Raw genomic sequence first — 144,179 nt, forward strand, 5'->3', positions numbered from 1 at the left:
CATAAAACGACATCCAGCCAAAACAAATACACTTAACGCTTCTTCAGTTGGTTCGGGCCGACATTGCTGGTTTTTGAAAATGTGGCTAACCGATTGCCGAACGGTAGGTCGTGCCCCCACTTTCCCATAAGCCAAATACCATGAAGTGCCACTGGGGTTAAACAGGACTCGGAGTTAGACTTCTACAGTTAGAGGTGATCGTTAAATGGCGGACCACAAAGAGGACCCATGTAAAAATTGCTTGGGGAACGGTATATAAAGAACAGTTTCTTAATCTTTAAAGTCGTCTTCAGGTTGTAAATACAGTTTTTCAGGTCCATTGATCAACAATCAGCAATATTCCAGATATCCAAACAGCTAGATCAAATCGCATGCAAATCGTAAAGAGATTCATATCTCCAAATAATCTATAATCTATTATCAATGATCTGTTGGCCGTTCTGCATTGCAAATGACACAAGGGTTAAGCAGAGAACACTCAAGAATATCTCGAGCAGAACATCTCCGAGGTATGAATGGGGGAGCACCCGGCATTGGGTTGGGAATGCCAAAGCACTGAAAAGCGAACAAGCGAAAAAGCTCTGCGAATGTTTATGAATTTATACGGAGGTACATATTTGTATCCACAGATACATATTGCTTCCTCTAGCTGTAGCTTATCCGATATTCGAGGGTAAACATGTGATAGAACGGAACAAAACAAAAGAATCGCACGTTTTGGGCCACTCCAAGCCCAACATATGGTACGAGTATCTCCTCGTATAGATCCCCAGGAATATATCCATATGGACGTACTTCTACATACATATATTTGGATGGACAAATTGCTAAGTATAATGCGAATCTCATTCCAGATGACACGCTACAAACAGACAGAATTTACAGAAGATGATTCAAGTTCAATTGGCGGCATTCAACTGAACGAAGGCACAGGCCACACTGGCATGCAAATACGCTATCACACAGCGCGGGTGAGTTTTGCCTTCCTTCACCTCACACTCTCTCTATATATCTGTATCTTTTGCCCTACCCGTAATTCACACTCCCTCCACCACCACTCCCTCCCCCCCCTCCCCCCCCCCCCCCCCCCCCTACCCACATAGACAAGACACTAAGTCGGTTAGCTTTATCTGTTTCTTTATGACAATGACCTAAAAAAAAATGGAAGAAAATGAGGCCAACGTGAGCGCTTTTCTCATTCATTTGAAGGTTACCATTTGACAGTGAAAAGTCGCTCTGCTCTGCTCTGTCCCTGTCCCTGTGTGTATGGGTCTGTCGGGTTGGTTTGCCCTAACATATGGGTTGACAGGGTTATATGGGATTGGCAATGGGCTTGCTCTGCATTTGAATGGCAACATAAAAGGGGCTTGAATTTCCTTCTGAAACTGAAATAGAAATTAGCTAAAATACTAATACACTAAAATCTCATGATGGTGGAATGTCCAAGAAAAAATGAGAGCCATTCAAGTCATTTCGATCGGCTTGTTAGCGTATTTTCCCGTCGTTGTGGTTCCCATCCAATGCTTATCCATTCCGACATCTATTTCTCCCGTCGTACCACTGGACGTGCGGCAATGTGTGTGGAAAAATTTAGCCGCAAGTGGCTTAAGTACGCGAGATTTCTTCTGTGGATACACAAGTTTGAACTCATCTGAACTGTCGTCGTGCTATGGTTGCTGTTGTTGTTGTTGTTGGGTTCTGTTTACAAAACAGATTCTATACACAGACACGCACAGACGGATTGGATTGGGGAGAATGTAGGGTAGCACACAAGACGGATGTACTGTGTTCTGTGTGCTGGGTAGAGGCAAGTGATAATGATTCTCGCGATCTCTCAGGCTACTTGGAACTGGCGCTCAAGGAGTAAGACCGAAAAATGGCTGCTAATCACGACGTTTGCGATGACGATGACAATCTTCACGCTGCTGATCGTGCTGTTTGCGGACAGCAACAGCGACAAAACGAAGCACATTCTACACGTGCAGCCGCACAAGAAAGGTGATAAATTCCCCTGATCCCCCCGACTACCCTGAGATCGTGAATCTAATGGCTAAGTTTCTTTGGCAGATTGCCCATCAGGGAGCGAGGTGCCGTGCCTGAACAAGCACTGCATATTTGCGTCGAGCGAGATCCTGAAGTCAATCGATGTAACAGTAGATCCATGCGACGACTTCTACGGATATGCATGGTAACAAGACCATTCTCCTTTAAGAGCCAGACCCTGATGCTGATGCTGATCCTCCTCCTGATCTTTCTCCAACCAGCAACCAATGGATCAAGAACAACCCCATTCCAGAGGGTAAGTCGACATGGGGCACATTCGGTAAGCTGGAGCAAATGAATCAGTTGATCATCCGCAATGTGCTCGAGAAGCCCGCCGCGACCTTCAAATCGGAGGCCGAGAAGAAGGCCAAAGTGTACTATGAGTCCTGCCTGGATGCCGATGAGCACATGGAGAAGCTGGGCTCCAAGCCCATGAACGATCTCCTCCTTAAGATCGGTGGCTGGAACGTAACCCAGAGTGGCTACAATGTGTCCAACTGGACCATGGGAAACACCCTCAAAATACTGCATAACAAGTGGGTCTAACTAATTCCAGTCACTACCAAACTCGAAGACTATCCCTTTAATGTCTTTCTCTCTCGGACAGATACAACTTCAATTGCTTGTTTGGCTGGGCGATCGGGGAGGATGACAAGAACTCCTCGCGTCACGTCATCCAGATCGATCAGGGCGGCCTGACCCTGCCCACAGCCGATTACTACAACAACAAGACGGACAACCATCGGAAGGTTCTGAATGAGTATATCGAGTACATGACCAAGGTGTGCGTCCTTCTGGGGGCCAACGAGACCGATGCTCGCGCCCAGATGCTGGGCATCATTAACTTTGAGAAAAAGCTGGCGAATATCACCATACCGCTGGAGGATCGCCGCAACGAGGAGGCTATGTACCATCCGATGAAGCTACGGAAGCTGGCCAAGCTGGCCCCCTTCCTCAACTGGACGGATCATTTTGACAATGCCCTGCAGATGGTCAACAGACGGGTCACCGACGACGAGGTCGTCGTTGTCTATGCCCCCGAGTTCCTCAAGAATCTCTCCGATATTATCATGAAAATGCAGCAGACCGATGAGGGAAAGATGTGAGGGCAAATATGGCTTATATGTTATTAACTCTGGCTATAATCCCGATTATCCCCATTATTTGCAGCACCTTGAACAACTATCTCATCTGGCAGGCGGTCCGCACCCTGACCAGCTGCCTCTCGAAGCCGTTTAGGGATGCCTACAAGGGGGTGCGCAAGGCACTGATGGGATCCGACGGTGGGGAGGAGATCTGGCGCTACTGCGTCTCCGACACCAACAACGTGGTCGGCTTTGCTGTGGGTGCGATCTTCGTGCGTCAGGCCTTCCATGGGGAGTCGAAGCCGGCGGCCGAGCAGATGATTGTCGAGATACGGGAGGCCTTCAAGCACAATATGCAGAACCTCACATGGGTGGATAAGCAGACCCGCGAGCGGGCCATCGAGAAGGCCGATCAGATCTCCGACATGATCGGCTTCCCCGACTACATCCTCGATCCGGCCGATCTGGACAGAAAGTACGCCGACTTGAACATAACTGCGAATGCATATTTCGATAACAACCTCCAGGTGGCCATCTACAACCTGAGGAGCAACCTGAAGCGTCTCGACCAGCCTGTGAACAAGACCAACTGGGGCATGACCCCGCAGACGGTGAACGCCTACTATACGCCCACCAAGAACCAGATCGTATTCCCCGCCGGTATCCTCCAGACGCCCTTCTTCGACATCAACAACCCCAAAAGCCTGAACTTTGGGGCCATGGGCGTGGTCATGGGCCACGAGCTGACACACGCCTTCGACGACCAGGGCCGAGAGTATGATAAGTATGGTAACATCAATCGCTGGTGGGACGCCAAGAGCATCGAGCGCTTCACCGAGAAGTCCGAGTGCATTGCCCGCCAGTACAGTGGCTACAAGATAAACGGACGCAACCTGAATGGCAAACAGACGCTGGGTGAGTTCTTTTATTTCTGTTTGTTTGGGAATCATTTCAAAGTTCATTCCCTCCAATGAAAACAGGTGAAAACATTGCCGATAACGGTGGCCTCAAGGCAGCCTACCACGCCTACCAGCGGACTAAGAGCGAAAAGGAGGCGGACATCCTAAAACTACCCGGTCTAAATCTGACGCATTCGCAACTCTTCTTCGTATCCTTTGCCCAGGTGCCTAATGCCTAGTGATAATCACATCTGTGAAAATGATTGTTAATCCTTTGGATCTCGATTTCGAATAGGTCTGGTGCTCGAGCACTACAGAGGAGACGAATCTGTTGCAGGTGGAGAAGGATCCGCACTCGCCGTCACAGTTCCGGGTGATCGGGACCCTGTCGAACATGAAGGAGTTCGCCGAGGTCTTCCAGTGCAAACCCGGCAAGCGCATGAATCCGACCAGCAAGTGCGAGGTGTGGTAAGAGTGCACTGGGCACTCCCATAGAGAGATGGAGGGAGAGAGAGAGAGCGATCTCAGAGCAAGCGATGGCTACTCGTAAAGCCATGCTATATGATAACTATGGATATATTATATATGATATATGGATAACTAAACGCAGACTAAGAGAAGCGTCTTTGCTGTGCTATTTCCGTTTCCTGTATTTTAATTTTATAGTTGTATACCAATTCTTAACATTTGTCTTAACCTTTTGTCGAAAGACCGTCAGTCATTGTGCCTATGATAGAAATGATTGAAACTGACGATAAATTCATATTTTTACTTTGGCGATTCCGCACCGGGGGAACTGCTACGACTGGCAGTGCTCTCGAGCAGCGAACCTCCATCAAATGGGACATCCTAAAAACTACATACATAATTTGGCTGAGTGTGTGCTCTTTGGGGTAAAACCAAACCAATTTAAAGGCAAACACCCCACATACACACACAACAAAGGTCAAAGTTAGAGCCAGAGTCTGGCTGATGTATACATATATATATATATATATATATATATATATATATATATATATATATATATATATATATATATATATATAGATAACGATAAATGATATATGATAAACGATAAACTTAGCTATTTGTAGAACTATGAATGTATATTGTATGTATTATAGAGATACCAAAATATCGAATGACACGAATCGGGACGGCTCAGGTCTAGAAAGTGGATTAATAACACGATATATTCAGCTAAAGAAAACTATTCGAATGAAATTAATTTATTGGCTTGACTTGAGTCCTCGAAATGTGAAAGCGAGATAGCTAGTGATGTGTGTGTGTGAAAGCGACAGAGATAGCGATAGCGAAAGAGAGAGAGAGAGAGTCTTAAGCTTTTGAGTTGCCAAATATGAAACAGAAATCGGAACGAGTTTGAATATAATTTATTTCATACGAGTATAAACTAAACAAAATTAAAAACGCCAATTGGTTATTTCAAACCTGTTTCAATTGGCACATTTCGTTGAGTCCTAAATATCGAATTGAAACAATGATTTATTATTATTTTCTCGCTGTGCCAGACAGAAAGAGATTTCTCTCTCTTACGGGCGTGATTGAGACATGGAAGAGAGAAGAGAGAATAGGTAAAAGAACAAAACACCAAATATACTCTAGAGAAGAACAAAAACACCAAATATACTATGGATGAACAAGAAGATTTGATGGCGTATACTACCTACAGAGAAGAATAAACACCAAATATACTATGGATAACCAGATATCGAAATTATATAGCAATTCACCTAACAAAGACATCTGAAAGCGTTTTCTTTTGTACAAACGAAAACATATCGTTAGCCGTACAAAAAAGAATAAACACCAAACCAAACCAAAACAAACCAAACCAAATCAAGTGAAACAACCCAAGTGGAACTTAATCGAACACCAAATTGGGCTCAATTGGGCCAAATAGCTTAGCCATAAGTAATCCGAATCAATCAAACAATAAACGCACAAATCGCCATACTTAGCATACGGGTATGGGTCAGAGTATATGGCCAAAGAAATATGGTTCCTGGAGGCCTGGACTCAACTCTCAAGGGCGAGCAGAGTGCCCCTTTGGTTTTGGTACATTTACGGGTACATATACGAGTATCGATCGTACATACGACTAATGCATTTACGTAACTCTCATTTACTTTATTTCCGTTGATCGCTCAGTTCTGAACAGATGGAAACCAACAACAAACTACAGATATCAAGCTAAAGAAGTTTTATATTCTATACATGTATGTATATGTACTATATGATAGTTGAAAGAAATCATACAAAAACAATTTAAATAATTATGATAACGTAATATTATACAACCGACATACATAATATACATACTATACATACCGATATACATTTACTGAATGTTTAAAGAAAACTTATTTTTATTGTCTATAAATAGTACGAATACAGTGATGCATCCATGTATCTACAATATACATACACACACACACATACGAGTATGTATGATAAAACGGAAATAAAATTCAATAACTGTGACTTCAAAACACTCTATCTATAATTTTGTGTGATTTTTCTTATTTCTGGTGATTCGAGAGGTTCAGAAGATGCTTTTCATCAAAGAATTGCATATTTCAAGAAGCAATTTTCTCGATTCGGAATGGATATTCATAGCGGGAAGAATTTAAGCTGTCTTAAACTTCGCCTTAAAAATGTATCTCTTGAATGCAGTCCTTTGAGAGGTGTTTTATTTTGACACTGAATCATGTCTTTTAAAAATTATATGCAGAAAATTCGAGACCAACCTGCATTAATGCTGACGGAATATTCAATGCAGGACTTGAACACAGTGCCAGTCCTAGAAATACAACTGAATCGAGGAATACTTGCATTACTAAACGTATAACAAAATATTTTTAAAAAGAGAAACCACATGATGTGTTAAAATTGTGCCTGAAAGGACAGCAATTCCGTTTGTATTGCACTGATCATCTCCATTTTATTGCTGTGTAATTTATCCATTTTTCTGAACAACGTAATGTTTAAGGTTTAAAGTAGAGGTTCAGGGTAACAGAATATATAAGTACATACATTTGTATAACACACTGTATGCAGCAACAGAATTATTAGACCCAATAAACTGCAGACTCTGCAGTATGTCAGCATCCCACCCTTGTTCACCCACTCGTGATCGTGATTCCGCCTACATATACATATGTAGGGGTAACGCTGTTATAGCCCGAAAGTTATAGCCCAATTCAGACCTGAGCCCAAAATTGAAAAATACCATATTTCCTATGGTTCGATGGCAGCTAAATCGCTCTGATTTCGAATATTAAAGCATACTCCCGACACGAAAATTGCAGCTGTATAGGCTAATATTTAATTAATAATCATTACTCAACTTTAATATTAATTTGGGGAATTTGTAGTGTTCAATGGATATTGACTAGCATTTTCCATTGTGACGTTCAGCATCTTCTGAAACTCATCTTCTTCTTTGTCAGCTTGTGTGTCGACCACTTATGCTGATGCGTGCGTGTTCTCTGGTATACCTTACCTTAACCTATATTTTTGAATAAATTCAGTTCTGACATACCCAAGTAACTTTTGAATTATAAGTACTTACTAATTCTCGTATAAGTAAGTACCTCTTGTGGCTCTGTTTTCCGTGCACACTGCAAGCCGAAAGATTTCCAAGTAACAAAAATCAATACGATACCAACCGCTTAGAGTCCTTTAATGTGGTTTGTTTTTTACATCGTCATCATCATCCCGGACAAACTTAATACGGGCTGAAAAACGGAGTTTTCCCAAGAAATTTGTGAGTATTTTGCATTTTCTTTCGAAATTTCTTTCATGTTGCGGTATAAATTTTGCTGATACTCGTACTCGTCTTCCAGAGAGCTCTGGGGTAAAATTATTTAATACTGTTTCGGCAGTGCTTTATTCCATTGAATTTTTGTACTTTCGGTACTGCTCCCATTTTAAATTGCTGAAAATAAATGCCGGAATTGTTGGCCAATTCTTCGGTCTTAAAGTTGTCGAACTTTGACTTTATGACAAAGTTCTAATAAACTTTTGCTGTTCCCACATTCCCCCGCCAGTACACATTCGTACACACATGCGTATACGTATACCTGTGGAGAAATGCCAGCAAATTGCTTACATAATAAATAATAATAATAGCGTGCGATTTTTGGCGCAATTTAAATTTATTTATGGCACTTGTTTGTTTGCATGTCAGGCGCAAGTTTTAGCCAGACATTTTTGTGCCCGCAGCCCGCAGCCAGCAGCCAACAGCAGTCAACAGCCCACAGCCCACATTCCGCAGAGATTCGACAGACGATGGAACTGGAACTGGAGCTGGAGCTGGAGCAGGCAGTGACCGTTACCTGGTTGGGATGAAGAGATTGGGTGTGCCTGGGATGGGATTTGGGGTGTAAGTTGTGGTACGAGTAGTCAGGGCAGTCAGTCCTTGTGCTCTGGCAGATTTGCCTATTTTTATCATTGCGGCTGATCCAGGGTTGCCCTGGCAACTTGCCTGTGCGCCAAAGCATTTAATCTGCTTAGTGGGAGCGATGTCGACTCATAAATCCTGCTTGTGGCATGGCCATAGCCATGGATGTCCTCGACCTGCTGCCTGCTTATCGCATTCCCTAATCGAACAGCGAGTGCAGACAGACAGAGACAGCGACAGCGACAGAGAGACAGAAAGAGAGAGAGAGAGAGACCGACGGAATCAGAGGCAGAGGCAGCTGGGGAAGATGGGCTGCTTAAATGGCAATTAGGTAGGGGAACACTTACTGACAGCTTCGCTTAGCTGTTATTGCGGTTGCTGCCTGCCACCAGATGATGTCATCAGAGTGTTGGAGACAAATTAATACCATCTCGCTCGGCAAACAAGAAATATACATTTGCAGGCTCACAAAACAATGCAAACAATGGTCGCACTTAGCAATTATGCTTGCCATTGGGGTTCACCAAGGTAAAACGGGGTCACCAATCAGATGCAATGAACAGCAGCCTCCTTAATGCTTTAAAATGAGTGATTGCGAACCACAGTATTATAGATTTATGGCCATCAACTTTGCTCTATTAGTTAAAATCCATAACTTAACAGCAATTATGCTTTTTAGTCGTGGTCACCAGGTTGTCACGATTCTTCTATCAAGAGCTGTAATAGCCCCCAATTTTTGTTATCAGACCGAGGAAGAGTCACTAGCTATCTGTAAAGAATCCAAATAGTTAATAAAAGCCACTTGAAGTCCGCCACTTCGACTTAATCCATACAATATCTATTATCAGGAGAGAGTTCTGAATTCAGCAGCAAAGACTAACAATAATCGGGGTTACCTGGAGGAAAAGGCGCCACGAAGCTTATTTACAGAAATCATTTAAAGTGACTGCATACTCCTCCGTACACCAGTCATCCATTTATGGAAACATTCTTTGCTTTGATGATGGGAAAATGAATTGAAATGGTCTGAAATGGTTTAAAATGATCAAATCAAGCCAGAGCATAAAGCTTCAATTGTGTGTCAGAAGTGCGCATTCCTGGGCGATTAACATGATTAATGGGCAGTTCAAACAAAACAGCAAAGCAGCAAAACAGCACTTTGAAGACCAGCCCCCACTTGTTGGGTTTGAGTGTAATTGCAATTATTATTATTATTTGTTGTTTATTATGCAGGCAAGTTATGGTTATGGCCGGGCCTGTACCATGTACTGTGTGTGTCTGCTTAAATATGCATATGTCCGGTGTGGACACACCTCCTCCACCTACTCCCACAACACATCCTCCCCACAGGCGAGTGCCTCACTCAGGCATTCATTTGCTCGTTCGTTTATTTATGTTAATTTAAATCAACATGCAAAAATTAGCACATGACACGGAGTGAATGGGGAATGGGAAATGGCAATGCGCACGTGGGTGGGTAGGGTGACTGCGAGGGGGAGGGAATGTAGATGTGTTGGCCTGGGCGGAGATGAGTTTTGTGGCTCGAAAACATTTAATTTATTTAATTACTTGCCCCTTCATTTGCATATTTAAATGAATTGCCGCAAAGCCAGGGCTGAGTATGCCAAATATGGGCTGGCAGAACAGACAGTCATCCAGTCATCCTGTACTCAGCCATCCAGTTGTCCCGTCAGTCAGCCAGCCTGTTAGGCTGGCTAATAACTTGATGACACGCTGTCAAACATAATGTATGCCACCTTCGGGTCTTGACTTTTCACCTTCGATTGAGACTGTGGCTGCGGCTGTGGTTCAAGTAGCACTTCCAGACGCCCAGTCGGCTGTTCGGCCTATGATTGATCGACTTTGCTACAAACATGGCTTATTAAGTTGAAAATTTGCTCCTGATTTTATTGTTGCATGCCACAATCACAATGCCTGAAAATGGCTTCAATTGTGGTCCCATGGCAACAGACCACCGAGGAATTCCACAAACTTTTGCCTCGATTTCTGTTTCTCAGTTTCTTTGCTCTTTTTTATTGCCTCAAATTATTGTTTCGGCCATCGGAAATTGTATTTAACGCAACTTTTTGTGTAGACATTAATTGCAAAAATTTTGTGGCCTTCGAGCAGAGTGGAGCAGGGGATCAGGGGAGCCTGGGAGCCTGGGAGCCTGGGCGCTGGGGTCCACACAGCGAAATGAGATTTCAACCGCAAAACAGCAGCAAGCACAATTTTGGCTTTCGGCTCCCAGGGATGTTCTCTGTGCGGGCAATAAAATAACAATCAACGCAAGCCGTGGTCGCAGTTGGAGCGATGGGGAGCCAAAGCCCAGGGAGTGGGCCAAACAAAGGAAAACTAGGGAGACAGTCGGTATCCATTGCACCGAACTGTTGAATACCCTGCTGCCAAAATTAGAATGGAATGAATCCCGAAGACGATAGACTATCGATTGGCATAAAATATATAAATATGGTCGAAGTACAGTAGGGCCTTGTAATAATTTGTATGTACAGAGTATTTACAAATATATTGTATATATATATATATATATCGACTTTAAGCAATGTTTTCGATTAGGTTGTAGATTCTTGACCAAAAAGATAGCATATATCGATTATGTAAAAGTATATTCGATTTGTAATATTGATTACTTAGATAAAAACTACATACATATATATTTAAATATAATCTTAGGCATTCCTCTGAAAGCATCATGAATCTTTCGATCTTGATTTAAGTTCAATTCAGGATCGATCTTTTTAATGGAGAGGCATCTTGTCTTGTAAGGGTATTGAAATAAAGGGGTATCTGTCCATTAAAATATTCGGCTTACCCAGTCTCCCTCTCTCAGTACACTCCAAGCACTACTGCCACACCACACCACTACCTGCTCCTGCTCCTTTGGCTCTCTTCCCTCTTCCTTTGGCTCATGCACCGATGATGAGTAGTCCTTGGAGGCATTGGCGCATTTGCAGCATTCGGTTTGCATTGCGAAAAGTTGCTCAGCTTCTTTGGTTTGTGCTGGACCAAATTAATAAAATAAATTAAATCGTTTAATTGAAGCCAATTGCCTATAAAATTGTTTTTTGAAAGTGGCAGAAGGGGATGGAAAGGCCCTGGACTGGGACTGAGACTGGGACTGGGACTGGGAATGGTAGAGAGTACAGAGTAGAGAGTGAGAGTGGCCTAGCTCTGGCCATAATTGAGTAATAAATTCAAATATTTATTGCATCAGCAAATGTACAAATTGTGTTGCCGACTTTGGAGCTTTGGCAAGTGTTAAATGTGCCCCAGAGATGGGAGTGGAGCAGAGGACTCCAGAGCGTTGGACAGTTTCAATTAAGTTCCCAACCAGTTTGGTAATCCCCGCCTAATGCTACATATATTTGCACTATATCGTAAATAGAAAAAAATACAAAAAAAGCAACAAACCAGGGGAATGCTAGAGGAAACTATGGTAAGCGTTGGCGCTGGCGATGGTGTTGGCGTTGCCCTGGCGTATGCGTAATATACATACATAAATATTGAATGACTTTTCGGTGTGACATCAAGCGATGTGCACTCAACACTTAAGCACACCCAACACCCAAGCACACCGAAAGACAGCAGAGACAGGGCTAACAGAGAGAGGGAGGCTGCGAGAGAGTAAAGTGAAAGCGTATGTAAAATACTTTCACGCGCCCAGTGAATAATTTAAGAGCCCAGATGGAGAGCCAGAAGGAGTCCTGGCAAAAGCATTCGAGCCCCAAGAACCCATCAAGTTTGCACCCCATTGCTGGCGCCCCCATCAAGCCACTCCACGGCCCCAAAAATGAGTTACTTTACATAACTAAGTAATTGCCAGGGCTGCCGAGAGCGACACAAACGTAAAATTATTATAAACAAACCATTCGACAGTCGTAAAAGAAAGAAACACACACCAGTGAACCAGACAGCCAGCCAGCCAGCCAGCCAGCCAGCCAGCCAGCCAACCAAAAAGTTTCCACATTCTCGAGAAGCTCAAAAAGCTGAACATGAGACAAAAAAATCGGCATAAAGTGTCCTGGCAAATTTCATCATTATGCAAACATCGGCTGGCAAAGAGTGTAAAATACCAAACATATTTAAATGCAATAAAGCATAACGCTGGGATGACAGTGGGTCAGATGGGGGCACATTATACCATTGGGGATAGCTTCAAGGCACTTCTCTGTGGGTTGGGTAACCACTGGATAGACTTACATATACGTACGAGTATTTGTGGAAGGCAGTGCAGAAAGGTTTACTTGTTTCCAAGTCCATAAATTGTGGGAACAGAAAGCATATTAATGCATATTAAAAGAGAGTACCCAAAAGGGACAGAGAGTGCTGAAGAAATATACGAGTTGCACTCGGATAAAAGATGGATAAAGCTGATTTCATGCCGGACTAACAATCTTTGTATACATCATTTGGAATCCTGTTTCCTTCAGCTGTCAAACATTCGGCAGCAAGGAAGGAGATCCTTTAAGAGGATCCCCAGGTGAGCTGTGGGTAGTTCTCTCCCTTCTCCTAGGGGGCTAAAATATTATTACACAAGGTGACAAATCAATCAACTCTAAATTTAAATTCCATTGGTAATATCCTGCGCTTTAGAGCAGCACAAAATGTACATAGGAAAAACACAATGTGTGCTCTAAAGCTCTAGTGGATGGTGGCTGTGGCAAATGGATAGTAGACACAGCCAACAGGTAGTGGCATCATTCCCAACTTTAATTATATGCATTACTATACACCGGTTAAATGTTTGGACACGAGGCAGAACAAAAATACAAGTGAGAATCAGGCAAATAAAGCTGGCAGCTGGATGGTATTTTCGAAAAATATAAAACTATAATATATTAGATGCCATGAGATGCCGATTAGATGGAAGTAAAAACACAAATGTTACAAAACATCCAATTAAAAGTGTTATACTCTCTCTTCAAGACTACATATAATCGTATGGAGAACAGCAACAGCAACAAGGAAGAACAAAGACAACTACCATGGCATGGTTCTTTCGATTCGATTCAATTTTCTTTCGACTGGAATCTACGATTGTCGCATTAACTTTTAGACATCCTCCATATTGTGAATGAATGAAGTCCACAGAAAAAGTATACATACTCGTATGTGCCTTCGAGAATTGATTACCCCAAGCCTATCCTCTAAAAATAAGCATAGTGTCATAATTAATTTCCTATTTTTTGGAGCTGATATGAATTCAATCAGTCAATCATTAATATATTAAGGAAATTAATAAGTTGAGAATACGGGTAAATAATTCTTGTTTAATTGTTTTGGGCAATTTTACTTTAGCTTTTGACAAAGTCGATATCTTTAAAATTGAATTTATAGCTGCTTAAACACAAACAATACGAACCTTATCTCAACAGCTTCAACCAAATAATAACGCTGAACGGAACGGAAAAAAGGTTCCGAATGCTCATGTAACAACCAACCAAAGTCATCAGATCGTACATATGTATGTACATACATATGTATAGGTATACAGACTTGTACTGTTACTCGTACTCGTATCAGTTTCCATCTAAGCTGTGCAGCGATAGTTCAAATATAAATCATTCCAGAGCCTCCCCCCGGAGATGAGCATCTCCCTGGCATCCCGGCCATCCCATCAATCAGATTAAAATTCAAATTCCTAATGCCCAAATAGGCAGGGAGCAAGTGGAAATCAGAGCGAAGACCAAGTTAGACCAGCGATAGGTTGGCTCACTTAATATTTGGCCAACAGCTTCAAGTGATTTACAGAGATTACCGCCGGAAAGGAGCATGGGGAATGGGAATGGGAATGCCCATTGCCCATGCCCATGCCGGAGGAGACGGAGGCCGTGGCTGGCTGAAAGGAGCTTTTGTAAGCTGATTTTCCTGCTGGCGACTGGCCTTTGTCTAAACCTTATCCTTCCTGCTGCTGTTGCTCAAGCTCCTGCTGCTCTTACTGCTCCTACTGCTCCTTATGCTCATTTTGCTCCTTTTGCTGTTCTGTTGGCTGCCCACGGGGCCATTTGGAAGTCACTTCATTGCCTGCTGCATTATGAGTTAGTTGTGCGGCCAACTAAAACGCCATACAATTTATTATAAGCGAGGGACTCGGGACCTCAGCAGGGAGTGTAGACTGTGGAGCGTGGCCTGAGCAGGTCAGCAAGGGCTGGGAAAAGTAAAGTAAAGCCAAGTCAAAGCCTAAGCTCCTGGAGCATGTCCTCTTCCGAGTTGGTTGGGCTTCTGGCTATGCGGCTGCTTGTGCTTGTGCTTCTGCTTCTGCTTCTGCTCTTGTTCCCGGAGCTGGCCACCTCTGGCCACCTCTGGCCACCTTTCACCTTTCGCCCGGCAATTGCATTCAATGCATTTCAATTGCAGGCCAACAGACCCACAACATTTTAATTTGCTCGCCCTGAGTGGCTTAGCCTGAATTGAATTGAATACAGTGCATTTTCGATTAGGAAAGCGGCTTTCGGTCTTCAATTGGCTATAAGCTGCTGATGGCATAGATTTATGGCTGATGATCGCGTGACTCACGTCGCTCACGATTGAGGTTAATGGAGTGATAGCCTACCACAGACTAGAATTTACACTCTATTGGCACACGTCTCTAGGGCTCCACAGAATAAGTAGGATATGCCTTAATTGAGGCCACAATTGTAATCTGTGACCATTGTGTTTGATCATCCAAAGAAATAAAGGTCGATTGTACAAGAATTGTATGACGAAACTCTTGGCTCATAGCTGAGCCGAGTATCTACCCCGGAACCAATCACTTGTAGCAAACCCGTGAACCAAGACTAAAGAAAGATTTCCTCAATGGATGGATTCAATGGATTTGTGGCTTTTCAATTAGCCAGCGACAGAAATACCAGCCCCCTCTTTTCGGGGGAAAAATGAAAAAAAGAAGAATGAGAAAAGAATGAAGAAGGATTTCCATTTTCACACTCAAGTGTCAGGCGTGGCCCAAACTGGGGCTTGTTGACGGTCGTCGTTCGCCGAGATGAGTCCTGATAACTCGACTGTGCTAAGAGAGGGGTGCCAGGACCTCCGGCTCTGGTCCCACAAAAGGCGAATAAAATGCGTGAAAAAGGTTAAAGATTCAAAGTTTTGCAGCCATGTGACAGTGGCCGAAATACTCTCCCATAACGGGGTGATGGGATGTTTTGTTTGTTCCTTTTCTTAAATTCAAACTTTAACGAGGGGGAAAGTTGTGAGTTGCTGCGGCGACCGCAACTCCACATTTATACCCGACACTTAGTCAGTATTGCTCTCCTCCACCAGACGGCGCTAACATTGCACGACACGATAAAGAGTGCGTGCGAGAGAGACAGAATATCAGTCAGATTCGGCAATCTGAGAGATACGGTCATTTTCTATGATTGTGCTTTTTTTAATTTTCTCGTATCTTCAATATTGTTGCCACAGATTTTCGTCCTTTGCGGGGGCGGAAGGGGGTGGGGCGAAATTTTGAAATATACGTGTAATAGTGACATATTACAGAAGTTTGGATGCAAAATTTCGTTGCTCTAGCTCTTATAGTCTTTGAGCACTAGGCGCTCATAGGGACGGACTGACGGACGGACAGACAGCCAGGGCTCAATCGACTCGGCTATTGATGCTGATAAGAATATATATCCTTAATGGGGTCGGAAACGCTTCCTTCTGGACGTTACACACATCCATTTTCACCACAAATCTAATATACCCCTATACTAATTTTGAGTATCGGGTATAAAAACTTGCAAAATGTTCCAAATATATTTCGCTCCAGTCAAACATAAACTCAATTTGTTGCTGAAGGGTGCGAGCGAAAGTGTATGGCAAAGCAAAACAATTGCCAACTTTGGCTGGGTCCTCGTCCTCCCCAATTTCCCCTATTCTCCATCTGAGCATCTAACCATCTAAACATCTGCCCTCAGTCTCACTCGATCCATTAGATAAGCTCTTTCAGTTGGCATCTTTGGGTCTGGTCTTGTTGTGGTCGAGGAGTGGTAACGGTTGCTGCATGGGTGGGTGTGGGGTGTGGCGGTTATAAGGGGGATTTCCACGCTAAATCAAGCAAATGAAGTGTTAATTAGAGCAGGGGTTGCTCTCGGTCTCGGTCTCGCTTTTGCTTTTGCTTTTGATTTTGCTCTATATTGCCTTCCACTGCCTCTCACTCTGTGTAAGACTGTGTGTGATTCTCTCAAAATGGGAATTTACAGCATATAGCAATTCTCGTAACATTTGTCGCAGATTCAAAACCAATTCGATAAATAATTAATGCTACATTGGGCCCGGCAAGAGGACATTGTTAATTTTGTTAATCAGCCTGATTGCATTACACACATTTTGTGGTTTTTGTTGGCTAGAAAAGGCAATTAAATGTGAATCAGCAATGTCAATGGACCGTTCAAAAATTATCACAATTTGTGGCTAATTTTGGAGATGGAGTGGCCCACCTGTCCACGTAATATTTATTCGTATGTAATTAACTATTACTCGTATCAGCAGGCAGGACCCGGCGGCGGGCAGGTGCACCTGGGGCTGCATCATTTGTTGTTGTGTCGAAATGATTCGATAATTTGGCGATTAGTTTAACGCCTATTAAATCGCAAAAATCACTTAAATCGCTTAAATCGTTATAATTGAGTTCGTTTATTGAATTTGGGACTGAGCTGTGATGGCGATCATTTGCTTAATGTTGTTTGTGCAGATCCAAAGCAACAATTATGAATAACTTGTGGGAATATTGATAACTTTGGCTACAGCTTTGACATTTGAAGATTATCCTTATTATTCCTAAGCGCTGTGATCTATCACCAAGAGGAAAGATGTGCCTAACTGTTGTAACGTTCGGTAGGAAAATCAAAGTAATGCCATTTGATCGATAGCTGCGCAATCTGATAGTCAATTAATCAATGCTGGTTGAGGGCATTCGCTAACAACTATTCCCCCGGCAGCAGTCAGCAAACTTATGCGAACTTTAGTCCCCTTCTATGCGAGTATAAGCTCTAAAGTATGCAATCCTTCCTCCTGCTGTCCTCCTCCTGCCATCGCCATCGCCATCGCCATCACCTACCACTAGTACTCTAGTGGTAGCCGACACGCAGGAACTCAACGTTGAACGTTGAATGTTGAACGTTGATGAATCGTCTGCACTTTATGGAAAGCAAAAACATGTTGACGGCTCACTTGTATCCTACATCCGGGCCCAGTCCCAAGAGCACCTCCCTCCTAAATCTCTCTCCACCCACTCCCATATCCACATCCACATCCAGCCCTGCTAAGTCCACATGCCGGAAAATTCTCGACTAACAAGCCATATTAAAAACGCTTTGAGTGCAAACAGAGAGATCCAGATCCAGATCCAGACCCAGATGCATGCATTCTCGCATATATAGTACATATATATCAAATTGCAATGGCAAAGATTTTCCAAGATACAGAAGCAGTCCAGGAACGGGCTGTGGGCTGGGGCTGGGATTGGGATTGGGGGCCTGGTGCATAGGGATAGCTGGCCAGGGCCAGGGGACATCTTATTACGTTGTTTTATTGCCAACTTGGAAATCAGAAGCGGGGAGCAGTAAGCAGGGAGCAGGGAGCAGGGCCCAGCAAGAAGAGGGCAGAACACTCAACTGCAATAAGATTAATGACTTTTATAAAATTTATTATTGCCGTTGCTGGCTCACCTTCTCCTCGTCCTGCTCCTCGGTTACCTCCTTTGGGTGGGACTGGGAATTCACAATAAGGTTATAAATTTTACAACTATTTGCTGCTTGCCACTGCTGGGGGAAGAACCCTTTGAAGCGGCTCATTTATTATGCAATTGCCGCTGCACTCCACACTAAACTCCAGAACGGCAACGGGGGCATGGAACATGGGACACGGAACACCTCTCATGGAAAGGGAGAGCTATCTGTACTCCACTCCACTCCACTCACTCAACTCAATTCAAGTCCAAATCACGGCTATGGACATTCCCCCGATCTGCTCCTGTCTCCTGTCAGCAATAATTTATTTGCCAGGCATCAGGCTAAATTGTCATCAAGGGCATTTTAAAATCATTTTTTCTCACTCATCGCTCTCTTTCTGGCAGCGACATTTTTATGTTAGTTGAAAATATTTCGGCGTGCTCGTCACGTGATTAATTATGTTCCCAAAGGAAGTGGAGCCCACTGAACGGCGAGTGGGGTGTGGTGGACGTGCACCCGATTCAAGGGACAAGGGACACAGCTAATGTGAGAAACGTGTCAGCTCGGACACATCGTGAAAGCAAGAGAGAGATAGACAGAGAGAGAGAGAGAGAGAGAGAGAGAGAAAAAGAGTCAACCAGATTGTGAACCATTCAGCGAATGATCTGAGATTGTTTTTGAGAATTTATATGCAAGTTTTGAACGGTGGCCGCTATCCGGTTGTGTATAACCCTAACCGTTTCACCGGCCTCAAATATTCGCAATTCATTTTGCAGTGATTTTCGCTACCTTTAGTTGGGGTACGTTACCTTTTGCCATAAGCAGTTTCCCTCAATCGTTGGTCGGATGCCGTTTTGTACCGGTTGCCATAACCGTTTCGCGACCTGCAGACCTGCTGGCAAATTTGTTCCGCCTATGGTTGCCTGTCGGGCTCCTGCGACGAGTATCAATTATCCTTCATGGGCGAGAAATGCATTAAATTGAAATGTTCATTCATGCATTTGCCGGACTGGCTGGCAGGCAGGCAGGCAGGCAGGCAGGCAGGCAGGCAGCCAGAACCCAGAACTTGCTCCTGTCCACAGCCCAGGCCTCTGAGGCTACTGCTGTTGGTGTGACTGTGGCTGCCATCCATCGATCTGGGGTCCTGACTGGGCCTAGACCCCTCACCTCTCGAACTCATAGAGCGTTCTTTTCCTCCTTCGCTGAGTGTGTGGCGCTTGTATATTTTTTTTTGTGTGTTTGTAGGCTGCGGCAAAGGGTTCAACGATTTTCAGTTAAAAAGCATTCGAGTGGATGAACAATATTTATTGGTTTTCATGTGGGTCGCCTATATCAGTGAGAGTTTGTATCTGTGTATGTGTCTGGCGGTTTCTCTTCCTCTGAGTGGTCGGGTGTGTGCGTGGGTGTGTGTGAGTGTGTCCAAGCTTCCGGCTTGCCTGAGCCGAGTGAGAGGTGAATGGAACTGTATCTCGGAGTCTATGTTGGCGCCGGCCATTGCCCGAGGGAGTGAAGTGATGCTCCGTGAAATTCCATAAAAAGTATTGCCTACTTCTAAGAGCACGCCCTAAAGCCCCCAAAAGTATGTTGGAATTATGGAATTAGCTGGTTATGGCTATTGAGAACGGAATCAAAGTGCGTATGAATGTATGTGTGTGTGTGCGCTGGGGGCCTCATTTGAGGTCCTGCTTCTGGCTTATTCGCTTTCAGTAATGATTACGCCAGCCTGCACTACGAACCCACAATAAACATCGAAAGGGGATTCATTTTCGAGCACATGCTACATATGTACATTTATGTGTATGTATGTACTCGTATTGGTGGCAATGCAATGTCGGATTTGCGGCTGCAAATCCTCCTACCTCTCTGCCCCGCTTCTTTTTTGGGCAATTTTCATGTAACGGCCTATGGTGGGAACCTTTCCCACTCCCTCTGTCTCTCTTACGGCTTCCGGCGACATCGGACAATATAAAAACGTCCCCACACAAACACCCCCCCCCCCCCTTCTGTACCCCTTCTGTCGCCCCTCTTCTGGGAAGGACTCCCGCTTAGCCCCGTCATCAGCCGCCAGTCAGCGCTATAAAGTTCAATCGAGTCAGTCAACAATTGGCACAAACACAGCCACACACACACAGAGAGAAAGATACAAATACAGATACAGACACAGTGCTGTCAAAGTCAATTGGGTGTCTCTGAGTGTCGAAAGGATAGGTGTGGGTAAGGGAGGTTTACTATGGGCAGCGACAGAGGGCTATGGGCTGGGTGCTGTGGGAGGGGAAAGGTTAAAGTTTTTGCCACTCTCTCAACCGATTCGCATTTTTTTTCTTTTTTTTTTGCTTTTTGCCACTTTTTTGGGGTAGGCTTAATACTTAAATACATTTGATTGTAATTCGCTTTTAAATTCGATTCGTTGCGATTTGTTATTGGATGTAATGGTGCGACATCTGAGCTCGCCCTCTGCAACCGTATCTGTGTGAGTGTTTGTGTTGTGTGTGTGTGTATGTGTGTGTGTTTGGAGTCTGCTTTGGGGGGCCATTTTGGTTATTGTCGGGTTTTCGGGCTTTGCGCTTTGGGTCGACTTACATATGTGATTAATGCGGGTCACCAATGCAGCCGGAATCCGTATCGCTTTGCCACCGCCTTGTGTGTTGTTTGAGAGTGTATCTATGTGTGTGTGTGTCGAGGTTGGGTGTGCTTTCGGATGGTTCCTCACCTTGTCTTTATTTATTTCAGCTACTTTTGAGGGGCTCCCCTGTTTTTAGCTTCTCATCTTGTTTATGGAGGCCCTCCATTGAATTGGTCAGTCATACAGTTTGTGTTAGCGTGCGTATGTAATTGCATACATTTTCGTATGTGTTTGCGATGGTTTGGTCATAGTAACTCAGCTTTTCAAAGTTGCTTTGGGATTATTAAGGATTGACTGGAATATCCACGTTCAGTTAGCACTTTGATATTGTGCTTACTCTTGCCTTCCTCTGATGCTCCTGCTGGTATCTCTAAGCCGTACTCATGTATCGCCCTCTTCCACACCTCTATCGAACTGGTCGTGCTTAAAAAATCTCGGGACCCACCATCTATCTACCACACATACTTTATTCCGCCCGATTCTCGACCCTCAAAAGAAAAGTTTAAATTTGTTTAATTTGTTACTGGCGTTGTTCTTGCTGTTGTTGTTCTCGTTGCTGTTGTTCTCGTTGCTGTTGTCTCGTTGTTGTTCTCGTTGCTGTTATTCTCGTTCTTGATGTTCTCGTCCTTGTTGTTCCTGGTTTTTGGTTGTTGGTAGGTCTGGCAAAAAAAAGTTTTACGGCATGTCGCACGCATCCCTCCTCTCTGTTCCACCCTTCCCTTCCCCTGTGTGCTTTCCCTTCCGTTCCTGTGCCGCATCCCTTTTCACCTACCAAACCCAGTCTCAGTCCCAGTCCCCGTCGCAGAAGGCCGCCCCCGACTGCCGCACAAATCATTTTCAAATACAAAACTTTGGCAAGTTTGCTGCAATAAAGTTGTTTGTGCCACACCCACCATGCCACACGAAGCCTCCGATCCACTCGCCAGCCCGTCCTCCCTCTCTCTGGACTCGAACCAAAATGCTGAAGCACACCTGGGTCGATGGCTTGTAACTCTTTCGGTTTTATGTAGCTGGTAATTTGTGTGTTTTAAAACTGTAAAACGTAAATTTAATGGAACGTTTAGGTGTTGTAAGGAAACGCTATGTTGTTGTTGTTGTTGCTTTTGCTATTGCTGTTGCTGGAAAAGTGTGGTTACAAGCTTGTTGTTTGTTTGCTGGTTCGACATGTGAATGTTCCTAGGGCTTTTGGCTCCACTGCCTCTAGGTCTCCATACGCCGTCCTGGCCAACTTTGAGCAGGCATCGCGGTGGAAGCACTGCAAGTTGAGCGGTTGAAAACTTTCGATTCTCCCTGCCAGATAGACATACGGACGAGGGGACTCAAGTTTGGCTATTCTCATATCTGTCAGTTTTCCGGGAAAGTTTGGTAGGGATTTCGGGCAAAGTCATGATCTAATTTTGTTTGTCTGCCATAGATCCTTCAATTTGTTTTGCTTCCCTACGAAAATGAAGCATTCTCCATGCTATGCTTATCTGAAATTAGTTCATTATAAAATCGTTTGATTTACTGATTGATCAGTACTGTATTTGATCTCGTACTGGTACGAGTCTATATCTTTTGGAATACCTGAATACTTCAATCTTCTGTGGTTTTCTCGGTCAAAGATCATTAAATCTTTTCTCCTTTGGCCTACATAATGCAATAAGCCTCATCCAGGTCCAGGTTCCAGGTTACAGGATTCTTCTTTTACAGAAAGAAAGAAGGAAGGAAGGAAGGAAGAGAAGACCCATATTTACTACTTGTATCTGATCGTATTTACCTTTCGAATTTTATCAAGAAATAAGTGAAAATCTTTTGGCCCTGCCTCCGTGCCTTCCCCATTTAACTTTCTCTCGGAGTTTCAGACACAGACACAGACACAGGCACAGACACTGTCTCTTAGTGGGTTTCCTTTCATTCTCACCCCCACCCCCCGCCCCGACTCAAGCTGAATGTAATTGTACATAGCTCCAATGCTGTCAGTGGGAGTAACTTTGAATAACTGCCACGCCCAAGGCCAACACTCACTCTCATTCTTTATCTTAATCTTTATTTCTCTCGCTCTCGCTCACCCTCTCTGTCTTGGTTTTGGTCTCGTTCTGTCTGTGCCAGTGTGTTGGATGCTGTCTGGGTGGAAAATTAATTTGCGGCTTATCGAAACCATAAAAATTTTCTAATCCACTTTGCGTGAATAATCATGAGCGTCAATTCAATGCCAGCCAACCCGTACATTGTCCCTCTCTTTCGCTTCGTCTCTCTGCGGCAGCATCATTCTTCCGAGCCTTTCTGCTCGTTCCTTCTCTTCAACACGTAAGACCCATGCTGCTCTCTTCTCTCGTTTTATGTATACTCGTATTTGTAGCATACTTTTGTGGGCTCCGTACTGCGAATGCGAATGCAATGCGAAAGATGAGGGAAAACTTTCAACTTTGAGGCGCCAAAGTCGAAAAGTAACTTTTTTCCGCTGTTTAGCGCAACGTCAACGAAAATTGTAAGCAACGCAACAACTACACAAACAAAAACAGCAACACAAATAGCTACAGCAACAACTGGAACAGCAGCGACAAGAGCATGTCATGCCAAGCCCTAGACAATATTACATTTGTTGACCTCAGACTCTTGTCGAAGGGGCGCCGAGCCAGCGGCTCTGGTGAGGTTCAACTTTGTTTCGCCGCTCCAATTGCAACAAACTTGGACAGTTTCCTTCGAAAACAACAACTCTACAAACAAACAAAAAATCCAATAACCGAAGAGTTACGCAAAAAATATGAAAAAATTAACCGAATCTTTATCTACCCTAGAAATGCGATACATCCAATGATCAAAATTCATGAAACTCCAGTTTGCTGGAATTAGGTATTATCCTTTTTGGCTGAGTAATAAATTATCTTCAGACGCAAGATTTTCACTATATGCTGATCATTCATGTACATACAAATATATAAGAGGGCTACATGGAAAAATGTACCTTTGGAGAAAAATGGATCTAACACATGATCATTTCCATGTCATTATTTTGTACGAATGCTTCGATTCACTCAGCCCAACTTTTGGTGAAGAAGTACCATGCATTGCTACTACGAAAAGCTCGTAAAATTAATTCATACAACCATCTGGAAGTGTATAAGAACCGAATCGAACTAAACAAAAGAAAACAACAAATTATTCCTTGGTTGGCCACAATTTTTGTCAGTAGCTGTCCAGGCATGGACATTTCCCCCACTATCCCCAGCCAGAGCACTTTATCGGCCCATTTGGGGTGGCCTCTAGTTCCTTTCTGAGACTGTACTTATTTGTGGCCGTTGCAGCGCAATAAAAATTTGAGCCCAGCCAAAAAAGGAACAGTGGAGATGGGATCAAATTGTTGCTAAGAAGTACCGGCCAAGCTGCGTACTCTGAGCTTCTCAGAAACTGAGAAAGAGACAAGAAGAGAGATAAACCGAGAGAATGACAGGAAGAGAGGGAGAGAGAGAGGAGTCCCCAGGCTTATGGGAAATTGGATGGGAGCCAAGAATATGAAAACGTGTGCTCTGAGGGGAAATGGAAGATATTGTTTTGCAGAAGACATTATATTGGGACTGGACACTTGACATATGGCAGAAGATAGACTTCTTCAAGAATACATCGATTAGAGTCTGTGTCTGGAAAAATAACAACTTGAAATGCTTCGAATGGGAAATCAGTTCCAGCATTGGAATACTTTGGTCCGAATGTCTTTACTTCATGGGTTCCCGCTCAAGTGTCGTTAAATATTTTGGAAATGCATTTCTGGAATATTTTGGAAGCAATCTCGGTCAGCGCTGACAGCTTGAAAATTCTGCCTTCCAAATGCAGGCCCCAATCTGAAGTTTCCCTCCACAGAGGGCTTTCAACAAGTGTGCCTGCCACAAATTATCCCCAGAATAAAGAGCTGGCTTTCAGTTGACTGGCTTGGCGTCGCACTGAGACTGGGGTGCGGAGAGGGGTGGGGCCCCAGGACAAGCTTGTTCGGTAAAGCAAATAAATTTGTGGCATTTGTTAATTAAATTCTACAAGCAGTAAACTATATCCAAGCACAGACACACAAAGAAAGCAAGGACTTTGCGTAAAGGATTTGCATATGTGGAAAAGTTTTCACAGAGACAATGCCCAAAAGTGTGTGGCCGAGACCCTCTGCTTGGCAAATGTGAACAGTTTTTGTTTTTGTTTTAATTTTCCTATCGTTTCCCATCGAAAGACAAACCGACCACACTTGCTCTGCTTGAAAGTTGTCCAGATGTATTCTGGCTGATTTCATTATCCGAAATTAATATGGTGTATACGTAATGTAATCAAATGAAATTGAGTACGAGTCCAAGGCCAAGTCCGTTTCTGAGTCCGCATCAGAATGGTCTAAATGGCCCAAATGTTCAGCCAATTATGCCAGTCTTCTATGCGGACAGGGTCAACCTTCCATTGGGTAATTTCTACTTCGTAATCGTATGTTTTCAATGGGGATTGGATATTGAATTATAGCAGAGAACACTTTAAAGTTTAGCCAGCTCTTCATTAGACATGGATGGGCAACCATCTTCCTCTTTTTCTGATTCTGCTTGGGGTGGCGAGGGGGTCAGGTACAGTTGCCAATAGCTTACACGGCGCTTCTCCTTTTTCGTCTCGTTGCATTTTCCAACACTGCGCTGGCCAATCAACTTGAACGGCAATTCATCAATGTTGCGCCAGTGGAAAGTTGAAAATTTCATTAATTCGCTCTCTCTCTCTCTTTCTCTGTCTCTCCCTACCTCAGCAACTGTCTCCGTCTCTATCTTCTCTACCAAATTTCTAGTTTATATTCCAATCGTGTTTGGCTGAACTTTAATAACTTTTTAACTTTCTTTTTGGACTTTCTTTTGTCTACTCGGCCAGCGACATGCCTTGATTACTACTTACAAGCAGAGAATGCGAGCGATAGAGAATCTTTCGCCGTGTTTCTCTCTCGCTCTCTTTCTCTCTTGCTCTCTTCTTGCCGCCCCTGTCTCTGTCATACACTGGACTGAGGGTTTTAGTGCGGTGTGTTGTTTGATTGTCGCCTGTGACGTTGATGGCCATTCCACTGTGTCCTCTGTGTCTAACTGTCCTGGCCATGATTTGTGTGCCCCAACCCCAAAAAAAGAATACGAGTAGCACACAGCACATAAAAAACCGTGCAAAACTTGTTCGCCAAAGTGAAAGAAAGCGAACGGAGCAAAAACAAAGACCGTCAGTCGACTAGTGGACATGGCAGCACTTACAACTTTCGCCCCAAAATACACTGCACGGAATCCACGAGACCGGAGCTGGGACCCACTCTAATTACTGGCCACGGATTTGGGATTTGTCGCCGTGCGGCACGGCTGACTCCCCTGCTCGGAGTCAAGTTTGGTCAAGTATTAAGCGATAATGAAGATAAATAACTTGAAAGAAAAATACCTCAATTACGAACTTTAAGCGAACTACTTCTGTAATCAAATGAGCGATTATCGAAAAGTTGGAAGGGCCTAAGGGTGAGTTGTGAATGGTGTATGGTCGGATCGGATGCATAGGATGGATGCGACGGATGGGGCTTGTGGCTGGGTTTGGGTTTGGGTTGGGACCTTATGGATATTGATTGCAAATGGCCACATCGGAAGGAAGGTCTTCAAAGTTTCGGTAGCTCAAGCCTCAGAATCAACTTTTGATTTATGCTTCAGTTTGGGTTTAAATTGCATTTTACCCTGTATCCACCATAGACATAGGTATACATTGTTTTCCAGGCAAAAGGATTCCAAGACAACCTGCTGGGATATTGGAGGCTTCTAATTTGAGTCCTCTCCAAATAATAGTGTTTTAGCAAAAGCATATCCCATAGTCAGATTATTCACATTGGATGGCTAATAGATATTTGGATAAATTACCAATTATTTCGTGTGGACTTGTGCCCTGCCATACCGATTCTCATAGTAATCGTTTCTCTTATGTGAGCATCCTTGGATCATCCATGATCTTCGGCATCCGGATGCCGTTGCCATGGTCGCTGTTTGTGCCGGATTGTGGATGCTTGTTGGTTTGCCCCTGCTGCTGCTGCTCTTTGCATTCAATCAAACAGTCAATCAAACAAATTGCATTCGTTATTCAGCAAACTCAATATGCTACGCCGCGACGGGACTCCTTCTACGAGCTCGAATACGAGTTCGAGTAGGAGTGTGTGCGAGTTTGCGTGTGTGGCATATAACCGAATTATGAGGAAACACGCGCTGTTGCAGTTTTCATGCTTCACACCCAACCAAGCACGCATACACACACAGACACACACAGATGCACTCGCTTTGCCCTGCTTTCTTTTCCTTCCTTCGCTCCGACAACTGTAAATGACGCCATTTGTTTTTTCAACGCCATTTTGTTTGAGTTTTGTGCGGGATCGTTGCGCTGCCTCTTGCTTCTTGCGGGCTCCATCTGCCATCTGCCCTCTGCCCTCTGCCCTCTGTCTAGTGTGAGCTTTTTGCTGCTGAAACTATCAAAACGAAATTGTTGGCAATAAAAATGTATACAAATGCAGATAGACAGGTGGGGCCAGGTGGCATAAGGGCATAGAAAGAGAGAGAGGAGAGGCTGAGGGAATTGTATCTGCACGTTTTTCCCAGGCAAACATTATTTATTGGCTCCGCTTATGGGTGTTAGGTCTCTCATTCTTTCTCCCTCTCTGTCTATCTCTCTTTCTCTCTCTCATGTGTGAGAATGTGTGTGGAGATTGGAATTTATTTAAATATGTTTCTTTGCTCCCTGCCCTGGCCCCTTCAAAACCTTGTGCCTCTCTCCTGTGCCTCTTGGGTGCCTTGGGCGCCTTGGCCTTGGCTCGGCAAACATTTTTATGGCCCGCCATTTGCAGCTGCTGCTGACATGCCCGCCACGCCCCTTCCACTCGCACACACACCGAGGCATCAGGCAGCAGCCCCACAGCCACCTTGTTTATGCTTTGAAGCATTTTTATTGTTTGCTGTTAAACACCTGTAATACAATTTTTAGGTTCAAGCAAAGCAAAGCAAAGCAGAGCAGAGCAGACCAGCAAGACACGGTATGAGAAAAGCAACTAGTTGCTGGAATACTTCTTTCTCTCTGTCTCTCTCGAAAGAGAGGGAATCGAGATAACACAGATACAGAAACAGCTGCCGATACAGATACTATTCAATCCGCAAAGAGGGATGTCAACGTGTCAATGCAAATACATCAAATCCAAATGAAAGCCCTAGCTGCATAAGATATCTACGAGTAGATACCAATAGAAAAAAACGGAGACAGGTGGAAAATCTCGGACGGATGTGTATTGAAGAAAACTCTAGAGATTGCTTATGATACGTCGTGGGTGTTCCCAAATTCATGGAGTCTTAATTGAACTTGATTTATTATTCCTGCTTATTCATTTATTCACCATGAGATAAATGAGAAGTGAAGCAAAAATAAAAAATTAATATATTCTCTATTGCTCTGCTGGTTCCAAAGACCATTCCGTAATTAAGCCTTCAAGAATGCCCAGCCATGAATATGTTAAATGAATCTTAATAAATTCAAGCAATAAGAAATTAAAATGCCCATTTTGAGATCCATTTGGTGGGAGTTTTAGCAGCTCATAGGTTTCGGGAGCACCCCCATCCAATGCTATATGAGGATACGAGTTCGAGTACGAGTACATTGAGGCGACATGGATGCATAGATGGATGACAGTCGCTCAAAGGCCAAAGCAAACAATGGTGGCCGGGGGAAAAGTGTTCGAGTATCTCGCTTCGTCTCTGCCTGTATGCATTTCAATTTCATTAATTAAATGAAATACATTTTGCAGATGCTCCAACAGCAGATACAGCTGCTGCTGCTGCTGCTGCTGCTGCTTCTGCTGCAAGGGAGCACAAGGACGCTTAGGAAATATTTCATTTAATTGTACAAATTCGCAACAAGAACTTCTTGGATTACCGCTTAATCAATATTTTAGTCCGGCATATTGAGTTTCAGTATTGTATGTTGCATTAAATTTGCATTTAAGGCACCTGCATCTGCATGGGCACCTGCAACTGAAAAGCCGGATGGGATGACTTCTGTCCCTCTGAGTGGCTGAAGCCATGGAATTTCTATTTTAAATACATAATTTCTACTCTCAAATATGTTGCATACTTTTTGACAGCCCCGCAGGATCAAAGAGTGTGTGGGGATGTGGATTGTGGATGCGAGTGCGAGTGCGAGCGTGAGTGTGAGTGGGTGTGGCACTGTGGTAGCTTGTGTGCTTATCTAACATTTCTGCTGGCTTCCATAGGTTTTTTGGTTCTGTTCTGTGAAGTTTATTAAAAGGTGCCTGTGTCTCTGTATGGGTGTTTCTGTGTCCGTGTATCCATGTATCCGTATATCTGTGAATGTAATTTGTGTGTTTGCTCTCAGTCCGTTTCATGTGTGTATTCATGTATATGCATATAAACACACATAAATTACAGAGACAGCGCCGACCGGCAGCAGCAGCGAGGGCGAAGCGAAGCGGTAACGGAAGGGGCGCACACCAGAGTTGTACACACACACAAACACCGACGCACCGACACACCGGCACACGGACACACCGACGGACATTTCTGTGCGTTTTATGGAAAACTCTGGAAACTGTGCAACAAAAAATTCTCGCAATTAGCCGCAGTTTTTCCACTGAACAGCAAAGAGAGATGAAAGATGGAAAAAATGAGACAGAGGCAAAGTAAATACATACGTATAAAAGATAAATAAATATATGAACGGGTTGGGGGTGTGCACGTTTGCCACGCCCACTGCCAACATATTCTGCAATTTAAACGGGGGCTCCTTTCCCGAATAATATTCCGATGCCCTTCGACCGCAAATTCCCATTTCGCTGACTGCCATTTGCCGTTCGCTGTTTGTTTGTTTGACAAGCGATTGATCACAAAATGAATGCCATAAATTTAACAATGAATCGAATCGAATCGAATCGGAATACCCGAAGGGAACTCGGACTGGGGATGAGTATGGCTTTGGTTCTATTGGTTCTGTGTGCGTGTGGGAATGGGTCTGGGTCTCGGCAACAGCAAAATGCCGCTAAACTATGCAAATAGTTTGGCATTTCTCAACTAGCGCTGGCTAGTAGCAGTAGCAGTACCTAACCGGTACTCTAACCCGTATCATCCGCAGCACGTATACGCCCCGTGTGCTGTGCTGCAACTGGCGCTGAAATATTTAAAGCAATTCAATATGGAGATTACCACTCCCCCTATCTTTCTCTCCCTCTCTCTCTCTCTCTCTCTCTCTCTCTCTCTCACTGGTCTCTCTCTGGGCACGCGATCAAATAGTATTTTGTTAACATTTCACAGTTATGCAGAAGGCTCCCTAGGGGCTGTGGATGGGGTCGGGAAGGAAATGAGTGTGCGTGCCTCGGTCGGATCCGGGTACACGGATGGCGATGGGTACTGTTCCTGGACTGGGGCCTCGCGCTGATTTATGCCGTCTCATTACGGTGTACAAGCTACCATAATAAGCTTAGCCTTAGCCTTAGCCTTCCTCCGCGAGTGTGTGCATGTGTTGCTGTTGCTGTTGGTACTGGTACTGCTTTTGAGGCCAGGTGATTCGAGCGCTCGTAACACCTGCACAGTGGTAGTGGCGTGCCCTTGTGCGATATACAAATTGCAAGCAAATATGCAGCAAATAAGCTTCAATTTTTAATGGCTTAGTTGCCACTGTGCTCGGCGTTGAAGGGCAGAGGCCAACGGCGACTTCAGCTCCGACTCCGACTCCAATTTCAACCGCAACTTCAGCGCGTGGGGAGTCAAGTCTGGTCAAGGCTGCTGATGGCCTTGCCTGGCCTTGGGCCGGGGGGCCTTGAAAGGGGTTTTGGGTTTGGATTTCGGTGAGCTGGCTAATCACTGGAGTTCTGTTATTCCCCTGTTGCACCACACGGCGTATGCGCAATATGCAAATAAACGCTTGCTAATGGCACAATCGGCTTGCGTTTCGCTTCTTGGAACAGTGCCTCCTGCATGCCATTTGAGTTTGAGGCCGGACTCGAGTGCTAGCCAAACAAACGGCAGCTGCACTTGCACTCCAGCCTCAACTCGGCTTCGGTGGCGACTTATTGCCATCTTCAGCTGGGTCTCGTCTCCGTTTGCGCCCCGTTTTGTTTCGTTGCTTGCCCCAAAGTTGCCGCAATTAAACCCCAAAAGCGAAGGGCAAAAACTTTGGCAACAGCCCCGACCACATCAATAATTACTTTATTGCATTGTTGGTTATTCCGGTCGACTCGGTGCCTTGGAACTGTGGCTGTGGCTGTCCTGTGCTGTGGCTAAGCGAAGCTCTGCTCGCCATTCCCATCAAATATTGAACCATCGAGTGCAGCAAGCAAATATTTTAAGTAAAATTGGCAGCATTTGGGCCAAGCCCAAGCCCAAGCCCAAGCCCCAGACCAATTCCGAGTAAAATTGGAGCGCACGTGGAGATAAACTAACCAAATACCAATTGATTCTATTCCAGTTAGTTTGCATTTCCCTGTGCATGGCCCAAATAGTATGTATTGGAGAGAAATCTGCAGACCGGGAGAGATGCCCCTGGCTGGCATGGGAAATGGAAGCCCTTAGATACGAGTATGTATAACTTTATGCCTTTACTTACGGGTATTTATGCGTATTTACGAGTGTGGAGTGTGTTCCCTGCCTTGCTCGGTGACAACAGCAGCCAATGAATGTGGGTGTAGGTGTAGGTGCAAGTCCCCTACTCCTTCCTCTTTCCCTTCCCCTGTGATCACACCTCGTACTCGTAACCCTCGGTGTGGAGCTGGCCTATTAGGGTGCCAAAAGTAGCGCGTTTCCAGCAACGCGTTTCTGCTTCATCCACAGGCCCCTGCTCCTTATGGTTCTACGACTGAGGAGTATTCCTTTAGCTTTCAACTTGAGTGCCTTACTTTGTCGTCACACAGATATACCACGCAAACACACACTCGTACACGTGCACACACACATGGGCGAAACCCATTTGACAGCACTCATAATCCAATATGAGTGCATATTAACTTTAATCAGTTAGCGCACGAGTAAGCCTAGGCCGGGCCAAGAGGGAAATGACTGAAGAGGGCCGTAGCTGGGGTCGGGGTCGGAGCTGGGGCTGGGGCTATGAACGGGGGGCTGGTAGCAGGGTCTATGGATGTCAGAGGGGATATGAAAAGCAGCTGGTGGGGTCGGACAGGGGGTAAACACCAACAGACGTTTCACTTAGACACATTTTTCAATGAGCCTGCCCTGCCCTGCCCTGCCCTTGATATTCCCAGCCACTGTGGCTGTGTAGCTGTGTGTCTGTTGTTGCCGTACTTAAGTCGCGTCGCGTCAAGTCATGCAATGTCAATATACTCTCGCTCTCACAACCAAGCTCCCTCTCTGGGAGTTCTTGTACTCGTATCTGGTATTCCAAGGCCCAAGGCAGAAGGGTGTATTGCATTCGAATTGGCAAAAGAGACCCAAGTACCTAAAACAGCTAGAGATACTCTTAAGGGTATGAAAGGCCTCTTGAGTTTCACAATAATTAACGGTCACGCCTTCGAGATAGAGGTATCCCCCCCCCCCCCGAATATTCCCAGCCAATGAGTGTGTTCTTCTTGCGACATTTCATTCTTCATTTTGGCAGTTGCCCTGCCTGTTGCGGGTCTTGTAAATTTCAATTTTATTTGGCCTACACGTGACAGTTGAGCGAAGCGCCACACTATGCATTTGCACGAGAACGAGTACGACGTATGGCCGCGCGCGTGTGTGGCAGTGACTTGTCTGCCGTGGCATTTGTATTTGTCACAAGGGCCTTTAATTTCCTTTGACAGCTTTAATTTGGTACGTTGTCAGGCATTAAATTGTTTGGCTGCCATTTTCCACTTTCAACTTTTCCACTGGAACCACGTGGCCAGCGAACAGAGACAGCGAAGGCTCCATCCAGCATTCAGCATTCAGCATCCAGCATCAGCTCATCAGCCAGGAGGTTGGTTTCGGTTTTCTCTAAAAGTATTTCCAGTTTTTTACTTTTGTTTACAGCTCTGGGAGTAAAAAGCGAATCCCTACAAAGCTGCTGAATGTTGCCAGACTTGACATTGAATAAACACTGAAAATGTCAGTAACAACAACTACCAGGAAGAGCAACAGAAACAGCAATAGAGCCAGAACGAGAACCGGAACCAGAACCAGACCAGGACCAACAAGCGATAACTTAAGAAGTCTAAAATAATATTTAACTTGTCCCGTCCCGCATATACGGGTACATGGCCATGCCCAAAAAATGTTCATTTTCATCTCGTCTAAAATGTTTAATTAGTCGACTTCGCTCTCGACCTGAGCATGGGCCGGGCCCTGTGCCTGGGCCTCTACTCTACTCAAACTTTTGTACATTGTATAAACAAACAGAAGACAAACACAGAGGGCACAACATTCGAAAAATATTAAAATTCCTTTCCGAGTCCCGAAAGGCATATGTAAATGTTACTTACAAAGCCAACGGAGGGGCACCTTTGAGAGACATTTTGGGAAGCGGAAAGCAGAGGTTCAGCACAGGCTGAGGCTGAGGCTGAGGTCGAGGTTGGGAGGGGGATTAATAACTTTCATTATTTTATTGTTGAGCTTCCCAGGAATTTACCGAAAATTGGTTTGTTTTTCATAAATATAATGTAGTGCTCTGTCAAGCCCTTGCCGTGAATGCGGGTGCTGTGCAGTGGATAAAAGGCAAATATGGAAAAATGGAATAAACATAACGATTTGACTTTATGCTGTTTCCATCGAAAAGCCATTCCTATGGTATGTCGTGGTATGCTCACGTGCCCGTCCGAGCTTGCCCGTCTCCTCTGCTACGTGAACTAACTGCTTGCATCCCCAGCCCGGCAACTGGCTCCTGTGGCGCTGCAATACCGTGTACCCCGGCAAAGTCACGTGCATGCAGCGCACGCTCCTCCTCGCCGGGAAAAAGTCAGCAAGCGAGAAAGCCATGACATGGTCGCCTGTCGGGAGTCCCCGCCCCCATTCCGATGTAATCAGCAGAGCGTTTTCCCCTTCCCACATCTTTTGGCACAGCTTTAATTACGCTTTGGGGCTGCGGCTGGGGCTGTGGCTGGGGATGGAGCTGGGGTTGTGGCTGGGGATTTGGGGATTTATTTTTGGAATTTAAAAAAAAACACACACAAAAAACATGCGGAGAAGATCTAAGCAATTACAGCGTCATATTTGCCTTTTCTTTTGCTAATTAACAAAGGATTTCTGTTTGCGCAACGTCGCCCTCGTTTCGGTCTTTGTCTTTCGCTTCTTTGCTGCCTTCTAATTCGTTTTCGTTCTCTGTGTCTGTGTCTGTGTCTGTTTCCGTTGATTCTTCTGTTTCCTTTCTTCGCTTTCGATTTGCAACGCATTACAAAAATGTCACCCCGACAAAGTGAAATAAAAATCAGATAATGTAGATTTTCACAGCACAAAGGGGAAATGGGGGCTGGGTGTGATGTCAGATGTGAGATGGGAGATGGGTGAAGGGAATTCCCAACAAGTCACAGGGCCTACAATGGCAGTGAAAAATTGAGTTAGCGATAGCAGGGCCAACGACAACGAAAACAACAACAACAACAACAACAACCACAACAACAGCGAGTGAAACACAGGAGCAAAGCTTTTAAGGCTGTTAAGTTAATGTCGCTTTACGATTTCAGCAGCAGCAACAGCAGCAACAGCAGCGGTAGCAGAACCACTCCCAGGAAGGGGGTAGAGCATAAGAGTGGGAGAGTTCTACCCCTATCAGCAGCAGGAAAGCAACAGGCCATCAAAGCAGGAGAGAGCAGCAGCCGCAACATTGATGTGGGACTACAAAAGAACGAACACTGAGGGAAAAAATTGTACCCAGAAACGGTACAACTTGGAATAGATCCGATAATACGAGTCCTTGGAATTCTTTTCCCACAGAAACATTCCGAAATTGAGAACAAAGTTCAGTTTTAAGGATAAATGAGTTCGGTAGAGTCTTCCATTGCTGGCTCATACGAGGATTCCGGATTCTGTTGCAGTGTTGTGACCGGGAAATGTAACTGGGACTGGGACACACGCAAATTGGAGTTTACGCTCCTCCCCCATTGATTGAGCTGTCAGATGCTTCCAGCCAAAGGTCAGCCTTCGGCCAGCATACTCGTATTTCTGCCTGCTATCCGATACAGATTTACCTTTAAATGTCCGAGCTGCTGCAGCAGCTCATGGGCCACAGGCCATTCAACAGGCAGCTGGCTGTCTGGCAGTGGGTGTGGTAGTGGTCGGCAGAGGAACCAGAGTCAAAGTGTAGTGACATTTAACGGAAATGAAGAAAATTTTTCTCATTTCCTTTGAGTGAGCCTGGCCGGACCAAGAGCCAGCAACATGAGAAGTAGCTGTGGCAGTGGCAGCATCCAGATACCGAATCAGAAACAGAAACAAAAGCCAAGAGACTTAAAGAGAGAGTTGCACTCCGCTCAGATGAAAGCTTAATTCGCAGCTGACCGAAGATTGAGCAGATTATTAGAATTGCAGTTTATGCGATCAGCAGTCGAGGGGGTCGACTGGGGGAAAATTATGCAAAATGCGCTGAAAAGTGTACCATAATTTGTGCCACTTCTGCGCTGTCTGGTAGGAGGATTTAGAGCAGGAGAGTATTAGAACGACAGGCGGGGGAGCTGCTGTCAACAGTGTCATTATTGTCATATTATTACCGCCTTCTGTCTTCTGTTTTCTGCCTGATACCCCTCAACGCTGTGTCTCTGCTCTCCTGTCCTGTCCTGTCCTAGACTGTGCTCCTCGCGGAAAAGTTTAGCTTATATAGTGCAAAGTTTTCTAAGTACTTGGGACAAGCCACGGCGTCGTCGACAACGTTGACTATGACGATGTGATGCCTGTCTCCGCACCTGAACCTGAACCTTAACCAGAGCCAGAGCCAGAACCGCGTGCCACTCCTCGGCCAGGCGGCTGTCTGTCATCTGCCGTTCACCTAAACCACAACAGCAGAGCCAGCGACATGTTCCATCTGCAGTTATATAGTTAGTCCATGCCCCAACCCCAAGCAGGTCTGCCTCTCGTCTAAGTAGCACAAACACCATGCCACCACCACCATCACCGTTCTGGCCAGACCAGGGCACACGCACGTAATTGTTCGCAAAAACTTGGGGTTAAGAAAATTATAGAAGAATGTGCCTGGGAAATTCATGGAGGGTTCAACTTTTTACATGTAAACTGTAGATAAAGGAAAAGGAGACAAAAAGAATAGGAAAACTGTTGACCAAAAGACAAGATAGAAGAGAACCTGGGATAGTGAAAAAGTTTTGTACAGAAACTAAGGGAACTTGATTAACTCTCCGGCTAACTGCGGGCTAAAGTGGCGGCTAAATTGGAGCCAGGGTATTCGAGCATATGTACATATGTACATAGGTATGATCAGCCCTGTTATGGCTTTAACACCAACAAGTGGCATTGGAGCGGAGTCAGCATGGAGTTGCACTGCGACTTCGACTTTGACGTCAAACGGGGCTTAACGCACACAAAAACGAGTGAAAAATTGTTGAAAAAGTAGCAATTTCCTTGATTGACACTCATCAGAGTTGCCACCGAACAGAAAGAAACGTATAGACAGAGAGGGAGAGAGAATAGAGTGAGAAAAAAGTACGTCCTGGGAGCCACATTGGGTTTCTGCTTCAACGTAAGCTTGGGCAAACATTTCCGGCGCCATTTCGCTTCTTGTGCTACTTTGTTGCTCCACAAACACATACAAATACACTTTGATATACATAGACGTATATGTATATGAATATGTATATGTATAGGTATTATATATATACATACATATATATAACTTTTATAAAAATACTTATGTAAGAGGTTCTACGTTCGTGTTCGTTCTTCTGAGTGACTTGGCTTCTTTTGTTTTACTTTTGCTACATTTTTGTCTTAAATGATTGCCATAAAAAATAAGTGCACATTATTGTTACAGCATGCCGGCGAAAGAGCGAATGAGAGCAAAAGAGAGAAAATGAGAGCGAAAGAGAGAGGGAGAGCGCATACGGAGGCACTTTACAGTTATTCATACGCGTAGTGTAACAAATGATTTTCGCAGCATTTTTGCTTTATGAGCTTTTTAGAGCTCCTTCTCGGGAGATCCCCTTATGCCAGCCAGATGAAAACTCTTGAGTGATTTACATGGCTTACTTTGCGGAAATGCAATAAAAAGATGCCCCCCCTAATCGCCACACTTTACTCGGACACCTCCTGTGCACTGACCCCAGCACGTCATCTGGCATCTCAATATGAAGAACTTGGCGAACAGATCATGAAAATAATATCCCAATTGATAGGATGAATGGAAAAGGGTATGGGAAAATACAAATTGTTTTGGTTAATGATATTATTTTTATTTGAATGGACTTACAGTTACTGTCTTGATTTTGATACAATCTTAGAAAAGATCATTATTTTGGTATGTATCTATAATAAGATCTTACAAGTAAAGGATAGAAAGAAGATAAGGTAAAATCTGGAAGGTATCTGGTTGTACTTTTGGCTGAGTATTAAACATGTCGTTACTTGTATGGATATTCTTGCTAGCTCTAGCTCTCAGTTCTAGTTCTCAGTTCTCCAAGTTCTAGGTGTTTACTATAATTGAATAAGCGGACAAGTCCGGGCTGTTGATCCCTCCTTCTGGCTGTTTGAAACTCTCAAGCCGGATGCCATTTACCCGTACCCTCATACCCTCGTATTCTCGTACCCTTGGCTGTCTCGACGACTACAAAGCATATTTTTGGCAGCCCCTGTGGCCCCTCCTTCATCCAGCAATTTTCCTCCTCCTCGCTCGCAGTTCCTTTTATTTATCGCAATTTAATATTCATCCATCCCTCCGTTTTTCTTAGCTATTTTTAAACGTGGCCCTTGTTACACTTGTTTATGGCTGAGTGAGGGAAAAGATGGTGGAAAGATGGGGGAAAATGGGGTCCAGATGGAGGGGAACTAAAAGAGGGGATGGCTAAAAGCAGATGGCATTTGTCACTCAGTGACACGTGGCCCGGCAGTTGGCAATGATTCCAGCACTGGATTGGATTGGATTGCACTGCGAAGCGGAGGGAATTATTACAACAAAGGCGGCAGAATAGAGAGGGAACGAATTGATTTGGTTTGTGTAGACTTTAAAGAGTTTCGACTCTCTAGCACGGAAAAGTCACATCCAGGACCCCGGGTAGGTCGCAAATAACACAGGAATCCGTCGTGAGTCCGTCGTGAGGAAGCACCTGCATTGATGGTGCTGCAGGTTCTGCATAGCTATGCCATGGACTGTCCCCCGATAAGCCTTTGGCTTTCAGCTTTTTCATTGAAATGGTTTGGGCATCTTCCGTCCATTCACTCCATACAGCTAGCTAGTCTGTCCGTCAGGCAGCTACTCAGTCAGTTGAATGCTGTCAGGCTCCTGCTGCTGCTGCTGCTGCTGGGCGGAATTCAGACGGTAGAATATACTTTCGGGTTTTCTTGTGCAATGCCAGGTAAAGTGACAATAAATTTCTCTCAAAAACTGGCATTTCTCAGGAATAACTCAATTTTCTGCGGCACACTGCGTATGTGTAATATTGCTCATACGCCACGCTGCCAGGGAGACAGATAGAGAGAGAGAGAGAGAGCGGGAGAGAAAAAGGGGAAAAGCAGGATAGAAGCAGATGATAAATAAATGTTCTCGAATAAATCAATGTAGGCCAAACAAATTAAAATCATAAATGACAATTAAGTTTGTAATCATCTTTTTTTGCTGCTTCTTTTTGTTTATTTCCTTTTCATTTTCTCACGTGGCGCACGTCTGATCTGTGTGTGATTGCGTGTCGATGCCATAAATTAATTAAAAACAATACAAGAAACAAACAGCAAACACATTTCGTCTTGCTGCTTTTGAAGTTACTTAGTTTGCATAATGGCTTCCTCTGCTGGCTGTTGGCTGTTGGCTGTAGCCAAATGCAATCGATAAATGCTAATAAAACTAACACACATGAGCCCACCTGTACCCACATGAACTCATCTGGCACTTTTGGGGTTATTATATAAAATTTTATAAATATATGAAAAAAAACAAAATGAAACCCTTGCGTGGGCGGCCATCGAAACGCACTTGAAAGCAGCGATAAAGACTCTCACCTAACCCCACATAGAAACGCACACAGACACACACAAAGGCAGGCTAGGTCCCACACTAATGCAAACACAAAGCATAAAAATCATAATCATTTCTAGCACTGAAAACGTCAGCGACATGCTCGAAAAAACAAAACCAAAAATCGCACATGAAATGGGTTTGGGAAGAAGTGTGCTGGAAGAAGGGGGTTGGGAGGTGCATGTATGTACGTGTGGTGGGGATTCGTTAGGGATTGCTTCTGTTCGGATAGATTGGGCAACGGGAATATGGGGGGGAATATGGCAGAAGATTTGGCTGCGACAAACAAGAGGAATCAGAAGAAGGCATTCACGCCCATGCGTCCACAGTACTCTCCACCTCTTTCACCACTTCTACAGTGCGTTTCAGTAATCTAAAGCAGTTTGAATGATACAATGCATAAAAAAGTCATTATTTCCAAATCAGTAATTATTCATTTTGGGATGCATCGATTGTTCAACAATGGAAAATTGACATTTGATGAGAAGAAATATAATCGTACTGCTGATAGTTTTGTGACGCACTGTGGGCCCAAGCCTGAATCCCTCATGTGTGGGTGCCAGCTCTCTTTCCCTCCATTACCCCTTCTCCAACCATCTATTACCCCCCTCACCCTCCCCTCTCTCACTCCCTTTCAGTCCAGCAACTGCTTGTATCTAGCCCCTGAGCCGCGTGCGATCACGAAGCGCATAAATGGCATTTGACACGTGACAAAAATTTTGAATTTTAATATTTGTACCACTGTGCCACTCCGTGGTTGTGTCCCTAGTTCCTGTGCTTGTGCCCGTGTTCGTGTTCGTGTGCGTGCCTCTGGGTGGGTGTAGGTAGTGTATCTCTGGATGGGCTGGTGTGTGCTTTGGTTAAACTGAATTTCATTTGGTTTTTCCTGCCCGCCATTGTTTCTTCGGCATCATTTCCTCGATGCTTGTTCTATGACTCTACTACAGCCGTAGCCTGTGCCATTGAAAAGACTGTGCCATTTGCATCGTGTGGAGAGTGTAGAGAGTGTGTGGGAGGGTGAAGAGAAATTTGTTTGCTTTGCATGTGCGAACACTTTGTTCGAATGATGCGACATAATAACTGCCAGCAACCAGTTTCCAGTCGAGCCAGGCAATCCAGCCATCCAGCTATTCCACTGCCCCACCGACCACTGCCAGACAGGACTGGAACCACTGGCCCATCGTCAGCAATACGGCCGGCTCCTTCCGGGCTGCCTCTGGACGCGCATCAACTCTTGACTGCCTATTAAATATTATGGCACTGCAAACGAATCAACAACAGCAACAGAAACGATAACACCAACACTCACATCCACACCAATAATACCAACAGAAACCTAACCCACGCCATCGTCAACAATAACACCAACAAACCGAACAAAAACAAGTATGGAATACCACTTCGGGTGCCGACGCTTTAGCTACTCTTCCAGATCGATCGTATTCCGATGTCCTACTTGTACTACTCGTACTGTATTGCATCCGAACTACGTATACAGCGTGCAACAATAGATCCGATGCCTGTCAAAAATAAATCGTTTAAATTCTTACGTTCTGAGAGTGGCAAAATTCTGGTTGATCTAATAGTGCCCTCTGAGAGGGTGTTCAAAACAATCATTGGCTGGACATTTTGCATTTTTGGCAATTTTTGGCGACGTGACGGCAAATAAAAGTTAAATGAAAATGAAACTATGCAAATACTCGTACAAGCGATTTCTGTGAGGATAGATGGAGTGGTGCTAGTGGTGTCGGTGGTGGTGGCGGGTGGCGGGTTGCGGGTTGCGGTGACGGTGCTGATGGTCATGTTGCTATGGCCATCTTGGCCATTTGCCAAACAGAGTCTCTGTGGAAAGCAATGAGCCAATGCTCGAGAGCCACAGCTAGTTTATTATTGTATTTTCAGAGGTAACGTCTTCTGGATGATATGATGACTGATGACCAGGCACTAGTTTACGGAAATCCGTGGCGAGTCATCGAATTTCAAATGAGAGTATTCTGTATTCTGAGCAGCTTAAGACTGAGTGCTCACTCCTTTGCCTTTGGGCAGCCCAATGAGTGGGATTGATGAGCATCTGAATCATTTCGATCCAATATTATCCAATGTGATGGTAACAATTTTTACAAGCTATCCACCAGTCAATTGGAGATGTAAGCTTGTAGAAAGAAATCGAATAAACGTCACACTCAGACACCAATCGAGCAGCCAACGACACAGTCTGTCCTCAGTCCTCAGTCCTCAGTGTTCACTTTTCAGTCAACGGTGAAAGTCAGTGGGACTCTCGATGGTGAAAAACGATGGAAAGTGGAAGACTTCAATGGAGCAGAGAAACAATGGCAACCCTTGGGTTAATTGAGAGACCCTTTTAGGACTCGGCAGAGGCATTGTCCTGGATCGATCTTGGCAGCAGCCAGGAAGCGACCGGGAAGATAATCGGATAGCCGTCAATTTATATTGAGTTCCACCTCCAGGCCAACCAGCGTGTAAGAAAAGAGTCGACTAGTCAATGGGCTCTTCGTTCGACCCTTTCGAAGGGGAACCTTTCCACCACCCCCAACGATTTCGGGGACTATCTTCCTGCAGGCTGGAAAGTCGTCGAGCGTGAAGTTGAAACGACGCCAGGCCCCAGTAATCCAAAGAGAAGGCATGCTTGATTGCACTAGCCCCATCATAGCCAGAAGAGGACTATCCTATGCCCCCCACGGCCCTTCCAAAGCCACATGGATACATGTACATATTAATATTTGGCCTTATATTTAAACTATTTCTGGTCGTGTGCATATTTTTCGATTTGGACTTTGCACCGTTGAGTTTCCGGTTGCCAGAATTCCATTCCGGGTCACAAGCTGAACCGTACGGAGACGGACTTCGGCTCGTATGGAGTCTGGGAATGGGATGGAGTATGGGTATGGTTAAGGGCATGGGATAGTTAGATGCTTGGCTGAGCAGCTGCCGTAGCAACAGTCATGACAGGCACACCCCCAGGGCCGAAAGCATGTGAAATATTTTTACAAAAAAGCCAACTGGAATCCAGTTTTAAAATTAGGGCTTAGGACACTTCAGTTTTCGGTGAGAGGCAGATAATGGATGAGGGAATCATGGATTTAAAATATTATGTGTACATGGAAATAATCATATATTTGATTGTTTATTATAGAATACTTGTACATATATTATTTTAGGGTATCTGCGTGTATTGTTGCCTTTTGTTACACTTTTGTTATTCATTTGCCGAATATAATCTTCATTTTAGGACTCCAGCGTGGGAATAGTAGGCAACGACGATTTCTTGTGGTATAAAATACGAGTAAGAAGGTTCACCACACACTTGGCAAACGTAAATCACAAAGGTTTCTGGTCATGAACATCGACATGGACATTGGCATTGGCATATGCCTTTAACGAGGAGGCCAACACCCTCAAATGAGTGCGTATCTGTCTCTGTGAGTCTGGCCGTCTATCTATTGCTGTGTAGTTGTACTTTAGCTTTTGCAATCCAAACGTTAATGGTCTGTCAATTATCGCCACCCAGTGAGTGTAACGATAAGATATCGCCTTCAGGCACAAAACCTTCCTTCCCCATTCCGCCCGCTATCTATTCCCCCTACATGTGTGTCTGTGTGTATGTCCGTGTCCCCTCAACACTTTAGTACATCATTTAGTACGAATTAGTTATGGACATAGAGCACACAAGTCTCACCCTCACCCTCACCCTCGCTCTGGACCTCGCTCTGGCCCTCACTATGTCTAGGCACGCTACCCAAAGCCGAGCCGAAGACGGACAATCGATGGGAACAAATTTCCACACAGAAGGCGCAGGAAGGAATTTCTGAGCGGAGTCGGGTCAGAGGTCGGCTCTGGTTGCCCTTTTTACATTTGTATTTATGGCCAGGGCCAAGACACTGCGCACAGCACACAGATATAGCACACAGCCACAGGCACGCACATTGAGATGATGAGGCCTTGGTGGACGGTGTTGAGCATAATACTCGTACACAAAACACAGAAATTGGCATTCACTAGCGACAGCACTGAGAAAAACTTCAGATAGTGGTACAAAAAAAAAAAAAACAAGAAAAACAGTAAGAATGTCCCAATTGTCCCAATGCGTTGCTCGTTGCCCTTTAAAACTGTGCCGACAAATTCCGAATACATTTATTTCATGTCTCTCCTTCCATTACACACAAATATACAAGATTATACGTGTAAAATGTGGCATTTCTATCTGTACTATGGAATGCAATCATCTTGGTGGCCTGCTTGGACTGTACTCGTATCAATTATCCCTTAAGATTTTGGCACAGTGCATGAGACCACTTCATATACAGACAGTCGGAGAGACGCACTTAAGTTCGTACCTCCTTCTTAGTTTCCGCCTTAGTTTCCGTCTCCGTCTCTGTCTCCGAATTGGTCCCCGACTCAGACTCTGTTTGACTGAGTGCCCATTAGACGATGACGATGTGGGGGAAGGGAATGGCAGTGCCAGTTGATGGCGTCTTGGCCCTGCTACTACTCGTACTCGTACTCGTACTCATACTCGTACCCTACCCCTATCAATTGCTCCTTTTGGCCGTGCATTTATCTATTTAGACGCTTTTAGTTTCGGCTTTGGTTTCCAGGGTGGCGGCATCCTCTATATCGAATTGATTTCCAGCCACCACTCACCCAGGACCAGGACCAGCGCCAGGCCCAGACTCCAGGACTCCCAGATTCGCAGACTCTCAGCTCCATTGTTCCTCTTGTTTGTCTTGTGTAAGTATTTTTATTTCTTTTCATGCTTATTGGAATTTTATTATCAGCTCATATAAATGCAATAAAATGTTGATATATGTGCGCCAATATGGGTGAATGTGAATGTACGCAGGCTCCTTCGTACTTACCAAAAACACCACCCGAACCACAATTTTTCGTTCTTTATTTTCTTCCATTGCCCCACTCCGCCCTCCTTTGAATTGAAAACTTTTTGGATGTTTTTGCTTTGAAATATTTTCAGTTTTTATTGATTTCTCTTTATTTATTTAATGTATTCTCATACCGCTCCGCTCAATTGCTGTTAGCGGCCATTCCCATTATTATTACATTTATTGATGTTAGGTTTTATTGCTATTATTATTAGCTATGGTAATTATTCCCGCATCAGTAGTTCGCCTTTCTTTGGAGCTTAGCCTACGTTTCATTTAATGCATAATCATCGTAATTGTTCTAGAAAAAAAAACAATCAAATTTGACCATTGCTTTAAAATAGTTCTCAGTTTTAGATCCTGTCTTTTTCTTGTTCTTGTCTAGTTTTACACATATTGTACGCACACAAAGACATATGTACTGTATGCTTACTGGGCAGAGAGACCTCACTATACGGGTATACATACATACATATCTATATAGTTTTCATACATATGTATATGGGTGTGATTATGCGGAGGGGCCTTAGGAGTACTTACTATCATTAAATGGGTATCGTATCAATTCACAAATTAACGAATTCAACAGATAACAGATAATAGATAACAATTCATCGGCACTGAAACTCAGGCTAAAATTTCGATAAACCAACAACAGGTGTGTGAGTATCTGGGTATTTGTGTATGTGTCTGTGTCGTGTACGTATGCATGTATATATGTATAGTTAATTCAATTTGCACATTTACCAATTAGCTATAATTAATAAGCGTTTTCTTTGGAAGAACTTAACTTAGGAGCATTTTGCATTGATCTGAATGTTGAACAGTTTCCATCATATTGTATCTTAGCCTACTATCCTTATGAACTACTCGTATGTCTAAGATTATGAGAAAAAAAACCACCTCCACTCACTCAATCAAACACTAAAGCACACACACACGAATACACACAGATAATCAGAGGGATACATTTTGAAGATTTTAGGAAAGTATAAAAACCGTTGAGCTGAATTTCCTACGGGGATTACATTCCTCGTATTTGGTAGTGAGCTATCGCTTAACGCTTAGTGCTTAATCCGAGGTACACATAATCCGAGCCTAGGTCTTAGGTGCTACACAATATTCATTCATATCATATATGGAATTTTGTATAAAGTATTGCATATGCATTTACGAGTATCTATCAATTATTTGTCACATAGAAACAGTTAAGAGGACGGCCATTGAAATCAGGGACCCAAATCCAAATGTGTCTCGGCCCGGCCAACTACGATAGCGTTTCGGATAAGGATTAGGATTCTGCTCTGGCAGGACGATGCCGATTCGAATATGCTCGCTCACTGATCCTGATTCTGATTGAGAGCAAGGGGCAAGGCTCCAAGCAGTTTGGAGCAGTCTCGAAACGAAGGCTAACCCGCTTTCCATCCTTCTATATATACAAATACACATACATATAGTCCCATCCAACTCCACTCTCTTTTCAGTCAGCACTTCGCTGGTCCAGGGCACATTCGAGGGGGCATCGTTTGGTCGTGATCCGATATCCGACAGGCCTATCATCGTTGGTGGGTCAAGGGTTTCGGTCCGTGTTTCAAAACTCAGTTTTTTATATTACACATACGATTATATATCTTATCGTAGTACTTCAGCTGGGTCTGGGCAACTATTGCGCCCTCGCCCAACTTTACCTTTGCCTCTCTTAGCGGCTGCAGATTACTTCTAGTAATGTGCTCTACATACCCTGATTCTTCGCACTTGTCCGACTTGCTATGCACTCTCCCTATACCTTATACCTTATACCTACATATCTCTGTGGGAGTATCAGCTATAGTCACCGCATATATTCTTTTCCCGAACTTGCGTTCTCTGGGATCTGAAAATGAGTATTTTCGGGCAATGGTTTTGGCGTACTAGGTACGCCCCTGCTTAACTTACGAATATTCTATGCGACTAACCTAAATACCTAAGACCTTAAGGTTTTAAATGCGCTTACATCTTTCACTATCGAAATTCCTCTTAAAACGATGTAATTTCCTTAGGGCCTTGGCCTATGAGTTTTCAGCTGAAACTGAACAATAATCCGAATTGTGCTCTGTAAGCAGTTGTGGCATCGAGGGTCAGCGTTCCTGCGATTTTGTTTGATTTTTGGGGCTCATTTAGTTTGTTTTTGTTAAGTCTTTTTGTGTGTGTGCATGTGTGTTCAGCGGACAAGTTATCGGTTTTGGTATAGGGTATCTGCCATTCGATATATCTAATCGCGTCGACTGTTACTGATTGAATGCGATCCTTGGGTGGGCAAGGCGGTTTTGGAAGACAGTTCTTGATTGATTATAATCAATTTTGAAAGCTATCGATGCATTTATCGATCACATATATGATCAATCAAACTTACCGATAGACTGATAGAAAATAGTTTATTTGAGTTACCGTGACCATTCTTGACCACCCATCCATCCCTTACTTTTTCGCTTATCGATAACTTATTAATATCAGTTATCGTCCTTAACTTGATTCATTCGTGTGTGTGAGTGTGTGTGCTGTGTGTGCGTGGGGCCGCTGACCTCAAGGCCCTGCTTGTCACTTATTTATATCCTGCCTAATACAGCTGCAATACACTAAGTATCGATACCAAGTATCGAAACGCTAACTTCGAGCATCTTCGAAATCTTCTGCTTCGAGTTGCCGTTGCCTTTAAAGATATGGAATTTCTTCTCTACACTTATCTACTCATTGGGGTGGGGCTGGAAGGGGGAGCGGGGGCGTCATTCGGTGATGGGAATACGAGTAGTTGTCTGCTCGTGATATGTGATAGGTCAGGAATTAGCATACAAAACATTATCCTCAATTTAAAGCGAATTGGTTCCAATCTGATCCGACAACTTGTGGAACTTATGGCTACGGTAGAGTTATTTTCAGTATTCAGTTTGGGGAGGGGCGTTTGATTATATCGTTCGAGATTAGGATTAGCTAAACGTAATTGTTTAAAATTGTACCTAGCCTACAGCTCGTAATGCTCTCAACGCGATATTGGTATAGAGATTATATGTGTATAGTACTTATGCATAATTAGAGCTAAATGGTAGATGTATATACAGATCTATGTACATAGATGGCTGAACCTTTGAGTACACATGCTTAGGGCTATTGTACCTACGAACAAAACGAACGGGGATCTCCTTGCCTCGAGACTTATATGCCTAATTGAGTGGCGAGTATCGATCGATCCATCTCTCCATCCATTGCTTTAATTTGGCACTGTGCTCCAAACATACATCATTCCATTTACCCATTCATTCATCCATCTACTTACTTACACCTTTGATTAAGTACAGTTTTGCTCTTAGTCCAGTTTCGGCTTGCTTGCTATTGCTATTGTTGTGATTGCTGGTGCTGCCGCTGCTGCTGCTGTCATGCTCGTCGTTTTCAATCACCCCATATGCATGATCTTCTTGAAGGCCTTGCGAAACTCTGGATTGAATATCGTATAGATCACGGGATTGACAAAGCTGTTGATGTAGCCCAGCCAGGTGGTCATCATGTAGGCCGTCAGACCCGGTCGGCAGTCTTTATTGAATTTGGCGCACATGGCGTCCATGATGTTGCAGGTGAAGAATGGCAGCCAGCAGAAGAGGAAGACACCTTTTGGCCAGACCGGGATTAGGCCAGAGATGGATAGATTGTCAGATACAGATACAGTCAGAATGAAAATGATTTGCAGTCTCCCCGCTAGTTTGCCCTTTTTTTGGCTTCCGCTTAACTTACCCAAAACGATGGCCAATGTTTTTGTGGCCTTGCGTTCCTTTTTGGCCGACGATTTTTCGCGTTTCTTTTTCGAGGCCTTGTGCACCTTGTATATCGTGAATCTACGCCAATAGGACGGCACGCAAGCGGCAAGCGGCAAGCGGCAAGTGGCAAGGATAATAAGCCATGGTAAATTGCATTTTCCGAGAGGGAGAAAAACGTGAAAATAGAGAACGAGTAGAGACCAGTGAAAGTGTGTAGCAGAAAGAGAGAGAGGGCGGTCGGTTTCGTGGGTCGGTCGGGGTTACATTACCAACACTCAAAGCTGAACTAATAACTGTAATTAGGGAGGACGGACGGCGTTACTCACCTTGACGCCTGCGAGTTTTTCTTATCCTTGCGCGAGGACGTTTTCGATGTGGTCGATAGCGTTGAGTCGTTGCGTGCCAAAGTCATGGCCTCCTGCACTCCATAGCGGACAAAGGACAATGGCTTCATGGCGACGCTGCAAAACGGAGCACAAACGGAACGGAACCGCACATCAGGCAATGTTTCGGGTACAAACATGAGGAAAGTGGACGTGGAACCATAAGTCCCCTACAGGGTCTGGCTACAGGGGGTGTTTCGCAGAGTTTTAGGGTTTTGCTGTTTTGACGGGCATATTTTTACAGACTCAAAGGTGATGGAATGCGATCAAAAGAAAAGAGATAAAGGGAGGGAGTCATAGGTTTTCATGGGGTCAACAGATGATATATACATGATAAGAAGGCTATGCAAAATATTTTTCATGGTGGTACGATCGAATGTATGTACAGTAATACGCTAAGGGGGCGCGGGGGATCTATCTAGAGGGTCTGGAGTAACTGTGTGTTCAATGGCAAATACCTGGAGTGATCGACTGCCACTGACCTGAGTGGTGGCTCGCCGCGCTTCGGCGAGTCCTCGGCGGTGTTGCGCCGGCTGCTGACACTCGACCGCTGCAGGGTGGCTCCGCTGGGCAGGGGGCTGTCTGGGGGCGTGGCGCTGCTCACCGCTGCGGCGGTGCCGGCCGGGCCCGTGGCCACGCCCACGCCTGCAAGGACATCATCAACGTTTGAGGCTGCATAACCAGAATCATGATTACCATTCGGATCGGCAACCACCAGCTGCGGCTGTGTGGTGATCTGAGCCACAACGCTGCTGCCACACGGACGCCAAAGCGACGGGGATTCCATTTAATTTCCAATCGGCGTTCGAGATGATGATTGGCGTTGGGCAATCAAATGCAATGCAATCCGGCCAGGACAATCAATCAATCGATGCCACAGACAGGCGAACCGGCAGACAGAAGAGAGCGATGGCAGCGACGACGACGACGATGACGATGACGACGATGACGATGGTAATGGCGATGTCGATGAGAGGACGAGAAGATGAAATTGGGGGCGCAAAGTCAATTAAAGGCAAGGCATAAATTGAGTTTTAATTAAGTGACGCATTAATTGAATTATTCAGATTTATTTTTCACATCTTCTTTGGTTTCGCCTTCTTTTTTCCCCCGATTGGTAAAAGTTGCCAATAAGGTGGTCTGTCGAAGCGTAGTCTGTCCAATACCCAACCAACCCATTCCTCTTTGTGCATCCGGGCCGGTCATTAATGGTTTCATTTCATGTCCTTATTGGATTAAGCAGGCCATCAGGATGCTAATTGACTGTGCTTAACGCCAGGTTTGGGTCGGGGTTCACGCTCAGGCTCAGGCTCAGGCACGAGCTCTGGCTCAGACACGGACTGGACTCAGATGCGACCTCAGACTGCGATTCAGATTCAGTTTCGGTTTTGGAACGTGATTGAGCGATCGATTGGGACTTGTGGCGGCTGGCTGAGAGTGCTGAGTGCTACTCTTATGGCAAAACAATTGAGACAGTAGGGCCCTCTACTGAGAGACCCGTTTTGCAATTAGATTGACATTTTTCTGTTGCCAATGCACTTAGTGCAAATGCAGACGATGCATACGACTCTCAGGCAGCAGCTCTCACAGGAGTTGTCCAAAGGAGCACTGGGTGGAGCTGTGTTGGGTTATCTATTACGTGCTTGTGGCACGTGAAAAAGCTGCCAGGTTGTAGATTGCATCAGGGGGACGTACCGATGCCCCAACCGAACCCTCAAATTACACTGTGCCACAAAGCCGCACGCATTCATTTTGCTTCACACCACGAATAGCGCCCGGCGAATAGCGAATAGCGGGAGCAGTGTGTTTGTATCTGTATCTGGCTTGGACTCCCTTTGTGGATACTCACTTGCCGGTCTCCTCGACGACGGTCGCCAGCATGAACTCGGTGGACTTGTCGTTCACAATGACATGACAGTCGTCGATGTCCGGTGAAATGGCGTTTTCGTCCTCCTCCTCGTTGGAACCACTGGCCGTGTTGGTGGCCGGCTCGTCCGGCATGATCCGGCTGGCATGGCGACTGCTGTCGAGGGCCGTCTCCGCCAGTCGTCTAGTCTGGGCGATGTTCTCGATGACGCTGCCGCCCGTCAGCTCCGAGAGATGCGGCTTACGGGCAGCCCTCTGCTTTCTGGCACGACTACGTAGGGCCTGTAACATAGAGGTAGACGCAGAGAGAGTGGGTCAGTGGGCGGGTAAGTGGGTAAGGGGGTGAGAGGGAGACAGGGAGACCTAATCCAGGACTGATGCGCTTGCAGTCTCCAGGAGAAGGCTGCAGCTAATGTGTGTAAACTAAAATCTGACTCTGCCATTCCATTGGATGCGATTCGACCCGATTGGGTTTGGTTCTTTGTAAACTGGTGGATTGTAAACTGTGAATTGTGCACGAGTCAGCAGGGAATTAAAGCCGGGAAAATCAGGGCAGCCATTCATGAGTACTCCGACCAGCAAATCCGATTTTGATTACCTACTATATGCTAGGACAAAGAGTACTCTGAGGGCATGAAGGAAGGGCTTTTATGCCAGGACAATGATAGTATACCGAAGCACCAATTATGCGAACACTTCACTTTTGTATGGAAAAGCCTCATTCGACATAGTTTCTTGAAGACTCGTGACTGAACACTACTCACCTTAAATATGTTCCAGTAGAGGAATACCATGATGATGCAGGGTATGTAGAAGCTGCTCAGCGACGAGTAGAGTATAAAGTCGGCGTTGTAGAAGGCGCACACATCCGGTTCGCGATTGGGCGTGTTGTTTAGGCCGAGAACTATCGGCGAGCCGATTGCAGCCGATATGGCCCACACCAGCAGTATCGTAAGGCAAACGCGGCGACTGTTTTTGTGCTTGGCGTACTTTATTGGCTGCGTCACAGCGATATATCTGTCGAATGCAAAGATACAAAGATTAGTGGGTGGCACTAATAAACTGGGGAGATTAGCTGAGGGGAGGCCATTCTTACCTGTCTATGGAGATGGCAACTAAGTTGAATATCGATGAAGTAGAGCATATCACATCCATGGCTATATAGAAATCACAAACAACATCAGGCAATGCCCAGGCCCCATTTACCTGCAAAGAAACGGGTACATACTCGTATATTGTTCTCTTAATCTTTTCAGCCTATAAGGCTATGAGGATGCGAATGGAGCAGGGGGGATACTCGCTTAGGGTTCTATAACAATATTTTTCTGTTCCCATTTGGCCAGAAATTAGTTTTCGAGTCTATCTCTCGATGGGCATCTCGGCCACGAGACACGAGCAGGACAGAGACAGACTCCATAAAAACCTTAACAATAACACTGGGAATTTCCAAAGCCAAACAATTTGTAGCACACAAAGCCCATAAAGAGTGGAGAGTGGGGTGTGCTGCCGGGTGTGCTGACTTGAAGGGGCAGGAGGGGCAGGAGAGTAGCCGCTGAAGCCTCTGCTGAAACTGACATCGACATCCCTCTCCAAACAAACACACCTACACACGCACATACATTCATTTTTCTTCTCCGATCGTTTTTGTGTTTAAAGTAGGCAAACAAACTCAATCTCCAGCTGAAACTCAAACTGAACCTTTACCTTACGGCCTCATTTCTCCCCTCTCCACCCTTCTCCGCCACTCCCACACACAGACAGCAAGTGCAAAGTATTTTTGGAAGCCGAGCCATGAAAGTGAGAGTCAAGTGAAAGCAGCATAGAAATACTGCACAGAAATAGCCTAGCACAGACCCAGACCCAGTCGCAGACCCAGTCCCAGACCCAGACCCAGTCGGAGTCACAGTCTCAGCCTCAGACGATGGCTGAGACCCGTAGCCGGGTCTAAGCGAGCATAACAAAAGTTGAGCTCTGGCTAAAGAAAGTGGCAAAAACTTTTCGATATAAAGACACACGCACGAATGCTCATACACACGAACACATGCACATGCCACACACAAGCACACACATAGACTGACACTCACACACACACACATACTCAGATACACGTGAATGGTATGGCATTTTTTTTACAACATTTCTTTGCCTTCCTGTTTCCATTGTCAGGCACATTGCGTATACGAGGCGTACGCGTACGCGGCGGAGATGGCGATGGCTTCTATGACTGCCTGCAGCTGAACTATAATTTATAATGTATTTTTGGGTATTGAGCATAAGTGTATATACACATAAAAAGAAAGAACGACAGAGTCTGTTCATGTCGTCTATTCTATGTGTTTTCTTTTCTATACTTTTCTTTATTTTGGTTTTCTTTTCTTTTCATTCCTTTTGTCGCTGTCCTTTTTCGGATGGCGCCAAAAGTTTCCGCAATCGATTAAGGTTCGACTAAATGTGAACCGAGAAGAAATATACATACCTAAGTATATATATGTATATAAATATACTCGTAAAGACATAGAGAGAAATCCTTCTTAGAAAACAAATGTAACATTTGTCGAATTATTTATGGCTTAATCATGAAAACTTGGCTCTGAATGGGTTCCATTCACTTTCTCCAGGCTTCATTGAATTTTTTAATATTTTGCCAAAATTTATACATACCCCTACCCCTATTTGGTTCTGAGTATTGTGTAAGCGATTTCCAATTCACCGAAAGTGTCTGCCCCGTTTTCTCCATTCTGTTCGCTTTCTTCGTGTGGCTATGGCTGTTGCTATAGCTATAGCTGTGGCAGCTCGAAAATGTTCAATTTATGTGTATTGTGAGCATAAAGGCTCTTAAAGTCAGCCGGCTGCCGTCTGGCCTCCTCGCTCTCGTTCTCGCTCTCGCTCTCGCTCTCGTTCGCTTTACTTTTTGTGGGTTTTTGGTTTATTTTAGAGGAAAAATTGAAAGTAAATTTCTATGCTATCGCTATTGTTTGTGTGCGGTTTTTGCAGCAGCAGGAGCAGCAGCAGCAGCATCAGCAGCGGCAGCAGGGCATAAAATAAATAAATTTATCTATTTGCACAGTCAAAGGCGAGCGCACACACAAAAACCCAAAGGGACAAAGCTTTCAGATGGCATCCCTATACGTAGCCCTGCCACTCATTGATACCGACTGGGAAGTCGGAGGCGACAATGAGGAAGAGACCGAGACACACCCACACACACACACACACACCCACACACGAAAACAGCGAGGGGAGACGGAGACCGCATACAAACCCAGCCACAGACACAGACAAAGGCAAAGGCAAACACACGTAGCCTTTTTGATAATTGAGCTTCTGGTTTTTATAGTTTGCACGCAGATGGAGTCCAGGAAAAGGATACGAGTATATCCCACATCGAAGCGAGTACATAAGAGTTTTGTGCAGAGGTAAGGCTACATACACGTAGTGCTACTGGCATATACTTTTCGGGCTTTCGAGTGGGTGGTGAGTGGTAAGGGGTGAGTGGTGAGTAGTGAGGGGAAGTAACTATTTGTACAAATCAGTGGCACACACAAATACTGCTCTGTGGAAGATGTGGCATGAAAACTGGCTGAAAGGCAGACTCAAAATCCATTGAGAATCGTTTCAATGATCTGATGTCATAGAGTAGTGACCAAAAGCCGATTGAAAAAGGCGGCTAACATTTGTTAATGCCAAGCAAAACAGAACTCCATAAGCATTCATTTAAGAAAATCTTCTCAGCAAAGTGAAGGAAGAAAGTGTAGAAGATTCTGTGCTAATTGTTTTTCCAGCACTGATTTGGCTTCAGTTTCAGTCGCTCCACAGTGAACACCAAATAATTGGCTCTTCAGTTTCCGCACTGGTTCACTGAAGCTCAGTTACAGTTCGCTGTAATCCAACACTGTTTGTTTTCTTGCACAAATAAATCTCACAATTTCCCCACATTTTCCATTTTCCTTGGTTCCCTTTGGGTCCGCCTCCAAGCTGTCGCTGTCGCTGTCGCAATGGCAGTGACTGTGGCTGTGGCAGTAAGTGTGTCAGCAGTAAGTGGAACTGCTTTTAATTAAATTCTTCCATCGAAACCAGCATTGTTTATTGTGGCCGCTGGCAAGTGGAGCGACAAAGATGCATGGAGAGGGTACGAGAACAGTGCGGGGAAGGCAATGGATCAATAGATCTCAAGGGAAAGACAAGACTTTAAAGTACCCATCCCATCCATCAATCCTGGTGCTTTATGAATTTTGGAATGCTACAAAAGATGGTCGCAGAGGAAGGAAATGACCAGTTTTCCATATACTCGTATGAGTGTATCAATATTTACTGGATTATAATCGTAAGACTGCAATACTCGTAAACTGTGCCACAGCAGTCGACGGACGTCTCCAACGAGGAGACTTAAGTTCTTAAGATCTCAAAATAGTTTAATTTTGGAGCAGAGCAGCAGGAGGCATTCGTTTTATTGTTTTGGGTGGTTTTTTGGAAATCGCTCATCAAGTTAAAGTCGAAGGATGCGTTAATTAGCCGCCATTACGATAGCCCCCCCCCCGCTCAGTACCTATATTTATCTTTCGCTTTCCCTTGTCCCTAGCTCCTCCTCTTTCTGTCTCTCTCTCTCTCTCTCATTCGCTGTGCATATTTGCTTGTTTGTATTTGCTTATAAACATTTGGCAATGGCAGGTGAGGCGGCAAGGCGGCAAGGCGGCAAGGCGACGGAGCGATGAGAGCGAGCCAGTGGAAGGGGATGCCTGTATCTGTATCTGTAGCTGTATTTGCGTCTGTTACTGTTTTTGTATCTCTGTCTGTGTCGGTTACTGTGTCTGTATCTCTATCTGTATCTGTGTGTGAGAGACTGAGGCTGCGGCTGCGGCTGTTGCCATTTCCTTTTACGCCTGTCAATTGCGCATTTTATTTACCAGCGTCGATTTATTTTATTTCATTTTATTTTGTTTTACTCGACTGAATTTTATTCTGCCTGTTACTTGACTTTGCTTTACTCTTATTTTGGGCGGGATGGGAGTGCGAGTGCGAGTGCGAGTGGGGTTGGGGTCCTCTGAGTGCTTTCCGAGTGCGAGGCGGTGGAAGTAATGAAGCGGAAGCGGAAACGAATTACTTTGTAGCAGTTGCTAGAGCCTTGACCTTGCCACCCATTCTCCCATCCTCCCAAGCTGCTTCCTGCCATTCCCGATCCCCATGTGCGTGTGTTTTCAATTTTATGCATTTTACCAGAACACCGCAGAGCCCAGACCAAGCGGAGGAAGGGATAGCGCCTAGGGAGCAAACGGGAGCCCAGCGCACGTGTCGCACGTTTTGAATTTCCCCACAACCACCCCCATCACTCCAGCTTTTCCTACTTTCTGTTGTTGTTGTTATTGTTGTTGCTGTTGCTGTTTGCCCCCCCCCCCCCCCCCCCCCCCCCCCCCCGTTTTGGCTATTAAAAGTTTGACAGCCCCGAGCGTCACTCAAATTGTTAGTGACTTGAAAGTGGCCCGAAAAATGTTCATCGAAGCAACAGAAGCAAAAACAGAAACAGCACCAGAAGCAGCATCAAAAATTTGCAAACAAAAAAAAAAAAAAATTTTTTACTTGGAATGTTCACTAAAAATAAATTCAAAGCTTACGAAACTCATTCTATTTGGAAAATGTTTTACCTCTCCGGAATTCATTCGCTATCTCGTATTATCACAATTTCTGAAAATTGTTACAATTAGATTTTTAATTTAGAGAGAAAGTAATACTTTTGTGGAGAACGGACTAGCCGTTTGTCTCCTTGAAAACGTTGGAAATCAATTAAATTAAGCTATTGTGCCATTTTGCATAAAATAAAACAAAATATATAACAGAGTTTCAAGTTATCATTTACCATCCATTCAACAGTAAAATTGCATGTTAATTTTGTTGTGTTGCACGTGCAACGATAGGCAGAAAGCATCCCTTGCGTTGGTGGCAGCAGTTTCTTGGGCCAAGCCCCTTGATTATCCGGCGCCTGGCAATCCGCTGGCCAATCCTCTCTACATTGGCAAGTCAATTAGGAGCACTTGAGCTGTCCCCGTTGCCCTTCACCCCACCCACTCGTACCAACCTCTCATGCTGAGCGGACTTTCATCTGGAGGGTTTTTCGGTTCGGCTCGGTTCGGTACAGTTTGGGGTCCAGCGACTAGGGTAGGCGCTGTAGGGTATAGGTTAGAACTGTTTTGGCGTTGGCCTAGGCAAACGCGTGCCAGCCATTAAAAGCTTTTTAAAATTAATTATAAAACCGAAAGTAGACACAGGAAATTTTCCAAATAAAACGCCAGCAGAAGCCCCTGACAACCCTTTTCTCCTGTTGTCTGAGAGGAAGTTCGGTTCTGGAACTTCTGCCACTCTCCTTCCCAGCCATTTTCCAGTTTTTGTGTGTGTGTGTGTGTGTGTGTGTGTGTATCTGCGAGTGTGTGTGTTTGCCCTGGCGAATTCAACTTCAAACAGATTTTTGATACTTCAGTGGGCAACCGCAGGGGAAACGGCGGCTTAGGTTGAGTGGGGATGTGGACGGTGGTTTAGGGTGCTCTGGCGGTCGTGCTTGGTGGGGGGGCGTGGCCAGTCGAGCATGCGTAACAAATTGTGCACATTATGCGGTGCAGAAAATAGTTATCAATGACCCCTAAGCCCCACCCAATCCACACCCAATCCGCTCAGTCCGAAAAGCCCCGCTCCCAGGCCAAGCTAAGTGGCAAGTTGAGAGGGAAAGTTTCTCTGATTTGGGTTGGCTCCACATCTACCTCTACTTCTAGCTCTATATTGAGGCCCTATTTCTACCTCTCTCTCATATTTTTCTATGCCTATCCTTTCGAGCTGGACAGCATCATTACCATCTCATTAGAACAATCATGATGTGTGTCAGGTCGAGGCCTCCCCGAAAATATTCAACCTTTCACTTTGATTCATGGACTTGCCACTTGCCACGTGGCACGTGCCCGAAGGGCTCTGACAAGTACATCAAATTTGTATACTGTCCAATTCTACACTGAGCCAAAGGAAAAGATGTAAAGGGCCTAACTGTGGTTTCGAAACTAGAAATAAAACGTTTACGGTTCAAGGGAACATATACATTCACGTATGCCCTGTTTCGTTTAGTGCATTCATGGATTAGCCTTCAAGATCGATCTGAGCTCAAAGTGGGTCTAAGTATATTTGCATCTATATACATACCAGTACAGATATATATGCATACATATGCTCTCCAGTTTAGTCTTTGTTTCAGCTTTAACTACTCGTATCACTCTTGTTCTATCCCTACCATCCTTTTCGACTGTTAATCGACTTTCGCTTTCTCATATTTGTGGGGGGTTCTTTCCCTAGTTTCATCTTTTAGTTTCTGCTGCTGTTGATGCTGTTCTTTCTGGTTGATGTCGCCCCGAAACGAGATGATAAACGAGTCAGCGCAAACGAGTTTAGTTGGCAAGCAGGGACAGGGAGCACAGCTGGGGAGGAGGCCAGGTCTCGTCTGGCCAAAAACCTCAAGCTCAAATTGCCAAAAGCTAGCACATTCTCCCTCTGGCCACCTCTATGCTGTGCTGGGCGTGCGAGTGCATCTATCTCTGTCTGAAAGTATGCCATAACATTTGGCTTTTTATGAATTTTCATAATTTGGCGACTGCTTAGCATAAAAATGTCACAGCAGCAGCAGCGGCAGCTGCATAAAAATGCCCTCTCCTCCCTTCCTTCCATCCGCTGACATGATATGAGAGTACCCGTATCACCCTGCTGATTATATAGAAGCTGATCCGGCTTCATCGTATTCTTATTCTTTGGTTTTATGCGATTCGCATACTATACATACATATACTCTTATTCGAAGGCGCCTGCATGAGTATGGGTCTGTGATGGCATGTGGGCATGTGGGCGCGCCCCTTTTTGCCTATTTTATGGCTGTCATAAAAGTTTACTTAGTGGCCGGCCATGCAACCGACCCAACCGTACTGAAAATCCGCCGAAAAGAAGGCGACACCAACCGCAGGACGAGTGGAGCCAGGACTCAGTATCCCAGCAGCCAGGACTCGACGGAATAGGGCGCAAAGCGATGATGATGACGATGGCGATGTGCGGATGTGCGAGGCGAAGCGCGTAAAAGTCATCAAATAATTTGTTTATGTTGCCAAATGCTGCAGTCGCCGTCTTGGGTGCCCCGTCTTTCCAGGGTCCGGGCTGGCTCCATCCGCCACAGTTTCTTCATTCTTTTCAATGCTTTACCCCCAAAAAGGTTATTATAATTTGGTGCAGGAATTCACAACTTCCAAAGGCTGCATTTAATACTCTACTTGAATGGTTTTGAAGGACATTATCCGAAGACTCTTGTACATTTTCCAAAATATAGTCCGGCCTTAGAGCCAATCCCTCATAGCAGAAGATCTAGCATCGTTCCATGCGAATAAAACTGCTGTAAATGGTCGTCCTGAAAGGGTATCCCGTAGTTTCAGTGCCCCAAAAGCTAACCTTTCGTTCTTGTTAATACATATTTCGGGAACATAAAGTGTAAGGAACAGAACGGGGGGGGCAGAGTTATTGTACAACTATAAATTGCGTCAGAGCAGGGCCAAGGGAACGGATAGAAGGCGCAGAAGGGAAGGCCACGGAGGTTGCTCTCGACACTTTGCTGCAGCTGCAATTGAAATTCTCGCCAAAATATTGTTGCAAAGCTTTGTTGCTTTTTTGCTGGCAATTTCGCTCAGTGCAGCCATTCAGCTTGTCGACCATTTTGCAGTGTCAGTAATAAAGTTACCGTTACCTTGGCTGCAGCAGTGGCAGTGGCAGTGGCAGCCATTGCCGTAGCGGCAGCACCAGCAGCACCAGCAGCACCAATGGCCTCTCAGTCAAAGCCAACAGGCAGCGACTATTAAACGAGTTTCGCATACATTTTCTTAGGACAGACAAAGTTAATTGAACTGGCTCACACAAACACACACTCACACACACCCGGGAGGGGATGGAAGGGCTTTTAGGCCAAGTGACTGGCACTTGATGCTGTTGCTCCTGGTTCTGGTTCTGGTTCTAGTCCTTGTCCTGGCTCGTGCTCTGGCTCTGGCCCCATTCCATAGTCCCGAGTCATGCTGCTCCTTTGGCTCCTTCTGCTGGCATATCAGAAGCGCAGAGGGAAATTAATTGACTTATTTATTAAGTTTATTGTCTGACGCTGTATGTGCACCCGAACTTTCTCTTCTCTTCTCTTCTTCCTTATGCTGTCTCTTTTTCTCTCGTTCCCTGTATGTGTGTGTGTCTGTGTGCATGTCCCTGTTGTCGTCTTCATCGTTGTCGTAACAATTTTAGCGTTTTTGTGCGCCATTTTTAATAGTCTCGGACTCTGCCCCCCAAGGCCACCATCTTGCTTATTTATACACACACCAACACACACAAACACATGCATATATAAGATATATATATATAGCTGTATATGTTGTGCTTTTCAGATTTTCTTCGCTTTTCCTCGGGCTGTTCGGGCTTCAACAAATTAGTTGTCATTAGCGTCGAGGGAAATTTTATTTTCTAATACATTTACTTTTTCGCCAGCCTCTCTCTCGCTTGGCGACATATTTTGTGGCAGTCCCCCGCCTAGCCGCTATATGCCTGTGTATGGAAATGGAAATATAATACGTGTAGATTTTCCAGGAAGAGCGCTTAGTACGTTGATTGAATCTTGGGTCGCTTTTTGGGGTTGGCCTCCCAAATCAAGACCTCTGTTAATTATTTAAGATGCAAAACCAAACTCACACACACTTTAATACATACAAACATATACGTACGCATGTGGGAGAGATGTATAGAGAGGGGCAGAGAGAGAGAGAGAGGGAGAGGGAGAGGCATTTGGAAAATGCGACCGAAAACCAAAATCTGCGGTCCGTGAGACTCGAATCCGGCCGGAAGTACGCGCTTTAACTCGCATGCGTGCCGGAGATGAAAACCGCCGGGGCTGATGGAGATTCAGATGGAAATGGAGAAGGAGATGGCGTTGGCGATTGGGATGGGAGTCGGCGGGTTAAAGGGCAATATTTTTGATAGCAGCCATTTAGCTGAGGGACAGCACTTTTCAGGCCCCGTGCCACAGACCGTGCCCCATGCCTAAGCAGCTGAAAAGTTTTTTGCCGTCGGCCAATTTCATGCTGTTGGATTATTTATTTGAATTGATGTGCGGCCTGCGGTTCAGTGCGGTTCAGTGCGGTTCTCTGGCTGACAAGGATTTATACCCATACCCACATATACATAATGTACACACACTAACACACTCACACAAACACACACACAAGCAACTCAAGTTGTGAAAACAAAGTGCTGCCTGGGTTTTGGGCGCATTCTACTCGTTTTTGGCTTAGTCAACAAATTGTTGCTGCCTGCAGTTGTTGGCCCCAAAAGCAAGACCGAGGAGTGGCCGTCTAAGAGTACGTACAGGAGCAGAATGAGAGTGGTAGAGAGTACAAGTACGGCTAGTAGTGCCACTGTAGCCAGTGGACTGGACTGGAGTCCAGTTCAACTTCCAGTCCAACTTGCCCTCTGTCTTGAACGGTTATTCCCTTCCCTTCCCTTCCCTTCCCTTCCCTTCCCTTCCCTTCCCTTCCCTTCCCTTCCCTTCCCTTCGCTTTGCTTGCCTGTTCTCTCTCGCCAGGCTGCAGCCTGTTTGCTTAGCCACTTGCAGGCACTTTGGTAACATCATCCCATCTTTTGAGCCCTCTCCTGCTGAAAGCTTTTCCGATGCAATAGAATGGGGCTGAGAAAAGTCAAAATGAGTTGTGCAACGAAATGTGCATCAGAATGGAGTAGCACAGGCACAGGGTGCTCTATCAAGGACGGGAATGATCGGTTTCAGCCTGGTCAGGGCCATAGAGGATAGCGAGAGGATTCCACACCTTTCCTTTGAATCCCCGTCCTGCCAGCCCGCCTTCCAGGACTCGTTTGGCAGCACTTAAGCCAGGGCCAGGCACATTTGCCTGCACAACCTTTTAAATGGCCATTAAAATTAAAAAACTTTGCGCCCCACCACTCGGCTCAGCTTGGGGCAGTTGGCATCATCAGCATCGTTCATCCCTCTATCCTCATCCCCATCCCCATCCCCATCCTCAACTTGAGCAGGTCTCATCCTCATCAGCCCTGGGGCTGCTGAACAAGTTGGTGGAAAACTCTTTTTATTGCCTGCCACATGGAAACAGTTTTTGTGTAGTTTGGCAGCCGCCTAAGCCCCGACTCCGACCTGAAGGTGAAACTGCTCTTGTGAAACTTTCCACTTGTTTTGTAGTTTTATTTTTCAATGTTGCAGCTGGAGTGATAAATGCTTTCACCCCTGCTCCTCCTCGCCACCAAACACCACCTGAAAGACCAGATGGGATGGGATGGGATATTTGAGAATCATTCAAAAGGTATTGGGGATGAGCTGCACTGGCTCAGAGAAGTTTTCCGACACCTTCTTGAGCTCAGCCCTCTCGACCTACTATCTCTCTTATGACCTGCTGCGTATGGCCAAAATACGAAAATACGGGTAATACGAGTAGCGGTGCATATATCCTAATACCAAATCGAAAGCCAAATCCGTATCCCATTCCAGACAATCATAAAAATCATGCATAATAAAAATGCCACAAACAATTCTCTCCTGCTCTGCTCTGGCTAAAATCAGTGGATGGAAAGAGGGAGAAGGAGAGGCGGATTGGGACCAGGACGGGGTATGGTGCACTCAGAGAGGTTGTCGACACTTGGCCTGTCACTGGCAGACCATTTCATCGGAGCAACTCTATTTTTAGGCCACAAAATATGATTATTTCCATTTCGGTTTCATTCTGTTTTTCTTTGGTTTTTTTTTTTTTATTTTTTTTCACCCACTGTGCGACGGTGGCTGCTTCAAATGCTGATTAAGTACCGTTATCGCTGCCCCATTTCCTTTGCGAATTTTCTCCTATCCCAAAAACGGGGGCTGTGGGGGATGGGGGGGTTGGTTGGAGGCTGGAGGCTGGAGGCTCGGGCGGCCATTGACAGTTTCGCATTTTCATTCCTTTGGGCAGTGCTTGATGTGGGTATGTGAATCACTGTGTGAGTGTGCTTGTGAGTGTTTTCCACAATTTTGGAAGTGTGTGTTTGAGTGTGTGTTCAAGTTTTTGTGTGTGTGTGTGTGTGTGTATATATTAATCAGATTATTTATTTTTTTCCATGAATTTATGACAAATTCTGATGGCTCTTTACGATGCTCTCAAGAGGGTAAGTGATTGAGCAAGGGAAGGAGAGAAGAGTATAGCAGCAGGTCACCCCTGCTGACCTTAACCCAAGTAAATCCATCTCTTAGCAAGCCCCACGGTTTGCCATCTCTCTCTTTCGCTCAAGGATCACTTCGTGTATGCAAATCACTCAATAAATATTTAATGACTCAATTATTATTCCAGTCTTAGAGGCGACTCCAATGATAGCCGAGACCCACAATTCCATCTGCAAATCGCGAATTAAAACTATTTTTGGATTGCGCACCGTGAACCGGGGCCATTGCTCAGTACTCGATCCGCTCCAGCAGCCGATAACTTCTATCGGGCTTCCTGCAAACAAAACTCCCACTCCTCCACGTTGATAGCCTTTGCCACTGACCACTTTCCGGCATAATCAATGAAATCCCCTGGGCCCACAGACGCACACAAGCACTCTGGTCACACTAATCCAGCCCCACTGCTGCTGCAGAAGTCAGCGCCAGAATGCATACAAAAGCAATTAATGGCGGCCAACATGTGTAAGGCAGTCACACACACTTCCAGGCACAACACTCACACATCTATAGCGGACAGCGGATGGGGGACATGGACATCGACATGGACATGGACATGGACTCAGTCCCTCCTTTGCAGGAGCACAAACACAGACACACTCCTGATGAGATTAGAGCCAGTGAACATGATGATGGTGAACTTTGGGCGAGGCTACTTTGACTTGGCTCCTGTGTGTCGCGTCCTGGCCCAACTGGTCGCCACCTACAGCCCCCCATGCCAGGCAGGACAGTGTGTGTGCACGCTTTTACACTTTCAATGACCACTTGAATGTCAACAAAAGCGTTCCACTGACATATACAACCACTTAAAATAGAAAAGCACTGCCCTCATACACACACGCACACACTCACGTACGCCCAAAGAGACAGAGAGAGAGAAGGGAAGGGATAGCCAAAGAGAGTGGCAGAGTGGTGGAAGAAAGCATGGGAAGAGAAACGAGGGCCGAAATGCTTGTGTATTTGTTTTAGCCGCGAGTTAAAGCGAGCCGCGTGTAACCAAACAACATCCAAAACCTCGCCTCGCTTCTCCTCTCCACCAACATGACGTACCACGTTGCGTATGAGTAACATGTATTCGCGTATACTCGTATGTGGCCTGCCACGCCCATTGCCCATTGCTGACTTGCCTGTCTGTTCGTCTGTGTCATAAGCAATAATTCTCCATTGTTGGCATCTCTTTCCGGCTCTCTTGTTGCTTTCCTCCCAAAGGTGGGGCTCGGGGCCGGAGCTGCGCACATTTTTATGAGTTAAGTGCTATCCAGCACAAATGCCAACGCACACAGTAGGGCAGTAAGGGCGGAAGAGAGAGTCCTGCCAATCTTCCTCACCTTCGGTTACCAATGTCGAGCAGCCACCCATTCGCATCCAACCCCCCCTTCGCCGACCAACCTCTAGCATTTCTCATTTTCTAGAGTCTTCCAGTCACCCAGTCTCCAAGCGTCCCCAAGCGGTCTCCATCTGGCAGCCACGACTGGGACTGGACCGACGACACGACCGTGTTACTGCACACTTACTCGTATTGTGCTGTTGTTGACGCAAATCCTCTTAACTAAATCAATTTTCATTTGTGTGTTTGCCAGTTCCTGTGCCTGTATCTATATCTGTATTTGTATATGTATCTGTGTCCGTATCTGTGAATTTCTGTGTGCCTGTGTGTGCCCAAGTGTATGTGAAAATGCCAACAGACTTGGCCGAGTTAAATAAATTGTACTTGTGCTTGGGGATTCTTTCTCTGTCTGCTACTACTACCGCTTCTCCATTGAAAACTACACTCTTTTGCCCTTGAAGGGTGAGAAAGTAAAGAAATTGATATGTAATATGGAATATGGAGGGAATGAACGACCGAAAAAGACAAATTAGCTAAATCATAGAAAGAAAGGCCCAGAGATCTCCAGTTGCAGCATAAAGCCTTAGCCCATGCACATACTATTCCTACACCCTACTGCATCTGACAAGCGTCGCATTACATGTGCATGTGTGTGTGTGTGCGTGTGTGTGACTATGTTTGGGGGTGGGTGGCTTTCCGGGGTGTGGGTAAGAGTGTAATTAACACCTGACACTTTCACAGGTATACGAGATGCGAGACGGTGGCCTGTTGGCTGGGCGAGGAGAGGGCGTAGAGCAGGGCGCATTTGATGCTTTTAATGACAAGTTAATTTGCTCTGCCTCGGTTACCATATTTGTGTGGGGCGTATCTGTGTGTGCACGCCAGTTGAATACCCGTGTCTATGTGGTTGCATGCCATTATAAGGTCAACAACAAGCCCCGCAACAGGCAGTTGCTCATCCAGATCTTGAGGCAGGTGAAAGGTCCATCGGAAGCCATCAAAAGATTTAGCTATTATCCTTGAGAATGTTTTTATACCAGGCAGAATAAATGCTTCGATGAAATTCTATTCTCTGCAAGCACGAAGTCCAGACGTTATTTTTTGCACAAATTTTGAACCCGACAACGAGTCCCGGGCGAGTCTCGATATTTTCTGAATTTTTAGCAATTTTAAACCCGAGTCAATCTTCTGTATGCGCTTGAAGAAAAGGGGAGTGCCAGCACAAATAAATAATTAAGTCGAACATTCAATTATGCTTGAACGAGTTTCTTGTTTTCATTTCTCTGACAAGTTGCCACATTTGTTATTGTCAAATGACACTCTGACACACTGCGCCCCCTGCCCCTCTGCTCTCAGCCACCGTGAAATGTCTGTGTGTGGCTGTTTTTTAATTTCATTTGACTTTCGAGCGTTTTAATTACGAATACGTATGTTCTACTGATGCTGATGCTGTGGCTGTTGCTGCGTCTTGCTCCAGCTGCAATTGCAAATTTTTATAATTTACCAGCTCTCAAATAAACACACAATTAATTGTGGCAGCCCCGGACAGGGCAGCAGTAGCTTCCAACCAATTAGCCAGCAGCCAGGTCGCCATTCATGTGTAGAGGACATCCTATGATATAGCTTATCCTGTTCCTGTTGATGTTGATGTTGCTCCATTTGCATAGCTAAGCCAATATTCTAATCCAGGACCGCAGCAATCCGAATGCTGATGAGCTAAGGATAGGGATGAGACTGGGAATGGCAGTGGACTAAGGCCATTCCATCAATCTGTCAGTCAGTGAGCCAGTCAGGATTCAACTCTCGATGGAATAGTCAGAGCCGGCGGGTGGCAGACAGTCATAGAGTCAGACAGTCTGTCAGTCAGTGAGTCCGTCAATCTAACAATCAATCATAGGGAATGACAGCTACGTCGGCTTAAGTCAAATGGAAGCGGGCCAAGACGAGAGCTTGTCTCGGGACGAATTCCCTTCCCATTAACCATATCCTAGCACTCTTCTCTTGGACTCTGTGGAACGCACATTGATTTATATGCAGGGAGCGCCAAAAATTGAATGTTATTGCTTGAATGGCCGCAATTTACTAAAAAGCCACGCCCCTCTTGGCCTCCACCATGTGCCCTGTTGCCTGTTGCCTGCTCCCTTGCCCCTGATCCATGGTCTATGGTCCATAGTCCTTGGTATTTTCACATCTCCATGTCTGGCCTCTGGCTCCATCGTGCTCGGTTATTTATGAGAGTGTTTATTTATTATATGACCCAACACTTGATAAAATTAAACGCAAATGGCTGGCAATTTTGCATTTTGATTTTGCCACCCTCCGCCAGACTTTACTCGACCCGACCCGGCGCCTTCCATGCAGCCATCAGATACTCACACATACACATACACATACTCGTATGGTATGTATGTATTTAAAGAGAGACATAAAAGTGTATCGTATAAATTGAATTTTTTGGTTTTACTTACCAGAAAGTAAACAGCAAATGGCATCACGACCACGGCGACCAGGAGATCGGCTATGGCTAAAGAAACTATAAAGTAATTCGTAACTGTCTGCAGCGATCGCTCGCGGCATACGGACAGGATGACCAGGATGTTGCCGAAGAGGGTAAGGATGGGGAACAGTATCAAGATGAGCGCCCAGTAGTTGTGGTCCACTGCAAAGACAAAATGGTACAGGAGTGCACAAATTAGTTGCAGCTTAACCTGTGGACAGTGTTGGGAAATGGCCGCAATTGTTTTGAGCTGTTAGTGTTGGTCAGGCCTAAATCTATACAAATAATGAAGACGGTGTTGGGAAGAGCAGTAACAATGTAAAAGGAGTTTTAAATTTTTCTTGTTGAGTAAAAAACCGTTGTGCAGTTTTTAACCCATGAATATTATGATCAAGTACTGGACCACATTTCGAATAACATTCCTAAAGGAATCTCCTGATCATGAAGTGAACCAGTGTTGCATATCCCACAAGTGCTGTTAAACAGTGCCGCACAACATTTCTTCCGTTGGAGTGCCTTACGATAGTGTCAGTGCAGAAATAAGGGATGAATCCAGTGGAGTACTTACCGATTCTCAGCTCGCCACAAGACTCGGACGTCAGGTTCAGCGTCTCGTTGGTGCAGTTCATCCGATAAGTGTCCAGGAACAGTCCCGTGAGGTTCTGTTCCATCAGGATGCCGCCACTGCCGCTGCTTGGTGTTGTTGCCGCGGCAGCTGATGTTATTGTTGTTCCCGAAACCGTGCTGCCATTGTAGTTAGGAAAGTAGTCGTTAAAGTTCTCCAGAAGCAGCATAAATGAGCTTCCACCACCACCACCAGCCGGGCCGTCTACTCCTCCTCCTCCAACCATACCACCTCCGCTCGACACCGCCGTCGTGCGGTTTCTGAGCGTCGCCTTGGCCATCGTAGCCGTCCGCTGAAGCAGCTCAACATCGCCGAAGCCTCCTAACAGACCGTAGTCCGTTTCCGCATCAGCTACGTTATCCAAGGCCGCCTCCTCCCCGCTGTCGATCAGTGCAATGTCCGCTTCCTCCCCGGCACCGGTGCCGGCCTCGCCACCGGCCAACTGCTGCTCCACGAAGTTCCGCAGCGCGTAGAGGCCGTCGCCGGGCGCCTCCTCCTCCCCCTCGTCCACCATGCTGGAATTGACCCGACTGGGCTGCGTGGTGTTCAACGCTTCCCCTAGGTCGAGGCTCAGCCAACCCAGGGTATCATTGGTGGTCGAGGTGGCTGTGTCCGTTCCCATTCCCATTCCCATTTTCGTTGCCATCGCTGCTGCCGTGGACGTTGACGTGGACGTGGCGTTCTCTGCGCTGGCGGAGCTCAGGAGCCAGTCGCTGATGTCGTCGATTAGGGCATAGCCATCATCCTCCGCCGCCGGCTGCGTCTCGTCCTCGTAGAGCGGGAGGTAACCCGTTGGCGTCGGGGGGGCTCCAATCCCGACGCCGTCTTCCCCCAGTCCTCCATCTTTATCGACCTCATTGGTGCGGTTCCTCTCCGCCGAGCGGTTCAGCAGGTGGTTCATCAACGCTCTCCCTGTGCCTGTAGTTGTGGTTGTGGTTGCTGTTGTTCCCGTTGTGGTTGCTGCTCTTTCCGCTGCTCCTGTTGCTCCCGATGTTGCTGTTGCATTTCCTGGGCTAGCGGCCATTTTGCCGTAGCCGTAGCCGTTGCCGTTGCCGTCGGACGCTCGCACGCCCCTTCTGACGCCTCCGCCTCTGACTGTGTCAGGGGCCTAGACCTTTAGTGGGGCGGAGGCGTGGCTAGAGCCACGAGCTGCGACTGCAACGCCAGCGGCATTTTTACTTTAACTGCAACGGAGAGAGAGAGGAAGATAAAAGATAAGAGATGGTTTTCTTTGGGTTGAGATTCGAAAGGGTATACTCGTAGCGTTTATAGCAATTTCCTTCACACATTATTGCTGGATGCAATGGAATCCATTACATAATGGTAGTCATTGATCTATATAATAAACATTTGAATCATTCAAAGAACTAAATGGTTTAAGATTCTAGTATTATTCGATAATTCGCTCGATAATGAGCGCTCCACTAATCGTTAATGGGAGCTATCTGTGAGGGTTATCCGCCATAAAATGTTACAGTTTTTTGTAACAGTTAGGCTTAAGTGGTGTTGGTGTCCAAATAGCAGGTACTGTAGGTCCATTTCTTTGTCAGAGCCAAAATTTGTGTTGCGGCAAAGACACACAGGCAAAGACCTCCTGCCGTGTAGGCTGTTCTTTTGTGACAATGCAATTATCTACCCGTCTGCTCTTGCACGCCAGCCTCAGCCCCCAACCCTCCCTGCGCTAACCCGTCTGATTTTCCCCTCCCCACCCATTTGCCACGCCCTATTCTGTTGGCTGGCATTGCCGCATGTTTAATTAACTCTTTAATCAATTTATTGCCAATTATTCTACAAAAAGCGACAGCGAAAATGGTGTAATTTAATTAAATTAGCAAAAGGTTTTTGTGTCTCTCGCCTCACTTGCTCTCCCCAGTCGCTCCACCCCACCTCGATTCTCATTTTCCTGACCCCCTGTCTCTCCCTGTCTCTCCCCATCTATCTGTCTCTCTCCCTCTTTCTCTCTCTCTCTCTCGGCTTCGCTGCTCTATCTTTGCCTTTACACATTTTGCAATTTCCGCTTTTGTATTTGCCAATTGACGCTGATTAAAGCCGGCCATAATTAAAAGATGGCTCGTTGTTGCCTAATGAGACTAAAGTACCTACCAGAAGGATGGGGCAAGCGGGGAGACAGGGTATGGCCAGTGGGTTTCTTTCATTCCCAAGATGTACCTAACTTTCAATGGCTCAAAAGTAATCGGAACCCCACCACAGAGAAGCGGCTAGCTACGCTCATTACTCGAATCCCAAGTCCGGATCAGGAATCTTCTACCATCAGACTGGGATCTCAGTCAGGCAGAGATTGACCAACATGTTTGCACTAATCAAATTTTGGCACACGACCAAGACAGCCAGCGGAAGTTGGAGAATGGCCATCAAAAAGGCCGCAATTCTGCATGTTCCCCTTGCCCTTCACCTCTCCCCTTTCCCCTTTCACTGATGGTAGTGTCCGTATCCACATTCCGTTTGTTCGTATGCCTGGCTTTTTCATTAATTACGGCAGCAAGTGGCAACTGAACCGAACCGAACCGAGCCGAGCCGAGTCGAGTCGAGGCCGAGACGAACTATACCTAACCGAACCCTCCTTGGACCCCCTAGGAACTCAACTCGACTCAAGTCGAGTAATTAATTTCACTTTCGCCTGAGCGATGCCTTTGAATATGCGCCAGCCACACGCAATCCATAAAGCACAGTCAGAGTTCAGTTCAGACTTCGGTTGAGTTGAGCCGGTAGTTGTTGGTTAGTTGGAGAGATGGCTGGGAACTTGGTGAGTGTCATTTCCTGTGCCAGGAGCCCACACCCCCCAAGACCAGGCAGCAACAAAAATGAAAGACATGTAGTAGATATTCCGACAATAGGTATAGCAGGCGATCTAATAGAAATATGCATAAATCGAATGGGAGCTCCATTCGAAACTTTCGACCTAAGAGCCATATATTCTGGATACATTTCAGATGGTATTCCATTCCAACATACCCTTAACTACCTTCGAGTAAGCGGCTTAGCAGTATAACTAGATTGGTGGGCAACCACAGCATTTGGTCGGCTTCTCTTCTTGTATACATTGGAGAGAGACAGAGAAAGGAGTGTCTGCTGGAGTGTCTGCTCTATTACATCCTTATCATTGTTCCATCACTCTTGGGTGCCTAGACCACAGCCTACAGCAGTCCATGGATCCTACACCTGATCAATCGCTTAAGAATGTCGTGTTCAATCTTAGCCAAAAAACGTTCGAGCACAATTATTCCATACAAAATCAGGAAAGCAACGAATGAAGGGAACGTAGGGGGAACCAAGGGTTTGCGGGGCACGCCTAATCACTTGACCCCGCTCAACCTTGGAGCATTTATAATATGACGTGGCCGCTGCGGCTGCAATCCAATCCGAGCAATCCAATCCAATGTCGTGGCTCATTAACAACATCCGGACACTGGGACGGCATTTCCTCTACTGCCACAGCCACTGCCGCATCACTCTACGCCGCACCACTCTCTACTCTACTCCATCCTGTACCGCACCGCGCCGCACCGCACCGCACGACACTCAATAAATCAGCAAGTGTAATTATTTCCAACGCCATCGTCGAGTCGGGTCGAGGGTCGAGAGTCGCTCGCGTGCGACAGTCACCAGTCGCCAGTGGTGTAGGGCGCGAGAGCGAGAGTGGTGGAAAGTGGAGCGAAAGTTTGTCAGCAACATTTTTGCTCTCGTGCCCAGCCGGGTGCCAAGGTCACCACACATGGCTGGGGCTGCCGATGGGGCCGTGGACTGGGCTTTGGATTGGATTGGATAGTATGTATAATGCCCCCTGCAGCTGGTTCAAAACCTTCCTTCCCCTGGGCACATTTTATTCACACTTATTTTTGTAACTCTTGCTCGGCTTCTGCATTGCGTCTCAACCGAAAGTTTTCGCTTTACGACGATGGGCAGAACAGAACAGAGCACGATGACTGATGGAATCCACACGGAGGTCAGGTCAAGGAGTGCTGCTTCCTGCCTGAGCTTTGGCTAACGCTATAATTGCAGTTTTCTCCAGGATATCCGATCACGTGCCCATCTCTAATAACTTTGACCCCTGCCCATAATCCATAATTCAAGTGTAGTGCCAATGCCGGGTATACCGGGAATGCTCCAGAGAGATAGAGACAGCATCCACGGAGTGGTAGGGATGAGGAGAGAGGAAAATTGGTTTCAGAAGACGACACAGACACATGTTGCCCCAAGGGCGGAAAGAATCACGACACCAAAAACCAATTCCTGAGCGTCCATATGTGCCTGTGTCTATGTGTCGATGCTGCCTGCGGGATTGAACAGATGCTGCCGCCTGGCCAGGATAGCACCATATCAGGGATATTTCCCCCGCCACCACCCCATCACTCTCCAAAACTAAGCGCCATCGGCAATTGCTTGTTAACTAGTTATGCGGCGGCTCTGCTGTCCGAAACTTTAAACATCTGACACCAGTGTCAATGAACACAGGAGCAACATCACCGACAGGAACAGACGCAAACACAGAGACAGAAACAAATACATGCGCAGACATAGCCGCAGTCGGAGACACAGTCACAGCCACAGTCACAGCCACAGTCATAGGAAGTTTTTGCAGTTTTGCGACATCAGCATGACATTTGATTAATTCCATTAGAGCCAGTCCACAGCCGTGCCGTGTCTGGGGAAGGGAGACGAACGGGGGCAAGGAGTTAATGCACACGGATGTGCCAACGGGGCGTATGAGCTATGCCTGTCGCAGAACCACGTATACGCAACGTGGAACGTGGTGTGGCGTCAGGAACACTCTTTTCTTAAGCAAGTAAGAGAAAAATAGCTTCGGAGAAGATATCTTTAATCTTTTTATATATTTTATGCAACGGATTCTCGACTGGAGATCCTCCAAAAGTGTCAAAAGAGATGATCCCATGTGGGATCAGCTTTCCGATCAATTTGTATATGGTTGAAGATTCTGACATTTGTTGGCTTTCTTTAAACGATGGGTCGAATGGGTGGTTCGTTTCGACGGCAGGTGGGGCTTTGGCTCTGCTGGGGTTGGTTGACAAAGGGAGGCGCGACTAGATATATTTTTGTATATAGGACAAAAACCGCTTATCGCTTCAAGTCTACTCAAGCGTCAACAGAGCGATTCATTCGAGAATTTCTTATGCTTCACTGAACCAGAAGTGTCGCCGTCGTCGACGTCGCCCATAGCCACAGGCACAGGCACAGCCACATTCACGTCCACGTCCACTTCCACGTCGATGTCGATGTCGTTGTCGTTCGCATCGCTGCTATATTTATACATACTCGTATATACATATGTATATTCAGGGGATATAGCCAGAGGTGTGTGTGTGTGTGTGTGTATCTGTGTGTGCAAGTCATCCACCCCTTGCAATCATCCCCAGTCCCCGCCCCGTTCCCTATTATCATCATTTACACAGCCTGGCCAATGGTTGCCCCTTTTTTATGCCAACGCATTGGATTTTCCCTCTTCCTCTGGTAGTTATTTCTTTTATACTTATTTTTTTGTGTGGCTCGTATTCTTGTCTAATGGAAAATTATTGAAAAGAAAAGCCAAATTGCATGCTCAATTTTCTGCGAGGCTCGGCATACACCCCACCAATGGGTGAATGTGGGAATGGGAGAATGAGAGAATGGTAGAATGGGGACAGACGGACGGAGGCTGTCATGTTCTGTTATTTCTTTCTTTCCAATGAATTTCTTTTCTGATGCAGAAAAAGTAAAGTGAGTCCAAATTGACCAGAAGGAGTGGTTCCCTTCGAAAAAGAGAAGCAGGGAAGAAATAAAAACCAACATTCACCCAGCTCCAGCAATCTCAGCAATAAAGGACAGTACAACACACTAAGTTCTGGACCAAGGACTCGAAACACTCGACGGCCGAAAGAAGAGATTACGGAGTCTTTATGGGATTATAATTCGTTCGAAAGTTGAATTTGGACAGGGAAAAGGCCTAAAAGTGGCTAAAGAGAGAAGTGGATGGTTTTCAAAAGTGATTCTTGAGCATTCTCTCTACCCTCGGAGTAAACCCTAAACCTGAACCTTAGCCTGAACCTTTTGATTGATATCCTATTCAAATTTATATATTATCGATTCATAATCTTCAATCTAAAAGATTTGCTGCTGATAATTCCAATTATTACCATACATCTTCCTTTCTTTTACCATTTTGAGGTAGGTGATTATTTAGATTGAATATTAAACATATGTTAGACAATAACAAGCTGCTACCCGCCCTCCGCCTTCCGATTGGCGGAGGGCAAAATCAAATTACACTTCATTATTGGGGGGAATGATGGGTTCATGTTCATCCAGCAGTGCTAGGGACAGAAGGTTAGCATACTTTAAAGTTAGCTTCGGGCAACCGCTTTAAGCTCATGATTTATTCAAGCAAAACGATTTTGCATCACAAAAGGGTGCAGAGCAGAGCAGAGCTGAGTTCCATGGGCCGCTGACCACGGACCAAAAAGAGCAACAAAGTGCCGCACAGGGCTGGTACGGGGCATGGGGCAGGGGGCAGGGGCACTGGGGCACATGGCAGGGGAGCCTCTGGGTGAGCAGAATTATGCAGCAGGGCACAAAGAAAGTGGCAGAACCGAGCGGCGCGAAAGAAAGAGAACAGAACACAAAATGAGCAGCGAAATTGCCAAACAAAGGCCGCTCACAATTGACGCCGGCCGTAAAGGGTGCCGCAGGGAGAGGAAAGCAGGGGCAGAGCCTCCAGGCCAAGCCAGACCGGAGCGGGGTCTACACTTTACATATATTACAGGAGCCCACACGCCTACACACAGCGAATGGCGAATGGCGTTGCGACTTCCAATACGCTATCGGACTCCGCCCAAAAGCAGCAACGTTTTTCCTTTTTGTGGCTTATAAATGGCCGTGTGGCATGAGTGGCATGAGTGGTGCGTAGTTTCGCAATTATGCAATATTCGTTGGGGAGGGCTGTTAATTCTCGCACGAACTTTCCGCGAGTTCCCAAAAGGAACAAAATCTTTTTGTCGGCGTAAAACGACGGAGAGTATCTCAGGCACCCATTTCGCTCAGTGTGGCATCCTGCAGGACTCTGCGGCACTCGAACAAAAGGCGAATATCTTTCATTAACTAATTAGCTTACTTTTCCCATTTAGCGGGTGGCTCAGGAGAGCATGGCAGCGGGACGGAGACTCTGTCCAATCTCTGTTGGTTTTGCTTTTGTCTAGTTCTGTCTCCTGTCCCTGGCAACGTCCGTGGCTTGAAAGGATAACGTGTAACGCAGTGATGCCATAAAGTACGACTACTTTCGGCTTCACTTGCTCCCACTTCACCGTCTGCAGCCCTCCTTTCACATTTCTTCTACTTCTGCTACTCTTCATACTCGTCTTTTGCCAGCCAGTCATCTTCTTTCTCAGCCAATATTTTCGGTTTCGGCTCTATTATACCTGGTACTTGTTCGGGGCTATACTGTGCTCGAACATAACATAGGTACTCGTACTTGTGGAAAAGACAGAAGAAAACTACCTGTTTGTCTGTGGGAACACCTTTATTTCGAAGACTATTGCAGACGAATTCCATGATTGATGCCCATTAAAAATGTATATAGCACTTGTCTGTGGTATCCGCTTCCTAGCCAACACTCGTACAGATGGTTCCCAATTAGCGGGTATCTTTTGGTCGGAATTGCGACTATACTCGTATCATTCCCTGGTTCCGTTGTTTTACTTTTCACCCTGTCGTCGCTCGTCGCTCCATGCTCGTTGAGTCTTTGTTATTTTACGCTTTTGAATTCTTTTCGGCATGCGAAGCTAAATTTGCTCAGCATCCTTCATCATCCTGCGACTCCTCCCCTTTGCCACCATCTGGGATCTGTGGAAGCGGACGCCAATCCTCGTCCTGCCCCGTCATCGTGGCTGCCTCGTTGCCATACACTTTGATTAAAGTGAAAATAAATGAGGGTCCTAGGCAACTGCTGTTCGCCTAGACCCCATGACTGTTGGCCGCTCCAATCCCCAATCCCCAAACCCCAAACCCCAATCCCCTCCGTGTGCGTCTTTTTCAGTTCAGAAAGGAGGACCCTCCTCTTTTTTTTTGCGTTTTGTTTTCTTGCTCCTCCACTGCGGCTCAACTTCATTAGAAGGCTACAAAAACATGGGCCTAAAGCTCTGCCAGAGCCAGAGCCAGAGCCAGAGCTAGAGCTAGAGCCAGAGCCTGTGTATTGGCTACAATTAAATAGACCGTTATGACGCCGCTCGACAACGGCCAGCACCAGAACGAGGACCAAAACGAGCACCAGGCAGCACTAGGCGATGACGGCAAGCAAAATTCATTTGAATACGGGCAATAGTCGAGCGCCGTGCGTCGTCTGCCGTCGGCCCAGTTATCAGGCGCAAATTAGTCAAAGCAACTGCCGGCTAACACTGAAATTGCCGATGGTCCAGAGAGCGAGAGACAGCTGGAGGCAGTTCCAGAAGGCTGCCAACAGATAACTGACAGAGGCCGACTGGCAGAGAAACTGGCAGAGGGGTATCGCATCGCTCCCTCGCTGAGTGGAAGGAACAGGAGCAGCAGCAGCAGGAGCAGTAGGACCCGCAGGGAGAACAGGAGAGGGAGGATTGGGAAAAGGCTGTCCAATCTGCAATCCCAACGTATGCTGAAGTACAGCCCATGGCCAAATACAATGGCCAATAAATTGCCGGACCGCCTTGCTCATTAAATATATGGATACGCACACACACACACACACAGACGGATGCACTGAGCGAAAATGGCAACAAACTTATTCGATCTTGTATCTTGTATCTCGGACTTGCGCATGAATCTTAAGATACTCCAAGGTCTGAAATGTATGAAAATGAGTAGCTTCCTGCTTAATTTTGATACTGTTTTTTTTTCTCAGTGTACGGATACACATACCCGCAAAACTCTGGACATATACAAGATACAAGATACAGCTGTGTGCGTGTGTCGTCTTCACGTTTAATTCAATAATGCAGCGGCAACTCGTTTGTCATTTGATGTGTGTGGCACGCCTCCTGCCACCCCCTGCCACCAGTCATACCAGGCACGGCAGGAAACGTGCAACAGTCCAAAAGCCACAGAAGCCAATGGAACAGAAGAGTACAGAACGACAACGACTCCTGGCAGCGGGCATCAGCTGCATTGGTTCTTCCTGGGATTTTGTGGGAATAATTCGTGAGTGTGTGGCGTGCCCCACTCTTTGGATGCTTGCGTGTGTTTGTGTGTGTGTGTCTGCCTTTCATTTTCATGTTCCAGTTGACGCGTTCAAGCATGTCGAGGCATTCAATTTCTTATTTCCTCGTCTGTTGTCAGATTTTCATACGGTGTCATGTCCCTCAATGTCTGTGCTGATGTCTCCCTCTGTCTCTCTCCCTCTCTCTCTCTCTCTCTCTCTCTCTCTCTTCCACCTTGTTCCTGAATCAATAATTTCATTTCCTGCCTCTGACTGTGTGTGTGTGTGTTTGTGAGAACAGCCTTCTGGGCATCATCCCATTCTTTAAACCGGAGTCTTGGAATTCTCCTTTGCGTTTCTCCTCTGATTGCTTTAATGAGAGTCTGTCTGGCTTATCCGGCAATGGTCACCAAGGAAAACCGCTTTACAACTTTTCGTTAATATATCGCAGAATGCTGTGCAGAATCGAGTCCAAAAACTGCACCAGGGTATCTTCTAGTCGACCTGTAACTACGACTGCAGGCTGCTGCTGTCCATTTGCCGGAATATTTTTAATATGGTCATGTAAATATATGGACAATATATGAACATACTATCCGACCAGGAAGAGCTGTGTTACACAGAGAGAGAGAGAGAGAGAGAGAGAAGTGCAGCAACTCAATTTAATGCAATTATAGTCGACATAAAATTGATAAAGTGTGCTGCTGCTGCTGCGGCATACCCCTGCCAAAAACGCGCCGCACAAGGCGACTGTACGCCAGGACTTCTCCACCTGCCCGGAAGATATACATATATACACGTAATATATACATGCACTATGTACATATGCATGTATATAGGCTCTGGGCACTGGGCAGTGTTGAACGTGGAAATTAATTACCAGTTGGTGCATAGAAATGCAGAAAAAGCCACAGACCACAAGATACTTTTCGTTTGGTTATTATTATTCAGATTTCTGCAGCTGCACCAAGAGCGGGACGAGAGCTAGAACGAGAACGAGAACGAGAAAGAGAACGAGGATGAAGAGGAGCTCTACCGCTCCCAGACTCCCACTCCCACTGGTATCGGCAACTGTACGAAATTTCATAAATTTCACTGGCGATGCCAAATTAAAAAGAAAAATCGGCCATGCCACGCCAAAGCCAACAAAAAGTTGAATCGTTAAAAAGCAAAAAACGAACAAAACACGGACGAAAAGAACTTTTACAAAAGGCATTAAAAATTAAAAAAAAAAAAACCATCAAAAAAAGAAGAGAAACGCCCAAAGAGAGGAACAAAAAAATAAGAAAACGTAAGTGTGCTAACAGCAGGCTGGTCAAAGCAAAAATATTATATTATATATATTCTTTCTCTCTGGATATGGTATGGGCCATGTTCCACCTGCCTTGCCCAAACCCCGACACCCAACCCCGAAGGTTAATATTTCTCGTTTACCTTTGCGGTTCGGGTCAAGTTTTATTTCATTTATATTTATATACCTACATATTTATTCTTTTCGACTTGTTGTTTTTTTTTCCAGCAAAAATGTTAATAATTGGCTTGGCTGTTCAGGGCGGAAGGACCTGACCATAAATTGCTTGGGATATTATCGTTGCTGCCACATCTCGAACTGGCTCTCGCTCTTCCAGGGTCTCTTCTCTCGAACTCAGAATTGATTACAGTTCATTTCATTTTGGCTTTGTTTATTTCCCTCAGCTCTCTTTTCATTTTTCGGCCCGTACACGGCCCACTGTGCTACCCCGTCCAGCCGCACTGCGCCCCCAGCCTGTAGCAGCATTGATATGGCCAGCGATTTTTCCATTTCAATATTTATTTGTGTGAGTTATTATTATTATTATTGCCGCGGACCAAAGTCCTCCGCCCTCCGTCCTACGTCCTACGTCCTACGTTCTCCGTCTTCTGTCCGTTGTCCAAGCGTACTCAAATATTAATTTCGCGCTTTTTTTCCACCGCCCAACTCTGGCGGAATCTCTCTGCTTTTGCTCCATCTACCAACATCTATCGACTTGTATGCGAATTTGCATTTGTATGGTACGTGGCACTGAGGAGAGTGCTCCTGCCATTCTGCCGTCCTGCCAGCAATTGAATCATTTCGGTGAGAATTTGGATGCTGTTCAAATACGAGTACTGGAAGGCTGCTATACAATTCTTTTGATACCGAAATTGAGTAGCAAATTGTTTAACACTCTCAAATATATCTTTCTTCCGCAAATTTATACATTTTAAAAGCCATTTTCAATGACTTCCATACGACTGCTATTCAATCGCCCTGTTCTATGACCACAACCACATTTGACGAGTTCTGCTGTAAGAAGCTGATTCATGGATGTGCTTCCAAGTGGAATAAGTGCTTCCAGATTCTGTCAAGAATAGGATTTAGAAGAAAACTAGTCATACATATAAAGCAATACAGTAGTAGATATTTGCATATGCTGACGGTTCCATGATGAATTTATAATTCATTTATAATGAAATCCCATTTTACAACAAATGTAAAACTTCCGCTAACAAGCCACAAATACGAGTACGAGTACTACTCGTAGATGTACTTGATGTACGTAGATGTACAAGTGTTATAAGTGGTATTTTATAAGCTGTTATAGGGCTGTTCATTAGCATTATGAGGCATATCCATCCTGTATAGTAGCTGTATTTCTGCGCATGTTTATCTTCAATTATGTGCGGTACATGCTACTCCGTTGATCCGCTCTGCAAACTGAAATCCAAATTTGTTGGCCAAAGTATGCACAACATTTTCCATTTAACAACAGCAGCGGAAACGGCAACAAAAAAAATGCAATTAGAGATTTTTGTGCAAATTTCATTTCATTTCATCGAGTGGGAAAAGTGCGGCAAAGTGTGGAGAATGAAAATGAAAATGAACACCCCATCCCCTTACAGTATGCTGCGTACAAGAATCATTTGTATGGTTTTTGCACCAAAAAACCACCTACCCAAAAACCGCTCGTTTGGCAGAGCGTACAGTTTCCCCCCTTGGGGTGGGGCGGGGCGGTGTGGTGTGGTGTGGGGGCTCCGAATTTAATTGGAGTTTTTTGCTGTCGGATTTAGTGTTGCTTTGTTGTTGTTCTCGCAGTATTGCTTTAGCCATTGTTCTGGTTGTTCTGCTGGTTGACTGCCAGCCTTGCAGATAAATTCGCATTAGATTGAATAAGCAGCGGCGATAATTGCATAAGTTTGATTAGTTGCTCAAGCTGATTTAATAATGCAGAAGCCAGCCGATCTACCACGCATCCAGCGAGGCAATTAACGCAACATCAATATTTGATATCGGTACGGCTACGGCTATATGTAAGTACTCGACTCGACTCTCGTTTATTGAATCGAGTAAATGGAATTGAGTTGTGAATTAATAAGGCATCAGCTAATTGATATATTCTCGGGGGGAGGTAAAGATGGGGCGGAAAAGAGGCTGCCTTGTTATTATTATTGATGTGTGTAGGAGAGCGGGCGGGCTTGAACTGTTTACTTGTAAATAAATTGACTTTAAGAACATTAGGGCAGTACTCAAGTATTATACAGCATTCAGCAGTGCACAACTAATTGGCACTCAATAAATAACTAAAATACCATTTTGTTTGACACTTATTTAACACCTGAAGCTCCTTCTTCTGCAGTGAATATATATGCAATACTTGAAATTCATAATCATCCTCTTACGATTCTATGTTCCCATCTGGCAAAGCCCTTCCTCGTACTTCAATCCCCCTTTTCACCACGGCCGCCTGATACTACCTTTTTTCGAACCAAAAAGTACAGTCACCATTTGGGAATTTATGCGACTCAGCGGCTCATTTAACACCGAAGACGATTTAATCCCGACCTTAGCCTCTGCCCCTGCCACTGCCTCTGCCTCTGCCTCTGCCACTCGCTTCCTTCCTCTTCTGGTGGCAGCTGATTAGTAGTAGATTGTTGTTGTAATTAATAGATGGGGGGTGCCAGGGCCCCGCCCTGGGGCATCTCTTATCGTCCAACACCCAACACCCACCGCCCATCGCATTAGACGGTTGCCTGGCAGCGGGGTTTCGGTGTTTCGGGCTTTTCGGCGGGGGGGTGTGGGAGGACCTTTAACAGAAATCTGTCATAAATGGCAGACGAGAGCAGCAGGAAAATGCAAATCACAATGAACCTTTTTCTTTTCCCTGTTCTTTTTCCTGTTCTTTTCCTTGTTATTTTGATTTCCCTTTTCTTTTTCGACTGATATTCTCTTTTTTTTTTCGATGTCGTTGTTCTCGTTGTCGATGGCGTTGTTGGTGAGGCCACAAATATGCGCATAATTAATTTGCCGGATGCTTTTTTCGGGTTTTCTGCTTTTCTGAGTAGATTAAATGGCATTTTGTCAAAGTGTATTCCGTATTTTAATTAACCCCCACGGAACATTGGCCGCCGGTCAGAACCCATTCATTCATCCGTCCATCCTTCTATCTGCTCCTCCGAGGCGGCGGCTCTGCGGCTATCAAAAGGATGCCCAAGGATTCCTTGAATACTTAAGTTGTTTTCTTACCGAATCCTATTGTCCGTGGTCGGCACTCAGTATCGACGCTGTTCCCTCTATCGAATCCAAGTAAGTAATGCCAAAGTATTTAGTCTGCAAAGAGAGCAACAAGCAAATGGAATTCTTCAGTTTATGGCAGTCCGGGCAGTCATCATAAAAATTGCAAACAGATCTGACAGGCACTTTCCACTAAAGCCTGCTCTGACAGGCTTCCACGTTCCCTCCCCCAGGAGGAGGTCTGGGATGGGGATGGGGATGGGGACTGACAGCTGGTGGGGAAGAGAGAGCTACTCACGTCACTTCAAGCTCAACTTGTTCTTAGATTTTATGCCCATGTGTTGCACTACCCTGTGGAGCTCCAGCATAAGCTTTAGCTCCAGCTCCTCCCATTTGCTGGTTTCGTTTTTTATGCCCCACCATGTGGCATGCTGTACATCCTGCATGTCCCGGCATGGATATTCTCGTCGTCGTACGCGTATTTATGCATATCATATTCGCCGTTTCGAGTTTTTGTCGGTTTTTAAATATTTGATGCAGCCCGTGGCAGTCATAAATTAAGCGATCCAATGGAAACATTTAAATTCCGATGTCGTACAGCCCCAACCAATTAATTTCAGCCCATGAATCTTTAACTCCTCTTTTTTTTTTGGGGAGCTCAATGGATGATCCACGACTTCGGTGGTGGGCTTGGGCTCGGGCTGGGGCTGGGGCTGGGGCTGGGGCAAGGGGCTGGTGCTAGGTACAGCTGCTATAGCGTCGAAAGCGACTAACAAGTCTGATCCCATCCCTGAGCTCTTTTGGTTGGGGTCTCGGCCATTGCCTAATTGAAACATAATCCCGCTTTCCATGGATGCTGGTTTGCAATCCGCGTGGACGCAACACCACCAAGAAATGGTCGAATAGCATGAAAAAGTCGACAAATCGGAGAAAAATAGAAGGGAACCGCTTTTCCTTTGCTTAGGGTTACCTTCTGTGAGCCTCTTAATAGGTTGGAAATGCGATAGGAGAGATAAGAGTCAGGATCCAATCAGTTTAGCATTCACTTTTCTTAAAACACTCAGTCCTCGCAGAAATCTTTGATTTATGCATTATTTTTCACCATTGGATTGGATTATTATGCCAAAGGAAATCAAATTAGGCTAACTTCATTCAGAATTTCGAATTTAGAATTCAAAATTCTTTTCTTGGGCCATCCGTAATGGCTGACAGAGTGAGCGAAACTTTTGAGCCTCTGAAAGGCGGAGAGGATATTTATAGCAGACTCTGAAAAGTCTCGGCTGTTTATGAAAGACGGATATTTATAGCGAATTGGGGGAGCTCTTTGCTATTTCTGTAAAGACAAACTTTGGCTCTATATCATTTGGCTGTCATTGAAGAAATTCCCGAGAAAAAGACGCTCCCCGTCTAAGCCAGAGTAGTCGTATCCGAGGAGTATCTGTGGCCTACCAGAGCCACTTCTCATCTTCCCAATTTCTCTATTGGTTCCACTGTTGCTGCTGCTGAACGTTGTCCTGTCCTGGTCCTTGTGCAATATGAGAGCGCCCGAAGTGCGAATTTCGCGTAAATAAATTTAATATCTGACGCAATCTGCCACGAAAAACAAAGCCCCTATACATACACAAAAAGTGGATAAAAAAAAGCGAGAAAAATTGAGTGAGAAAAACATACGAAAACCCTGGGCTGCCGTTGCTCATCGGCAAGCGATAAAGAGAGCGCCATAACTGGGCCTGGAGTCGAGAAACGTAAACGAATTTGTAACTCGATGATGTCGGCATCGCGTCTCACTTTGTGTGTCGTTTCCCAATTTCATTATGCAAAAATCCAGGAAAAAAGACCAAATAGAAAATGCAACAAAAATGATTTAACAAAACATTGCCAACAGAATGAAAATATACGTACACACAGCGGACAGCGGACACAAAAAAGGGAATACCGAATAGCGGACAACAACTGGTGCTTATTTATCACAGATTTCCATTTCGCAAATAAACGTTTCGGATGGATTTGATGATGGAAGTGATGATGGCACGGAGCCATCGATTTTGGCGTTACGTTGATGATTGTGTAAAAATATTACGGACTTTGTTTTGGCTGCACTGTTCGTCAATTCCGCAAGCCTTTGACTATCGCAAAGAACATAGTGAAACAGAAGGTCTTGATCAGATAAGATAAGATTCTTTATCTTTAGAACTGATCATTACATTATCGAGAAGCAATGATTTGATGATTTTCCAGTGCTTCCAGGATACTACAAATTGGAACAACTCCCCCAGAGACCCATGCCCTTTATGGGCTTTATCGCTGAAACTTTTCCAAGTTTCGAGTTTTGGCTGGTCCTCGTCCTCGTCATCGTCATCGTCATCGTCCGCTTTCTGTCCACTCCTCGGTTTTCTAGGCTGTCCTGACCGTCGTCGTGGCAGTTGCTGTTGTACTCGTAGAACATTTTTATTGCCTATATATTTATCTGTCCAGACTGTGTGCCGGTCCACCCATCGCTCGCTCTCTGCGCAGTCCCCCTGTTGCTGCTGTTTGACTTCATTTCTTTCAACTGTAGAGTTTTTATGACACTTTTGCGTTGCGTTGCCTTGCGCTGCTTTGCTGCAAATATGCAAATGTCGAGCATGCCACCCCTCCTTTTAGCCAAAAAACACGACCAGCCTCCCAAATAAATTTATATGAAAAATGGCCATGTTTCAGTTTTTCACGCGGCAGAGTAGGAAACGGAGGCGGACACGGACACTGACACGGATACGGACAGCGGGTGGCAGTGGATGCGAGTGATGGTGAAGGTGAGAGTAATGGTGGGGGTGATGGCGGGGATGAAAATATTTATGCATTTGGCCGTGGGCCCGTGTTTAAAAACTCAAACTGATGGGAGGAGGGGTTTGTTTTTTGTTGGTACTGGGTGAGGTGGAGGGTGGTGCCTCGACTCTTCGACTCATTTGGGTGGTTCGAAACTTGCGCGTAGATAAAAGTCATAAAGTTTGTCTCCAGCTTCCGCGACCAGCTCCTGCCCCAGATAGGCTCCTGAACGCAGAGCGTTCCTCCGTCAGCTCCATCTGAGGCCTCTCCAGAAGCAGTATCTACTCTGGTTGCTTCTGTAGACTCTTGTGTAGCTCCTCCAGCAGCTTCAAGAGCACCTATGTATGAGCCTTGGATTTTCCTAGTGCCGTTGAACAGATTTAAGTGCAATCTTAAAGAGTTTCGCTTTGAGTTAAGCTTTCCATGGAGCTGCTTCGATTGCCTAGATTCCATCCTTCAACAGAAAAATGCTAATAGGGTCCAGCAGTCCATCAATGCTCTATTGATCTATCAGAGCTATAAGGAAGCAGCAAAAGCTATTCCCATCTGTGTTTATTTCTGGAGGGAACTCCATGCATTCTCTGATGAAAGGGAGCAAGCAAATATTCTAAAGTCCTTTTTTATTACCATAGCATCATATCGGCATTATGCGAGTTTCAACTTGCTTTTGACAGCAAATTGGCTGGACTCGAATGGAAAAACAGAAGACAAGGCAAGAGGCAAAAAAGGTGAAAATCAAATAATAGAATAAGAAAACTCCCAGCAAGAGCTATGGAACTTTAATTAAATATCAATTTCCTTTCCAGCATCCGATCCATGTCCGTGTGTGGTTCTATGTGTCTCTATGTGTGTGTGTGTGTACTTGTGTATTAGTTGGTCTTTGATCTGTCAAATGGCAAAGTCTAACCAAAGAACAAACACACACACGCAGACACAAAAGTGAAAAAGCCACAGGAAAACTCATTTACTTGACCAGCCACGCAGTTTTCCAAAGAATGAGAGAAAGAGGAAGACAGATATGGCAAAGGGGAGGAAAAAGAGATAGCTATAATATATGCAGCACTCGCACATATCGGTCCCTGACAAGATATATGATGGCAAAAGTTTCCCTGTTTGCTGTTTGCTGTGCCCTTTGTCGTTTGTCGTTTGCTGCTGCTGCTGCTCGCAGGCAAATGGCAAAAGTTTGCTGCCCGATGAGAGATCTCTCGCTTTCGCTCTCGCTCTCTCTCCATCTCCTTCTATGTCTCTCTGTCATGTTTGGCATTCGAAATGCTAATGGCAGATGAGCTAGAGACAGAGAAGGAAGCAGAGACAGAGATTCTAAGCTTTCAGGCCAGCCTCATAATTGAATGTTCGGCCAGTGCAGGCAGCAGTAGGAGCAGGAGCAGCAGCTTGGGTTGCCCTTTGTGTTGCCTACTTTTTTGGGCACCAGCGGGTTGGAGACTTTTGCTGGGGGAGCCAGAGCCATCCCCAGAGGGACCAAGGACAAACTGTTGGCTAACTAATTTAAATATCATGAATTTAACATATTTATATATGAAAAATAAAAACCCAAGCCAGGCTGTAAAAAGAGAAACAGAAAGTGAAAGAGAGAGATAGAGATAGAGATAGAGAGAGTGCACAAACTGAAGGGACGAATATCTCATATTTTATATAAGCCCGATCTGGCGTATCTCCCAGACCCCTTTCTCCCCTTTTTGCACTCCTATTCTGCCTGTTCCCCTGTGCCCCCGTTCTCCTGTTCTGCTTTTCCCCTGCCAAATTTGACTTTCTGCTCTTATTGTTGTTTGCCTAACAACAGCGAAAGTAAAAGCAGCGGGGAAGAGGACCCAAATAAATGTGAACTGTTGGTCGAAATCTACATAGGCAAATAGAGCAAAACTTGCCCCACATGCCACACACGATTTGTGTGTGTGTGTGACATACTACATGGGGAATACTCGTATATGTGATGGGGTCCAAGTCCATTGTACGTGCCCGATGCGACAAAAACAAAACTTTCAATGGACTGGAGGAAACCCTCAGACAAACATCGACTTGGGGGTGATACTGCGTCGATATACAGGGATGCAGAAAAGGGAGAGGGTAAAGAGGATGGTAAACGCCAGGCGGCTTTTCAGTCAAAGCCAGCACCCGCACCCCAGCATCACTGAGGCAAAATTTGCAGTCCCTGAGTTAGGCTGGAACTTCCCTAAGTCGCCTTAAACAATTCTCGACGCATTTCCATTACGGCAGTTGTCACACATTAAAGTAATTTCATAGCAAATATGAGATCTCCATCGATATCGATTACCGAATTACGTGGGTTATGAATGTTCTTCAATGGGAATGTCCTTAGAAATGCTTTAGAAATATCTACAGGTTGCATTGATGGTTTGCTTTAAAAATATTCCAATGAAACAATGTCCTCGAACGTTTTTGCTTCTCACGATTTTAAGTGCATTTCCAGATTCTAGAACGTATTTTTTCGCAGTGCTCAAGACTGTCGCTAAATGTTTTTCCAAAAAAAAATTTACCAAAATGGCCAGGATGCTCTCGATTGCCTGGCACTCGCCTGCTCCTGGTCCTGCCCCTGCCTCCCCCTGGACCCATGCTCACTGTCTATCCCTAGATTCTGTGCATATCAAATAAATAAACTTTGGTTTATGCTGTGTCGACTATTTGGCCTCCTCCTCCTCCTCTACAGATTTTGCTTTTTTTGATTGCTCTGCCCTGCCCGTCCTTCCCTTCCCTCCCTTCCCATCCCAAAAAGAAAAACAGAAAAAGGGAACCGAAAAAAGAAAAGCAGCAGCAAAGTTAAAGGCAAATAAATAATTTTGTCTTTGGCTGGGCTTGGCTTTGGCTTTTATCGGGTTTTGTAATAAATTTAAAGTTGTCTCTGTCGCTGACTTGCCCCCCTACTTGCCTGTTTTTGTGTGTGTGTGTGTTTTTTTAATTTTATTTTCGTCCTGCTCTACTTTTAGTCCCGGCTAAGCCGGAAGGGATCAAACGGTTTTCTCCAGCCGTCCAGCCGAGCCAAAAACCCAGCAGAAAAAGCGGCAAAAAATGAGGAAAAAAGGAATGAAATAACATTTCGACAGCTGCCCCAAAGACGTGGCCTAGGAGAGGGCTGCCTTTTGGGTCAATGAGCATCAGAGGTTGACTGCATAATTTATGAACATAAATGGGCGTGACAAGGGATTAGGGAGCCGGGGACGGTGCCGGTGTCCGGGTGTCCGGAGTCCAGGGTCGGTGTCGGGCAGGGGCTGTGTGGATGAGAACTAATGAGTTGGCCTGGCCGACTGCAAAATGCATGCAAATTGTTTGCCATTTGCGAATTTGGAATTGGAATTGGAATTAATTGGAAATTTTCGAGCTCTAATTACCCCCAGTCAGGTGGGGCTGGGGCTGGCGATGGGCGGCGGTGTTAACCGAGAAAAGGCGTGACCGAGGGTGGTAAAACCAATGCGGTTAACCGAATTAACTGACCCAAAAGGTGGCCCAAAAGATGTCAGATAACGACAGCCATCGACAGACCTAAGCCTGGGAACATTTTTCATCGTAAGGTATCCGTATTTTTTTGCGATTTTTTTGTCAATTGTGAAATTGTCAGACGAGAATGAGAAATTCAAGCGGTACTTGTCATTCTATCAGAAACGACAACATTTTTGTAGTATTCGGTCAAATCATATAAGCATAGAGTTATCCGAGCTCATAGAATTTCAGTTTGTTTTAAAGATAGGAGACCGTACACATCTCATTCAGTAGCTTGACTTGACTACAGCACAAACATTTTTCGGCACTACAAAATATTTTTAAGCAAATTAACGAGCATTTATTCGGCAGTTTTGTCACTTTGTTTTCATTATCGAAAAAGCCATAAATCCGTTTCGCATCAATCATGGTTTCGAATTTGGTGATTCTGGCCACAACAATGCTACATGTGGGGCTTCAGTGCAGTGTATTCGTGGCCATGGATTACGTCCTGGTGCCTGGGACCTTCTTCGCTGGCTGGATAGTGTACTGCGGCCTACTGTACTTCCTTCAGGATATGGAGCTGCTGCCGAAGCACTACAAGCGCCGCATGGGCCGGCTTTCCAGCTTCGTTATCGAGGTGGTGCTAAGTATTTTCATCATGGAGGCTCTGGCTCTGTTCTTTTGGTCCAGAATTGTGGCCAATATCTGCCTGTGCCTGAAGACCGCGATGTGCTACTACGGCGGAGAGGTTGAGGAGTATTACCTTCAGCACGAGACGATTATTGTGGGAACTTTGATCACATCGATAGCTGCGGGCTTCTCGCTGAGTGCAGCTTGGGCCACGGATCCATGGGATTCCCGTGACGAGCAGCCGGAGACTGAAGGCAAGACGCTCCAACAGATAGCGGACGAACTTCAAGAGCAGATGGATAACGAGGAGCTAAAACTGCAGCTGGAGAAGGACTTGCAATCGGCCGATGCTGATTCATTGTCCCCCGAAGCCTAGAATTACTTGTTACTGTTCCTGTCTTCTATCCATACTCTGCCCCGCTCTGGTGTCAAGTCCATCAATACGATTTACCGGGCACCAAGCACAAAAGGAGCCCTTCAGAAAGTGCTTTCAATTAGATACAGGAGTGGACAACACCGAGGAGTGCCCTACCTGACCAACAACTCTTTGACCGCCTGGCGATGATCATTGCCTAGGCAGTCAGCCGGGACAGGACCAGACCAGACCAGACAAGCCAGGACCGGGAGCAGGACCAGGAGTAGGACCAGGACCCGGACCCGGACAGAGGGCCGAAAGCAGAGGAAGAGGCGGCAACTTGACGCTGAAAATGTATTTATTCCAGCCAGATGGACTCAAAAAGCTCTAAAGACCGTTCCAAAGGATACAACGAAACCGTGCCCGGGGGCGGCACTGGGGCGGGGCCAGTAGTATGATGGACTGCAGTAAAATTTCTATGAAAATTGACTTGGCATTTCTAGGGTTGGCATTGAGGGTTAGCCGGGCGGAAGGACCTGCCAGCGCCTGGATGCGCGTCAATTGACAAATTGTCGGCCTTCTCCTATGGGGTCTCCCCTGTGCTCTCTCCACTGGGTGGTGGTGGTCGCTCGGTTCGGTGCTCGTCTGCGGTCTGCTTATTCTGCTTTCTGTTCCCCGATTGTTGCCGCCGTTGCGGTGGGTGAGCCTCCCGTTCCCGTTCCAGAGGCTGGACGCAAAAAGTCATCAGAACTTTTGTCTAATTTGATTTCGTTTCACTTGAAGACCAATTTTCGTTGGTTATTATTATTCATACAATTTCTGCAATATGATTTGTGGCTGCGCTGTAAGGAGCGTAGGCAGGCAGGACGATTAGGCGCTGTGGTCACTGAGGAGCAAAGATTCCATTACGTATACGTAATGTAGTCGGCAAGGAGCACAGACCGCATTACGTAGACGCAATGTGGCCACTGAGAAGTGAACAAAAAGAACCTGCACGCAGTGTGGAATTATGAATTTTCATCCTCCTTCTCCAACTGCCAGCGTGTGTGTGTACATGTGCGTGCGCGTGTGAGTGCGCGTGTGTATTTGTGTGAGTACATGCCTAAGCAAACAATGGCCGAGCAGAGCTTTTGTTTATTTTTCCTTGGCACATCCACAGATACACACACACCACACAGATATATTCACCCACTCAAGCACATTATGGTGCGTGGCTGCTTTGTGTTTCCCGTTGCCTTGTTTCTCTGTTACCCTGTTTTCCCTCGACTTGTCTTGAGGAACAGTCCCATGCCATGCCAAGCCTTGACGGGCCTGTGGTTGGTCTGCTCTTGTTCAGTTGCGGCCCATTTGCTGTGTATTTTTAGGAACATTGCTCCAAAAATATTTTAAAGACAATCCACAACCAAGAGGAAAGAATGGATGAAGAGGGGTGGGTGCGAGTGGATGCTGGAAGGAGAAAACTTTTCGAGACATTGCCAATGAACAAAGGATCCCCCACTCCACTCACAGCTGGCTGGGGAATGGGACAATAATTGGAAACCCAATTCTATGGATAAACACACCGATTTTTAGATGGTGCAGGAATCGTACGAAAGAATCGAATTTTCCCTTTGCTTTTCTCTTTTTTTTTTGGTAGGTGACAGTCGAGACTAATAATCGATCAGTAACTTTTCCATCCTTGTCGATTATTCGTTGACTGTCTGTCACTCCGTTCTTGATCTGTTCGAATTTCTGTGCTGCCTCTGCCTTTTGTCCGTCAATCTGTGTGTCTCAAACTCTTCCTTCACTTTTCTTAATTTTTTCATCAAGATGTCCGTCAGTCCGACTCTCTGTTTGTGCTGTCGGTCCGCCAGTCCATCTCTTCATTTGTCCGCTCGCCTTTCTGTTTGTCTTCTCGTCTGTCTATAAAGAACAAGAGTTGCCGGCCGGGCTTTCTGTCCTTCGGGCCAATCGCACGGGCCACAGCTGAGGACAGCCGAGGACAATGACGAAGTGGAGGCTAATTAGCATCGTCAACACGGGCCACCTTAAGGCCAGGCCCTGTCCCCACTCCCCCGATCTGCTCTGTTTTTGTGCCGCTCCCCTTTGGTTTTCTCGACCCTTTTGCAACCTGATGCACGCGCCTCACGCTGCTGCTGCTGCTGTCCTAACGAATGGGAGAGCCTAATGATGATAGGACACCCCTACAGCCTCTACAGCCTCTACAGCCACTACAGCCACTACAGCCCCTCATCATGTCCCCCTCTCTCTTCAGACCATGCAAAATACCAACAATAAAAATGTCATTTTTGCGTGTTGGAGACGCCAGAAGGAAAACATTTTCACCAAATCGCAGAAATTACAAAGGAAACCAGACAGCAAGAAAGAGCGAAAAGTGGAAAAAAATGGTAAAGAGAAAGTGTTTTTATCATAAATCACGAAACCACTCACTGGCCACGCCCCCTCTTTTTGAAAGGAGAGGGGCAGTAGAAGCAGTGGTAGTGGGGAGTGGGAATGGGAGTGGGCTAATTAATTAATTAGCAGCGTCTCATCATCACCATCATCGTCATTCCATCCGCCTCCCCATCTCGTGACATTCTCGTGAGTGCTTGCTGCATGAATAAATTGGCTAAAAGCGAATTGTCAGCGCAAAACATGGCGAACAATTAGCGAATGGAACTTGCATTTAGACCGCTATCACCAGCCCCCGATCGACGGCACGCACGCACCGGAATCCGGTTGCCCCAGCCCCAGTCTCAGTCGCCCACGAGATTTATGCGGACCGTGCACGATACTGATACTCCCCACTCATGACTGGGAGGGAGTCAAAGAGCGGAATGTCGTGCCTGTTGGCGACCAATTAGCCTTAGAAACAGCCTTTCCCAAGCCGAACACGACGCCATAAAGAACACCTACTGGGGCAGTTAACCCTTAATGTTTATGCTAATAATCATTCTAGTACACATTAGGTACTATTCAAAATCCAAACTATTCCCCTCCAATAACAATTAGCACAAAATTCTTTTAAATATCAAGCAAGCGCCTTCTGAGTAGTACAATTAATCGAATGACAGCCATCGGTGGATGAGTCCATAGTTCATTTTTCTTTTCGTTCAGTTTTTTTCTTTCTGTTGTCAAGGGCTCTGAATGGTATCTCAATTGATTTTTATTCCTCCATCCACAGCAAAATTAATTGCACTTTTTAATTTAGAGATAGACAGACAAACAGAAAGGACATCTTGATATCTTCTGCTCGTCGTTCGATATTCTATACGTATTGTATTCTAAAGTTCATGTATAGGTAGGAACTCGTACAAACAGTGTTTTTTGCTAAATTGCTTTTAAAGAAATAACTTCTTTTCAAATATAAAGCTACAAAGCTTTTCAAGTGTACATTATATTCGTCCTTCAGACTGGAATCCGTCTGAAGTGCAAGCCGTGTCATGCCGCAGTCTCAGTTCCAATAACCGAGTAAATGCCATTGCTCAACCAGACCAAAGACTGGCCAGCAGAACAGCTTCGCTGGCACTGCTTCCCTCTTGCCCGGCTGCTCTGACATTCATCTTAAGCTCTGCTTCATTTCGCACTTTATTTGAAATTTCAATTGGACTTCTCTTAGCCTCAATCTCCAAGGCAAATAATCTCTCAAAAACTTCGATGGCATATATGTACGTTTAGCCCCCACCAAAAAAAAAAAAGAAAAAAAAAACAAAAACAGAACCTGAAGAAGGAGAAGGAGCTTGAGCAGCAATCCAGAAGAGCCGCAAAATTGCATTTAAACAAATTTGACTGGCAGTCTGGCCAGGTTTTTTGTTTGGCCCAAACTTGTTGGCAATTTTCTGAACATTTTCTCCCGTTCTCTTATTTTTTGTTGGGGATTTTTATTATGTTTTATGTTCGTATTCTGCTCTTCTGCTCTTCTGCTGTTGATATTGCTGTTGATGTTGGGCATTGTTTGGCGGCTGTACGAGAATTTTAAGTACATAAAATTTTTATGATTTTTCAACAAGTGTTTGTGTGTGTGCGTGAAATGAGGGCAAAGTAGGGTGGTGCGGTGCGGTGTGGGTGAAAGTCTGTATTTGATTGTTTGCTTGCCGCATACATAGATATGAGTACTCGTGCACAGACACACACACATTCGGGGGCTCTGTCTTTATTGCCGCTGTTAATCTGCAAAAATTTGTAACATTTTCCAATTACCAAATCGTCCGAATGTTTCACAATGAGCCCAGAACAATGAGTGTTTGTTGTGTGGTTGTGCGTGCAGTGGCGTATCTGTGTATTATGTATTATGTATGGATAGACGGGAGTGGGGCAAACCCCACCAGTCGACCAGTCCCTGTTACTCTCATTGCGCTTCCGTCACTTACTCGTATAAGACCAATTTCAGATTCAGCTCAATTGTTTGACTGTTTTCTTCTGCTCATGTTTATGCCCATACCATCGTAACTATTAGCCTTAAATCCTTTAGAAAACTGAACCTCATTTCGTTCTGGTCACCCAATCCAGATCATTGCAGAACAAATGCATCCACTCTGCTCAAAATAACTCTTCTCGAAATGAATCAAAACAAAAAATACGCCATTTCTCTGTCTTTACGCGGTATTTTCTTCGCACTTCACATCCCTGGCAACCAGCCTTCGAGCAGGATATTGTGGACACGGGACAGTCGACGAGGCATAAAAGGAATGGACAGCAGTGTACACTGGATCGTGGGATGCTTTTCCTTGGTGCTCGCATAATTCCAATGCCTGGCCAATTGTCACTGGGGAGGCACAGGCCCAGGCCCAGGCCCAGGCACAGGCACCGCACACGGTCTGGAGCGGAGTGCAGTCAAGTGGATTGGAGCAGAGAATGTTTCTGACTTTTATGCCTGTCGCTTGTCAACGCCCTTTTCTCGGTGGCCTCGAAGGCCTGGTAGCTGGTGGCTGCTGACTGCTGGCCGGTCCATTCCCACCGATACCTCTTCTCGCCGTGGTCAGAATCTTGACCTGTGCATGGACTTCAGGTTGGGGAGTGGACAGTGGACTTGTCATTGGACAGGCACAGAAACATCCACAGGCACAGGGACAGCTATCGGCGCAGATTCAGATGGAGATTGGGATTGGGAGAGTGGAGCACATTTTTCGACTGAGCTTCTGGCTTCATTCGAACCATTTGCCAGGCACCTGGCACCTGGTACCTGGGTACCAAGGCACCGTTGACGTTGTTCAATTTTCAAAAGCCAGCTACGAACAGCCGCTACATAATTGGAAATTTCTCGGGTTTCCCACTATTGTGGCAGAAAAACAGGAAACAACAAAAAAACGGCTTGAATTGGCATCTCTGCTGGAAGACTGTTTTGGATTTGACTTTTCTTTATTGCATTCTGTCTTTTTTCTGCCTTACTATTCCATTCCGATGTTCCTGCTGACTAGCGATCTCCCGACAACAGGTGGCGACAGCGGGACATCCAACTCTGGGACCAATCGATCTGTGGGGCAGCTGTTGGAAAGTTTTTCAATTTGAAGCTTGAAGTTGGCAAAGACATTTTCTTCACTGGAATACCCCTGCCGCTTGCTGCCTCTTTCACAGTCGCTCCCTGTGGCTCAAACTCTGACTCTGACTGTTTCTCTGACGTTTTCTGTCTCCTTCTTTTCGGTTTTCTCCCTCTCTTTCTTTGTGTTGTGGTTTCATATTTATTTGGCTCTGTTGAGATGCAAATAAATGCAAACATTTACTTACGAAAAACAAAAGAAAGCGAATGTCAGAGTATGGGTCTCCCTCTTTTCGTTTCTCTCATACACACGCATATACACATACGTATACGTAAGCACACACACACAGACACACACAATGATAATTATGCAAATGTAATGGCATAATGTTGGCATGATTCCCTTTAGAAAGTTGCGTGTGGCGTGGTGTGTGTCGCCGCTCTGCCTTGATTTTATGTAAACAAAATGACGGACGCCTTGAGGTTTATGATACCTGCTGCTGCCGCTGCCAAAAGAAAGACAGAAAGAGAAAATGGGCAAAACCAAGCAAGGAGCGGAGCAGGAGAGCAGCAGGACCAGGCCGGGAATGAGCAGCGCAAATCTCTCGGCTCGCGGCCAAATGCGCATAACTCGTTTGAGAGGAGCATCCTCATCCTCATCCTCATTCTCATCGTCACCCATATTCCTATTCCCATCCTGCTCTGCTCGTTAGCAGACCCAAAAAAAAAGAAAAAGGAAGAGGAAAAACCACCAGAAAAAAGAACGAAAGCCCTGTTTACCATTTTCTGTATTTAAATACACTTTCAGAGGGTAAAATTAATTTGATCGGGAGTTTGCAACCCAGACATAGACACCAATCTATCTATTACCTATTACCATCATGTGATATATACATATGTTTCAATACATTTCTGTGCATCCATTTTCAAGCGACTTCAAGCGTTTGTCTACGTGTATGATCCTCGCTTCCGGTGCGAGAGGTTCCGACTTCAGCTGCCGGACGAGCTTTGTGTTTCTCATTTCTCTTTTTTGATCCTTAAGATGTCCAGAAGGTGCTTGCATATAACACACAAACAATAATCCCAATTTTGTTTGTGTGTAAAGTCGACACGATGCTTCGGATGCCACTGCAAGGGTATTCACATTTTCGCCCTAAACCTGGCCATCGTCTCCTATTTTTCCTCTGTTACTTTTCTTCTATTTTTACTTTGGCTGAGCCGAAGGTGGAAGGAAGCTGGCAGGATGAACACCGGCTCTGGAGTGATATCCGTGCGGCTGAGTCGACTTAGTTTGATGTCTTACAAAACTAACAAACTGAGAAATGCTGCAAATGAGCTTTGGACCAACCGAATTGTGGCGACACCTATGAAACCCATTTGTTTCTAGAACAAAAAAAAAACACACACACACACAACAAAAATAAAGCATCCAAATAAGGGGAAACCTTTTAAGCAAAGAAAACTGGGTTACCCACTAAAGTGCAGCCAGCTGAGTCATGTGTGAAGAGAGATAGAGAGTGGGGAGGGTGAGAGTGGGGAGAGTGGGGAGAGTGGAGTGTGTAGAGTGCAGAAAGCTGTTTGTATATCCCCTTCCTCATCCGCTCGCAAACACTCTTTGCGCATCCTTTTTAGATGTGTTTTAAAAGATTCAGCTGTGAGTGAGTCCCCATGGGTGCCAAAATAGTGGACACACACAGATAGATGCAGCGCCAGGGCGACCGGGAGGCGGGGCGTGGGAGGGGGATGCTGGTGGCGCAACCGAGTGACAAACCAGAGCGGGTTGGGGGTTGGATGCGGAGAGACAACCACAGATAAACTGCAACCAAAAGCAGCAGGAAGGAAGAGCGAAGCCAGAGGCAGGAGCCCCAAGCCGGGAGCCGGGAGCCGGGAGCCAGGAGCCAGGAGCCAGGAGCCGGGAGAAGTGTGAAGCAAATGTGAAACAATTCCGCTAATTGCAAAAAATGCGATGCCAACGAGTGGACACAGAGGGGTACACAGAGAGAGAGAGAGAGAGAGAGAGAGAGAGACCTCAAGTGGGTACTGGCTGTGGGTGGTGGGCGGTGGGCGGTGGGCGGTGGGTGGCAGGCCGCACAGCATGCAGAAGCGTTGGTCATTAAAAGGCGTTGCACTGCACACAAAACTATGCAACACTTCGAGACCACCAACTGAAACCCCCCCCCCTTGAGAAAATCTAGCTCAACTTAACTTGATTTTACTCTAGTTCAGAGTTTTCTTGCCACTGAATGTTTCACGTGCCGCAAGCTCAGATTTTTCTTGTTCTTGGACTTGCACTTTAATTAATTTAATTTGGTCTTGCTTTGCTTTTACCGACTGCTTGGAGAGGATCGGAGAGGATGGCAGGAGATGGCAGAGGCAGAGCTGCTGAAGGGTGTGGGCAGGGTGTGCCACTGCCACTGGCCCTAAGGATCGTCCCGTTTCGAGTGTTGCATTTTTCGTCAGCTTTTCATTAAATGCCGAGCGTATGCTACACTTTTATTACTTGGGTGTAGACACCAGCCACCACCAATACGCTGGCAGATCTAGTGACGGGGGGGTATAGTTGCTTTGCTTATTGCTATCCACTGCCCAGCGAATGGGCGTGGCATCTAAGCAAAAAAAAAAAAAACAATCCGCAACGAAAATAGGGAAAAAGGGAAAGCACCAAATTGTTGTTGACAGTTTGATTGAGTTTGCGTTGTGTCAGCGTTTTTCCTCGATTTTCCTCGTTGTTTCTCGCCTTTTCGCGCTTTCCCTACGACTCCTACTCTTGCTGGAGACTAACTGGGGGATTGTGGTCTGTCGACTGTTGCATGGAAGCAGGGAAATGCCAGGAACACACGCACCAAATTGCACCAGCATATGAGGCAGGACGGGGGCGAGAGGGTCACACTCTCTTCTCCTCTCTCTCCTTCTCTCACTCTCTCTGATTTGCTGGAATTATGGGAAAAAAGCTGCTCGATTGTCGGGCAGAACATAAACCGCAGGACATGGGTCCTCAAGGCGCCAAGGACCAAAGACCAATTGTGCACCATTTCCTCCAGCGGTCAAATGACACTGACCAGCATCTGCAGTCCCCCGAACCCCAAGCAGTAGAACGGAGGTGAACAGCGCCAGAAGAGCCAGAAAACCAAGGAAGCCCTTGGAGACAGGACAGGAGGAGAGAGGAAAGAGAAGTCAAATGAAGTTAGTACCAGGAGGATGCGGACTGCCGTTGGAACTGCCACTGCGACTAGAAATAGGAGCCACTGTGCATTTGCCTGGGCCCTGGACTAACAAGGATAATTGCAAAAGGAAGTAACAATAAACTCAATGATATCGATGCCCAGCTCACACACACCTACACAGACACACCACCCACAAACACACACACATTAAAATAGAGAGAGAGAGAGAGAGAGAGGGAGAGAGCAGAGGAAAGAGGAAAAAACGAAACCAACGCAAAACGGCATGTCCTGGCCCGTGTCCTGCGTCCTGTGGAACGTTTGCGCCCAGCGAGCAATCAGCGTAAAGTGCGCGCCGCTTTGTAACTGAAACGATAACGGTAGAAGGGGATAACGGTAGAACGGTGGAACGGCAGAACGGGAAAAACTGCAAGAGCTACAAAAAAGGAAAACGAAAGAACGAAAGAAAAAACCCAGCAGGAAAAGTGAACAAAACCGAACAGAAATATGGGTAACGGAAGGAGCACAGCACAGCACGGAACGAGCAGGAGCAGAAACAGAAGCTGGAGATGGAGGAGGAGAAGAAGAAGGAGGAGGAGCAGAAGCAGAAGTAACACCAAGGCGCCCAGACAATGGCGGAAGAGTGAAAATATAATAAAATGTCGTTTATTGAGGGCACTCCAACTCGAACAGCCAGCGAATGCGAATGCGATTGCTACTCATTCCACCTCGAGAATCCGCCACCCAATTCCCATATCTATAATCCTGCATTTCCTGTCATTTCGCAGGTCATCCTCTGGGGAAACCTCGAGACCAAAGCCCATGGCGAAGCCCGGCGAAAAGCATACCAGGACGCACACTGAGAGAATGGGCGAAAGCGAGGTAGAAGTGCAGCTTTGGATGAATTTGACGAGAGGCCCGAGAGCAGATCATAAATATTTGCTTTTATGCGGCCATTTTGCCTTTTCATTGTTCATTTTCCGACATTAATGGCTGCGGCCAAACGACTCGAATCGTCCATTACATTGATAATTAATAAAGGATAATGCCCCCCCAACACCCGCTCCCTGCCATTTCCACCCAACTCTAGTTAATATATTCTGATTGATTCCCATTTTCATTTGCATTGGGGTAACATTTGAGAAGCGGGGGGAAATATATAGAATTGAAAAGGGATTGAAGTACATGAAATCTAGAATCCTCCTTGCCGAGGAATATAATACCGTACAAAAGAATTAATTAACATATGTACATAGACATAAGCCATGAATGTGCATGTTTAAAATCATAGAAGCTCTATAATAATCTCTACTTATGTATAGGTAGACTTATATCTATACTGCCGAATCAGAGAATAGCGTTAATTAAAGATTTGGATACCTACTCAAACGTAAATATCAGAGATTGCGAAGTATAGATCTTTATACTTCAAAGATTGTAATTAGTGGAAGTTGACAATTTCGTTAAAACATTGTCAAGAATGGCAACCCAGAGGAAAATAACAGAACAGAAATGTGGAATCAAACGATTTTTAAACTCGTGTTTAAATCCCGTTTAAAGCAATCGATTTCAGATTCAATTCTTCCATCCCAGTCCACAGACATCCTTTATTCTGACTGCAATTTGAGTTTGTTTTTTAATCGATGACCAACAGTGCGTATGCGTGTTTTTAATTGAAACTTCTCATACGCAGCGTGTGACAAATCAACAGGATGTTCGATTAGATGTATTGCCCAGGGGAGAGCGTAAAGCGTGCCTGAAGACCTACCCAATTGCCATTTGTTGCTCCTTGCCTCCCCTCCCATGCCGCCCACTCTCACACATAGCACACTCAGCAGCACACATACAAAAACATGGACATCCCATCCCGTATGGCTACTTCCTTGGCTTTCTTGCCAAACGCTTTCATGCACATTTATCGTGATTAGCTATTAATTGATAATAATTAACTTAAGCACAAGCCGCAGATGTTTTACCCCCTGATGAACAACAGCATCAACCGAAGCAACATTTCTCCCTCCGTGTTCATATTCTTTATTCTCGCACCAGAATATGTCCATATGTATGTATATAGCACGAGTATATACTCGTGCGAGTACATATTGAAGTATTTGTGTGTCTGGAAAAGACTTGCTTTTTGCCTTTCAGTTCGGGATATCTGAAACTGACGTTTTTGCTGTTTGATTTGGCATCCTGTGCCTATAACTTCGAGTACTTCGATTGCTTCGATTTGTCGGCTGTTTGCTTGTCGGACAGTCATAATGGGACGAGGGATGGGATCATTTAATTCGTTGCCATCAAATCGACAATTGGCAAATAATTAAGGCTCTCATCATGTCAGCTGCCATCCCCCATTCGCTGGGCATTGTTTTATCATTGGGTTTTGAGCATGGGAAAAATCTTCAACAATACTTACATGCGGGCTTTGGGATTATTACTCAAACTCTGATCGGAGCAAAGTGTGCTCGATTCTTCTCTCCTCTGGTTCACTGGCCATCAATTCCATGCAGTTTCACTACCGATTCTCCTGTCGGCCTTTCGTTTGTTTTTGTTTTTTTTTTACACACACACAAACACGCAAACACTTACTTATTTTGTCTATTGACAACGCAAAAAAAAGTTTTAAAAAAAATCAAAGAAAATGTTTTTGGCCGACGGATTTGCTTGATAAAAGAACTTGAACTATGATCCTATGCTATTTATTGCTATCTTTTGTTTTGTTTATTTTTGTTTTTTGTCCTATTTGTTAACTTTATTTTTGCAGCTTGTTGATTGAGTTGGTTATCATTAATGAGATAGAGATGGCACTATAGACAGCGATAGAGACGAGTGGCAGAGTGACAGAGATAGAGAGAGAGAAAGGGAGACTGCGAGAGGCGCGAACTCAAGAAAACACAAATTTTCTAAACAAAAATTTCTAGCACGAAATGTTTTCCAATTCTCTGATGTATTTTTCGCAATTTTTTTGTTTGTTTTTGTTTTTGGTTCTTTTTTTGTGGGTTTTTTTGTATATATTTTGTATGGTTTTTTTTTTGGATTTTTTTAGATTTTTTAGATATTTGTTTGTTCAACCAGAGTCTTGGGTGATTTATTTCGATTTAGTTCGAGTGGAGTTGCATTGAGTGGAGCGGAGTTGAGTTGAATTGAATTGAACTGAGTGGATGGCTGTTGAAGCTGCTGCGAGATCCGTGCGGCACGTGCGAACACGTTCAGATTTCATAACCAACTGTCGAGCCACGGCAGAGCTGGCAGAGCCGACAGCAGCCGATAGCCAGGCCAGAACCGAGGACGAGTCCATGAGTCGGGACCAGTGCGAAGCCGCACGAACCGCAAACGACGACAACGACAACGACTACAATGACGAGGACGAGGACGAGTAGGAGTTCTTGGGCATTCGAAAGGCTTTCGAAGTTTACTCTTTCGAGACGACACGGCTAATGGCAGCGGGTCCTGCCAGACATTCGGGCGCTGGGTCCTGGGACCCTGGTCTTGGTCTGGTCTGATGCTGATGCTGATTCTGGTGCTAGTGCTGGTCCTTGTTCTGGCATGCTACCGGCAGCCAGCATCCACAGCGACTCTCTTAAGCCAGCTCACCATGCTCTCTTAGCTCGAAACGGATTCAAGAGAGGGTGTCGGTGTTTGTGTCGGTGTTTGTGTCGGTGTGCGCGTGTGTGCGTGTGGGGGTGTATGTGTGTACGAGTATTACACTTTTATAACAGCAAGAAAAGTTAAATTCCGCATTTAAGCCATGCCATGCCCCGACTATGCTGTTGCTGTTGCTCAAGTGTTGCACATTACGGAGCTGAAGCCAGGCATAAAACTTTCACCATTAGCCACGTTAATGTGACGCCCGCGCCAAATTCGTCAGCTGGCCAGTGGTGCAAGGACATCAAAGCCACAGAAGCACAGAGCCACAGAGGGACCAGGGGACAAAGAGACAGTGGAAGCACAGACAGGGACAAGGACACCCAAAGTGGAGACTTAGCGAAAGTTTTATCGACACTTTCGGCCACATCGTGATGTAAGTAGCTGTCCAAGGATATAAGGATATGAGCACAGCTCGCGATGAGATTAAACTGGAGGTGAAAGACGATAAGCATCCGCTTCCATCAACAGTCTATGATCCCGAGGATCTACCCACTCCTCCACTGATGCCTGGGATTTGCATGGTCCAGGTGCTGGGGGAGTCCCAAAGTACAGTACACTACACAGAGCACAGAACACAGGACGACAATGTGAGTGGGGATGTGAATGAAGATTGGGATGGAGATTGGGATGGAGCCCAGGCATATTTATGCGACCCACTTGGGATCGTAAGTGCTGTCAACGATGTCTTTGGCCCTGGCTATGGCCATGGCCATGGACAGTGCCAGTGCCAGTGCCAGTGCCAGTGCCGTTCGGATGGAATCGCGACACATGCTGCTCCAAGTGGGCTTCCCTGCCCCTTTGCCGCTCTCTCTCGTTCTCTCTTTCTCTCCCGGCTCATCCTGCTCAGTATGGCACTATGACATATTGTATCCACAAGCGTACGTGCCCTGGGTGCCAACAAAAGAAAGTTTTCTTACTCAGCTCCGTTAAAACCTCAGTCCTACCCTTCACCTTCGTCAACTGCCGCTGCCGCTGCCGCTGCTGCTCCTGCTCCTGCTCTGGCTCCGGCTCCGGCCATCGTTATGGTATGTGGTTCCAGTCTGAATCTTACTTTCGTGTTCGTGTCCCTTTTCAAGATATCCTGACATAAATTTAATGAATGACATTCTTATTAGTTGCCGCTGATAGGGCTGATAGGGCGAGACGAAATGCAAACATACCCGTACTCGTACTCGTATTCGTACAATGAAAATCGCAGCCAGAATCGGGCCTCATTAAAGGAGGCGGCAATGGAGAGTAGGAAATCTGAGCAGCAATTAGTGGCGGCGCCACAGAGCACTTGGAACATCAATATAGCTGGAGGGATAACATTTGTAGCAAGCGCTTGAGGAGAGTATGGAGTGGGTGCAGGGACTGGGATTGGAAGAGGAGCTGTGACTACTCAAAGCCGACCTGAAGCTGGAAAGAAATATAGAATGATATAGAATGAATATAGGAATGAGTTCAAAGAGTAGCTCGAATAAATAGATGCTAGATCGAAAGTTGACCAGAATCTAAAACAGATGCTGGTAGAGGAGAGGATCCATGCTAGATCTGGTACAGAGAAGAGGATCAGGCTGGAGGAAGTGCAAATCAGAGAAAAACTCTATTAAAAGGACTTTCACGCCGGGTCAGGATCGGGTCCCACAACAATAAATTAAGTCCAAGCCCGCTCGGGGGAACAGGACAAGCTCTCCCTACTGGCCAGGACGGACGCACACTTTCCGGGATTCATTTGTTGCCTCCTCCCTCCTCCCCCCCTCTGTATCGAACTGCCTGATGAGAGCTATGCCGCTGGGAATGCAAAGTTTCAATAGCCCTACCCCTGCTCTGCCGACCTTGAGCGCCCAGTTGACCCACAATCTGGTGACCGACCACCAAACCGAGAAAAAGAGGAAGGGTCGAAGGGCCGCCGAAATAACAAATAACAAACACCCGAAAAATCTACAAAGCGGGAGAGCTGCCAGTCAGAGAAGTTGGGCACATTTGTCACATGGGCACTCGGCAGATTCACATTTTCGAGTGCAACGAAATGTTGCACACGACTGCCACCCCTTGCCGCCGGCCACCCTCCTGTTGAGCCCCTCAACTGGTGGCAGTCAAAGTTAATAGGGGGCCGGGGTGGGGGCGTAGGGTGGAGGTTGGGCATTAGTTCACCGCATTTTATAGCCCAGCAACCTCGCATATGTGTGTTATCTATCCACCCCTACACCCCTACTCACCCACTTACCCAGTCACCCACTCGTCCAGACCCCGGGGGCATGTCAAAAGGTGCTCACATCTCCTTCCTGCCACCACCATTCATGTGGTGGCACCATGTCCGCTCCCGTTCCCCCGCCGTCTGAGAGTGTGTGCTAGAGAATTTTTTGCGTGTATCACCCACAGAGAGAAATGAAGGGAGAGAGGGAGAGAGGGAGAGAGCTAAAGGGGTATAGGGACATAGGGCCTGGGAAAACTTTTTCAGCAACTACAATAATTTAGTATAGTTCACAAAAAGTTCCACCTGTCCGCATCCGCATCCGCATCCACATCCGCATTCCACAGCCGCCACCTATACTCGTATCCGCATCTGTTTCGGGGCACCACGACCCGCCGATCCCCCAACCAACCATGTGTGCGTCTAAAGTTTATTGGTAAAATTTTATTGCAGATTTTTGTGTGCCACCTACCCAGCACCCTACACCTACCCTCAGGCAGCAGAACCACAGCCCCAAACGCCTAGGGCTTGCCGTCGTCTTGTGAAAATATTTTGGGAAAACTTTTGCAATTTATCTGTTTCATAGCCAGCGACCAACACACACACACACACACGCACACGTATCGTATTGGTACATGGGGAAAAAAGAGAAGCCAGAATGAAAGGCGAAAGAAGAAGAGAGAGGGGAGGAAAAGAAAGAAAAAGTCCGTTCAGGTATCTCTGCCTGTCGCTGCCAGGCTTAAAGAGCATGTAGGTGTGTGTGTGTGTGTGTGTGTGTGTGTGTGCGTGTGTGTTCTACCCACAAATAAGTGAACAAAAAGCAGACCAGAAAAAAGACTAAAAAACTAAACATCGAAAACCAAAATGAAATACCAAAGAAAAGGAAAAAACCCAATTGCAAAATGAATCGAGTTAAAGTAATTTAACAGTAGATTGTCCAAGAACTCCACACACATACACACACACAAACACCACGCCCCATTCCCACCTCCCCCGACGCCCCTCGAAGCCCCTCGAAGTCTGAGTTCCCAAGGTGGACGGACTACAACAGATGGCCAAGTGCTGATAAGTGCCACGAGTGGAGATGGCCATGGAGTGGAGCGTGGAACGTGGTGCTGGTAATATATCATTTAAGAGTGGGGAGGCACGGCACTCCTTGGGAGGCAGCCACTAATTGATGCTCCAATGGGGGCCATAGAAGAGATGAAAAAAGGAAAGATCTAGGGTAAATTAAATTCAATATATACTGAATCATTGTCCTCATAAATCATATGTAAAGAATCAACTCAGAAATCAGAAGTATCGTAATGGTAAATCATCTAAAAGTAGAACTCAGCTACTGATCTACCGATCCTTCTTTTTGTTTATAAGTGCTCAAGTCAATAACATCATAATTGCATCTATCCAGAATCAATTCCTTCGATTTTCATTGATTTTTAATCATGGGAGTGTTGCGACGGCAAGAGGAAATGAAATCGTCTCCGTTTCAGTCATTAACAGCCGATTCTCACGGATATCGCTTTCGGGAACATGGCAATATACATTCATCTGATCGTAGCCCTCATCAAATGCTAATCCCACCCAACCCCGAACTGTCGATGTTCCGAGGTACTGCTCCAAAAAGAGAGCAAAAGGCGCAACAGAGCAACGACTGAATAGTCAACCGCAAAACCCTGCGCTGGTCTGGGATGAGCACACCCGCAAAAAACCAGAATGGGATCGAGGAACCGTTGAAAGATGGAGGCGCGAGGAAGGAATGGAGAAATACCAAAAATAAATCCCAAGCAGGCAAAGCGCTGCTGTGCCATTTCTGTATGTGTAGGTGTGTGTGTGTGTGTAGGGGTGTATGCATGAGGGGTAATAATCTTATCTTTAACTCGGCAGAAACAGAAGCCCTTGTCGTTGCTGTTATTGTTTTCATCGCCGTTCCCGTAGCCAGCGACTGTGAAAGGCAGCGACTGCGACTTCGACGACAACTGCTACACTGAGAGAAAATTGTACTCCATATACCAAAGACCATAGACCATATACCACAGCTGTTGGGTAGAAGAGCATATCTTCAATGAGTGAATCTGCTAATGGTTGGATGTCAAGAAAACATATCTTCCGAATTCTTAATTCTTAAGTAGAGAGTAGAGAGTCCTTACATCCTGCATCATTTCTTTAACTATCTCTATAAAATTCATATTGTTTAAATTTATTGGATATTCTGCGTTACCAACTTGTTCCCTATTTTCCACCCACCACCCGTTTGAAAGGCACCGTAAGCATTGCCTAATCTTTCGCTCTGTGTGACGGGCTGCCATGGTTGCCGTACGGTAATACGGTAAATATTCTTATGCCCCACCCTGCTACGCTTCACCTGAGCCCCTCCTCTTTTACTATCTACACCCCTGTGTGGCCCGTGGACCGGCAGTGATGCCGCCATTTCCATATGGCGTCATATTGCTGGCTGGCAAGGGACGGCGGCGGTGTCGTGGCTGCTGCCGTTGGTTTTCATACAATTGAAATTTGTAATTATTCAAATCGGATTTAAATACATACACACTCGCACAGACACACACACAAAGTTAAAGACAGGCACACACAGATACTCGCAGGGAAGCAGCCGACACACAAACGGTTCACATGGGGTGTTGGGGAGGGGGTCCAGGGGACAGAACCCAGCAGAGACAGTAGTTGGAAGCGCACGGCATGGCGAAATTTAAAATCAGCCATGGCAAAAATAAGGAAAAAAACGCACAGAAATTAAACAAAGCGAGATAAAATGAAAATGAAAATGAGAAAGAGAATAAAAAAAATAATAAAGAGTAAAGAAAGACAGGAGGCGCGTACAACAAGCCCTTGTGCAGAGACAGTGGCAAAGACAGAGCGAGAACCGAGACCCAAAGGCAGAGACAGAGGCAGGTGCATAATGAGCCAAAAGACGACAATGTGGCACAGTTCCAGCCTCCGACTCAGTGTCAATCTCAGTCCTGGATCCACTCACTGTAGCCGTCGCCGTCGCCGTCGCCGTCTCTGTCTATGCCTCTCTCTGCCTCTTTCTGCCTCCGTCTCGGTGTTGGCCGCTTTTTACTTGTGTGTGTGACAACGCCAAATTGGATGAAAATTAATTCATTTTGAAGCGATAAGATTCTTTACGCGCTAATGAGTTGAAGTGTGTGCACACACACCCCCACAGGCATCCACACCCTTACATACTCTTGCGCACCTTCACACAGATGTCCTGAAAAAGCTTCTGGCCGGGACAACATCTGTTCTAATGTCCTGGCCACATTTTGTTCGTGGTTAAAAGCGAGGGATCGGTTGAAGGCTGGGTGTGGTTCCTGTACGGCCCTGTAAGCATAAACTTCGCTTCGGTCCTGAAAAACCGCACAAAATATATGAACCTGGGAGGAGATCTGGATATGGCTGCTACATAGGCTGCTACACCGCAAGCCAACACTTCATCAAGGCACCAGACTAACCCCAGACCTGGACAGCAGCTTCTCCCCCCATATACTGATACTATTCCTTTTAACGAATCAGTAAATGGATGTGAAAGGGATACCATCTATAGACAGCTAATTAAAAGCAGGTATTCCGTACCCCATGGCGTATGGGTAATTTGAATTGCTTCCATTGCAAAACTGTTTTCCAATTAAGCCACTTTCGCTCGCTCTCCCATAATCGCAGCAATAACACTAATACTAATCGCAATACCACTAACAGCCACAGCCACAAATTAAAAACCAAATAATTGTCTAATTATAATTCTCAACAAATGAGTTTCCAAGTGGTTATCTTCATCTTGCAATCTTCCAATCCCCCACCACCTCCTCCTATTCCACAGCATGGCTTCATTATAGTCGTACCCTAGCAGAGGGTATTACAATTTTATTCAGAACTGTGCTCCTAAGTTTAGGTGAAAGCATTGCACAGATCCTTCCTCAAGCTGCAAGCAGAATACAGATATAAGAAATTGCAGTTCAACATCTGTTCACTATATCACTTAAATGCCATTAGCAATGGGATTGCTTAACATACGAGTTTAGGAGGATACGAGCCATAAAAAGAAGATATATATAACTGCCTTGTGAACGGAATGGATCTGCAAGGGTATCTTATGCTTCGGCAGCGCATTTCAGTGTTACTTTCTTGTTCTGTTTTCGTCGAGGCCAACAACATGAAAATGTTGTGTCTTTTCCATTGCAAATTTTTGTGCGACTGAGCTGAGCTGAGCTGAGGCGCTGAGAAGTGCTGTGGATTCAGCTAGCTTATCGCTTAATTGCCCCAGAACGAGTGGCAGCGGCACGAGGACAACAACGTGAACGAGAACCACTTGGAATTATGCAAAAATAAACACGAAATACTGAACTCAACCAAGAAAACTTTAGCACACTCATAGTTCTGTTGCTGGCATAATGAAAAGTGAAAACCAGAATGCACTTCAGCACAGTGCAAACTCGGAGATATGGCCTCATAATAAAATTCTTCACACTGAATTTGGCAGGCCAGACGACTGTTTTGACTGACGGACTGACGGACTGACTGACTGACTGACTGACTGCCTGGCAGTGCAGTCTCCTCTCTGTTGGGGGTTTCATGCTCCACTGGAGTTGATGAAAGCATCGATGATCTGCATCGGAGTCTCTGCACTGGGCCAAAGGACAGCCAGGCAGTCACAATGGCTTATTTAATGAGGAGTGCCAGTGTCAGACCCCAGACCCTGGATCCTGTTCAGTTCAGTTCAGTTCAGACCTCAGTTGGGGTCTGTCTCGGGAATGGCAGCGATGATGATAATTATTATGCTATACGTATCATCATTATTTGGCCAATCTGAGTGCGCCCAGAGCCATTTTGTGGACGAGCTTGGGCAGCTGGAAAGTGATTAAAAACAATTAGATCCCAGTGGGACGCCAAGCCTAGGGATGGGGTTGTGGATAGGGATGGGCGGGGAATGAGTTACAACGTAATGCGTTACGATTGGACCAGGGCCGGATGACAGGAAGTGCGCACAATGAGTTAGCGCAACGGAAGCCAACTAGAAACTCCCAGAGACAAAGAGCAAAGTTGGAGTCCCCATTACCGTCCCCAACTCCCACCTCCCACCTCCCACTCCCCCTCTGGATTCTTCAGCTTCAGCCGCAGCTCCAGATTTCTCCTTCATTTTGCATAATCCTTCTAGCAAACCTCCCAACCCCATCCATCCCTTTCAGGACCTTCAAGCCAAGCGCGTTTTTCGTGCATATCTAATGACAAATTCAGTGATTAAAATGGCCCAAAGGCATAACCAAAAACAAAATCGAAGATGATAATCTACGAAAAGGGAATGAGAATGAGACTGACGTTGGGACTGGGTCGGGGATTGTAAACCAAAAATCAGTTGCCGAAGGATATGGTTATAGTTAATGGAAAAGACCTGGCGCCTGACTTGAGACTAGGATTAAGAATGGAAACTATAGCCAACAAATGAGTATAGCTGCCCTTTGCCCTTTGCGAGATCCATTTAGGAGTAAAACCAGTTATTTACCCTTTCTCAATGGTATTCAATACCTAATACATATACATTCATAGAAGGGAAAGACACTGTAGTGATCAGTCAAGAGTCGAAGCTGATATAAGCAATTCCTCGCTTTAATGGAATACTCGGTGATGGTTCAATCAGATTCCTATGTACAGCAGAACCATAGTAAATATTTACGTGTGCGCATATGAGTATATAGAGAGACAAATAGTTTATATGTCGATGCATACTTATGCGAGTGTATGTGTACGTACATATATGTATATCCACTGCAGTCTGTGTCCGTGTCCGTGTGGCATGTTGGATTTGCTCATGCGAGAAATCAACATATCAAAATTAATTTCCCATGCATAAATAAGTAATATGAATGTCATTTTAATGCATATAAGAGGGGCGGAGGAGGGCGGCCAAGTGTAGGTATGGGGCGTGGCATTGGGACAGATTGGCATCAGTGTCTGTGCGTATGTGTACGTACGAGTGTGCGTGCGTGCGAACTTGTGTTTGTATTTGGGATTTTCCTTTTAGCAGAAGGTGTAATTTTAATGCCAACAGCCTTGCCATTAATAATTTTCATCTTCTTCTCTTAAGGATTTTCCTCCCTCCTCCTGTAGGCACACAGATACACAGATATATAGACCCCCAACCACACACACCTATGCTCACTCACGCACACACACTCACTCATAAATACAGGCAAATGGCTATGGGGAGAAAAAAGAAACGTCAGAGAAGAGAAGAGAAGAGAAGAGAAAGCCAATATGCCGAGCAAATTTCTGTGAATTATGGCAAATTACATTCTTATCGATTTTGGTCCATTTTTTGGTCGCAGAGCATTCCCTTCATTTTCCCTCCTCCTCCTTCATTTTTTCCAAATATATTTTGTTTTCCTGTTTTTCCCTCGTCCTCGTGCTCGTATTTGGGGTTTGCTTTTTGCCTGCTGCCGTTGCACCCACAGCTCTTTCAATTTGTTTTTCGTCGATGGTGGGGCGTTCAGGCGCCGGCCCCCAAACACACGAAATGTGGGATTAACTATGTTGACGGTAGTCTTCACGGTACTTTACCCAAAAAAATAAACAAAAAAACCAAAAAAAAGGGGTCCAGCCATTAAAGCGGAAGGACTCATCTAGGACATGGCGGGGGCACAGGCTTGTCACAATCAGAGACACTTAACAGGACACAATGAAGTGGTGATACTCGAAGAGGGTTTTGGAGGGATGCTTTATGGGCCATGCTGGCAATGCGAGAATGGAAGTGGGAGCAAAATGATCATCTTGCTATTCCGTAATATACCAAATACTCGTATACTCTTGGGTTAAAAGTTACTAACTCAATATTTGCCCAGTTCTTCGCTTTAATCTCGTCGCCTAACATACAATATTGGATATAAATATTCGTTTTGCGTAAACTACTCGCATTGCTCTGTATTTCCCTCTGAACATCAGTCCCAAAGATGTTGGTAGAAAATGTTTCCGCTTTGATTGGTTTTTAAAGATCTTGATTTCGATTTCGGGTGTCTATTCTGATTTGTTCTGGATACGAGTAGATCTTCGAGGTGAGGTATTGCCTCTCTCCTAAAGCATATTGATTCTTACTTGCCAAGAAACTCCCAGCCTTCGCCCTGTCCCTCGACACATTAGGCCTGAAGATGATGCGCTGGGTAGCGGGAGGGGGGTATGGAATGGCAGGCCCCACGGGCCTGAGCATTATGGCTTGGGTTATGAGAAGTGGTCTGGCTCTGGCTCTTGCTCTTGCTCTCTCTCTGGTGGGGCGGTTGAGAGATGGGGTGTGAAATTATTTGCTTCGATTTTGCTGTGCGTGTGTGCTGTCATTTGGTGTTTCTTCCACATCCTACCTCCCACATACCCCATCCACTTCTTTATCATCTCTTGCAGGGTAATAAGATAACCTTATTGCATATGTTTATATTACCGTTACAACGATGCGTGCTCATGGGTGTGTGTATAGAGAACCTCTAACACCCTCTAAACAAAAAGAGAAACCGGGAGAAGAGGAGTATCCAGCACCTGACAGACAGCCACACCCACTTAGGGAGGCACATGGGCAAACGATGTGTGTGTGTGTGTGTGTGTATGCGTTCGGTGCCTAATAATGTGATTGCCTTGTTATGGCTAAGCCATATAATGTAATATGTGTGAGTATGTCCTTGTGTGTGTGTGTACACTCATTGGCAGAGTGTGGGTGAGTCCGTCCTAGTGTGTGTGTGTTGTGTGTGTGAGTGCGTGTTGGATTCACAAATTTATTTTTATGATCATGTGAAATTTATTAATATTTATTGTTGTACGTACATACATATATTTTGGTATTCACTTTTGTTTTTGTTTCCTTTGGTTTCGGTTTCGGCTTTGGTTTCGGTTTTTTGCTGCCGCCACTTCCTGAACCTCCTGCCTTTTACTCCATTTCTCTGTTATTGTTTTTATATGTACTCATATTCGTTTTTCCACTGCCGCAAATATTTGTATCTGTATCTGAATCTGTCAATTACAAGCATTTATGCTCTGCTGAAAGCCAGGCACGCCCTCCCAGTTGTAGGCGGGTCTAGGCGAAAGATATACAATACCATACATGTGGGCCAATAGCCAAGACAACCATTGGCCATCAGATAGAATGAATGTCTTCAAAATCCTCAAAATAGCAGAAGAAATTCCGCAATGTTTTGTTATGAGCAAGGGTAACCGATTCACGATTTCTCGATTGAGTTAATGGTTAAAGGGGTTTATTTTTAATACATTTTTAAGTCTATTGTAGCTATGTATTGTCTTTAGACATCAAATTGAATGTCCACTAAATAACCGATGCATTTTCGCCAATGATTCCTAGCGACAATATCTAGGCTTTGAATATAATCCTTTGCAATAGGTTTTAGCACCCAGTGCCCATTATATCGTGCCATTTGGTAGCCTTTGAATGTCAAATGGCTCCAGAAGATTCCAGTCTAAGAGTTTGCTGTGCACTCAATGATAATCTGAACCGGCTAAACAGTTTAAACAATAAACGCTTTGAATAGGGCTTCGTGGAACCTCGGCTACACATCACCATCACATCTCCCCTCTTGGTATCCACATAAATCTCCCAGCTACCTCTCCTCAAAGGCTTTCATTGCTTTTTATTTCCTTTACCCTTTACCGCCAGTCGGATCAAAAGTTTTGGCTTTCGCCTGTCTTCAGTGTCGGTGTGAAATCAAATCTCGTGCAAATTATACGCCTCTTTACGCATTTACACGACGATAGTGAGCGAGGGAGAAATGGCATGAAATAAGGGGAGCTGCCACTGCCACTGCCACTGCCACTGCGGCTATGCGGCAAGTGCTGATGGGTGGAGGGAATCCCATTTAAATTCTGTCTTCAATTGCGGCGCGCTTCGAATTTTGAGTTCGCAGAGGCAGAGGAGCATAACAACAAAAGCGAAAAGGGAAACGCTCCGCTGATGAAGTAACAGACCAGACCAGAGCAGCCCTCTCCGTGAGCCATGTGTGTGTATGTGTGTGAAGTCCTTAACTGACTGAGGGTTCTGCTTCTGCCTCTGCCCCCCTATCCATCTTCAGATCCATCTCCATCCAGAGCTCCAGCTCCAGCACCAGCTCCATCTACAGCTGCAGCTCCTGCTTCAGTCTCTCGTTACGTTTTACATTTCATATCTGATTTTTTCGTGTATGTGTTTGTGCCATGGAAATTTAATTTGTATTTCATCATATATATCTGCCGTCTGCCGTCTGCCGTTTGCCCTGTACCCCGTACCCTGTGCCCCGTGCCCCGTGCCCCGTGCCCCGTGCACTGTTACCGTTGTTCTGTGCCCCGTGTCTTGTGTCCCGTATCCAGTGCACGGTTTGCTGTTCCGTATTCCGTGTGCCCAGAGCCCAGAGCCCTGAGCTCCAGTCGCATCGTCCGTTATCACCAGCCGCGACTCGACAAAAGAACAAAAGTTAAAGGCAACAGCAACGGCGAACTCTTTTAGCCAAACGAGCAATTGAACGTCAGGGTTTATGTGGGCGAATGGGCGTGGCAAATGCGTTAACACATTCGCTCTGTATACAAGGCGAGGCCGCGATGCGAGTGGAGCCTCGAGGACAGCTGAAACTTTCATCTGTCATTCCATTGGGTGGATCGGGGGGATTGGGGGACTAGGTGTCGGGGAGTGCGAGAGCAAGAGCGAGCGTAAAGCCACGTGATGTAGTATCACGGGATGTGATGCTACGGCGTGTGATGCTATGCATAAGTACGAGTACGTATTAAGGCTACGCAAGAATGTTGTGTCCCGTAAGGTGATGATATGCAAATGATGGGACTTTAAGGAGATGTGACTCGATGGAGTTGAGGAATCACTTAACACGTAACCGGATGAAACGCTAAACGGTGATACGTGAGTTTTTTGTGCACAAGGAACAAGTCTATCACGAATATAACGTAAGGTCTTACATGTACACTGGGAGAAAAATGGCACAGTAAAAGAAAGGTACAAAAGTAGTGAAATCTAACTTTGATTTAAATATAAATTTATTAAATAGTCCTTTGAATTTTATCTAAACATAAAACACTTTAAATAAATATTTATTTTATATTTGTAATTTAGATATAAAATGAAATATATTTCATTTAATTATGAAATGCATTTAAAATATGAAATATACTCAGATTATTTATATTAAAAACTGTCCATTTTTCTCTGGGTGTACGTAATCTTGGGGTTATCTATCCACGCAATAATCCACGCTCTCAAATTTGAATCCTTATTTTTGACTTTAAAATAGCCGCCGAGATTTCACCAAACTTCATCACACTTTTTATCAAACAAAGCGTCTTGCTCCATACCTAATAATAATGAATAAGAGCGTAAAGTAAGGGATGATATTTGGGGGTAGTAGCTTCCATACTTCCGTCGATAGCTGCTGGATCAGCCAGCCGGTAAATATCCGGTAAATAGCCTGTGTGTCCTGAGCATCGCTGCTCAAATCCCAAAAATATGCTACACTTATGATCGTTTAATGTCGTGTGAAACAGACAAATGAACAGGACTGTCACAGGGAGAGGGAGACAGACAACAAGCGGATACAGAATGGGCACAAGCAAGCAGGCAACAGTAAATAGCACACAGCAAAGGAGACGGAGAAAGCAACAGACACAAATATAGACGGGGACGGAGACAGAGCCAGCAATGGTGGAGCATCGTTCATTATGAAAGCGTGGCATGCAGTTTATCCAGCTATTAGTCCAGCTCCATGCCGAGAGCCCTGAAGAGGAACAGAAGGACGGACAGGCAATTTTCAAGTCAAAGTGCACGATGCACTTAATCACACACTCCCATGCTGGGAGGGACGCACTCGTATGAGATGGAGTCGCTGTAATGCATCCTTCATGCGAAAAAGACAAACGAAATGCCAAATGCAACTGTGTGAGGCAATTAATGTGGCTCCATCTTCAGCTGCAACACAATATAAGCAGCTGAAATGCATTTGATTTTGCACTATTTACACAGAAATTGGTGGTAATTTTGTAATTTTTTTCATTTCCATGCACTTCTACTCCTCCATTAATCCAGCATAGTCGTATTTAAAGGGAGCATACGTATACATATATGTACATACATCAATTTGAGCCGGGTTTGGGCACGAATCGTTTGTCGGGCAGACGACAACGTGCCGTATGCGTAATATGCAATTATCTACACTCCACTCTACTCCCTCCACGCACTCCCTCTTTCAATATCACTATTACCCTCCTTCTCTGTGTTTGTGGGAAGGAGACGTTTTATGCCAGCAGATATGTATGTATGCTGGGTGCTCACTGCCAGCTCTCATTGGCAATTGCAGCTTCATTCGCCGTTTGTTATTCAATTTTGAATTAAAGATTCCACACAAATTCCCAAAAATAAACGTAAATTATGCGATAATTGGGATACTCTGAGCGACGCAGACGACCAGACAGACATACATATTCATATTATTTTCACTATACTTGCCATTTAAATGCAAGTGTTTCGAAGGGTACTCTTCGCGAGAGGAAGTTCGAGTGCGACAGCTGAAAGATCGGAAAACCTAGTCCCAGGAAAGTAAAATTAACCAAGAGTTGTCTTACTTAACTAGACGAATCATAGCCGAAGCCAAAGCCGAAGCCCAACTATTCCTGCAGCATCCTCGTGAACATTGTGGGACTTACGACTTCTTAACCAGCTCCTTCCGCTGAGAGTAGATAAAACTGTCCCCGTCCAGTCCACCATCCACCAGGGTATTCAATCATTCCCAAGGACAGGACATTCCATTCCATACCATAGCATTCCGTTGCGTTTCATATCGCCAGGCATAAAACACGAGCTGAGCCAGTAGACCGAACGATTGCTCGGGGTAAGTGGCAATCAGGCAGCTGCAATCCTTGGCCACTTTTCCATTCGCAGGGAAGGTCCTGGTGCCGCTGGTCCCATTGGTCTCGCCGGCCCCCTCTCTCGATGCCACATCCCAGGCCGTAATTTATGCCTATGGCCCAAAGTACGCATTGATATTTTGATGCAAAGCAGTTGAGTTAACAACTGACAAACAGCTGGCACGAGCAGCTCATTCCAAGAACCAGACCCAAGACCCATTTCCATTTTCATTCCCATGCTCATACTCTGGCTCTGGTTCAGCTGCAGCCCCCGCTGATGGAGGTGTTGGAAAAAGATGAAGAAAAACCCAGAGACTATGAAAAGTATAAAGTTTTACATAACAAGCACAATCCAAAGACAAGACAAGGACAAGACACGACAAGAAGGCAGCAACAGCAACAGGAGTAGAAGCAGAAGCAGAAGGCAGCAAGGCAGCAAGGCGAGGCGGCTAAAAAGCAAAACTATCAAGAGGAACAAGAACAAGACCTAGAGCTGGAAAAACTCAGAGAACAAGCAAAATGTGGGCGGGCAGAGGGGCCAGAGGTGCAGAGGGGAGTCTAATATATGGGTCTAATTTACATGCAGGAAGCCGGGCCACCGGGCACATGGAGTGCCGGCAACGGAGTGCCACAAAAATGGTGGATACGGGACAGATGGACTCTCCTGCAGTTGGCATATTTGCGGCACCGCCGGCTACAGCGCAGGCGCGCCCATTTTTGGGGCAAGATGTTTGACAAAAGATGCCCCCGACTTGAGAAACAGGAGGCTCTCAAAGTAACGAAAAGAAAGGTGCAGTGCAGTGAAGTGAGAACCACTTTCCCCATATGCAAATCTGGTGCGGGGCGAGGTGTTACTGCCAGGAAGCTGGGATCATCTGCTGAGGCGACAGCTGCAGTCAGAGTTGGTCTGCCTTCTTCTTGGCATAACTTTGGCCATAAGCCAGTGCACGGCGATAAACGACGGATAAATTACGTATTTTTGTGGGTTCTGTGATTGTTCAACCTCCTCGGGGTTTTTTCGCAGTGCATAGATGTGTGTTCACGTATGTCTGTGTTTATAATCCACATCAAAGTATGCAGTATGTATAATTTTCATTGTGAGCATGTGTTGCGCTGTACTGTGCTGCGTGTGTGTGTGCCGGTCCGCTGTTTACATGGTAAGCTGCTTAGGTCCAAATCCTTTTAGGTATGTCATGTGGCATCAACGCTTCGGCATCGGCATCGGCATCGGCTTCATCGTTTTTGTTGCCCTGAGGCCACTTGCCCCAAGGATATTTTACATATCAGCAACGGCTCCTGCCCTCTCCTTGCCAACCGGCAAAGGCACCATAATGTGTATAAGTGTACAAAACTAAACAAAATCATTTATCGATTACAAAGAGAGAAGAGACGAAAAGAAAGCAAATCAAATGGGATAGGCTCTCAATTTGGGGGGTATCCGGGGCAAGTCTTGGCCAAAGGACATTCGACTTCATTTCTTGGGTGGCCACAGATGGTGTGCACTGGGCCTTGGCCGGGCCACTTAGGGTTGCCATGAGGATGGTTTTCCGGCTTTGCATACCCTTGCAAAGAGTACTCTGATTCTGAGTAGACGGTTGGGAACACAACAGCCTTCCAAGGACATTGAATATAGGTATACATATGTATATAATCTTCATATAACCTTTTCTTTGTTCCTGCTTTAGGCTCTTCATTATCATTTAGATAGAATTGCGGTTAGAGGAAACAATTTGGTTCGTGGGATCGTTCGAAATTCTTAGGTATCTGATGCTGCGGCTTCAGGCGCTAGCCACTTGGATGGTCTTTACATAGAGCCGTAGCATATCCTTTGATTGACTCCGGCTTTCGCATATAGAAAAATTCGAAAGATTTATCTCCAACCTCTCTCCCCTCCCCACGCTTCTCATTCTCTCTGACTGTCATTAACTTTTGAGGCAAACGTTTGACTGCATTCGTTCTATGTATGTATGTATGTACATTAGCTGTACCGTTGGCTGACGTGTTAATTGATGAGGGCACCGTATGCCAAGATGCCAGGTGGAGCAAAAGCTACAAAAGGATGCCGCTGGTGCCAGCTCATTAGCGATATGTGGCAGGAATAACAAATGAATGATTTCACCATGCAACGCTCTTGCCATGCCCCATCGACCTCGTATGAGCGGAGAAGCCATCAAGGCAAGGCATCAGCTCCACCACCAGCTCCATATCCATACCCATATCACACCAGAACCGACACCGACACCGACCCAACACCCCGACCCCGACCCCGACCCTGACCCGATCCGACCAGAACAGAACAGACCCCGCGATAGAGCAGAGCAGAGCAGAGCCAGGGCAAACCACATCAGACCGAAAAGTCCCACCCAGAAACCTCAAAATGCAATTTTCAGCGTATCGTTCTGCCACAACCGCAGCAAGAAAAGGAAGAATTACTCCTCCTACACTCCAAAACACACACACATACCAGTATGTCTGAGGGGTTTTTTTAATACCCTAACGGGTAACATGAAATGGAACGCGAGAGAAGAGCGGTGCAGGCAGAGTTCCAGAAGGGAAGCGGCAGGGAGGGGAGCAAATAAAATGCATATAACACGCCTCATCACCTATAAGCTTCGAATGACAGCAGCAAAACAAAATAACTTTCACTACACACTTGCACCTGACGCACGCCTCATTCCCCATGCCAGCAGCACCTCTGCCTCTGCCCCTGCCACTGGCAGTTGCACCCCTCTCGTTACTCATTGTCAGGGGCTAGAGCGCAGGGTTTGGTGTCGGTGCTGCCTTTCAGCATCCTTCCACGCTGGAGATGAGGACGAGTCGGAACACGGGCCGCGATGATGAGTGACTTAGTGAAAACAATTTCTCGGGGTCTCTGGGCCTCTGGGTCTCTGGGTCTCTGGCTCTCTTTGTAGGAAATAGTGGGTGGATGCCGTATACTCGTACCCGTCTGCAGTCTGCATTCTGTTGAGCTGTTGTCAGTTAGTTTTACTCGAATATGGGATTGCGCCAAGACGAACTCGTACTCGTACAGTGTTGTCTTATACATGAGGAGAGCTCTCTCTTGGTAGACAGCTCGCTTGTGGGAAAACTGCGCCTTTGATCCCCGAGGAGAACTAGAAAATTCGCTTAAATATGTAGCTCTGTTAGGCGGGCAATGTCCAAGACTGGCTGTGAGTGTCTGCTCTAAGGAGCTTTCACTGTTCACTGTTTGCCTGCATGCAAACTGAAGGTTATTACTCATACATTCTTGAAGCGTTTCTTTTTCGCACATGCAGTGCGTGGATGGAGTACACATCCTTTTCTCAAGTGTTCCTACCTTCAACCCCCTATCCCACTTCCCTACTTCCACACCTGTGCACCCTAATACGAGTACCTCCCAGCACCACCCTTGATGCAAAACCCTGTACAATCCAGCAAACTGATGTCTCGTCTTTGCCTTTTGGCCTTTGTAAATATTTATGAAAAGATTGTATGTATGATTTATGACAATGATAATCTCTCATGCACAATGACGTGTAAAAAAATATGAGTTGATATATTCTAAGCAAATATTTAATTCGCAATGCTCTCAGTTTCCAGTCTCCACTCTCCAAATCATCTCCGCCAGCTCGAGTTTCGTTTGGCATCTTAAAGACACTCATACTTAAGGCATTTGTTGACTTTTTATTGAGGGAAATCTAGCCGAAAGAGGTTATGATTTGGTTCGTTAATATCCACAGAGGACTTTGTGTATAGGAGGGAGCCAGCGAGAGGCGCGTGCTGCGTGCTGGAAAATCATGAAAGCTGCCACAATCCTCCGTGAAAATCCACCCTCCAGATGGCTTCAGCTGGGGCAAAAGAAAAGGACAAAGAAACGTTTACGGATTTCATTCTCTTGGCTTCTCTTTCATTGGGAATACACGTGCTCCTCGTCGATTCCCTGTTGCAATTATCGGTTTTCTGTCGACCGTTTTGCATAAATCTGAGATACTTCTTAGGCAAGGCTCCGCCATTAATTGCATTCGTATAACTCAAATTGGTAAATCCCCTTCAAAGAAGCCATAACCATATTTTTTACTCTGGCAAATCCCCTATTCCTTTGAATTGAGCCCCCAATCGAATGGCATATCACAGCCATTTCGCAGCCAATGAGCTTTCCGGCATGTGTAAAGATACAGATACAGATACAGATATGTATATGTATATTTTCTGATGAACATAGTAGATATATTGTATCTTTTGATAGTACTCGTACTCGTTTCTCATCCGTTATCATCCGGGTATCCAATGATAGCATTGGAGCCGGCTTTTGGCAAAGTTCTCAGCGCATCTGTGCAGCAGATTTCGTGTTCGCACAGGTTGAGGTACTTTTCATTGTTTATGCAAATAGGCAGAGCACACACACATAAAGAGACACACCCAGATACCCAGATACGGACAGACAATGACTGACGGATCGAAGCGAAGGCTGAGAAGAGTACGGAGTAAGAGGAAAACTTGCCGCGCTGCCAACTGTGTAAAGGCAGTGCCGAGTCAGGCATCAAGGATGGAGAATCGTAATTTGTTGTCTGCATATGTTTTTCGGCAGGGGTTTTGGTTGGGACGATGACGATACTGGCTCTGTCAATGACTTGACTTGGGCCTGGGCCTGGGCCTGGGCCCTGGTTGTGGCGCATCAAATTCTAAATATGAAATATGCAAAACTGTTGGCACGTGAAATGCGAAGCGAGATCCCAGCCGAAATGGGTGTGAGAAATGGAGACAAGGCGGCAATTTGAATGGCAGAACGGCTTAAGCAGCTCTGCTGTTGGGGATTTGTTTGAATTGTCGAATGTGGTTCGTCCCCTCGCCGAAAATTGAGTTGATTGTCGTCATTCAGAGTGCTGCTGTTGATTATGCTGGTTTTGCGGCGGCTGTGCGATTGGTATCCCGGATTGTCCGCGACATTTTTGGCAGCCACCTCATCAGAAACAATTCAAAGTAGACCCCATCGTGGGTCGAGTTTAAACTCTGAGAAAGCTCAACGAAAGCTCTGTCCCTCACCGTTGCAGAGAATTTTACGAGAATTTTGTGAGGCGCTTAATCAATTTGATGTCATTCGCTTGATTGGAAACAGCAGCAGACAGAGCAGCAGAAGTTGAGAAACCGCAAGGATCGTGCCTGAGCACAAAATGGCGACACTAAAGCGCACTTCCTTCGCTCACCTACCCACACACACACACACACACACACTCTCGCACAACACTCTCACACGCATAGGCGCACTCACACTCAAGCATTCACCTTTCAAGGATTTCCGACATCCGCTGCGTGAATGTTGGCCGCAAATTTTGCACATCAAACGAAAAGAAACGAAGGAGAGAACCCAAAAAAAAGGAGGCAAAAAATGAAAGGGAAACCCAAAAACAATTAATGAGAAACGAGAGAAACCCAGAGCTGGCACAAAAGAGCCTCAGTGAAACAGGAAAATGTATACTCTTGTATATTGACCATTGCAGATCAATTTTGGAATATTACAGCTCTCGGGTAATACGATTAACCGATTGGCAGATAATTCTGAAAGCCAGTTCATGCATCGAATTCCACTAATTAATATAAGAAATTGCACAATTATTTCTTTTAGTGTGCTAATGAGCCATCTCCTTACAAGGAATCCATTCGGTTATCTTTTGATATGAGTTCATAAAGCTATCATCTAGTGATCCAATTAGCAAAGCTACCGAATGAAATTAACCGCTTAATATGGTGTAAATGTATTTAGTTTATTCTCTTTTGGTCATAAAACTATTAATTAAATCAAGAGGCCTAAATCAAAATGGCATCTACAGACGTAATAAAAACGCACATACTCGTATAAAAGATTCGTTAAATTACAATTGTCTGTTTTGCTTTTGGCAATGATTTTCTTGTGAGTTGAACATTCTTTTGATTCAAAAAATATGTATCCTCAACCCTATTCCTTTTTCTTAAAGAAGGCGGCTCAATCCTTTTTGTAAATCCTTTCGGGCCCACTTTGTGCGTTGCAAATTCAAGCGAATTAAGTCATTTAAACTTTTGAAGCGTGTGATTCTTCTTTCCGGCATAATTTCCCCAGCCCATGCAGCAGCAACAACGCGACAAGGACTACAAAAATACAAACAAAAAAAAGGCAAAGTCGAACAATTTTATTTATGGCGAGTTTATGGGCATTCATCATCGTTGGAGTGGGAGTGGGAATGGGCACGGGTGCGAGGCGGATCCAAAGGGGCGATGGTCATGTCCCTGAATTCCAGTGGTTCTCCCGCTGGCGCTCAGTCTCCTTTCTCCCTCTCTGCCTATGTGTGTCGACTTAGCGATGCATTGTCTGAGCGTGTGTATCTGTGTGTATGTGTGTGTGTGCAAAGCTACTTATCGTGCGTATGTGTGCGTGTTTGTGAACATGAGCAACACACGCACTTGACATTTATGTGCGAAACGCAACTAAAGTCACCCAACCGCACCTCGCACTCGTTTCCCACCTCCTCCTCCTCCTTTCCCACAATCGGAGTTTTCTTCCGAGATTCTTTGGCATTTTCCTCACGCACGCCAGCGGCCAGTGCCCGGCCAGCGCCTCAGACCACCCTCCCCTCGCAGAACTGTTCTCTATGATTTATTTGTTGCAATTAAGTTAGCGCGTTCCCTGAATTGACCAAAAAAGGCGCGTGACAGGGTCTCATCACTGGGGTGGCCCCCGTAAGTATGCAACATTTAATTGCCGAAAATGGAGGATGCCGGATGCCATGCCGGAGTCTTAGGTCTGAAATGAAGGAAGATTGCCAGTGAAGATACAGTGAGGACTGTGTGATGTTGGACACACGAAGAGAGACAAATCATATTGCAACAGATGACAGACTTTGACTATTAGAAAACCCTTGGGTTAATTACAATTTATATACAAATTGAAACCTTCCGCAACGAAGATCTATCTGCTCAAGCGAGTTTTCAGTGTGGAAAATTTGATTAACCAACATTGGGCACACGGAGCAGAGGAAGCACCCAGAGCATCTAAGAGCGGTCACGCTCTCTTCATCATCAACTTAAGAGCGAGAAAATTGGGGCAACGAAGCCGCTTCGGCTGCTGCCCGCCTGCTGCCCGCCTGCTTCCATTTTGTTCTTTTTTCGAAGTTCGAATTTCGAAATGTGTGAATTTGCTTATAACAACGTGTGGGAGGAGGATGAGGGGGCAGATGCTGTTCGTGTGCGTGTACGTGTGCGTGGGGCCAGCCATTTCTTTGGCCGCTTTAAAACGAAAAATGTATGGCACACTTCAGGGAGTTTCCCGGCAAATCTTCCCCCCCCCCCCCCCCCCTCCAACAAGCACCCACACCATGCAAACGAGGCTGTCCGTGTGTTTGTTTAGGCTGGAAAAATGGTCGGAAAATCATTTTCAAGTTAGTTAATATTGGCCGAAGATTTACTTTTCATGTAGTATTTGGTCAGTGCAAATATTTGTAAATATTTGTGGTAATTTTCAACTGATTTTCAAGATTAGTTTCGGGGGGTGGCTGTTAATTGATTTTCGACGGATGTTGATTGAGCTGAAAGTATACTCTAGCCTGAAGGAAATCTATTTGTATCGAACCATAATAAATGCATTTTTCAATCTCCATTTTTTCACCCAAACTACTGTTTTGATGGTTCCTTGAAATTTCGCCAGTACACCATAGCTTGGTTCCCTTCGTGGAGAGCCCAACCGCCAATACTCGACCCCGACCCCCACCCCTTGGCTGCACTTGCACCCTCTGATGATGTTTCCGATGTTGTGGGGTAATTGAGTTTTGTATGCTGATAAAATAAACTACATAGTGTCGAGCGAATTTATTGCAAATTTTCAAAATGGAAATTGCTGCAAATTGTTGCCCAATGAACATGTCGTCCTTCTAGCACTTACTGACGGAAAATTCAATTTATAAAAAAGATATAAATTGGTACGAGTATGCCTGCAGTTATACAAGCACGAGTATACTCACATCCGCTTATGTAATTCTGCTGTGCTAAATGACCATGATTGGCTTTCGATTGCTCACTTGACAGACAGATGAAAATGGATGGATGGATGACAGGACGGATGGATTGGTGGATGGATGGATGGATGGATGAATGGATGAATGGCTGAATGGCTGAATGGCTGAATGGGATGTTTGGAATGGTGGGAACTTCTCACTTGAAGTGCAATTCATTAAAACAAACGAAGCTGCTAAGAATAATATTTACTTTTCACACATGTCTCAAGGATCAAGAGAGCTCTTAAATATTAGCGTTTGGAAAGGGAAACAATGCCCCCCTCATCGCCCCCCGCCCAATGCCCCATCTAAAGGCCATTTTGTTTGCTTTGGTCTCAGCGGAAGCTAGTGCGGAAGCCAAAGCGGAAGCGGAAAGGGAAGCGGAAGCGGAAGCGCATCCATAGAATATTCACGTTCACGTACAGTTTTTAGCAATTACTTTTGCATACTTGTAGCTCTCCCGCCAGTGTCACTCCCTTTACCATCTTGCCATCCATAATGGTTGGCAATTGGCTGAGTTTATAGCTTCATTTTTGTATTCGACACACTCGCCCATACACCCATACACCCATACTCCCATACTTATGCACACACATACGCAGAGCACACAGAGAACAGGGGAGAAGGAAGACAAACGCACGTGCGCATTTTCAATTTTGCTCATTAATTTTAATTATTTTGTAATAAATTGAAGATTTATTGCTTCGAAGTTGCATGTGGCATAATTTTTATCACGTATTTGGTCTTTCCAAACTCTCGAACTCCATTTCACCCCAAGCCCAAGGTCAGGCATTGGTTTTGGGGTCTATGCGCTACAGTGAAGTCAATCGTATCCATCAGCAGCTTCCATCGATAGGCATCAGAGGGGAAACACTGAAAATGTCCTAAATAGATGGGAATGCCTCAAAGACTCACTGCAATTTCGTTTCGATTGTTCCGCCTTCGCCTTTCATTACACATTCGACTCGAGTTCATCACGGGCTTCTGTGAATAGGAGGGAACTTTTAGAGAAGTGTTTTATTTTAAACTGAAAAATGGAATCAACTTTGATGATGATACCAAAAAATAAATTTAAAGTGTAACCAATTTGTATCTCAATTACCTGCAAAGACCTGCAGCTCCACAGAGTCTGCTCTTTGAGTCCGCACTCACCTCCAGTGTAGGTCCTACACTTATCATCTATCTGTCTATCAGTCTATCACAGCGACTGCCAATGTCAATGCAGCAATCCCAAAAGCAGAAACAGACGTAAAGAAAAATCTCTAAGTGGAAGCAAAAATGGAAGAAGACAAAGGGACATTTTTTTTCGAATTGGGCATGGTCTTTCAACTTTTTCGTATTGCCGCAGCCCCTCACTGAGCCGTCGCTAATGAGGCTACAGTAGTGGCAAAGGCAGAAGCAGAGACTGCGGCGGAGGTCGATGATGAAGGGATGACCATGGTTGGATGGGAACGGTTCTTAAATGAAAGCGGCATTTGGCCGCCGCAGCAGGCCACACACCAGTACAACAAAGTACAAAGTACGAGTACCAGAAGGAGCCACGGCTGGGTCTGGGGCTGGGGTTGGGCCTGGAGAGGAAGTTCTAATTGTTTGTGGACATTAAATGAGTCGCCGCTTGGAAATTATTGCCATGCGCTTCAAGTACGAGCATCTTTGGCTGGGAGGGTGGCAACACTGTAAGAAAGTTTCGATTGAATATCTAATACATACAGTGGATTCGCAAAATACAAGCCATGGCTAAAACCCTCAGCCAGAGCCGACTCACTGTACTTGCCACAGAAATCAACTGATTCTCTAACTAAGAACCAAAGAACTCTAACCAAAATAGACTTAAGCCTTTTGTTGATTCTGTTCATTGGAAAGAGGATTAGACACATTCGATAGCTTAACATTTTTCGAAACGTTTTGACCTCATTGGACTTAATCAAAGTGCAGTAATCGTGTAGAGCCTTGGCCTTTTGCTCTTTATCCTCTTGCAACATTTTGATATTACAAAAAAAGAAAAACGTTGGCTTCAAGACATCTCAATCATGGGATATCAAGCCGTTCTAAAGCTCTCGGAAAATGCGTATCTTTTCGGGGGTACGAGTATCTGCAGTTAATTTCTGTAAATGTATTTGCTGACCCCACCACACTACACCTCCTCCTCTCATCCATATATTCCCCTACTCCCCGATTCCCCTCTCTAATTGGTGGCTCTCTTGGGCCATGCTTTGGTGATAACAATAACCAGAAATGTTCTTGTAGCCCTGGCCCGAACCACTCCTGAGTACGGCTCATAAATTTGCAGCCCCAACAACGACAACAAAGACAGCCGCATTTAAGGCAACACAAATGATGTTTTGGCCAGTGGGCGTGGCCCCACTTGCAATTTCAATTGCTTGTCATACGAGTTTTTGGTGGAGAGGTTCGGACTGGGGTGGGAAGGGGTGGGAAGGAAAGGGGCCCAGGATCAGGTCCAGGACCAGGCCCGGGTCCAAGTCCAGGGGTGGTGAAGCTCTCAGTGGGCGGAATGGGAGGTGGCAGCTGCTCGTTCATGCTCATTTCGACGCCTTCCACGCTTTAATTGTAATCGGCGCAGAGCCAACAACCAGAGAAACATTTGATAATTAGATATTAAATAATGAATGACATAATTGTTTGTGTGCATGTCTTTTGGGTGTGTCCATGCATGCCTTTATGTGTGTGTGTGTTTGTGTGTTTGTGTGTTTGTGTGTGCGTAAAGCAAACACTCCCAAACAATAGCGCACTTCCGTTTACACGTATCTCAACCATTTGCGGTCGTCATTTCCTGCCGCCATCCTTCCACAGCCTACTCCAACCGGAAACCGCCTTGCGCCTTGCGCGTTTTGCCTTGGGCCTTTTGCAATTGCAATAACCGTTTGCGGTTCTTCGGCCAGTTGCGGCCAAAAGGGAATTTAATTTAGCTTGAAATTTCAGGACGAATGTCTCTTATAGTAGTTTGAAATTGACATTTCCGAATTGCTGGAATCGTTCGTTCTGTTAAATTTCCATTGCATTCCATTGCAATTCTGCGCTCATTTTAACTGCAATTAAATTGAAGTGGCCTTCATGCCTCAAAGAAATTTCCGAGAAGGGCTACGTATACATTTCGCTACATTTCGTAACCCGCTTTCTAATTTGTGTAAATTACGCAACCGAATCGCACGAAAGGACTTCATAATTGTTACAAATTGATTCGACAATTTCCCCTCACAGAGGCCAGTCAGACCAGAAGCCATAACAACGAGTTTACGAGTGTGCGAGTGTGCGAGTATGGGTATATGGGTGAGGCCTCAAAACTATGCAGTCGATTCAAGTCGGGTTGGGGAATTAAGTCAGCGCCTTGAGGCATGATTAATTACTGAGCGTAGGCCCCGGTTCCAGCACCCACCAAATGATTTATGTCTTTTTAAAGATAGCCATCAACATCAACGCGCAAACATTGGCCAGATAAAACCGCCACAATGGACCTACAGTCAACACACAACGCCACCCCATCCCAGCCTCCTTTTCTCGTTCTCTTCTTCAACCCCAACCTCAACCTCATCGCCATCTCATCGCTTCGTAGGACTTCCGTTTCCGGCTACTGAACCAATACCCGTGCAGTCGTGTCCCTGGTCAGATCCCTCCTCAAACGCTCCACGTAGTTTTCGTCTTCTGTTGACTTTATTTCTATGTAAGTGAAATGAAGTTGATTTCACGATTTTCGTCGAAATTGTCTATGAAAATGTAAATGTGTAATTATTTGGAAAATGGCAGCCCAGAATACGGAAGACTGAATACTGAACACAGACCGAACAACAAATAAATCCTGCCAAGTGCCAAATGAAGGATCCCCGTCCCCGGAGAGGAGACTTGCAAAGGCAGAATGGGAAGTGGCTTCATCTGGCAAATGCCGCTTTAAATCGTGTGACAAGACATTAAGCACTTGATAAGCAGAGAAGGTCACTCAGCCAAAAGGCTGAGCTACATTACTCGTAGTCCAGCATCCCCAAGGCGATTGTCAGGTGTAACTGAGAGCTCAAAATTATTATGATCTAATGTACTCGTACAAGTTGAGGAGATTACCATTGCCATTGAGATTACCAAACTGACAGCAATGTTCACACATAGATTTTGGAAGTCCAGCTGCCATCTGCCAATGCCATAGTACATACACATTTTTTACTGAGTCGACTATCTCAATGCATTAGCCATAATACCTTGCAATAAATTGCACAGCTATAAAGCATTAAAAGTCTCCATCGATGGAGCGATGTTGTACTCTCTGTATGGCTATCTATGAAGCCCCCGCAGATCGAAATTAACCGATTTCAATAAAGATACTTTGACGAGGGCAGAGAAGGGAAAACATTAGGCTACGAATAGTAGGGACAGCAGTTAGATGGATGCATTACTACTCGTAATAGCTGCGAAGATACATATACAGATACTCTTGAGCACGAGCTCTATCCATCTCCACGGACTCTAGAACAATGCGCAGGAATCCAAAGCTCATCAACAACTTTCGATTTCCCATCAAAAGTCAGGCCACAAACAATGGCCAGAAACTTTCAATTTGGCAACATACAAAAGTAACACAATAGATCTGTGGAGAAGAAGCCACCAGAACCATCGCTAGGGCATGGCTTGGGCAGGGCTCTGGCAGGACAGGGTCTGGGTGGTCGGGGTTTTTCGGATAACAATGGGCATGCGGTAAGCGGCTCATTCGCTTCTGCAGTGTTGGCCAAATAGAATACAAGGTGGATATTTTCCGAAAAATTGTGAAAATAATTTAACAAAATTTTGTTGTCATTGCATTTTGGACAGCCTGACAGACAGGTTTTCATGCTTTTCATGTATTTCGGCTTATTGTTGCGTAAAGGAAAGTTGGAAAGTCATTTGGTATTCAATTGGGGATTCACACACAGATGTACACTACACACAGACACAGACACAGAGAGATAGAGAGACAAAAGCGACCAAATGAATTTGATGTAAAAACTTTGGCTTTGGCTAACAAAAGTTTGATGTTTGTGCAACCACAGCACCAGACCACACCACACCACATCACACCTGACCCCATACCGCCATTACACTTCTCACTTACTTAACAGGTGTGACAAGAACAACGGTGACAAAGACAGAGACAGAGACAGAGACAGGAACATGAACAAGAACAAGGACGGGCAACGGGCAACGGGCAACGGGAAATGGGAAACGGTGGACGGGGTGCACTAAAGCCAAGTGAATAACTGTGACGATGACAAGGACGAAGGGCAGGAACACGTTTTAGTAGATAAATGCCAGGCACTTAAGTCATTTACAGCCGGCGTTTAGATGCCACAGCGACAGGGACACAACTACCAGACCTACCCGGAAAAGAGAGAGAAATACATGTAGATGGGTAAAGAAAGGTTGATTTCCCACCAAAATAGAGCGACGTCTCGTAGGCTACGATCGTAGCCGGAAGCCAAAGGACACTCCAATCCCAGGACAGCCCTAAACGGATTCTCATTTAATTTCAATATTATATTGCTTATGGCTTTCTCCCGCCTGTCCCATGCCCATCCTCATCCCCATCGCCACGGCAACACTATAGACAATGGTTATAAAGACAGCAAAAATTGGTATGTGTTGCACTGTGCTGGTAAATTCGGTTTGGTTTGGGGCGGCCCTGAGTTCGTCTTGGATTGGGTTGGGTTGGGTTGGGTTGGGTGGTACGATGGATGGCCGCTGGCATTTTGCATTCGGCACTTGAGCCAAGTCGACAAGCTGCAGTTGCAGCACTCGAGAATGGCGCAGCTAAGTGCGACAATAATGATGTTGTCAGCGGGAGGAGAGCAGGTGGCATAACAGAATGGGGCAGAAGCATCAGCAAGAGGGGGCGGTAGCTGGAGACGACTTTGCGAACTTTTGAGCCACTGCCAAATACTGCTATGCCCCCAAGGAGGGTAAGGAGAACTTTTTGCCACGGTTCTGGTGAGGAGAGCTTTGTCGGGATAGAGATAATAAAATAACGCCAAATGCTTCACACTTTTCTTGGGGGCAGAACGGTATATATGGAGGGTATAGAGGGAGAATGTGTGGTGGCAACTGACACTGAATTGATTCAGTGGCATTCCATAGGCTGTGGCAGAGCCGTCTACTGTCTGGCACCTGCCTCTTGCCTCCTGCCATGGCCAAGCCGCTTAAGACGCTTAAGTGCAGTGGCAACATTTCAAGTGCATCATCTGAGGGTGTGCGGCGGAGACGGCGGCGGAGGGCACAATGAAGTCATCTGTGTGCGGCTGTCAAATGAACTTGCGGCGTTTTGCCATCATGCGGCAGAAAGTCGGCTGCATCACTGTGCAACAGGGCTTGGTAGCGACAGAAATGGGCAGAAGTGGCAGTATGTGGATGGGCCATTAATGGTATCCTCCGATCGAGATATGGATGGATTTGAATTGAGAGTAAAAAAAGCTAAGGTTAAGGTATACCTATACCTATACCTATACCTATACCTATACCTATACCTATACCTATACCTATACCTATACCTATACCTATACCTATACCTATACCTATACCTATACCTATACCTATACCTATACCTATACCTATACCTATACCTATACCTATGCTTCATTGCCTTCGGTGCTAAAAAAAAAACGTATCAAAAATAAACTTAAAGGGAGAGCGAGTAAGTATTTCATGGATAACGTCTTCGATCCGATTCGCCTGCCTGCCTGCCTGCCTGCCTTCTAGCATCCAGTGCATTCATCTGTGATCGGAATGAAATCTAAATGGGTGCCGTGCCGCCTGCTACTGGTGCAGTAGTCCAGGAGGTGCTGGAAGAGCAGGAGGAGCCGGAGGTGGCAGAGAAAGAGAAACGTTGTCACAGTTATACTCGTACTCGTACTCGTAAATGGAAAACTGTTTAAATGGCATAGCACAATGTGTGATAAATGTGCCGGCCAGTTGCCCAGGCATTAGAGTGTGGCACACGACACACGCACATACACACACAAACACACAGATGCAGACGAGACACACACACAGTTGCACAGTTGCAGATACTGCTGCTGCTGCACTCATAGATGTAAATGGCACTCGAAAATTCCTTTGGGTCCTTCTCCTCCGCCTGTCAAGTGAGTACTGAGTGTTGCAGTGTCTGTGCATGTGTGTGTGTGTGTGTGTGCAACCTGTAATTGCACTGGGCTGCACACAGGCAAACGCAGACGCAGATACAGGCACAGGCACAGGCACAGACACAGATACATGACACGGGTATCACATGGCATTAACATAGAGAAACACTTAAACAACTTTGACGGATGGCAATGGCCAAAAGCCCCTCGAACCCACGGCCAAGACATGCAGCTGCACACACATACACAAGCACTCTGTCTCTCTGAAACACACACACACACAGGCACATCATTTTTATGATTTATGTGCAGAATATAAGTGCGTCACTCTCTGGACTGGCTACAATCGTAGCACACTTGGCAGCGCCTGCTGCAATTTATTGCGTTTGCCCCTTAATATCAGACCATACCTGCCATGCCACAACTCCTCTAACCCCCCTCCTCACTCTTGTTCTCTGTCTCGCTCTCTCTCTCTCTCTCTCTCTCTCTCTCTCTCTCTTTCTTTAGAGAACCATCATTCAAGGGGAATGATGAACAACCTGTCAACAATTGATTGTCGAAATTAAATAAGGAGAAAGAATCAAATCGAATTGAATTGAATTGAAAAGCCAACTTTGTTGTGCCATTTCCACAACAATTAGACAAGTGTCTATCAAAGTACCAGAGATTGGAGGAGGGTCTCACTGTACTCAATCAAAACCAAGCTCAAAGTTCTCAAATATAGGAAATCAAAATCAGTTTTTCCACAGCTCCACCTCGCACTCAAAAGGAACACAACAAATGAAAGAAAAGCGAAAAAAAAAACAAACAAAAAAAAGAAGAAAAAAATTATCATCTTTATATATTTTTCTTAAGAATTTAATTAAATTTTACGTGATTGATTGCACTTGGCTGGGCGTGGCCCGGGCCGGCCCGGGGCCCAAGGGGCGTTAGGTGTTGGCCCCAAAAATGATTTTATAATTTTTTGTGACAGCCTGAAGAAGAGGGTGGAGAAGGGAAATAGAAAGAGGGGCAGAAGAGGGCAGGGGCAGGGGCAGAGGCAGGCATAATTAAAAATGAAAGCTGCTTAATAAGTTCGCTTCATGTTCGCCTTTGATGAGGCCATCAAACGGGGGATACCCTCTCCAAAAAAGTTAAATAGCGGCGAAATAAGGGCCATGGGATGTGTGGGTGGCATGGTGAGGGATGCTGGGGTGCTTGGGTGGGGCCAACGAATAAACGTACAAATTAAGAGACAATTTTATTTTTATACATCCGCTTTCCTTGGAGAAGAGGGTATTGCAGGTCTTCCGCGGTGTTTGTTCTCACAAAGAAACTGTATTTTGTTTAAGAAATCGAGGTCTTTCAAGGAACGAGGCATTGCCATGTTAAGTCTTTCTTGAACTCCGACGAACTGAAATCCGCAAAGGGAAGAATTTCAATCAGATATGTTTGCAAGGGTATCTTGATATTCGATGATTTTCGTCGGTTTCATCGTGCAACATGCGTGCCGATTGTGGGGTACTCATCCACTCATCCTCATCCGGCATCAACTACCCGTCAGCACCGGCAGCAGCAGCTCCCCTCGACAGCAGTTACAGCAGCAGCCCCCACACCCCCCACTACTAAAATAAATGCGTAGGCTTTCGTGTTAATGAGGCAATGCGTCACTGGGAGCTGCTCCCAGTCCCAGCCGCAATCCCAGTCCTGCTTCCTCCTAGACCCCCAGGCACTGCCCTCAGCTACAGCTACAGCTACAGCTACAGTCAAGTTCATCAGCATAATTATCAATGGCATTGACTTCATCAGATGTCCAATTGTTGTTGGTGCCCCACAAGCAACAACACCAATACCCTCACCATTTGCCACTTCAGTTTCCAGCAAAATTCGGTCAAAAATAAAGGAAAGTGAGCAGAGGATAGGGAGAGGAAGAGGAATCCCAGGCCAGGCAGAGACAATGCCACATAAAGTGTGTTAATTGTGGAGATTTGGCCAGAGAATGCCAGAAAATAATGTTCGATGGCTTAAAAAGATAAATCGAGGGGCCCGCAGGGTGGTTGGTGGTTGCTGGTACTGCCGATTTGGTTCAAAGAGGTGGAAGTCCCTCAGAAGTTTATGGAGAAGAGCCGTTGTCCGAGGACACGGGCTAAGCTGGCAATAATTATGTCCCCCGCTTAGAACTAATTGAAAGCCATCACGAAAGTAGTCTCCTCTCCTCTTAAACACTGGCAAACAAAATCCATCTACTGGAAATCGAGAAGGAATGAAATCTTTCAAGTGAGGAAATGCTCTCAATCCTCCCTCGTTCCTGGCCATAATTGATGCTGGGGAAATTTATGTAGCTTTAAAGAGAATATTGAAAAGTTTAACTTAAAAATGCCAGCTTCTCAAACGTAAAGTTCACGTCCTGCGAAAAGTAAGGATGAAATCAGGTGACAAAAACTGATTTGTTCCGTGTTTTTTATTGCTTGTTGCCAAAGCTGCCACTCTGGCTGCTGTCTCATTAGTTGAAACTCGCCCGAAAAGCAATCAAATATTGTACAGCGAAAACAAAAGGCAGAGCTCTTTCTTTTTCCCTCCTGTGCGCCAAGGCCAAGGGATAAGCACGCGTGGACAACAATGACGGCTGACAATCACAATCCATAAGGAACTTCACGTCCATTCCCATTGCCTTTTCCATCTGCATCTCTATTCCGATTCCTCTTTCCATAACCATCTCCATCTTTATCTCCATCTTTGTGTTTCCAATAATCCAATGGCAAGTTCTTGTCTGCGGTGGCCTCGTCCTTGCACCCGGAGCGGTGGCCTGTGTGTTCCAGACACGCCCACCTGGGCAAACAAGTTGCTACATACAACATGCGATTTATTTTTGATTGATATTTGCGTAACTGTCAACGTTGGTGATTGATTGAAGGGTTGGTTGCCTCCTTCGCCTCCTTCGCCTCCTTCGCGTCCTCCCTTTGGATCCTCAAGACGAACGCTTTTTGCCGAGAACAGCAAAAGTCAACATACAATTACTAGGTTACTAGGGGGGATGCCATTCCAATGGCAATGGAATAAGTAAGAGAAAGGGTATTTTGTACCACACTCGCTCGTACATAGTCAGAGGGGAGGGTAGTCAGAGGGGGCTCCTGTCAGCTGGGAAATTTTTATCTGAATAATGCGTAATGCGGAATAAATAAGTGGCATATGTCTGTAGTATATGTATATGTATATGTATAAAATATCCTAGTGTGGGTACGGGCATGCGTGTGCTGGTGCTGGCGCTGGCGCTGGCTCTGGCGAGTGTGACAAACGATTTGCATTTTGTTTCTCTAAGAAAATTGGTCGATGACTTCTGATTTCCCTGCATGAAATATTGGATCAGTCGAAGTAAAAGTCAAAGTCAATAAGAGGTTGCGTTGCTCGGGCTTCCTTTCGGAGTTGGGGGACGGAGCGGCGCGGAGTGGAGCCGAAAAGGTTGCCATTTGATTTTGATTTGATTATCGCTAATCAACTGAACTACCCCAAAGCCAGGGGTCATACTCGCAGATTGAACGAATGAAGTGGGCACCCAATGGCATAACGAGATCAGGGCTTCAGTCTTGTTATGCTTGGGCTTCGACAGGGACGGCAAATGGATATGGAGATAAAAAGATCCCATACATTGAGGGAAAATATTGTTTTTTAATACATGAAAAAGTGGATTAGTACAGAAATACTTTAAATAAGTAAATTGGAATGTAATTAAGTGCTCTCATCCCTCATTCCTCTTTCGCTGAGGCTGAAAGAATGTTTTTGCACAGATTTAAACAGATAGTACTCTGTTATTTCTGTTCTAGATTATTCAAATAGATATGATTCGGCGAAAGCGAAGCCATTGAAGAGTTTCCTAAGCTTCAATCAAGCGAATCTCGGTAAACAAGTTACCCCTCAGTGGCAGCAATAGGACTTCCATTCCATTTCACCTTAGCCGAGTGGCTCACCAGGCTCCCGCTCCTGCCCGTGCTCTTGCTCGTGCTCTTGATCCTCTTCTACGACATATCTGCTCCGTTTTATGCGAGAAATTGCATCTACTGCTTGTCCCGCTGCTCTCTATCCCACGGCAACATTGAGTTGCAAGAACCAAAGCGGCCGCCACAAGACCACAGGCACTTCAACATTTTCCTTTTGGTCTTTTAGTCCTTTGGCGACCTTTTGCGGCCAGTACTCATTTATGCGGTTGCTTTTCTGTTGACTGGTCACTGTCCACTGGTCACAAATGTTGTTTCGTAATTGGCTTAATGGCATCTGAATTTAATTTTTAATGCCAGCTTCCAGTATACCTTCAATTCCTTTCAATGGGCTTTCTTATGACGCGGGCTACGTATACAGCTGACGCAACTCGAGTCCTTGGAGCTGCCATTTTAGAGTGGGTTGGCAAGTCCCTGTTTCCCTGTTTTCCTTGTTTTTCCTGTTTTCCCCGTTTCATAGGGCTGTCATGCTCTCACCTCTCTCTACTCTCTCGACTGTGGAAAGCTAAAATTAACATCAAACTAACACATTGAGTTGACATCTTGCATGAAATATGCAGAGGCACACACACACACAAACACACACACACAAAAACACACACACACACATGTGTACATGTGTATGTACAGAACACGTGTACGGAGCCGGCAACTCTTTGGCTAGAAAATAGCTTGGACCATATCTCTCTCTGTCTCCGCCCGTCCGTTCGTCCGTCCACCCGGCCGGCAGCATCTGAATAATTTATGTAACAATTGCGACACTTTTTTTGCTAGTCCAGGGCTGCTAGAAGGGGGTATCTACAAGTTTAATGGCATTGTTGCTTTGGGCCCAGGCCCAAACGTGTCGTAAAAGTAAATAGAGCAAATGTGTTGCAGGGGCAATGCCGAATGGAATGGAGGGAGTGGCGTGAAGTCTTGGTTTTCGGGTGTACTGGGTACTGGGTCTCCAAGTGCATCCCCTTCCGATCTAAGTGAATGAAATATGGAGGCCTAATAAAAATTGTATGAAATAAAAGTGATGACTTTCACTTTTGCAGTCGCTGTCGCCGCCACCCCCAGGAAAATAAGACGGGGGAAAAGCCCCAAAGTAAGCCAAGTGCGTGGCTCAATGGGTGGATTGGGCGTGGTTCGAGGGGGTTGAGTGTTTCGAGTGGGTGGACCGAACCTGTTGCGCTCGGGCTTGCTCAGCCCAGCCACCGCGCTCGACAAACGACCTTCGCGTAATTCACAGCAAAGGGAAAAGCAACGACATCGACTGGCATGCAATCAAAATGCCAAAAAGTATATTTGTTATTTGCATAGCACACTCGGATCAGCCGTAGACCTGGAGAGGGGTAGCTGGAGAGAGCTTGTATTGGGGTATGTATGTCGGGCCTGTACCACAGGGGAAACCTTTCATGTATCGGGTAGGAAGCAATTGATGATTGTCCTGATGGATAACAATTTGCCGAAAGGATAAAGAAAGAGGCTTAAGGGCATCAAAGGGAAGGGGGAAGGGAACTGGCAGGGGATGGGTGTTGGTGTGGGTGTGGGCATACCCAGAGAGAAGCACAGAATGGAAAAATCAGAGTAAGGGCCATCTTTTCTTTTGAAGAGCCTTCTTTGAGCAGCGAGAGACCTAAGAGACTTTTGAAACAAAGAATCTTTTTTTCTTTGCACCGAATCAATCCCAGTGTGCATCCCATGTATCTTCAACATTGGGGACACCAAAGAATCATAATTTCCTTCATTGAGTAGACTTTTTAAGAGTCTTTCTAGCTTTTTTGTTCAGTGTGAAGAATCATGGTTTCCTTTAGTGTGAATTCCCTTTATAAGTGAGGAATTTTATGATGCCACCCAGAAAAAACGCTATGAATTTTTGAGCAAATTCTCAGCACTCTCAAAAAGAGACACACATACAGAATATGACAGAGACAAACAAAGCTTAAGCGGCCGAGAAAGAGAGAGGCAGAGAGACTCCCTCGCTCTCTAGTGTAGGCCAGAGGTCAATCCAATTAGGCGCCAATTAGGATGGGACTTCGTCGGAGTGTGGCCTTGGTTGATGTGACGTATACGCAATGTTGCTAGCCACCAACAAAAACTAAACAATAACGGGAAAAAACTCTCGCACACACACACACACACACACTGACACACACTTGGAGCCGACTTTGGCCATAAAAACCACATGGAATGGCAATAGCGGAGCACACATTCAGGCGCAGCTTAAACAACTATTCTCCTGCTCAAATACCCCCCTAACTCCGCCTCTCACCATTAAACACGGTTTAATGTTTTATACCCTCACAGAGGGTACATCAGCCGAGTATCGTAAATATCGTACCTTCGTCTGCTTTTATTTTGGCATAAAGTTTCACAATTTGTGGGCTGTAACGTTGCACTGATTGTGACATCTTCTGCGAACAGTATTTAGGAAGGGAGCACTAAAGATGCGAAGACATAGTTGAAGAAAGCATCAGCCGCCAACCAATTCTTCGGGTCGATAGGCCCTAGCTTTGTTTTGGGGTCCCAATGTGTCCTTTGTTAATCCACAAAATGGCATCTTGAACCGCTTTAAGGCATTCTTTTGCTGCCATGGATGCAGCAAGGGTATCCAAGCATTCGATCCCCAAAAGCTAACTTTTCAATTCTGTTTTCTGTTTTGTTATGCTCTTCCGCTTTCCTACTTTACTGCTGTTTTTATTTGCACCAAAGTTGCATGTTGGTGTTGCATGTTGTTCCTACTTCTGCCAGCTGCCTGCCTCCCCGTTTTTGGTATGCAATAAATTGCGCCACTTGAGCAAAGTTAATAAAGTTACAAATAGTTTAAATATTTATTTACAGTTTTTTGGTTTGGCCAACAATTTGTGCTCCACTACGCTGTTTTTCAGTTCATTGTTGGTCCTCTCCTCGACGGGGCTTTCGTTTTTTTGCTGTTCGTTTTTTGTTGCTGCTTACGTGACATGGCCAACAAGCTGTAGCCAGGGGGCGATGGCCCGGGAAGGGTAGGTTAGGGGTTGCGAAATGCGAAAGTGAACGCCGCAAAATCTGCAGAACAAATAAAGGCGCCACGACGCCATGAGAAATACTCTATTCTACTTTTCTACTCTTCTCCTTTAATCACGTTTTAGGTTTTTCAAAAAAAATTCAAATGTTTTTTGTATTTTTTCAAAGTGAACACAAATTGTTTCAATTCCTATATGATATTGATAACCTTATCCGATTGGCTGGAACGACTAGATGCCCTTCCTCTACTCTGCACAGTGGAGAGACACTCTCTCCTGGGCACAAGAAATCCTATTTTGTCCCATTGTGGTTGTTGCTGTTGTTGGAGGGGAACTTATGGGGAAAATGCGTAAACAATTTATTTTGACAAGTGCAAGCTCTGTACACCATCGACAGGGGCACGCTGCACTCAATTTCCTAAGATGCCTGGAATTTTCGAGTATTTGCGGTTTTCTTTGGCCAACCCCAGAGCCCGATTCAAATGAAGTGGGGATGAGTGCCAGGGGAGTGCCAGGGGTTTTGAGGGACAGTTCGTGGAACACACATAATTAGCCAAAAATGTGATTTTCATATGGCCAGGGATTTGGAGATTTGAAGAGAGTGTTTCCTCCCCTGTTCCACGTCCACATCAAAGACAAGCACACAGGATACATACATATGTATGTATATGTATGTATGTATATCTGTTAATTTATGCCTGACCCGAACACAGCCTCAACTCCACTAGTCACACGTGTCTACTATTTGAAAAGTCTTGCGTTGGCCAAATGAAAATTCGGTTTTCTAAGTTGTCGACAGCAATTTGAAATTGTGGCTGCCATGGCATCAGCATTCAACATTTTCCTAGCCACAGCGGCTCGCAAAGAGAGAGGGAGAGGGCAAGTGACAGCCTGGGGTCAGATTTCGGATCAGATGAACCCGGCTACCAAAAACCGAAGCCTCCCCAGGCATGCTCCCTGCCAGAGACAGCGGAGAGAAGCCAGGGGATCCTTTAAGCAAATTATTCAACTTTTTTGTCAACTTTTTTGCAATACTTTAAATCAGCCGAAATGGGGAGTGGAAAGTGGGGAGATAGGTGTGTACAGAGTACACTGATGGAGAAAATCCGATCAACAATCAAAAACAATATATGTAAGTTTAAAAGAATCATAGGCCTCTGGGAGAATTCTTGGGACGATATATTCTAGGACTTAGAGTGGTAGCTCTTTGGCTTTATATTGAATATATTTTTCCACAGTGTATGCTCGAGTTGGGATTACCCATAACGAAATGCTTACAGCCACTCCACTGCCCCTCTCCGTTGCCCCTCTGTTCGGTCTTTCGTTGGCTTTAAAATGTATGCAACAGAGTTGCAGAGCACTCCTTACCATTTTTGTTGAAAGATGAAAAATTACACATGAGAGAGGCGGATTCCCTTTTGGCTCCACAGCTGGCTCTAGCAACTGATTTACTAAATCAAAAATAATATGATGCACACACACTCGCACACTAACACATTCAAACACTCACACAGATGCACGCTTGCAGCTTGCAGGGACACACGCATGCAATGCTCCATAAATCTCGGTATTAAAAAATTGAACACCAGAGCAGCAGAGCAGCAGGATGCAGGATGCAGGACGAAAGTGTGAGGAAAGGAGTGACCATTGGGCAGGGCGGCACACACACCACGCGCACATTGTTGTCGTTTATCATTATGCACTCAGCCAAGAAGTGGGAGGGGATGAGGAGGGGAATCAAGAGGTTGGGGAGGGTGTGAGGTATGGAATGTGCAACGATATTTTACAATATAATTATGTCAACTACAGAGCATGACGACAAAATCTCCAACGAGCTCTCAACTTCAACAATACTTTATATGTATGAGGACACAACACCATCCATCCGCCATCCGCCATTCCCCCGGTGGGGTCTAGCAGAGCAACAGAAAGAGAATGATAGTTAGGTGGATGGGTAAGGGGAATTGGGAAAGAGCAAAGAGCAAAGAGTTTTGGAGCCGCTGGTGCCAGCATATGAAATTATGTCACCCGCCGGGATTACAAGCGAGCTTTGAGATTTCATATTCACATTCTCTGTCTCCCTCTCCCTCCCTGTATCTATTTCTCCTTTCCCCTCGCCTGCTCTTGCCGCAAAGCCCCTCCCCGCCACACTATCTCCACAACAGCATCAGCGTCAGCATGTTGCACTCTTTGCACTCTTTGCACTTTGTTGAAAACAATTTGAACCCGGAACGGATCCTCCGCATTACCGCCATTATACCCTTGAAGAGAGTATTATGACTTTGACGAAGTTTTTGCAGAGCAGAGAAGGAAGCACATCTGATTCTCTTGATTAGATACTGGCCTAAAAATCTGATCTATGGCGGGGGCTTTGAGAGTACTCGAAACACAGATCAAAGGAGTGTAACTCACTGCAAGGCTTAGCCAACACTCACTCTTTAGCTGTATTAGAAACTTTAGCCTAATTAGATATGCCCCTCTTTTTCACACTCTTGACGGCAATGAAAATTGTAATTACTTTGCCACTTTTAGCGACTGACTTTGTGGCTTGCTGTTTAATAATCGCTCTCAAATCAAAGCACATTTGTCTCGCACAAAGGCCTCTCGCAAAACCTATCCTCACACGCTCACACGGCACACGCATACGCACACGCGCACCTACAAAACGCACACAAATATGTATGCGAGAGCCGCAGGACTCTGGTGGAAACCACAAAGTATGCTACATATATTTCTGCAATAACGCCACGGGAAGAGAAACTATTCGTTCGACGAGTATTCCACCGCTGACACCCTCCATCCATTCCATCACTCATACGCCGCATGTGACCAAATATTTGCACACATAGCCACAAAGATATATCGTACGCAACACCAATGCCAAAGATACTCGTACTTTACCTCTCGAGCACATCAAATTACCGCTCTCCAGCAAACTGGCCCCCATACGCGTACGTGTATCACCCCAAAATAGAATCTGTTTGTCCAACACTCTGCTTTTTTTCCACCTGCAGCCGAAGAGCGCCCCCTTCTCTCACCCACCCCCACCCACAAAAAAGAAAAAGCCATAGACAAACCCGAGGAGCATACGATACTCAGCCAAAAGGCAAACAAATACAAATCCTATTTGAATTGTTCGCAAGTATTTGGCTTGAGTGAGCGACAGCAGCAGCAGCCCGGGCCTGGGACCAAATCAAGTGGAGTCAGCTGAACGAGCGACATTGCCCCAATACGTATAGTGGCTTGATTCCCAGCCAAGAAGAGGCAGGGCCAGGGCCAGGGCCAGGGCGAGGGCCAGGCTGGGCAAATATTAATCTAGCCAAGCTGGCAAATCCCTCAGGTTTTCGCGACTGCCAGGAGTAAGCCAAATCAATTGCAATTACAACAAACAAACACTCGCTGGGTGGGCTCGAAGAGGGACCCTCCTTTGGCGGGGAATAGTTGGAGGTTTCGTTGGAGCTGGAGGTGGAAGTGCAGGCCAAATGCAAATCGAAATCGAAATGAGAAGCACGTCTCCGTCCGTCTTGTGCAATGTCTTTTACATTTTCCGACTGCGACTCCGGTTCTGTCTCTGGCTCCAGCACTGATTCCAATTCTGTTCCTGTGCCTGTTCCTGTTTCTATTGCCAATGCAGTCGCTGCTGCCTCTTCTTAGGTTTTGTTTGCTTTCGATTGCCTTGCTAAACATGTGCAATGAAAAATTCGTGCATAAAATGAATGCTGCACTGGGGAAAAGTGGGTTCACAGGGGCTGCAGTCCTGGGGAAAAGGCAATGTCAATTGGATGGTAAAGCTAGCAAAATAAACCATCAGCTCGGAGCTAATAAATTGCCACTCCGACACGGGCTGAATGCTCTGCGGCTATGCGGCTCCAAGGAATCCAAAAATTTGATTTAGCTCTTTGCATTTCTTGGCAGCCACGAACACCTAATTGGTGACAAATTCCCTTGGAGTGCAAATGAAAGTCCAGGTGGTATCTGTTGGATATTCTTGCCGTCTTGAGTGCTGAGCTTCAATTAAATACAAATATTAATTTATATACTATTTTTCCCCTCTCATCGAAACTATCCTTAATATTTGAGCCTAACTATCCTTCTGTTATGGCAAAAGTGGCAAAGGCCAACATTGTTTCTGCATTTTAATAGCAGTTTCCATAAATTCTAATTAGCTGAGGATGCGGGTACTCCGTACTCCGATAAGTGGAGGAGCAACAACATCTTCATTGGACTATCATTTGGCTTATCACATGGCCATAAATGATAATTAACATTTGAAAGTCGCATCGTGACAGTGGCGACAGCAGGGGGGCGACAGAGAAGTGTAACTCGAGAGTCGTGGGCAGCATTCATCATGTCCGAAGATGTCCGAGGATGTCCGAGGAGGTCCGAGCATGTCCGAGATAAACCAAAGGAGAAGACAAATGAAAGTTCATAAATTGTCAAGCAGCCGGAAAGGAAATGAAATGAAATTCTATCTTCATTTTTTTTTTCTTCCTTTCTCCTTCTCTCGCTTCTGCTTTTGCTTTTCTTTCGTCGTTTTGTTCGGTGTAACTCAAAAAATAATTCCATTTTCCATTCTTTAGCTATAAGGCCTCCGCCTGCTAGCCAGTTGTATCAAATCACATCAAAGGCATTCCAGCAGGACAAAAGGGGAATATTAAGGAATGAAAATTGCAATTCTCTATCATGAAAAGATGCTGAATTGATCGACATTTCGGAAAATGGGAAACACTAAAAAGAAAACAGGAAAATAGCTACGATATTTGCGGTATTTCCGCAATTCAGAAACAAATTTCGTTATTCCAGATTTGAAATTTACTAGACATTGCCTTACCGTACAATTGGCATAGTACATTTTTTAATTTCAAGAAAACCGACATTTCAGAGATCTTCAGAGATGCCTGGCAGCTTTGCTCCTTCAGTTTTTTAATAGAGTTTCCAGCATTTATATTAAAGTCGCATCGTGGTATACGGCCCCGCCGAGCCACCATGCTTACTGTAACTTAACCGTTAAATCAATTTTCCATTGCTCTTTTCCAGTTCCTTGTAGCCGTAGCCTTGTAGTCAACGCTCCGAAAACCCTCGGGCCTTGGTCGAGAGCCCCTGCCTCTTTCGTCTTTCAGTTAATTAGCAATGCAAAGTCGCGACCGAAACAAAAGGCAACTCTGCCCACAAGTCATCAGAACAACCATCCTCCTTCCCTTCTGCCCAGTGCCCACATTATTTTCTACCCCCTGGCAGCCCTGACAACCCTGGTTGAATACCATTGAAGTGCCATGGTCCGGCTGGCTAGCAGGCGAGAACTTAAAGTTTTAAGTGTAAATCGCTTCAATGCCATAAACGAAATTATTATAAAATCAAACAATGAACGACGCCACTGGGTAGTCCCAGACCCAGTCCCAGGCGGTTCGATAAGAGCAGTGGGAAGGCTTGGGCTGGTCTGGGCTGACCTGGAACTTTAGGTGTTTGTCCGAACCAGCCACTGACATGTCGGGTATCCCTGCTCAAGCCTGTCCTGCATCCCTGTCCTGGCCTGCAGCTCGTCTTGTGGCAGATGTGGCATGCAAATGCACTTGGCCAGGCTCAGGTGCAAAGCCCACAGCTGGCAAAGGGCTGGGCGGATCGGAGTGGAGCGGAGCGTAGCGAGGCTAGGGTATTTTGTGGCCAGGTTGGTTCTTCCTGAATTTAATGAGTTCTTTGTTTATGTATTCTCATTTATCTGAAATTACCACGCACAGACATCGCGGCCAGCTCTGTGGAAGTAGCGCTGCCGCTGTCGTGGTTGTTGTGGCAAGTGGCGAGTGGAGTTTGGGGAGTGGCAGGACAGTGGATAGGGGATGGGATTTGGGGATGCGGTACCTCTTAAAGTTACAGTACGGAAAATGTAATAATAAAATTGCAGCTTATTACCGCAAAAGGTGTGCGCAGAGCGGAAACGGAAGTGAGCAATATCTGTGGTACCTCCGCCCCCGCCCTCCTCCTTCCATCTCTCTTTCTCTGTTTTTATATGTGAAGGAGAGATGCCCAAGGTGTTGACTTAGGACGGCGGATGGAGGATGGTGTGGGTATGTTTCATTATGCCGAATAAGTCCACTGGCCACTTCAGCTGATCCCGTTTATGCTGACGACAAATACAAGTAGCCAGAGGGCCTGGCAGTGAAATGGAAAACGGCTTTTCTTTTTACGAGCCACTCCCCAGACAAGCAGCAACAGTTGATGAATAGATGGAGTCCCGCCGAGCACACGGCCTACCCAATTAAAGGGAGAATGTCCAAAATATTTCGAGTCATTTTCGCACCTTAAACACATTCAACCAAATATTAAATGGACTGAATCATACCCCCTACTTGCATAGTTCACCTTAACTCCTTCGATTTGTTTTCCACAGAACAAAAATCCCACTCAAGCTCTGATCAACCTTCATAAAGTTGAAGAGTTTTCGATGTGATGTGATCTTTTGGCCAACTCCCTCTGACCAGTGCCAGAGCCAGAGCCCATTTACATGCAGATGCAAATCCCAAGGAATGCGAGAAGTTCGTTCAAACATATATCACATTCTAATGCCCGGGATGTCCTGCCTTGGATGGGGGATTATCAAGGCAAAGCCGCAAAAAACTTGGCAGGACAACCAAACTCCCGAAACCCTCCCGTGCCACTCCACAGTGTTGTCTAATCTGGACTGTCAAAGAAACGGAAGCGGAAAGCAGGAGAAAAACCAGCAGAAAGCTTGAAAAGAATCCAAAAATGTAATGCCGAAGGTTAATATACCCTTGAAAACGAAAAATACACGTATACATACTGTCTGAGATATAAAGAAGGGTCTGCGTAAATCATTTCCTGACTGAAGCATTTTCAATACTGATCTCGAAGGTGCTCAAGATATCTATATATCACAGGCCCTTCGTAAATGCTTCCTTCTCCTGCCATGGTCGAAATCGGAATACCTTCTGCGAGGATAATGCTAATGCTAAACCAACAAAAAATGCTAAACAAAGCAGAAAGGCTGAAAACTAGACGAAGCAAAACAATGCCACATATACTCGTGCGAGTATGTATCTGTAAGCGGGCCTGTATCTGTGTCTGTGTGTGTGTCTGTATCTTTTTGTCCCAAACTTCGATTGTTGTTCGAGCTATGCGCGTATTTGAATTTCCCCAACTTTTTTTTTTGTTTTCAGGTTTCTCTTTCACTTCCTCCTTTTTTCGCCAAAAACTATTCACTAAGCCAGAGACAGGGAGGACAGTGTAATGAAGACAAATAAAGGCAATTCCTGTAGCGCCATGACGCCGTGACTCCACCTCCACCTCCACCTCGACCTCCCCCTTTCCCCATCCCCCTGTCGCCCTCGCTGCATATTTGTTTAGGTCATCCCCATGTACATTCAGAATACCCTGAAAAGAGGCATATTGACTTACAAGTTTGGTCAGTGGATGGATGTACTGCCATTCGATGGTAGAATCAAGAATATAACCGCAAAAGGGCTAGGATTACGCCAAACAAAATTTGAATTATTCTCTATTTTCTATTTTCTATTCTAGAATATTAATTCTGCAATGAACAATCTAAATCGTTTCAAGTCCAAGAAGGTCATTTAGCATAACTGACTTTTTAGGGCATCCTTGGAGCCGTGTTTAGCAGTTTCCGTCAGATTTTTTAGTTGAAATTTTTTACTGGTCTCCTAGATGGGCGTATTTGCTTGACCTTTGCTTTGTTACGATTATGTTTGCCTTGGTCTAACCCGTGCAGTACTATATTTAGATACTCCTCTGTGGCACATATGCACATGTGGAAACGCTAGAGACTGCCAGCGCAATTCCCTTTTTTGTGTGGCAGTTATTGTATTAGAATTGACCAACTAAATTGAGTAAATAATATGTATATTACATTGCAGCACTGGACGTGAATTGCTGGATTGGTGGAAGGTTGTTACAATTTATCTTCGAGCCCGTCGAGAGTATTACAAAACATATCCATCTGAGGGAGATGAAAAATCAACATAAATCTAGATAAGTATATATACGATCCAGGTGGATGGGCTACGGATGGGAAAGCCAAGTGAAATGATGTCAAACGATTATCAGAATAGATACTGCAGAAAGTGAAGGTTTAGAAAAGCAGACTATCTCTTGCCTGGCATAGTGTTGCCGTTGTTTCTAGTCGAGTACTGCTTCCATTACTTCATTATAAAGGATTTGGCAACCACTCCCATTAAAGTTTTTTCCTGTGCTCTTCTATGTGCTACTCCGACTGCAGGAAAATGTATCAGCCCAATGAATGCCTCGCTGCTATTACCCGATTAACCTATCGTCAGCCGAATTACTTATCATATCATATAAAGAATCAGACAATG

General features: G+C 45.5%; 3 protein-coding genes across 4 annotated transcripts in view; 2 read left to right on the plus strand and 1 right to left on the minus strand.

The window, feature by feature from the left end:
- The window catches only part of LOC6597320 (neprilysin-3), an 8,440-nt gene extending 3,793 nt beyond the window's left edge, over nt 1-4,647 (plus strand). The window contains exons 1-9 of one of the 2 annotated variants that reach the window (XM_026990748.1): nt 1-103; nt 855-971; nt 1,839-1,998; nt 2,068-2,188; nt 2,265-2,579; nt 2,651-3,145; nt 3,214-4,043; nt 4,109-4,251; nt 4,323-4,647. The exon at nt 1-103 is cut by the window's left edge and continues 117 nt beyond it. In XM_026990748.1, coding sequence (XP_026846549.1) covers nt 80-103; nt 855-971; nt 1,839-1,998; nt 2,068-2,188; nt 2,265-2,579; nt 2,651-3,145; nt 3,214-4,043; nt 4,109-4,251; nt 4,323-4,499 — 2,382 coding nt within the window. In that variant the 5' untranslated portion in view covers nt 1-79 and the 3' untranslated portion in view covers nt 4,500-4,647. The remainder of the gene's footprint in view (nt 104-854; nt 972-1,838; nt 1,999-2,067; nt 2,189-2,264; nt 2,580-2,650; nt 3,146-3,213; nt 4,044-4,108; nt 4,252-4,322) is intronic. The other variant, XM_026990749.1, reaches the window with a different exon arrangement.
- A 41,522-nt stretch (nt 4,648-46,169) lies between these two features.
- On the minus strand, nt 46,170-98,626 carry LOC6597322 (dopamine D2-like receptor). Its single transcript, XM_002022474.2, has 11 exons — nt 98,483-98,626; nt 80,217-80,300; nt 66,463-67,703; nt 65,866-66,056; nt 50,914-51,023; nt 50,582-50,834; nt 49,801-50,099; nt 48,434-48,703; nt 47,895-48,029; nt 47,546-47,646; nt 46,170-47,422 (listed from the first exon to the last, which is right to left on the minus strand). Exons 3-11 carry the CDS (start codon nt 67,541-67,543, stop codon nt 47,211-47,213), a joined length of 2,652 nt encoding a protein of 883 aa, XP_002022510.1. The 5' UTR covers nt 67,544-67,703; nt 80,217-80,300; nt 98,483-98,626; the 3' UTR covers nt 46,170-47,210.
- LOC6597323 lies at nt 86,848-87,939 on the plus strand. Its single transcript, XM_002022475.2, has one exon. The coding sequence runs from the start codon at nt 86,890-86,892 to the stop codon at nt 87,469-87,471; it is 582 nt and encodes a 193-aa protein (XP_002022511.1). The 5' UTR covers nt 86,848-86,889; the 3' UTR covers nt 87,472-87,939.
- Nucleotides 98,627-144,179: the final 45,553 nt, after the last annotated feature.

Source organism: Drosophila persimilis, unplaced genomic scaffold (assembly GCF_003286085.1).
Source record: "Drosophila persimilis strain 14011-0111.01,24,50 unplaced genomic scaffold, DperRS2 tig00000606-arrow-arrow-pilon, whole genome shotgun sequence".
NCBI lineage: Eukaryota > Metazoa > Arthropoda > Insecta > Diptera > Drosophilidae > Drosophila > Drosophila persimilis.

What these genes read in the sequence shown, in the direction of transcription:
- LOC6597323 (XM_002022475.2), top strand. Translation starts at nt 86,890, where the DNA reads ATGGTTTCGAATTTGGTGATTCTGGCCACAACAATGCTACATGTGGGG.
- LOC6597322 (XM_002022474.2), bottom strand. Translation starts at nt 67,543, where the DNA reads ATGGCCGCTAGCCCAGGAAATGCAACAGCAACATCGGGAGCAACAGGA. An exon ending in GTTGCCATCTCCATAGACAG is followed by an intron (nt 50,835 to 50,913) that starts GTAAGAATGGCC and finishes TGCATTCGACAG; the next exon opens with ATATATCGCTGTGACGCAGC. An exon ending in AACATTGGCCATCGTTTTGG is followed by an intron (nt 47,423 to 47,545) that starts GTAAGTTAAGCG and finishes TCTGGCCAAAAG; the next exon opens with GTGTCTTCCTCTTCTGCTGG.